This window comes from Schistocerca serialis, chromosome 4 (genome assembly GCF_023864345.2).
Source record: "Schistocerca serialis cubense isolate TAMUIC-IGC-003099 chromosome 4, iqSchSeri2.2, whole genome shotgun sequence".
Taxonomy (NCBI): Eukaryota; Metazoa; Arthropoda; class Insecta; order Orthoptera; family Acrididae; genus Schistocerca; species Schistocerca serialis.
Genome location: NC_064641.1, coordinates 432,724,582 through 432,838,213, shown reverse-complemented (window position 1 = coordinate 432,838,213; position 113,632 = coordinate 432,724,582). Strand labels below are relative to the sequence as shown.

At 41.9% G+C, this 113,632-nt stretch overlaps 1 protein-coding gene across 1 annotated transcript; it reads left to right on the top strand.

Moving 5' to 3' along the window:
* The first annotated feature begins 12,357 nt into the window (after positions 1 to 12,357).
* On the top strand, positions 12,358 to 95,605 carry LOC126474516 (cholinesterase-like). Its single transcript, XM_050101986.1, has 11 exons — positions 12,358 to 12,420; positions 23,707 to 23,841; positions 31,518 to 31,794; positions 34,518 to 34,703; positions 41,552 to 41,754; positions 47,030 to 47,053; positions 47,349 to 47,475; positions 61,240 to 61,421; positions 77,880 to 78,009; positions 85,013 to 85,145; positions 95,437 to 95,605. The coding sequence occupies exons 1-11, from the start codon at positions 12,358 to 12,360 to the stop codon at positions 95,603 to 95,605; spliced, it is 1,629 nt and encodes a 542-aa protein (XP_049957943.1).
* Positions 95,606 to 113,632: the final 18,027 nt, after the last annotated feature.

Sequence of the window (113,632 nt, the reverse complement as noted above, 5' to 3'; positions counted from 1 at the left end):
CACCTAACTGGGCCACCTCGTCCAATCCATCTACCAGGGAACTTACGGTTCAGAAGTCGTCGTGCTCGTAAGGCGTTATGTGCAGGGCATCCGTCATACTGATACCCCAAGACCATTCTCTGGTTCAGAGGTAAGGTGTCCAAGAGAACAAGAATGTTGTGTCGTATAAATCTGGAGTATTGTCTGCCATTTTTGATGCCATTTATAAAGAAAGGTCCGATAATGGTATCTCCTGACGGAGCCATTTTGGATTGTCTGCGGACCAATACTGCACATTCCTCATATTGACAATTCCTTTGTTGGAGAATGATAACTCGTCGGTAAAGAGAACATCTGCAAAAATATTTGGATTAGTCAGAAGTTTTTGCTGAGCCCACCGACAAAATGTTACTCTATTGCGGAAGTCATTTCCATGAAGATCCTGGTGTAAATGAACATGGTAAGGATGAAATTTATGACGTTTAAGAATACGCTGTGCACTTGATTTCGACACACCAACTTCACGTTCAATTTGACGTGTGCTGATTTGAGGATTCACAGCTATGGTAGCGAGCACAGTAACTTCAGCACGTTCATCTGTACGTGTTCTAGGACGATGTCGAGGTCTTATATTTAAGCTTCCCGTTTCACGTAGACGAGATGTGAGACGACCAAACATCCGGAGCGAAGGCGATGGCTTGTCAGGGAATCGTCTTCTGTATAGTCGTTCTGCCTGAACAGCATTTCGTCCACCTACAACAGGGTACAGTACAGGTATGTAGAGTAGGGTAGAAAACAGACATATTAACTTAATAATCATAATGTTCGCTAACAGTGCTATCAACAAACAACCGATCTCATAACGTATTTCCCGTCAACGTACATTCTCTATAGATCAGCAGCATTTCTACCATATCTTCATGTGTGTACATTATACTGTACAGTATAAGTTCCACAACACAACGTATATTGACAATGTGTACTACCTCCGTGCCGTCACTAGATTACTCTGATGCACGACTACACTGGCAAGCGGTGTACTGCACGCCAAAGCAATAACAAATGGGATGCTCGGAGGGTGGTGGAGTACAGGAGTTTGCATGGGTCGCAAATCATATACAAGGCGAAGTGGTAACTGTGGCAGTAGTGGGAACTACGTTGGACACTTGACTAGGTAGAGCCAAGCCCTGCGCGACAGGCACAATGGGTCATATAACGCATTAGATAAACCTTATTTTGGGTGTGCAGGATAAATAAGACACCCTGACGGGTGTACACCGATCGGTACTGGTTCATATTGTGTACGTAGATACGTAAAACGTGCAAGAGGGAATCCATTATGTGCTTATGAGAGTTGGTGGCAGCAGACCGTATTATTCGTTTCGGACCTCTTGATAAGTATTGAGGTGTGATTACACATGTCAATCACATCGCGATTACGGGCAGCATGGGTTCACGCCTGAATATGGGAATATTGCGATGCAATCAACGCCATTGTGTATGTGCTTTGTCATGCTACGGATTGCTGAAGAAAAAATATAGGCGGTCCATTTAAAAAACATAAGTTTGTGTTAAAAAACACATGTACTTTCGTTTTAGAATGTTTCCAAATATGTACATTCATGGGCCGCAGCCCTACATTGATGCCGGTGAAAGTCGTTTTCCAATAGCTGTTATTGTTCCAGAGATATTTTGGGTGGACAAGATAGCTGGGATTTGTCTCTTTCTTTATTTAACTCTCTATACGAAATTAAATTAAACGCGTTGGAACACTTTCATTACACATAGACTGGCAGACATGTAAAGGTCCACCAACTCGTTTATAGTGAGGAGATTTACACATGAGTAATAGGTGTAACAACATACAGATTCGATTGAAAAACAAAGTGTAGTCCATGCAGTCTACGTGAACGAAGCAGCAGGCTAAGCAAGACTGGTATGTTTTGCGTAATAGTTTCCGTTTCATACCATGTATGATTCAGTTGCCACACAGACAAAACAACAATTCAGTATGAATTCATCCTGGGAGTTGTGATGGAAGATAGGACCTTTCCATTGTATTTATTGTTCAGTGAAGAGGATACATTCCATTTACGTTAAAAGTGGACCACCACATCAAAAGAAAATTCGAAACGCAACTTCCACATATCATAGTGCGCCACGAGAGATACTCTACAAAGCTTCGGGTTTTTAGCGCATTTTGCCGTGAACACAGTTAGGAAACTTCTTTTTTGTGCACAAAATAGTTTGCAGGAATCACGAGCCTCGATCTGGCTTCTCCCAAAATTGCGATAACGTTCATTCTTTTGAAACTGAATACTTGGTATTCTTATTTGTAGTGTGAAAGTCATCCCAAATTATTATCTTCCTTCATATAGAAGTCATACTCCGAGGGAAATTGACTATTTATAAGAAGAGCTATATAAAACGACCCATACATAACGATCTTTATAAAATGAGAGAGTCACTAATACTCCCCATAGTTGATTACGGTGATGCTATTCTCCAAGGTTTTTCGTAAGAGGGTTCATGTGGGCACGAACTGGCACAGAATGGCTCTTACAGTACAATTATGACATACGCCATTTCGACCATATCATACCTGCATACGAGCAGCGAGCATTGTTACGCTCCTTAAAGAGTAGAGACTTTGAAACCTTGTGTTTGCACTATCGTCTTCTCGGTCGTTGCACCGCCTCTTGCTTATCTTCAACGCTTACACTATTACCTGAGTAGCTCACCTGAAACACTCATTCACAACAAAGTAAAACTCTCTCTGTGCCGTTGCGTAGCACTGCAATTTTGCCTAATTGTTTTGTGTTCCAGGAGCCCGACCTTGGAACATTCTTCCTCAAAGTATCTAAAAAATTGAACCAAATTTAAATTTCAGAATACAGTTAACGGTCCTTCTTCTATCACAATAGTTATCTCTGCTACATAGAAGTCTCTTCCATATGATAGCCTATAGCTCACCTTCTTCAGCTCCCCCCGCCCTCAACTTAGCCGTTCCCCTCGCGGATATATCACTAGAATATCAGTTCTTTATGGACCCAGCACAACTGTGAATAACTACTCCGCGGGGTCTTTTTGTTCGTCTGTCTCTGTCTGCCTGTCAGTCCGATTACTTCGCAGGTTTGGCATGTTTCAGATTTTTTTTTTAGTGACATGTTCAAAATATCGTTTAACACACTTTCTAAATAAAACAAATTTTTATTAAAATTGTTTACTCAGTGTTTAAAACTTTACGTTGTAATGTATTTTTTCTCGACTACGGGGAAGCGACGGAGCGTTTATAGTATGATTTTAGCACTCAATGTATGTTTGCATGTGGCTATGTCCATCTGTGTTGATCAAGTGTGAAAATCGCGCCTGCTGGAGACAATTGAGGAGTGCGCGCTCACGGACGTCTCATGCCTCCTCCTTATCTGAGCCTCCAAGTTGTGAACAAACCATGCGAGTACCTGAGGAACACGATGAGAAGTCGTTTGCACCGTTCCTTCTTCGAAAATCTCTTATGGATTATCTACATCTACATCTATACTCTGTAAACTAGTGCGAGGCGCATGGTGAAAGGTGCATTCCATTGTACAAGTTATTAGGGTTTCTTCCACATCCATTCACATATGGAGTGCGGAAAGAATGGTTGTTCGAATGCCTCAGAAATTATTCTAAATTTATCCTCACAATCCCTTTGTGAGCGATACGTAGGGTACTGTAGTATATTTTTGGAGTCATCATTTGAAGCCGGTTCTTGAAACTTTGACAGTAGACTTTCTCGGATAGTTTACGTCTGTCTTTAAGAGTCTTTCAGTTCAGTTCCATCAGTATCTCTGTGGCACTCTCCCACCGATCAACAAACCTGTGTCCATTCGTGCCGCTCTTCTCTAAAAATGCTCAAATGTGTGTGAAATATTATGGGACTTAACTGCTAAGGTCATCAGTCCCTGAGCTTACACACTACATAACCTAAATTATTCTAAGGACAAACACACACACCCACGCCCGAGGGAGGACTCGAACCTCCGTCGGGATCAGCCGCAAAGTCCATGACTGCAGCGCCTTTGACAGCTCGGATAATCCCGCGCGGCCGCTCTTCTCTGTATACGTTAAATACCTCCTGTTAGTACTATTTGGTATGGGTCACACATTTCAGCAATGTTCTAGAACCGGTCACACAAGTGATTTTTAAGCAGTTTCCTTTGTAGACTGATTCCACTTCCCCAGTATTCTCCCAATTCTCCCAATACACCGAAGTCTACCACCTACTTTGACCACGACTGAGCCTATGTGATCCTTTGATTTCAAAGTGCTGCACGCAGGTATTTCTATAAGTTGGCTTACCCCAGCGCTAACTCACTGGTGTTACAGTCATACGATAAAACGTTTTTTCGTTGTATGAATAGCACAGTTTTACATTTCTGAACATTTAAAGCACGTTCACAATCTTTGCACCACTTTGAAATATTATCAAGACCTGACTGAATATTTATGGAACTTCTTTCCGATAGTATTTCATTGTAGATGACTGCATCTTCTGCAAAATCTGAGGTCACTATTAATATTGCCTGGAAGGTGATTAGTATGCGTGATCAGCAAGGGTACTAATAAAATTGCAGGCAATATTAATAGTGACCTCAGACGTTTGCAGAAGATGCAGTTATCTATGCGTGTTCAGCAAGGGGACGGCCGTTTGGACGAGCGGTTCTAGGCGCTTCAGTCTGGAACCGCGCGACCGCTACGGTCGCAGGTTCGAATCCTGCCTCGGGCATGGTTGTGTGTGATGTCCTTAGGTTCGTTAGGTTTAAGTAGTTCTAAATTCTAAGGGACTGATCACCTCAGATGTTAAGTCCCATAGTGCTCAGAGAAATTTGAACCATTTGAATCATCAGCAAGGGTCCCAAGCCACTTCTGTGATTCACACCTGAAGTAACTTCTACATCTGACGATCACTCTCCATCCAAGATAACATGCTGCGTCCTCCCTACCAAGATGTTCTCATTCCAGTCACAAATTTCACTTGATACCCCATATGATCGTACTTTTGACAATAAGCGTAGGTGCGGTACTAAGTCAAATGATTTTTGGAAATCAAGAAATACTGCATCTCTCTGACTTCCTTGATCCAAAACTTTCAGTACTTTGTTTGAGATAAGTGCGAGTTGGATTTCACATGACTGATGTTTTCGAAATCCGTGTTCGTTGGCGCTGAGAAGGTCATTCTGTTCAAGACACCTCATTACATTTCAGCTCAGGATATGTTCCAAGATTCTACAACGAACAGACGTTTGGTATATTCGACGGTAGTTTTGCGGATCACTTCTACTCCCCTTGTTGTAGTGTGCTTTTTTCCAAGGTTTTTGTTCGAGGAACCTACGATAGATTACAGTTAGAAGACGGGCTAACTCAACTGCAGACTCATTATAGAATCTGATAGGGATTCCTCCGGGCCCTGCACGTTTGTTCAGTTTTAACTATTTCGCCTGTTTCTCAGCACCGCTGACGGTAATACTTCTTTTATTCCCCTTTCCAGTGTGTCAGGCTTGGGACTGGTTTGATCCGGACCACCACAAATTCCTCACCTGTGCTAACCTCTTAATCTCAGAGTAGCATTTGCAACCTACATCCTCAATTATTTGCTGAATATATTCCAATCTCTGTCTTCCTCTACAGTTTATGCCCTCTACAGCTCCCTCTAGTACCATGGAAGTCATTCCCTCACATGTCCTATCATATTTCTCCTTATCAGTGTTTTCCACATATTCCTTTCCTCTCCGATTCTGCGTAGAACTTCCTTATTCCTTACCTTATCGGTTCACCTACTTTTCAGCATTCGTCTGTAACACCGCATCTCAAATGCTTCAATTCTCTTCTGTTCCGGTTTTCCGACAGTCCATCTTTCACTACCATACAATGCTGTACTCCAGACGCACATTTTCGGAAATTTCTTCCTGAAATTAAGGTCGATATTTGTTACTAGTAGACTTCTCTTTGCCCAGAATGCCCTTTTTGCCATTGCTAGTCTGCTTTTGATGTCCTCCTTGCTCATTCCGTCATTGGTTATTTTACTGCCTAGGTAGCAGAATTCCTGAAATTCATTTACTTCGTGACCATCAACCCTGATGGTAAGTTTCTTGCTGTTTTCTTTTCTACTACTTCTCATCGTCTTTCTCGATTTGCTCTCAATCCAAATTCTGTACCATTAGACTGTTCATTCTGTTGAGCAGATCATGTAGTTGTTCTTCACTTTCACTCAGGATTGCAATGTCATCAGCAAATTGTATCACCGATATCCTTTCACCTTGAATTTTAATTCCACTCCTGAATCTTTCTTTTATTTCCATCCTTGCTTCCTCGAGCTACAGATTGAACAGTGGGAGAGAAAGTATACATCTTTGTTTTACACCCTTTTTAATACAGACACTACGTTCTTGGTTGTCCACTCTTATTATTCCCTCTTGGCTGTTGTACATATTGTATATAACTCGTATCTCCCTATAGCTTACCCCTACTTTTATCAGAATTTCGAATATCTTGCACCACTTTACATTGTCGAAGGTTTTTTCCACGTCGACAGATCCCTTGAACGTGTCTTTATTTTTCTTTAGTCTTGCTTCCATTATTAACAACAACGTTATAATTACCTGTCTCGTGCCTTTACCTTTCCTAAAGCCAAACTGATCCACATGTAGCGCATCCTCAATTTTCCTTTCCATACTTCTGTATATTATTCTTGTAAGCAGCTTCGATGCGTGAGCTGTTAAGCTGATTGTGCGATAATTCTCACAATTGTCAGCTCTTGCCGTCTTCGGAATTGCGTGGATGATGCTTTTCCAAAAGTCAGATGGTATGTCGCCAGACTCATACATTCTACACCTCAACGTGAATAGTCGTTACGTTGCCACTTCCCCCTATGATTTTAGAAAGTCTGATGGAATAACATTTATTCCTTCTGGCTTATTTCATCTTAAGTCCTCCAAAGCTCTTGTAAATTCTGATTCCAATACTGTATCTCCTATCTCTTCTAAATCGACTCCTGTTTCTTGTTCTATAACATTAGACAAGTCTTCCCCCTCACAGAGGCTTTCAATGTATTATTTCCACCTATCCGCTCTCTCCTCTGTATTAAACAGTGGAACTCCCGTTGCACTCTTAATGTTAATTTCGGCGTAGCTTCCCTGCACTTTTTATTTATTTCATTCCTCAGCGACTTGTTTTTCTCTGTTCCTGAGTTTCCTGGAAAATTTTTGTACGTCTTCCTTTTATCGATCTATTGAAGTATTTATATTGTTACCCATGGTTTCTGCGCATATACCTTCTTTGTACCAATGATCTCCTTCCCAACTTCTGTGATTGTCCTTTTCAGTGATGTCCATTCCTCGTCAACTGCACTGTGTACTGAGGTACTCCTAATTGCTGTATCTATAGCCTTAGGGAACTTCAACCGTATCTCGTCATTCCTTATTAATTCCCTATCCCACTTCTTTGCGTATTGATAGTTCCTAACTAATGCCTTAGAAACTTCAGGCTACTCTTCATCAGTACTATTTTGTGGTCTGAGTCTATGACTGTTCCTTGGTATGCCTTACAACCCAGTATCTGACTTCGGAATCTCTGTCTGACCATGACCTAATGTAACTGAAATCTTCCCGTATCACGCGACCGCCGGCCAACGTGGCCGAGCGGTTCTAGGCGCTACAATCTGCAGAAGATGCAGTTATCTATGCGTGTTCAGCAAGGGGCCGGTCGTTTGGACGAGCGGTTCTAGGCGCTTCAGTCTGGAACCGCGCGATCGCTACGTTCGCAGGTTCGAATCCTGCCTCGGGCATAGATGTGTGTGATGTCCTTAGGTTAGTTAGGTTTAAGCAGTTCTAAGTTCTAGGTGACTTATGACCTCAGATGTCTAGTCCCATAGTGCTCAGAGACATTTGAACCCTCACGCGGCCTTTTTCCAAGCATACCTCCTCCTCTTGTGATTCTTGAACAGAGTATTCGCTATTAATACTTGAAACTTGTTATAGGACTCAATTAGTCTTTCTCCTCTTTCATTCCTTGTCTCAAGCCCATATTCTCTTGTAATCTTTTCTTCTACTCCTTCACCTACAACTGCATTTTCACATCCCTTTAAATACTGTATTACAGTTTTAAAATCCTCATACACTTTCTCTATCTCTTTATCTTCTGCCACGAGGGGTAGCCCAGCGGTCTATGGCGTCTTGTCACGGTCCGTGCGGCGTCCCCGTCGGAGGTTCGAGTCCTCCCTCGGGCGTGGGTGTGTGTTGCCCATAGCCTAAGTTAGTTTAAGTTAGATTAAGTAGTGTGTCCCATAAGACCTTACCACAGTTTGGTCCCATAAGACCTTACCACAAATTTCCAATTTTCTTCGTCTTCTGCTTGCGATGTCGGCATGGATACCTGAACTATCGTTGTCGGTGTTGGTTTGCTGTCGATTCTAGTAAGAACAATCTTATCACTGAACTGTTCACAGTAACACATTCTCTGCCCTACCCTCCTATTCATAACGAATCCTTCTCCCGTTATATGATTTTCTGCTGCTGTTGATATTATCCCACACTCATCTGACCAGAAATCCTTGTCCACTTCACTTCACTGACCCCTACTATATCTAGATGGAGCCATTGCATTTCCTTTTTCAGACTTTCTAGTTTCCCTACCACGTTCAGTCTTCTTAATTCCACGCCCCGACTCGTAGAACGTTGATTGTTGAATCTTTTTCTCGTGGCAACCCCCCCCCCCCCACTTCGAATTGGCACTCCCCTCCCGGAGATTCGAATGGGGAACTATTCCGGAATCTTTTGTCAATGGAGAGATCATCATGACACCTCTTCAGTTACGGGCCACATGTCCTGTGAATACACGTTACGTGTCTTTAATGCAGTGGTTTCCATTGCCTTCTGCATCCTCATGCATCATTGCTGATTCTTCCGCCTTTAGGGGCAGTTTCCCACCTGTAGGACAAGAGAGTGCCTTGAATCTCTGTGCGCTTCTCTGCCTTCTTTGACAAGGCCGTTGGCAGAATGAGGAGTTACTTTTTATGTGAGAAGTCTTCTGCCACCAATGCTGATTATTAATTAAAGTTTAAGGAGCGGCGGGATTCGAACCCGGGACCGAAGACGTTTTGATAATGAATCAAAGATGCTACTCCCTAGAACACGGGAGGATTAAATTCGGGCATTTCTGCTGGGTTGTCGTTTGTAAAGGAACGAGCATGCGGGCTATTTGCAAATGCCGTACTTTTGATACTGCCCATCTCTTTTGATGAATGATCATACTGTCCATAAAAGATGTTGCAAGCCTCACGACATCTACCTTACTTCACGTGTTGAAACACAAGTCGGCGATGTGTCTGAGGTCAGGGTTCGGCCAAAGTGTGTGGCCACCTGGCGGGCCGATGAGCTGCTGAGCTCCACAGACGATAGGCTGGCGCAGCCGCCTGAAGAGTATTTATCTAACTACTGTCTTCCTGTACTACCAAAACAAGTGGCAGTCTCGTATCCAATCACTACAAAAGAAGAAACACATGAATGTACATGCGATGAGTGAAGAATGGAGAACCCACTACCACTCACCAAATATCACTGATGTTGGAGGGTGTATCCAAAACGAAAAAAAAGGACGTCCGTTCAAACTACTCATTGTAGGAAATGTTACACTTGCTTAAATCTGCTTAACATGGAACATTATACGTGAATTAATCAACGATTCACTGAGTTTCAGTAGCTAAGATACAAAAGTTATTCGTACCTATATTGAAACACTAGGGTCGATAGACTAATTACTAATGAAGTGAAACGTTCCCATCTTCCGTGCCTCCCACCTTCCGTAACGAAGCGCAATGTGACACTGTTGGCTGCGGCCAGAATCCCCGTACAACCTGCTACGCTCATCAGAAAAATTAAGGGACGATACCGCTCCGCAAATTTAAATGGAAACGCTTACTATCGGACTCGGAGTAATTGTCTGTTCTATTACAGTGTCAAATGAAGGTAAGTTAGGGTCACCAGTCTCGCCGTAACCCGCAAGATAGGGTTAAACTTCTCACCATTCCAACGCCAATAACCGAAAGGCCCTTTAGTAGTCCAACCATTTTCACGAAGGTTCCAAGATCCGATTACCATGCTGGAATATGAACAGCGCCAACAGTTTATACCATCTCTTACTGCTCACTAGCAACACGCGCAGGTAGTTCAAAAAGTTTTGCACATTAGTCTCTAATTTTTTTATATTTTTTCCAGGAGGAGAACGAATTTTTTTGTTTGTAATAGTCACAACAACAAAACAGGAATACATTTCAATGTGAACAGGGAAAGAATTACAAACAACCATCACTCAGAAAACTACACGTAAACAAATGAAATTTATTGACATAAAATAACCCTAGCTTAGTGTGTCACTTCTATCCTACACAATGTACAGTTACTCAACAGGCTCACGCTGTGCTGTAAGGTAATTCTTTTTACCATCCAGGGCTTTCAACCAATCAGAATCATTACCAGAATGTAGGCCTTTTCATTGGCCGTTTTCTGCTCCTGAAAATAAGGCTTTGGTATGCTGGTGCTTCCCGACCTGGATTTTTACGACCTTTTCTGCAGCAGACGACGGGAAACAACAGTCATCTTGGGAAATCAAAAAACTTTAAGGGAACCATGGAAACTCATTTATGAAGATTATAGAATGACCGGCCCATTATTATCAGTTCGACAAAAAGTTCCTTACAATTGCAAGAGGAAATTGGCTGTGACGGCCACAAAAGCGAACAGGAGCATCCAGGGAATAATGTGTAACACGAGTTGAAATAGGCAGTGTGTTCTGAGCTGGTTTTCACATACTCTATCTTGTCATATTAATGTCCCTCTAAAAATCCTGCAAAAATAACTTTCGTAGCGTGAACTGCTTCGAGACGTGCAGGAAGAGGCTACCTAGGTTTCCTAGTTGAAGATCCACGGCACGTACAGCCCGATCTAGGTGGCTCCAAATATTTTCCATTGGTTTAAGAACGCGGAGTTTGGTGACCAGGTGAACACGATATACCCATCTTGGTGCTCTTTAAAGCACGAACGTACAGGGCGGCCTGCATGAGACGTTGCACTGTCGTGCCATAGTGCCAACGAAAAACAAGCAGTATCAAGGTGTGTGCATGTTCCAGAATAACAGAATGCGCACTTCTGTTGATCTATCGTACCGTCCATAATGACAAAATCACCCACAGAATGCCACAAAAACATTCTCCAGGCCATAACGGTCCCCCGACCAACCTTAACCCTTCTGAAGATAAATTCAGTGTGTTTGCCTTCGACGTTTCACGCCGTACATGCCACAGCTATCGGTCCGATAGAGCATAAAACGTGATGCAAATGAGAAAGTCACCTGTCCGCACTTATTGGACGCTCAGTTGCTGTACTGGCATGCAAAGTCCAGCCTTTATCGCCGATTAACAGCAGTCAGCACGAGTGCATGAACCGGCGCTTGCTCAGCAACGTTCGCTGAACGGTCGTTGAGGAGGCACTCTTGGTAGCTGCTTGTTTCATATTGGCGATCAACAGTTGCACGCCTATTCGTTCGTACACATGTCCGCAGCTGTCTTTCTCCACTGTCATTTATGGTCCGTGGTGCTTAACAGTTGCCTCGTCGCCGGTTTTGGATAGCGCTGTTTTGCCATGCACACGAATGGATTACAGAGTCAGCCGCTTCTGAAATGATTCAGTGGTTCGCCCTACAACCAGTAATCATGCTCTTTGGGACATCAGAAAAATTGCACCGTTTCCACGTAGCGACAACGACTGCCATGCTTCCCGCGTGTGCCCGACAAGCCCTCACTTGCTAGTGCTGCTACTTGCCTTCTGTGAGTGTTTATTCCACGTTTAAGTCGAACATAGGCGATGGTCATAGCGGACAGTATAGCGTATGTTGATTTCATCGCCCGTGAGAAACATTAGGGTTTAGCACCCAGTGACAACGACGTAGAGCCCAAGCGCGAGTTGGGGAAAGATGAGAAAGGAAATCAGCAGTACTCTTTGCAAAACATCCATACCGCCATTTCCCTTGAGAGGTTTGAGACAATCAAGAAATATATAGATCTGTTTGTCTGGGCAGGTACTTAAACCGAACAGGAGATAAAAGTCTTAACCGCTTCGTCACCTCTCTAATAGCAATCTAATTTCATTTCCCGGTAGTAAGACTCCTTAATCAGAGCACAGTAATCTGTTACATCTTCTGTGGCAACACACGGCAATTAAAGCAATCTTATCGGACACTTTGCCGATGTCCTTGGGTTACAAACCGACTTGTATTGATTCAATTCGGCGAGTAGCCTACTGTGATTGTATTGCTTTGCTTGGAACCTGCGCTACAGCCACCGCGATGCAGTTTGATTGGTCACTAATCATAGCGTTGTTGCTGCTCGCTTTCGCCACAGTCATCCAGGTAATGGTTTTCTCTTACCCATATTCATTGTAGGTCATTGTGAAAAAAATCGAAGATCAAGAGCGAAATACGGCCTTGATCATTTTCAAATCTCGAGTGGTACCTCCCTAATTTTAAATATCTTTTTATTATGTAATGAAAAGTCTGCCGTATTTAATGATATGTGTTTGTTTCACTTGGTCAATATTAAGAGCCAACTTATAATATGTTCAGTTCCTACAAGTATTTTTTCTGATAAATGAGCATCTCATTTACTTCAGACAAATCTATCAATAACCAGAAGGTTTGTTTGAACGACATTTTCAAATTAATAAATTATTTCTTGAAGAGAAGAGAAAATGTCACAATAAACCTCTGGACAGCCTTTGAATCAACCATGGCTCTTTGTATTGGTAAACTGGCACTTATTTGTACTGTGACCTCTAGAAGGTATTCCATGATGTTTATGTTACTGAAGAGACTATTTTAATATATCACAATGAGTTGCAACTAAAGACCTTTTGTGACCGAATTATTACCGTATAAAACTTTAACAGATAAACTATAATAAAGGAATTGAAAATTGGCGGATTGATTATTTAATCAAAGCAGAGATTAAGTTTATTCTCTGCTCCTCGCTCCCTATAAGACACAAGTAGAAAGTACAAGGGCGTGCTGAAGAGTAATGCTTTTTAAGTTTCACTCTAAAAACTCTTCGAACATTTTTAATAAAATAAACGTCATTAATAGTCAACATCTTTATTCTTCATGTCTACATTTCTTTTTTGGTCATCAGTCTTCCGACTGGTTTGATGTGCCCCGCCATGAATTCCTCTCCTACGAAAACCTCTTCATCTCAGATTAGCACTTGCAACCTACGTCCTCAATTATTTGCTGGATGTATTGCAATCTCTATCTTCCTCTACAGTTTTTGCCCTCTACAGCCCCCGCTAATACCGTGGAAGTCAATCCCTCATGTCTTAACAGATGTCCTATCATCCTGTCCCTTTTCCTTATCAGTGTTTTCTTCATATTCCTTTACTCTCCGATTCTATGCAGAAACGTCTCATTCCTTACTTCATCAGCCCACCTAGTTTCCAACATTCGTCTGTAGCATCACACCTCAAATGCTTCAGTTCTGTTACTGTTTTCCCATAGTCCATGTTTCACTACCATACAACGCTGTACTCCAGACGTACATTCTAAGAAATTCCTTCCTCTAATTATGCCCTATGTTGGATGCTACTAGACTTCTTTTGGCCAGGAATGCCCTTTTGGCCATTGCTAGTCGGCTTTTGATGTGCTCCTTGCTCCGTCCGTGATTGGTTATTTTACTGCCTACGTGACCAACAATCCTGATGTTAAGTTTCTCGCTGTTCTTATTTCTTCTACTTACCACTACCTTCGTCTTTCTTCGGTTTACTCTCAATCCATATTCTGAACTCATTAGATTGTTTATTTCATTCAGTAGATCATGTGAATTATTATGGGTGGAGGTTATACTCAACAACCGAGCTAGGTTAATAATTGGCTCCTTTTACCGACCTCCTGACTCAGCAGCATTAGTGGCAAAACAACTGAGAGAAAATCTGGACTACATTTCACATAAATTTCCTCAGCATGTTATAGTCCTAGGTGGAGATTTCAATTTACCAGATAAAGACTGGGACACTCAGATGTTTAGGACGGGTGGTAGGGACAGAGCATCGAGTGACACTATACTGAGTGCACTATCCGAGATTTACTTCGAGCAATTACACAGAGAACCGACTCGTGGAGATAACATCTTGGACCTACTGATAACTACCAGACCCGAAATTTTCGACTCTGTAAGCGCAGAACAGGGAATCAGTGATCATAAGGTCGTTGCAGCATCCCTGAATATGGAAGTAAATAGGAATATAAAAAAAAGGGAGGAAGGTTTATCTGTTTATCAAGAGTAATAGGAGACAGATTTCAGACTACCTAACAGACAAAAACGAAAATTTCTGTTCCGACACTGTAAATGTTGAGTGTTTATGGAAAAAGTTCAAAGCAATCGTAAAATGCGTTTCAGATAGATAAGTGCCGAGTAAAACTGTGAGGGACGGGCAAAACGCACCGTGGTTCAACATCAAAGTTAGGAAACTACTGCGAAAGCAAAGAGCACTTCACTGGCAATATAAACGCAGCCAAAACCTCTCAGACAAACAGAAGCTAAACGATGTCAAAGTTAGCGTAAGGAGGGCTATGCGTGAAGCGTTCAGTGAATTCGAAAGTAAAATACTATGTACCGACTTAACAGAAAATCCTAGGAAGTTCTGGTCTTACGTTACATCAGTAAGTGGATCGAAACAGCATATCCAGACACTCTGGGACGATAATGGCTTTGAAACAGAGGCGACACGCGTAAAGCTGAAATACTAAACACCTTTTTCCAAAGCTGTTTCACAGAGGAAGACCGGACGGCAATTCCTTCTCTAAATCCTCGTACGAACTAAAAAATGGCTGATGGCTGACATCGAAATAAGTGTCCAAGGAATAGAAAAGCAACTGAAACCACTCAACAGAGGAAAGTCCACTGGACCTAATGGGATACCAATTCGATTCTACACAGAGTACGCGAAAGCACTTGCCCACCTTCTAACAGCCGTGTACCGCAAGTCCCTAGAGGAACGGAAGGTTCCAAATGATTGGAAAAGGGCACAGGTAGTTCCAGTTTTCAAGAAAGGTCGTCGAGCAGCTGCGCAAAACCATAGACCTATATCTCTGACATCGATCTGTTGTAGAATTTTAGAACGTGTTTTCTGCACGCGTATCATGTCGTTTCTGGAAACCCAGAACCTACTCTGTAGGAATCAACATGGATTCCGGAAACAGCGATCGTGTGAGACCCAACTCGCTTTATTTGTTCATGAGACCCAGAAAATATTATATTCAGGCTCCCAGGTAGATGCCATTTTCCTTGACTTTCGGAAGGCGTTCGGTACAGTTTCCGCACTGTCGCCTGGTAAACAAAGTAAGAGCATACGGAATATCAGACCAGCTGTGTGGCTGGATTGAGGACTTTTTAGCAAACATAACACAGCATGTTTTTCTTAATGAAGAGATGTCTACAGATGTTAAATTAACCTCTGGCGTGCCACAGAAGAGTGTTATGGGACCATTGCTTTTCACAATATATATAAATGACCTAGTAGATAGTGTCGGAAGTTCCATGCGGCTTTTAGCGGGTGATGATATAGTATACAGAGAAAAATGCAGCGAAATGCAGGAAGATCTGCAGCCGATACGCACTTGGTGCAATGAGTGGCAACTGACCCTTAACATAGACAAATTTAATGTATTGTGAATACATAGAAAGAAGAATCTTTTATTGTATGATTATATGATAGCGGAAGAAACACTGGTACCAGTTACTTCTGTAAAATATCTGGGATTATGCGTACGGAACGATTTGAAGTGGAATGGGAATGATCATATAAAATCAACCGTTGGTAAGGTGGATACAAGGTTGAGATTCATTGGGAGAGTCCTTAGAAAATGTAGTCCATCAACAAAGGAGGTGGCTTGCAAAACAATGGTTCGACCTATACTTGAGTATTGCTCATCAGTGTGAGATCCGTACCAGGTCGGGTTGACAAGAGATAGAGAACATCCAAGGAAGAGCGGCGCGTTTTGTCATAGGGTCATTTGGTAAGCGTGATAACGTTACGGAGATGTTTGGCAAACTCAAGTGGCAGACTCTGCAAGAGAGGCGCTCTGCATCGCGGTGTAGCTTGCTGTCCAGGTTTCGAGAGTGTGCGTTGCTGGATGAGGTATCGAATATATTGCTTCCCCCTACTTATACCTCTCGAGGAGATCACGAATGTAAAATTAGAGAGATTCGAGCGCGCACGGATGCTTTCCGACAGTCGTTCTTCCCGCGAACCATACGCGACTGGAACAGGAAAGGGAGGTAATGACAGTGGCACGTTAAGTGCCCTCCGCCACACACCGTTGGGTGGCTTGCGGAGTATAAATGTAGATGTAGATGTAGAATGCGTGAATGTGGGTCCCTGGACCTCTTCTTCCCGGCTGTTGGCACCTGCTGATACAACTTACGTTTTAAATACACATAGAGAAATCCAGTGGCTTCAAATCCGGCGACACAGAGGTCCATTCAATGCAGCCACCTCTGCTGATACACCGACCAGAGTAAACAGGCTCTAATATATCCCGTACTTCAATCGCGTAACGCGCTAGGCAGCCGTCATGCTGAAACCACGTAGTTCTCGAATGTCCACAGCAACATCCTGCGGTAGTAATGGTAGTTCCTGTTCCAAAAACTTTCAATATTTGCTTCAATTTAACGTGTCGCCGATAAAATACCAATTAGTTTGTTACTCATGATGCCTAACTATACGTCAACCGACAAAGCACGCTAACGATCAAGTTGCGCCGGCCTGTGTGGCCGTGCGGTTCTAGACGCTTCAGTCTGGAACCGAGTGACCGCTACGGTCGCAGGTTCCGATCCTGCCTCGGGCATGAATGTGCGTGATGTCGTTAGGTTAGTTCGGTTTAAGTAGTTCTAAGTTCTAGGGGACTGATGACCACAGATGTTAATTCCATAGTTCTCAGAGCCATTTGAACCATTTAATCAAGTTGCCGTAACCAGTGAGGATTGTCTATACTTGAGAAATGCGTATTATACCGGTTAACACTAGCATGTTTTGTGAATGTTGACTCATCCGAAAATAGTACCTCGTTTGTATTTTTTGACGTGCCCATTCAGGAAACACTACCAGATTATGGAAGACGGCGGCATGAAGTTCTAGATGTTGTGATACATGGTATGGATGATACTTATGGCAATGCAGTATTGTAACAGTACCATTACCTATGGGGATACCAGAATTGCGGTGTAAATGCCCGGCGCTTATCCGTGGGTTGCGGTGAACTATCTTTAGTAGAGCCATTTCATTAACTTCTCCTCTAACACTATTGCTTTTGGCGGTCCGTACGCTGCCATCATACATAAAGGCGTTCACAACCTCGTAAAAGAACGAACACGAGTGAGATTTCTTTGCAAAACACTCGACATACAAGACAACAACAGCCACAACATTTCTCCTACGCCGGCCGCTGTGGCCGAGCTGATTTAGACGCTTCAGTACGGAAATGCGCTGCTGCTACGGTCGTAGGTTCGAATCCTGACTCGGGCATGGATGTGTGTGATGTCCTTAGGTTAGTTTAGGTTTAAGCTGTCCTAGGTCTAGGGGACTGATGACCTCAGCTGTTAAGTCCCATAGTGCTTAGAGCCATTTGAACCATTTGAATTTCTCCTACATTGTACTTTTTTTATTCTCTGGTTGCAACATTCATCGTCTACTTGCCTTCTGCAAATCATAGCTAGGTGTGCTGTCAATAAGCACTGCGCAACTACGGTATTTTTAGAGACGCTACCTCTTCTACGCCTACATCTACATCTACATCCATACTCCGCAAGCCACCTGACGGTGTGTGGCAAAGGGTACTTTCAATACCTCTATTGGTTCTCTCTTCTATTCTAGTCTCGTATTGTTCATGGAAAGAAAGACTGTCGGTATGCCTCTTTGTGGGCTCTAATCTCTCTGATTTTATCCTCATGGTCTCTTCGCGAGATATACGTAGGAGGGAGCAGTATACTGCTTGACTTCTCGGTGAAGATATGTTCTCGAAACTTCAACAAAAGCCCGTATCTAGCTACTGAGCGTCTCTCCTGCACGATACATGAACTCCAGTCGCAGTGGTTCAAATGGCTCTGAGCACTATGGGACTTAACATCTATGGTCATCAGTCCCCTAGAACGTAGAACTACTTAAACCGAACTAACCTAAGGACATCACACAACACCCAGTCATCACGAGGCAGAAAAAATCCCTGACCGCGCCGGGAATCGAACCCGGGAACCCGGGCGTGGGAAGCGAGAACGCTACCGCACGACCAGTCGCAGTGCACTGCGTGTCATGATCGTCGTAGTTCGCTACACGGCCGCGGTGGCGCTTGCAGCGATCCTCTGTTCTATGTGGAGGAGGAATACAACGTTGCGACTGGGGTTTCGAATTACAAGTTATGGAATACTGGCCCGTTCCTATCCTCGCATGGTGGAGGTGAGGTCCCATGTGCCATTGGATATTCAAGGGCCTCGAGTAGCATGTCGGAAATTACGATTGTGTACCCGTTTCTATTCCTCCGGTTACAGCGACTTCTGTTGCGAACTGAAGAAAATGCTTCAGACATAACGTATTGCAAATCTTGCCGTAGATCGTAATCTGCAATAAAAACGGCGGTTTCCATTGAAGATTTCAAATTTGCTCCCCACCACCCATGCACAGGGTGCAATGGTGTGTTAAGTGTGTATCGTTGGATGGCCACCTCCGAGACAGATAAATTGGAATCATAACTGTTTTCGATCCGATGTGTAGTTTTCGAGATATTTCAATGTCCTCATTTAAAAGTAGCACCTGGTATAAACTTAATGGTATTGAGATCTATTATACAAGCAACGTTAGAATCACATAAGCATCGACATCAACTACCGACCTGAATGATTTACTAAATGCAGGATGGTTTATAGATCGATAGTAAGTGACCACTTTAGTGCATGTATCCCAATCAAAATGTTTATGAGGTTCTTTGTTGATTAGGAATGATAAACAGGAACTGTTTTTGGTTCGAAGGTTTATGGATAATATACATTAATAACGTGATTCTTGAGTTTCTCCCGGCGTATTTGATAGTCAAAATATCCACGGGTGTGCTGCCGGTCTATAGTGTCCAACGGGCGCAATATTTCGGCGATCATACATGTCGCCATCATCAGGTGAACTGACGGACTGAGCTCCTGTGAACGTGCCGGCACGGAGATCCGTACGCTATGGCTGCTCAGAGGGAACTGGGTTCGGTCGCGGCGGCGGCCGATTTAAATACCCTCCGCCCGCGGTGCGCTCCCTCCGCCGTCCGCGCCCCGCGCCACGGCCGCGTGGTTGAACAGATTGCGACGGCGTCTGAGATGACGTCGGAGTGATGGCGTGAAGGAAAACGAAAATATTTTGCTGGGTGAATTAGAGTGTAAGTGTCTCACATATTTGTATTAGATGAAGAGCATTTGATACTTTTACGTGTGTTGTATGCAGGTGCTCAGTTACCAGTAACCTTCCGTTCATAGGAACTTTACAAGCGTGAAAAAGTGAATCTGACAACGTAAACTAAGCAATTCTATGGTGTACATAAATTCTGAGCTTTTTCCCGTAGGTAACTAATAGCTTGACTCGAGCAATAACAATGTCAGTCTATTTTATGGCATGTACCCAAAGTTCTGCTCTTCTTAGTATGAAGGCGATGAATTTGGGTCAAATGGCTCTGAGCACTATGGGACTCAACTGCTGTGGTCATAAGTCCCCTAGAACTTAGAACTAATTAAACCTAACTAACCTAAGGACATCACACACATCCATGCCCGAGGCAGGATTCGAACCTGCGACCGTAGCAGCCCCGCGGTTCCCGACTGCGCGCCTAGAACCACTAGACCACCGCGGCCGGCCGCGATGAATTTGGATGCATGCTCAGTCCACAGAAGTTTAAAGAATTATAGTCCATAGCGATGATAGACCGTTCAGTAGAAAAGAGGCAGTGAAAACTGGAACTGCAATTACAGATATTTAAACTGAATTATCAAAAAACGTCTCTCCACGCACCGCAGCATATGCATTGTAACTGCTTGACTGTCTCATAAACAACTCATATCTCAGACGAATCGTTCAGTGTATAGTACAAATGTAGAGGTATTGCGCACGCGTACGCATTTTTACGAGAGTGCCTCTGAGTTGAAACACCATATTGGATGCGCAGCAATTTCAAAATAAGTTTGGCCACTTTGTGTTTAAGGATGTTGCGTTCGTTGCATTATCTAACAATGGATGAGCTATGCTATTTCATGTCATGCTATTTAACAATCGTTGTTTCACCCATACCGTTTAGTGTAGTACAATTTGCTAGGAGCCAATGAGCCACTGTATGATTGACTCAATTTTGCCATGGGAAGGACTGGGATACTGAGCGAACTTCTCTTGAAAATAATATGACATCGCGCCGAAACTATCATCACACAGTCGAAAGGCCGTGAAAATGTTTTGTACGTGGGTGAAATCTTTAAAAGCGCATAAATCCGAAATCTCAAAGGGTAAAACTGTTCATCAACTGAAGACCCATTCAGCCGGCCGGCGTGGCCGAGCGGTTCTAGACGCTACAGTCTGGAACCGCGCGACCGCTACGGTCGTAGGTTAGAATCCTGCCTCGGGCATGGATGTGTGTGATATCCTTAGGTAAGTTAGGTTTAAGTAGTTCTAATTTCTAGGGGACTGATGACCTCAGATGTTATGTCCTATAGTGCTCAGAGGCATTTGAACCATTTTTTGAAGACCGAGTCAAATGTTTGTGTGTTTCAAATAATCGACAAATACTTTTACATTGGATTACGAATAAATGATATCGTATTTTAAGACTGAGCATTTACTTATTCAGCTCCCCTACACCTATTTTTACGCGGAGACAGTACTCGTCCTGCTGTGTAGATCTGCTCCATGAGCCATCATGGCCACCACAACCAATGCACAGGCACCATGTCAGGATCAGGAAAAGGCATGCTTCATATGTGGTGCATCAGACATTAAAAAGTGATGCATGACACGTGCTAGCAGCTTTCCATCGCCATACTAGTGGCTCCACATAAAAAGCATGATGTATTGGCGTAATATAACATATGATGATTATGCATTGCTTTCTCAATTCCGTTCACATGCTCAACCAAGTCAGGGTGGTGAGATACTGTATGATTTCAACAAGACATCTGTTTGGTGCAAATACTACCAAATGACTGTAAGTAGTGAATAGTGTGAGATCATCCGCATTAGTACTAAACGGAATCGGTTAAATTTCGCTTACAAATAACGCAAATATATAGGCTTTCAGTTCAACTAAATACCTACAATATATCTATTATCAACAACTTAAATTGGAAACGAGCTCATAGATAATGTTGTGGGGAAGGCGAATAAAAGACTGTGTTATATTGCCAGAATACCTGGAAGATGCAATGGATCTACTAAAGAAACTGCCTACTCAACGCTTGCCCTCCCCGGCTAGAGCAGTGTTGTCTTTTATGGGATACTTACCAGAGGCCGCCAAAAACGTTCAAAAAAAGGACACTAGTCTTGTATTATTACGAGAGAGTATTATGGATATGGGGTGAGGGCTGGGATGGCAATCGTTAAAACTTGGGGGTTTTTCGTCGTGGAGAGAATTTTTTACGAAGTTTCAGTCATCAGCTTTATCCCCCGAAAACGAAATTATTTTGTTGACACCCATGTAGAAAGGGCGAAATCAGAGCTTAAAAGGATATATTTAAGTGTTCGTTTTTCCCGCGCGGTGTTTGAGAATAGAACGGTAGACAAAGAGTCTGAAGGTTGTTCGATGAACCCTCTGCAAGCCACTGAAGTATGAATTATAGAGTATTCATGTTTATGTAGATGTAACTGTAGAATTTATTAATTCCTATTCTATAGAAGGTGAGTGCTGACACGTGTGAATATTATCAAACCAGCAGTTTAATAAATAATGGTTGCAAAATATTGACACGAATAATTTATAAATGAATGGAAAAGTCGGTGGATTCTGACCACAGGAAAGGCCAGTTTGGGTTCCGGAGAAATACTGGAGCACGCGAAGCAATACTGATACTAGCAACTAGCTTAAAAGGTAGGTTAAAGAAAGGAAAACCAATCTTTATAGCATTTGTACATTCAGGGAAAGCTTTTGACGCTGTTTTCTAGAATACTATTTTTTTATAATCTGAAGGTGCCAGGGATAAAGTACAGGGAGTGAACAGTTGTCCACAACGTATTCAGAAAGCTGGCTGCCGTTGTAAGAACCTAAGGGCGTGAAAGGCTGTAGGGGTTGAGGAGGGAAAGACTAGGAGTTTTATGCTCTTTTCTATGGTATTCAGTCTGTCCACTGATTAGGAAGTAAAAGAAGCTAAGGAGAAATTTAACCAAGGAATTAAAGTTCATGAGGAAGAAATAAAAACTTTACGGATTCCCGACGACATTGCAATTCTGTGAGGTATGGCAAAGGACTAGGAAGAGCAGTTGAACGGGTGGGAAAGTTTCTTGAAAAATATTAGTGGAACATAGTAGAGTTCAATCAGGAGACGATGTGGAAATTAGATTACGAAATGATACACAAAATAGAATTCTGCTATTTCGCTAGCAAAATAACTGACGATGGTTAAAGTCGAGAGATACAAAATACAGACAGGCAACAGCACAAAAAGAATTTCTGGAAACCAGAAATTTACTAGCGTCTAAAATCAATTTATATGTTACAAACACTTTTTTGTACGGAAATGAAACATGGGCGATAAGTAGTTCACACAAGAAGAAAACAGTATCTTCTGAAATGCGATGCTACAGAAGAGTACTCCAGTTTAGGTGTGTAGTACGAGTAACTAATGACGCGGTAATGAATCGAATTGGGGTTAGAAAGAAAAGTATGGTACAACTCGACTAAAAGAAGGGGTGAGAGGATAGGACATATCCAGAGGCATCAAGGAATTAACAGTTTGGTAATCGAAGTAAGTGTGAGGGATAAAATTGTAGAGGAATACAAGGTTTGAATACAGTAATCAGATGGATGTAGGTTTCGTTGATTATGCAGAGATGAAGAGGTTTGCTCAGGATAGATTAGCGTACAGAGTTACATCAAACCTTTCTTTAGATTGAAGAACACAATAAGAACAAGTTCTGACGATTTATTAAAGTACAAAACACGTGCTACATTCTGTAACTGTAGTCAAATCCAGAGCCGCCGTTCTGTGTGCACTTGCTATTTGTCAGTTTCCATTACACGCTCCGCGTTTCTTCAGACTGACATTGGGCACCTCCATGATTGTAAAAGGTTTTCCTTCCGCGTACGCAGTTCCAACGTCTTCCACAAGGGGTTGCTGATGTGTGTTGGGCGTATCTGTTCGGTCTAAACGACTCCAATGACTGTTAGTGCACACTAAGGACCGTGTGAAAATATATACTGTTTGTTAACTATCTTCATCGTTCGCGAAACAATTTGCCACACAACCAATCTGAACATAATTTTGAAGCAACAAGTTTCAAAATGCTCTTATGTCAGTTTCATCTCCAACGTAAATCTGAAGAACAGTTGCATTCTTCCTAACAAATAATTCTGTGGCCACATTTTTGAGTACACTAAATCACGTAAGGTTATGTTCGCCAACAAAAATTGAACCTATTTCAGGCGGAGGACGTGCTGGTGACTGTGCAGCAGGGCACTCTAAGAGGGACCACGGCCACGAGCCTCTACAACACGTCCTACACGGCCTTCCTGGGCATCCCGTATGCTCAGCCTCCAATTGGAGAGCTGCGGTTCCAGGTGAGTACCCACTGTGTGAACGACACCGTAACTTTTATTCCACAAAGTAACAAATTATGTCTACCGAAGATGTCTTTCCTAGGTTGCAGTAGAACAAATAGTGAACCCTCTTTGAGATTAAAGAGTCGGTATTGGTCTTTGATGCAGCTATTTCCGTTTCAAGAACATCACCCATCATCTGACGCATCTAAGTACGCCGCACCTTTCGGTTGACGTTCACACCTCTCTCAGGCATATTCTGAAACGACTCTCACGTGATTTTACCACGTCGGTCCGAGACGTACACTGTGTGGAAAAAAAGGTGAACACTCAGAAGGGGAGGAGGAACGACATGAACCTTCACTGTTTTAAAGAAGTCCAATTATCAAACAACCTCGTAATATGAGCCCAGTTAGCAGATTGGTGTTGCAGCCGATGTAACCTGGATGCACACACCGAATCGGATGGGAAGAGTGTCTTAAAGCTGTTGCGCCCACTCCTGAGGCAAGCCGCTCCGCAACTGTTGTAATAGTCCTTGATAACCTGGGTACTGGGTCTAGGACGGAGTTGTTGTCTGAGCTCGACCCACACATTTTCCGTTGCGGACAGATCTGGGGGCCTCGCTGGCCTCAGGAGCACCACAACATGACGCAGACAGTTCATAGCGGCCCGTAGCATGTCTGGGCACGTACTGTACTGACAAAAAATTGTACCAATATTCTGTCGCATGAAAGAAAAAACACGAATACGCACGATGTCCATGAGCCACCATAGTGCCGTCAGTGTTCACTCAATCATTAGCAGCCGCGAACTAAAGCCATTCCCTATGGCTCCCCGTATCCTGATGCCAGCAGTAACGCCACTGTTCCCCTCTAAGACGCTAGAAGATGATGATCTCTCACCTGACCGCCACCGTACTCGCTGATGATGGTTATTTGGGGTAGTGCAGAACCGTGATTCGCTGCTGCAGGAAACGTGACACCATTATTCAGCAGTTCATGCTTCCATGTCATGCTACCACTCCGAACAGTACCGTTGGTATTGTGCTGTTGACGGTAGCCTAAGCTTTGGGCAGTAAGTCCCTAGACCGACTGCTGTCGGCCAAGGATGTGAGATGACACAAAAAGTTGCAGGATGTTCCTGGATGGCAGGCGCCGGTGTTATAGGGTTACGATGTGCTCGATGATCAGACGTGGCTGACCAGAATCTTGACAACGTGTTTGTCTCCTCTAACATTCCCATGCAGTCCAATGTCGCGCAACTGACACATCTGAATAGCCTACAAATTTTGATACACCTCGATTTACCAGCTGGCCAAATGGAGACGCCGGTTAAGCTTCTCTGAAACTCTTTTTGGTGTTGATAACGCTGTCTCAAACCACTATCCTTCACAGTGTTAATACCTGACGCTGTCCAGGTTCCTTATAAACGCCATCAGCCCTAATTGCAACACTGAACACGAATAAAACTGTTGCACTCTGTAGCCATTCTACCCGTCAAAGAGAATTGCAATGACAATAATTTATACACCAGGTACGTCAACAAAGTTATTTGGAAATCTAGCCACGTCATCTGGATGCTTCACCTTTTTGTTTGTCAGATTACAATGCTGCTGCAGGACTGGTCGAACGGATCACATTTCTTATTCCGCTAGGTCGGCTGTCGTATCCCGATACGCCATCATCCAGGCGAACGGCTGCTCGAATTATGGACTGCCATTACGATCACCTGACGATTGGGACGGTCCTATAGTATGGGGAGACATTCACTTGGGCTTTCATGGAACCTGGGGCAGTAATCAAAGGCAGAATGATATTTGTGGATTACGTGTAGATTACTGCAGACCATCTGCATCCATCATTAATGAAATCTTCTCTGACAGTGATGTCATCTTCTAGCCGAGCGGTCTAGGGCACTGCAGTCTTGGACTGTCCGGCTGGTCCCGGCGGAGTTTAGAGTCCTCCTTCGGGCATGGGTGTGTGTGTTTGTCCTTAGGATGATTTAAGTTAAGCAGTGTGTAAGCTTAGGGACTGATGACCTTAGTAGTTAAGCCCCATAAGATTTCACACACATTTGAACATTTTTTGATCTCAGAATCGTGTCACTGTAGTTTGAGGAACATAGTGAATCCATGTTGATGACAAGGCTACTAAATTCACCTGATCTGAACGTAATGGAAAACATCTGGGACGCTGTCTGGCGCCAGCTTCACACCTTCATACCACTGGCCACTAGTATACCGTAATTTCGTGACATGTGCGTTCACGTATCTGGTGCCACATACCTCGGGATTAATCACATCGATGCCACGCAGAGCCGGTACTGTATTGCGTTTCACACCTGGCCCAGCACGTTATTAAGCAGGTGGTCATTATGTTTTGGCTCGTCTAGTTCGTCATAGTGAACGCCAGAGGCAGTGTCTGGTATACGGATAGAGAAGGTCTCACTCTAGCCAGGAAGTGATGGTTCACCGTTCCTGTAAGACTAAATGGATTTTGGTCTAGGCATACTAACTTGATTTTATAAACGAGTAAATTCCCTAGGATGGCCGCTGATTTCTAGCACATGTTCACACCCAATTTTGCAATGCCTTGGTAGTAAGTTCTCTCCTGTAGAATACAATGAGCAACAGAAGCCGGAAGAGACAAATGAGAACCCCTCAGTTCAGTTACTGAGGCTCAATGGCTGTACGGGCAAAATTAATAAAAATACATATATGTTCTCGGAACCGTTCGGAGCTTGCGGAATCGAGACATCAGCTTGGTGTGGAGTAGACAAGTCGTGTCATTCTACGACAGAGGTGATGTTTCGGTGTGTGTCTCTAAAGATCCCGTAATTCTTCTTCACATTCACTGAGGATAGCAGTGTTATCAATGAATCTTAACATTGATATCCTTTGATCTTGAATTGTAATTCCACCATTGAACCTTTGTTTTGTTCCGGTCATTGCTTCTTCACCGTACAGATTGTACAGTAGAGGCGAAAGGTTACATCCCTGTCATCCCTATCTTATACCGCTTATAATCAGAAAACTTCGTTCCTGGTTTTCCACTCTTTTGTTCCCTCCTGACTCTTATTCATATTGTATATTATCTGTTTTTCTTTATAGCTCACCCCTAATTTTCTCAGAATTCCGAACGGCTTGCTCCATTTGACAGTGTCCAACGCTTTTCCTAGGCCGACTAATCCTATGAACATGTCTCGATTTCTCTTTAATCTCGCTTCCATTATTTACCGCTACGTCAGAAATGCGTGCCTGGTACCTTTGCCTTTCCTAATGCTAAACTGATAGTCACCTAACGCATCCTCAATTTTCTGTTTCGTTCTTCTGTATATTACTTCTCTCAGCAATTTGGATGCATGAGCTTTAAGCTGCTTGTGCGATAATTCTCGCACTTGTCTGCTCTTGCAGTCGTCGGAGTTGTATCGATGATACTTTTCCGAAAGTTTAATGGTATATCGTCAGACTCATACACTCTACATGCCAATGTGAATATTCATTCTGGTGTCTCCTCCCCCAAGGATTTTATAAATTCTGATGGAATGTTATCTTTTCCTTCTTCCTTTATCGATCAAAAGTCTTTATAATACATTTTAAATTGTGATTCTAATGCAGGCTTCCCTACCTCTCCTATATCGACTCCCGTTTCTTCTTCTACCACGTCATCATACAAGCCTTCCCCTCATAGAGGCCTTCAGTGTACTCTTTCCATCTGTCCACAGTCTCCTGTGAACTTAACAGTGGAATTCTCATTGCGCTCTTAATGTTTCCACCCTTGCTTTTAATTTCACCGAAAGTTGTTTTGATTTCTCTGTATGCTGGCTCAGTTCTTCAGACAATCATTTATCTTTAGATTTCTTCACATTTTCCGTGTACCCATTTCACCTTAGTTTCCCTGCATTTCTTATTTCATTCTTAAGTAGCTTCCGTTTTTGTGTTCCTGAATTTTCTTGAACGTCTTTTTACTCCCTCCTTTCACAGATCAGCTGTAGTATTTGTTTTGTTATCCATGGATTATTCACATTTATCTTTTTATAGATGTGGGTGCATTCCTTTTCAACTGAACTGCCTACTGAGCTATTCCCTATCGCAAAATCTATATCCTCGGAGAACTTCAAGCGTACCTTGTCATTCCTTAGTACTTACATGTCCCACTTCTTTGTTCATTGATTCTTCCTGACTAGTCTTTTAAGCTTCATTCTACTCTTCATCACTACTAAATGGTGATCTGAGTCTATGTTTGCTCCTGGTTACGCTTTACAATCCAGTACCTGATCTCGAAATTTCTGTCTGACCATGGTGTAATCCAACTGAAATCTTCCCGCCCTTCCTGCCTCTTCCAAGTATATCTCCTCCTCTTCTGATTCTTGTTCGCTGTTAATAGCCGAAATTTACTGCCGACTATAAATAGTGTTTCTCCTCTCACATTCCCAGTTCGAAGTCCATATTCGCTCGTAATCCTTTCTTCTACGCCTGCAACCGATTAGATTTTCATCTGGTTTCCTACCGAATTACCCGTTCAGTATCCTCATACGCTTTCTCTGTATCTTCATTTTCGGTTTGCAACATCCGCATATATACCTAACTATCGTTATTGGTGTTGGTTTGCTGTTGATTCTGATGAGAACAGTAACTCACTATTTGTCCTACCACCCTATTCATAACGAACCCAGCTCCCATTATGCCATTTGCTGTTGCTGTTGATATTACCCCAATTGACCACAAATTTTCGTCTTCTTCCCGCTTCTATTCATTGACCCCACTATATCTAGATTGACGCTTAGCATTTACCGTTTCAGATTTTCTAGCTTCCCAACCACGGTCAAACTTCTGACGTCCCATGCCCTGGTTCCTAGAACATTGTCCTTTCGTTGGTTCTCCGGTCTTTTTCTCATAGCTACCTCCAATTGGCAGTCAACTCCCCACTGTGACTAAGGAACCTATAAAATAAGTATGTCAAAATATCTGCTAAAAACGGATAGCTACTTCAATTTCAGAAAAGCTTAGAGTCCAAAAGTCACTTTATTGAGATATAGCTACTCATCTGAACCATGAGAGCTGAAAAACACCGAGTAGATGCTTAGTTCGCCATATAACGGCATGGACAAGCAAAAGCAAAGGAAGGACGTAGATGGCGTCGTGGATCATATATAAACATAAATGTAGACGAGAACCGACAATACCAGACAGTCTGTCCCTCAGCTCCGATGAAGCTTTTCTGGAGGTTTGCTTTGAATGACGAGCGTTTTCTGTTCATCTCCAATTGGAAAAATTTTTCTGCTACTCAAGGCTCTTTTCCAGTTACCAATGAGAATCGAGTTCTGTAACAGAATGTCCTATCATTTAGCGAAGGGAATGAAAACACGAAGCAAAAGGAAAAAGAGGTATTACTCCAGTCTAGGCAGCGAGATCACAAAAGACTACTGCACAGAGCACTTGAAGAACAAACAGAAATTAGCAGACTTAATACTATAATAACCTGACACTGTCAGTGTTGTAGAAAGCGATATTTAAGTATAGTGTTGTAGTTTTCTTTTGGAAGTCTGGAAATTAATGTCACCTGGGTAGCTCCTGGCGACACTGTCGACAGACAAGATTGCTGCTTATATTGCGTCATTTTACCACGATTATGCATCTTTCATGCCACACAGTAAAACGTTGCACAGCATAAATATATTGCGCAACAATATTAAAGGCTCACTTTTTCGATGCACAAGTTTGAAATTTGGCTCAAACGTGCCTACAACCTACCTGTAACGTAACCCTCGGATTCGGCGACTCTTGAAAAGGCAATGTGTTGACATATTCGGGAAAGTAGTCCACAGCCCAGAAGTTCGTGAGGGTCACAATGAGGATTATTGATATCAAATTGGCACCAAATTTTAGGATAATTCTGTCCAACGCGACAGTGGACTTCTCACACGGCCGGTTGGAGTGGCCGAGCGGTTCTAGGCGCTTCAATCTGGAACCGTGGGACCGCTACGGTCGCAGGTTCGAATCCTGCCTCGGGCATGGATGTGTGTGATGTCCTTAGGTTAGTTAGGTTTAAGTAGTTCTAAGTTCTAGGGGGCTGATCACCTCAGATGTTAAGTCCCATAGTGCTAAGAGCCATTTGAACCATTTTTTGCACACGACGAGGAAGTCGTTACACCCCCTCTCACCCAAACTTCACCCCTTCTTTCGACTCCTCTCCGATAGACGTCAGAATCGCTGAAGCTCTAGCGCCTGAAGGAGTCAAACTGCACCTAAATGGTGCCGAAGGGGTTATGAAACTCTCAGGTGCTAGAGCAACCGCGAAGTGAATGTGTGTCTAAGTACCTGACAATTACATTTGTAATTTGTTCAAAAAGCTGCACGGGTGCCACGAATGATGTGCCTCTGATTGGGGGACTCTTTGCCGTCTAATTCAAGCTCATGTTAATGTTGCAGCTGCCCCTACCCCTCTCCGCCCCCCCCCCCCCTTGATATGGCGCAAAAGGGTGCGATAAAGGAAGGACGGAAAAACATAAAAACGCTTTTAAGCTTAGGATCACGTTCAAACGCAATAGAATAAGATCGAACCTTGTGGTTCCAACCAATATATCGGGCCATAAACTGCTGCTGCGCTACACTCCACGGACGTCAGATGACTTTTAATTGGCCTAAAACCCCATGATGTCCTTAGCGTTGGGTTGAAACGCCCGCGGGTTCGCAGAAGTGTCTAGAACGTCGATCTGTGGCTCATCGCACTGCGAACAGTCAGTGTTGACCACGAAATGTGCAGCAATCATAGCCCCAAAGGAGGGCGTGGTTTCATTGACGTCCTTTATCCCACCCCTGAGGCCTTTTCATGCTGATTCTGAGCCACCCATAACAAAATCGAGTGATTTCAATACTGGATGTCGCGATTCTGACCTACATTGCAGAGGCGTCAAAAGAAAGGGTGAAATGTGAGTAAGAGGGGCTGTGTCGACCTCCCTATAATGTGACACGTTCACAGAGACGTTGGGCAGAACTGTGCTAGTATTTAGTGTCAACATGACATCAGTAACCTACTGTACAGCTCACATGAACTGAGCTGTTGCCTCTCTCTTGCTTGAATCGACACCTTCGTGTTCGAAGTGTCTCCCAGCCTGAGAGTGAAGTCGCGAGCCTCCGTGCCTTTGCATCGTTACAGAGAATGCTTGTAGACATCTTTGAGCTAAATTTCAAACGTGTCGCAATGTCCATTTACAACAGAAAACATTTGCTGAGTTTCCAAAAAGTGATCCTTTAATTACATTCTTGCGCAGTGATATTGTAACCAAAATTTTTGAGTTTCGAATTATGAAGATGACGGTGATACAGGGACTCGAATTACTAACCCATGTAGACACTGGTTTATATATATTAAGTTATCTGAAGACGACCATTTAACTTTTCGAAGCTAGTAACCGCTCTATCCCTCCTTGCAATCTACGCAAATTAAAAGTTTTCCAAAAGAAGACTACAGCACTAAACAATCTGCCTAAATCAGAATCAGCAACGAAGCCAGAGATCTGAAATTATTCTTGGCTCTGTCCGATGCACTGGGGATGACTCTAACATTCGCCGAATTTAAGAATCGTCTGTAAGAAGATTATTTCCCGGTTCCATTACTTCAGAGTCAAAGCACGCGGAACATACTGGGAGTCTTGGAGACTGAGATCATTCCGACATCACGCCCCTGCTGTTTCAGGCTCCTCAACCACCACGTAACTGGGAAGGCACCCGTGATGCCACGGAGTACGGCAGCGACTGCGTGCAGAACACGGGCACCGGTTCGGAGGACTGCCTCTACCTGAACGTGTTCGTGCCTGGAGTTCCAGAGGAGGGCGCAGGGCTGCCCGTCATGTTCTGGGTGCACGGCGGGGGCTTCTATACCGGCAGCGGCTCAGACGACGAACACGGCCCAGACTTCCTCGTTTCCTATGGCGTCATACTGGTCACCATCAACTATCGCCTAGGACCGATAGGTATGTCTGTTGCACTTCCATCAGAGTGATACGACTAACTTCTCTTCTTGATTCTGAAACAGTTGCTGCTTTTTATGGAGCTACTGGAATTTTCTCTCCATACATCCATAACTCTTCCTTTTTCCATTTTAAATTCCGCCTCTCTGTAGATTTAAACGATTCTTTCTTCTTCTCTTCTTCATCGTCATTACCCTCTCTACTTCAAGTCACATTAATTTGATTTTAATGGTTAATTGCTTTGCAGTTTAATCCTGCTAGAGGTGCTCGCACGGTCGATCTTTATGTTTCAACGATTATCTGTACTGTTTCGCTAATCTATGTACCTTGGTCATACCAGTTAATATATGAAAATCAAACTGTCAAATGTTCAAGGAAAACTGGGAGTAGTTGCCCTTGACTGGAAACATTAGCAAATGGCTCAAAAGACTGTCGAACATACAGAGGCCAATGAATGACACTGTGCCACGTTTTTAGCAGTAAATGCGTTCTTGCACTGACGGGCCGCAATCTGTAGTTCTCGCATTATCCCCGATATATACAGGCTGCATCGAAAAATAAAATGCGAGAAACGCTTAGTAAATTGTGTAGGATGGCAAACATTATATTTTGCAGAGGGAACTCTTATCCGGAAATGCGTTATTCCGGGGGTGTAGGGGTTAGAAGTTTGATGTTACTGGCGTCAAAACTTCTTCACACTGTAATTCGTATTCCCACGTATTAGGAAACCCATTAGCTATCAGTGTAAATTAGACACACGGACGACATCTGTAGATGTCACGATTAGCAGAAAGATCAACTTTAGTGCAGAGCCCATTTCAACAAACTCACAAATTCATCGTTTTTGCTATGTGGGGCTTCAGATTTGTATAACGGTTCGCATTTGTTGATAGATAAGTGTTTCCCTTTTAGTTATGAATCTGCCATAGAATTACATTGTGCAATACGCAAATTACATGATAGTTTGGCCCATTTCGTTTGTTCGGTGGCTAGGTGCAAGTCCTTCTACACTTCCGGGAAACAAATTAGTGCACCTGGAGAGGTGCAAAATCGCTATGTTAATACAGTTAGCGGATTACTTGTTTGGGCAATATGTATTGCCATCATTAGATGGTAGTTACACCATGCAATGATTAAACCACTCTGTCACATTAGGCTTACGAAATATGCATAAGAAAGGGGAGACATTACCATGAAATGTATTTGTCAACTTTACTCGAAAGCCGTGGTTGCTGCAGAAGACATGTACTTAATTCAAAGACTTACTTAATCGTTTAATCAGTAACTGTTGTTTTTTAGTTAATGTTCGTATTAAATAACGAGTTAAAGAATAATGAAGCATTATGAAAAGCCATAGATAATTTCTGTGCTGAGAAATTTAATCACAAGTAACTATTCCTGAAAAAAATATAATAAAACTAAAATAAAAGAACGGCTGTCGCAATGTGTCATTTGAATATTTTTTGAAAATAATGTTTAAAAAGAAGTTTAGCATAGCCCATATGTACGTAGAAATGGTATTAATCGGTATCCACAGCATAAAAATGAAAATACAAGGCATCTTGTGTCTATTTTATGTGTAGATAGTAAAAATGAATACTAGTGACAAAACCCAATATCCAAGGTTACTAGAACTGAAGTTATAGAAGCATTGCATCGAATAAGTACTATCTGTTGATGTTACTATCTAGTTAACTGATATCACATCGTTACATCATGGGAGATTTTTGCATTCCTGAAAAGTCCATGTGAAGTACACTACAGACAACTGTCAGCAGACTGGAAAAGTCCTTGTCAGGGAATATAAGGCAAATTGTTTGAAGTTCATATGTCAAGCTGACGTCCAAGTATCAGGTGGCAAGGAATGAAGAACATTTTAAAAGAAGGGTGGCAACTCGCTGAATAGTAATGTATTCTTTCCTGTTCTTGAGCAGGTAAGAAATTGTCAGGTCCGTCTCAAAAAGAAGAACATCCTACGATCTTCGATTGCTCAATTTCCATACTCGAAACTGATGATAATGAGAAATTGGACGCATCAGATATTGTAAAAGAGTTATCGTCTCCCAGCCGATTCAAGAACTAACAAAGAGAAGGGTTTATATTGAGCATATTAGGAAAAAATTGAGAGCAATGGAAATTTTGCTGCACTTTCTGAAACTATCGACAAATGAGATGTCGGTCTAAGAGACAAATGTCGAAAATTTTAGAATTTCCACCATATTGGATTCATCATTTTCATCTTTACAATGTTATTATAACAAATTCGCAGGTAGCATGGTCAAAAATTGCGATACCAATTTTCATTGAATGAAATTCTTTTCCTCTCGTTTTTTATTCGTCACTTTCAATTAATTGAATTCATTATCACATTCTTTATTAGCAAGACAGGAAACGCACTCTTCTCTTCTTTCTTCTATCTTTCGCTTCTCTTGAAGCTCATCGAGGTTTCAAATTTCGGTCATGCTTTCGTAATTCTGAGCCATTGCGCTCAGGTGAGGAAATATGTATAAGCGTTAGAATACTGTATTTCCACAGGGAAACTGCCTTTCCGAATTTATTTCTGACGGACAGTCATCACTATTTACGTATATATAGTGAAGTACTGAATAAAAGTGTTTGAGATGTTATTCGGATTGGCTGTTAGCATTTAACGAGACCGGTAGTAATATCCCAATAAACTGATGAGTAAGGAGCCGCTTGCTTAAATATCAGCCCTGTTCCTTCAGGTTTTGTGAGTACGGGAGACGCTGTCGCACCTGGCAACGCAGGACTCAAGGACCAGCAGCTGGCGCTGACCTGGGTCCAGAACAACATAGCCAACTTCGGCGGCGACCCTCAGCAAGTGACTCTCCAAGGACAGAGTGCTGGAGGCGTGTCCGTCTCACTCCACTTCGTGTCGCCCATGTCCGCAGGTGAGCACCGTCCGGCACCACACTGCTGCTTCCGGTCAGTCTTTCGTTCTACAGACATAAGACTTCGAACAAGCACAAAAGGAATATTTTAAGAGCGGATATGGTGGTGGTGTGAATGGCTCAAAAACTGAATGGGATACATTTTGAATGTATTCCTCTACAACTCAGTATTATAAGGAAGTAATAACACACTTCTTCACAATAAGATTGGACCATGACTGTATACGATACACTTACTTCATTCCTTAATGAAATTTGTAACAAATAAAATAGCAGTTTTCCAAACTCACAGTTCACGTCATGGAGTCAGTATTACAAGAATAATCTTCTTAATGAAGTCACATAATTTCATCAAGAAAGACATCCATTATTCACAAACACATGTTTTCAAAAACTTGCCAGAGCCATTACAAGCTCAATTAGCAATATAGTTCAGTTTAAGAATATCAGAGTAAAATACAGTGAGAAACAGCACTTTTCGTGTGGTCGAGTATTGCGTTTCGCAGTTACTGGAGCTTCCTTTTCGAGATGGTCCAGTCTCATTAATGTGACGACCTAGCAAAAGCCTGAATAACTACCTTTTGCAAGTAAGTCAGAAAATTTAAATGCTTTTGTTAAAATTAGAGAAAATCGAAATTTGTGAAATTCGGTGACGGGAGGAACAGGACTTCTCTTCAGATCAGTGCAGTGTTATAAATACAGAAACAAAAAAAGAGTAATGGAGGAATAGACCGAACAATGAGTAAGAAAATAGGGATGTCGGTTGGCAACCCCCCCCTCCCCCCCCCCCCCCCATACACACACATACACACACAAGCACGGAAGAACAAGTTTATATGCCAACTGTCTCCACTGATGATGAAGAGATTGAAGAAATGTATGATGAGATAATGAGAAATAATTCAGATAGTAAAGGAAGACGAAAAATTTATTGTGATATGGGAGTAGCATTCGATAGTAAGGAAAAGAAAGAGAAGGAAAAGTAGTAGGTGAATATGGGTTGGGGCAAAGGGATAAAATAGCAAGCTACATGGTAGAATTTTGCACTGAACATAATTTAATCATCCTTTTCTCTTGGCTTAAGAAACCATGAAAGAAGAGACATGGAGACACAGAAAGTTCTCATACTGATTGTATACTGGTAAGACATTGATTTTGGAACAATATTTTAGACTGTAAGACTAATATCAGATGTGGATTCTGACCACAATTAAATGGTAATGAACTATAGATTAAATCTGTGCAAGTTAAAAAAGGCAGGAAACTAAGAAGATATCATGTGGACAAGTTGTAAGGACCATTCGTTGTTGAGAATCTCAATAGAAGAAGGAATGGATTGACTACAACAGGGGAAAGGAATACAGGAGTAGACTAACGGGTACGTTTCAGAGATGAAATGGCGAAGGAAGCAGAGGATTAAATAGGCAAAAAAGACAAGGTCCAGTAGAAATATCCAGTCATCACACGAGAAATTGAATTTCATAGATGAAATGAAACAATATGAAATGCAGTAAATAAAGCAGGCGAAAGTGAATACCAACGTCTAAGAAACGAGACTGACAGCGAGTGCAAATGTCGAAGCAGGAATGACTAGGGAATGAATGTGAAGATACAGAAGCATACATCACTAGAGGAAAGGTAGATACCTCCTATGGGAAAATTAAAGAGATCTTTGGAGATAGGGGAGGCCCCCGTACGAATATCAAGGATTTAGATGGAAAACCAGTACTAAGCAAAGAAGGGAGAGCTGAATGGTCTGTACAAGGGAAACGAACTTGAAGGCAAATTATAGAAAGTGAAGAGGAAGTGCATGAAGATGAGATTAGAGATATAATACGGCGAGGAGTATCTGACAGAGAGCACCGAAGACCTAAATTGCAACAAGGTCCCTGAAGTAGAAAGCATTCAGATATTCTCGAGAGAGCCAGCCGTGACAATACTACTGAACCTAGTGTGAAAGATGTGCAAGATAGAGAAATGAAGGAATAGGCACGAAGCAATATTGACTTTCCAGCATCTCTCAGGAATTAAGTTAAGAATAGGCAAACCTACATGTATAGCGTTTGTAGAGTTAGAGAAAGCTGTTGACATTGTTGAATGGAGTACACTCTTTGAAAGTCTGAAGCTGTTGACAGTGTTGAATGGAGTACACTCTTTGAAAGTCTGAGGGAAATAGGGACGAAATATAAGGTGAAAAAGGCTACGTACAACCTGTGCAGAAACGGGACAGCAGTTTCGAGTGGCACGAGAGGGAAGCAGTGATTGAAAAGGAAGGGACAAAGTGTCGTGGCCTATCCCATACATTTTTCAATCTGTACACTGAGAAAACACTAAAGAGAACCAAATAAAAATTTGGAGAAAGAATTGAAGTTCACGGAGAATAAATAAAATATTTGAGGTTTGTCGATGACATTGTGATTCTGTCACAAACTGCGGAGGACCATTTGAGTGGAATGGACAATGCCTTGAAATGAGTATGTAAGATGAAGATCAGCTAAAGCAAAACAAGGGTAGTGGAATGTAATCGATTTAAACAGGCGATGCTGGGGAAATTAGATTAGGGAAAGAGACACTAAAGGTAGCAGAGGAGTTTTGCTATTTTTCAGTAAAATAACTAATGATAGCCGAAGTACAGAGGATATAAAATGTAGATTACCAATGGAAAAAAAAGCATTTCTGAAGAAGAGAAATGTCTTAAGATCGAACATAAATTTAAGTGTCTGGAAGTATTTTCTATAGGTATTTGTTTGAAGAGCAGTCTTATATGGAAGTAAGACGTGGGCGGTAAGCAGTTCAGACAAAAAGAAAATAGACGTTTCGAAATGTGGTGCTACAGAAGAACACTGAAGCATAGGTAGAGAGAAAAGCATTTTGTGGACGCATTCTGAGACATCAAGAGATCACCAATTTAGTGTTAGAGGGAATTGTGATGGATAAAAATTGTGGATGGATACTAAGAGATGAATACAGTAAGCAGGTCGCACTTAGTAGTATCTGAAGGAAAGACAGCGGGTAAAACAAAAGTAATAGCTGGCGTTCACCAAGGAAGTGTTATAGGACCTCTGCGGTTCCTGACTTACTTTAACGATTTAGGGGACAATATGAGCAGCCTTCTTAGAGTGTTTGCAGATGATGCTGTCATTTTCTGTCTTGTAAAGCTATTAGATGATCAAAACCAATTACAAACCGTTTTACACATTATACCCGTTTAGTGCGAAAAGTGTCAATTGACTGTAAACAGTAAAAAGTGAAAACTCATTCAAATGAGTAGTAAAAGACTCACTACGTCTTCTACGGGCCATTCTGAAGCCGCTTATGCAAAAAAACCGCACGAAAGAACAATTCCAGTGCGTTCAAAGGGCCGTATGATCACCCGTTATATGGCGCTTGCTGGCGACGCTACTGGTGTCCATAATGTGCACCTGCACTGAATCCTAATCCTGTGCACCCCTTGTCGGCGCCAGGACATGCTCCTATTTCCACCTAACTTTCATACTTCCTTGAAGGTGTTGCACTTTGGGTGACCAGCAGTGTAAAAGTCAGAGATCTCACGGTAGGATTCAAGTGTTCGTTCCTCCCGCACGCTTTTCTAGAGTGGAACGGTAGAGAGATAGCTTTATTCGAAGAACCCTCTGCCAGGAATTTAAATGTTAGGTGGTGAGTAATCACGTAGTAGTAGTAGTAGTAGTAGTAGAGGGTTTTTTGGGTGCACGACTGCAAGGTCTTCAGCGCCCGCTCAATAACAAAGGGAGACAGGAGTCAAGAAAATACTCAGAACATAAAACACAGGTAACAAGCTTTGAAAAATATGTGCCTACCCACACCGAAGCGTGGGACGAAGCAGGGTGCCAGCAGTAAAACATGGACAACACAGGAAGAAAGTGGTAGAGGGAGCTAAAACAATGTAGCAGATGGAAGTGGCTGGCTAACCGCAAGGAAAAAAGGAAGGAGTCAGCCACTCTGCAATACACTAAAACCTTCAGCCTAAAAGTTAAGGCCAGAGTCGAGACACATCACAAAACTTTAAAACCCTAGACACACACGTCTCATCGTTGGCTAAAACACAAGGCAGATCCCCATCAACTTGTGCTTCTGCCCTTGCATCACGGTATAAAATGCAGTCTGTTAAAATGTGCCGGACAGAGATGTGCACGCCACAAGCAACACAAAACGGAGGATCCTCCCGCCGTAATAAAATGCTATGTGTGAGAGGACAGTGCCCGATCCGAGGACGTGTGAGGGCCACCTCTTCCCGCCTGAGCAACCGGCAGGAGGAACGCCACGGCCGAGTTGTGGACTTCACCAACTGCAGTTTATTGGTCGTCACCGCCAGCCATTCTTCCTCCCACAACTCCATGCACTTCCTGTGGAGTGAAGAGATGACAGACTGCAAGGGAATAGGACACTGGACCACATCCTGCTCTCTGCAGGCCTCGTTGGCAGCCCGATCGGCCTGTTGATTGCCCCGTATTCCTACATGACCAGGCACCCAGCAGAAGGATACCTCCTTACCCCGCCGTTGGAGCACGTACAGTTGGTCATATATCAACTGGACCATCTCCACAGTTGGGAACAGATTCTGCAGTGATTGTAAGGCACTAAGAGAATCGGAGCAGAGAAGAAATCGATCGCCACGAACACGATTCATCTGCTCCAATGCCTTCAGGATCGCGTGGAGCTCAGCTGCGAAAACAGTATATTTATCAGGGAGGCGAAGCCGGTTAACATGATCAGGGAACACCACAGAACAGCCAAGGAAATTCTCCTGTTTGGAGCCATCAGTAATCACGTAGACGTAGATGTAGATATGTAGGGTGATGTAGCAGTTACCTTCGCCAACGTAGGCTTGTTTTTACTATCAAACCGTCATTAACTGCGAGTCACTTTTCGTATTATTTTTTCTTTCTCCTCCCGCATGCTTCTTCTGCCAGCTGACTGAATCACCTTACAACATTTCAATAATTCCGACACCTCTCGTTAACTCTAAGAGCAAAATGAGGTTGTATCGTAGATCCTTCCATTCGTGGGCCACTGTAGTGCCTGTACCAACATACTCGCTTACGTTAACAGCACCAACTATCTGAACAATAAATTCACCCTATCAACAGATCCTACCGAATATAGTCCACTTACGCAATATTTACGTCAGTGCTGCAGTATACCATTCATTTATCCTAGACTAATTCCCAACAGCCTGATCCAGCTCTGACCACCGTCGCCCATACTTCCCAACATCCAACAACCAAATTTACTCCGCAGGTATAGTACCTAGTTCCTACACTGTCCTATTATGCACCCTTCATCACAGTGTACTTCCCTTCTAGGCTTACCACATTTCTCCTGAGCGTATCATCACACATACACTATGTGATCAAGAGTATCCGGACACCCGCAAAGACATACGTTTTTAATATTAGGCGCATTGTGCTGCCTCCTACTGCTAGGTACTCCATATCAGCTACCTCAGTAGTCATTAAACATCGTGATAGAACAGGGCGCTCCGCAGAACACACGGACTTCGAACGTGGTCAGGTGATTTTTGTGTCACTTGTGTCATCCGTCTGTACGCGAAATTTCTACACTCCAAACATCGCTAGGTCGACTGTTTCCGATGTGATAGTGAAGTGGAAACGTGAAGGGACACGTACAGCACAAAAGCGTACAGGCTGACCTCGTCTATTGACTCAAAGAGACCGCCGACATTTGAAGAGGGTCGTAATGTGTAATAGGCAGACATCTATTCACACCGTCAAACAGGATTCCACACTGCCTCAGGATCCACTGTAAGTACTATGACCGTTAGGCGGGAGGTGAGAAAACTTGGATTTCAGCGTCGAGCGGCTGCTCATAAGCCACACATAACGCCGGTAAATGCCAAACAACGCTTCGCTTGGAGTAAGGAGCGTAAACACTGGACGATTGAAAAGTGGAAAAAGTTGTGTGGAGTGACAAATCATGGTACACAATGTGGCGATCCGATGGCAAGGTCTGCGTATGGCGAATGCCCGATGAACATCATCTGCCAGCGTGTGTACTCCCAACAGCAAAATTTGGAGACGGTGTTGTTATGGTGTGGTCGTGTTTTTCATGGAGGGGGCTTGCAACCCTTGTTGTTTTTAGTGGCACTATCACAGCACAGGCCTACACTGTTTTGAGCACCTTATTGCTTCCACTGTTCAAGAGCAATTCGGGGATGGCGATTGCATCTTTCGAGCACTTTTTCATAATACACGGCCTGTGGCGTTGTGGTTACACGACAGTAACATCCCTGTAATGGACTGGTCTGCATAGAGTCCTGACTTGAATCCTATAGAACACCCTTGGGATGTTTTGGAACGGCGATTTCGTGCCAGGCCTCACTAGCCGACATCGATACCTCTCCTCAGTGCAGCACTCCGTGAAGAATGGGCTGCCATTTCCCACGCAACCTTCCAGCACCTGATAGAACGTAAGCCTGCGAGAGTGGAAGCTGTCATCAAGGCTAAGGATGGGCCACCACCATATTGAATTCCGGCATTACCGATGGAGGGCCCCACGAGCTTGTAAGTCATTTTCAGCCAGGTATCTCGATACTTTTGATCACATAGGTAACAATAACCATCGCTCAGTAGCCAAATGCAGCTGCATCCTTCATTGCAGTAGCCATATAATCGACTCCTATATTTCATAAATACCTGCAATAAATATAAATATTTTATAAAACTCATGTCCTAAATTCTACTAGCCTGATGAGCATAAATGTGGTCGTACCTGACTGCCCCTTATTCCACATAAGAGGAAGGGAATAGAAAGGTCAACAGTGAAAACAGATCCACTTTTGTTCACATGCATACTGCTTGCGTCCACAGGCTTGTTCTCACGACTCATCATTGAGAGCGGCAACTTCATCGCCCGGCCTCCACTGCCGGCGGCAGTGGCGCGGCAGCATGCGTTCCGCCTGGGCGCCCTCCTCGGCTTTGACACGGACGACTCGGAGCAGCTCATCACCTTCCTGCGGTCCGTGAACGCTACAGACCTACTGGTGGACAATTCACTCATCCTGACAGAGGAGGTGCGTGAAATCTCGCATTGTAATGGTTCACAAGATTTGGTTTGTAGCTTTTCATAAACATCTAGATTTTGGAAAATTATCTGCCTTTATACCTTACCGCTTGTTTAAAGCCCTATTCCCAGTACAGACAGCTGAGAATGTACACTAAACAAAGGCGTTCTGCCAAGCCCGTGTACCAGGATCTTGTGTTTTCCCAAAGATTACTTGATAGTACGCAAATAAAAGAATGCTTAGAATCTTCTCACGTCCTGCTTTAAAACCATAGTGCTCATCCACCCTTTCTCATAGGATGCTGTCAGCATAAATATAAAACAATGAAAGGTGGCATACTGCAGCCCTGACGTAGGTCCTTTCTCACATTTACTGCTTTACTCACTTCTTTGTTGGTTTCTTTGATTATTTTTATACGATTGTACAGACTATTAAGAACTTTAAGTAACTGTCTGGGGTAGCTCGTTTTACCAGCCCCTCATATCCATCATTCCTCAGAACCCCCTTCTCTTCATGGTGTGTAAACACGAGACGCGTTTCCGGTTTGAATTCTCTATGTTTTTCAGTAAGTTTATTCACTACAAATATTTTATCAACACGTGAGTTGCCTGGCCTATATACTCATATTGTTCCTCAAGCAGTAACATCTTTATAATCGCTGTTGTTCTTTCATTTATTGATTTTGTATAGATTTTGTAGCCGGTTGTCATAATATCGAATTCTTAAAAACTGAGATAACTATCATTATCGTCCAGTCTGCAGTATTTGTTGTTGTTCTCAACACAAATCGTACAAATGAAGCAACGGATGTTCCACCATGCTCAGAAGTTTCTCATTTATCTTATCTATCTAGACAGCTTTCCTATTCCTATTCGTTTACAGACTTTATTTTAATTCTTCCTTTGATATTAAGCTAACACTTAAATTTTCTTGTGAAAAATCTCTCACTAGTTATGTTTCGTCATGTCATTACTTTTTATACTACTTAATACGATCCTTTTCTTTATAATTTTCAGTCTAACGACGTCTCATTTCGTTTTGCTTAGGTCTTTAATCATCCTAAATGCTACTAATTGATGTCCTTTTTCCTGTTAAGGGTATTCGTTATTTTCAGCTGAATAAAATTTGCCAAATCTCACAGCTCTCCTAATTTGTCGGTCTCACAAGGTACCCCAAAGTTTTTAACTACGTTTGGTATTGGTATATTGCCAACTACAGCATTTAAATGTCCTCTCGTAATAAGGCAGTCATTATTGTTCAGTTCATACAGCTGTTTCTCAATAGTCTCATAGAATATTCCAGATTGTTCGTTCCTTCCACTGGTGTGTGTACTGAAAAGAACTCCAGTTTAAATATAGATGTCTCTCTCCATTCATTAATGTAATTGTAGGACACCAATTTTTCCTTGGATTTAGTATCTGTCAGAAGTGCCACAAACGCCTGTTCTATAGTCTACATATACACCCTGCTGTGTATTATAAGATTCCTAGATTTTAAGTCCCGTTAAACTTCTTTTTTCTTTCTGTTATGGCAGCAATATTTATTCTCCTTTGTCCTAGTATTTGTATTAACTCATTACCTTTTCTTCTAGCAAGTACATTCCAGGTACTGAAATTCAATTTGTTATTAAACATAATATTTTTCCTCATATACACATGTGATCAAAAGGATCCGGACACCTGGCTGAAAATGACTGACAAGTTCGTGGCGCCCTCCATCGGTAGTTATCGAATTCAGTATGGTGCTGGCCCACCCTTTGCCTTGATGACAGCTTCCACTCTTGCAGGCATACGTTCAGTCACGTGCTGGAAGGATTTTTGGGGAATGGCAGCCCGTTCTACACGGAGTGCTGCACTGAGGAGAGGTATCGATGTCGGACGGTGTGGCCTGGCACGAAGTCGGCGTTCCAAAACATCCCAAAGGTGCCCTATAGGATTCAGGTCAGGACTCTTTGCAAGCCAGCCCATTACAGGGATATTATCGTCGTGTACCCACTCCACCACAGACCGTGTATTATGAACAGGTGCTCGAGCGTGCTGAAACATGCAATCGCCATCCCCGAACTGCTATTCAGCAGTGGAAACGAGAAGGTGCTTAAAACATAAATCTAGGCCTGTGCTGTGATAGTGCCACGCAAAACAACAAGGCGTGCAAACACCCTCCACGAAAAACACGACTACACCATAACAACATCGCCTCCGAATTTTACTATTGGCACTACACACGCGGGCAGATGACGTTCGTCGGGCATTCGCCATACCCTCACCGTGCCATCCGATCGCCACATTGTGTGCCGTGATTCGTCACATCACACAACCTTTCTCCACTGTTCAATCGTCCAATATTTACGCTCTTTACACCAAGCGAAGCGTGTTTTGGCATTTACCAGCGTTATGTGTGGCTTATGGGCAGCCGCTCGACGCTGAAATCCAAGTTCTCTCACCTCCTGCCTAACGGTCATAGTACCTGCAGTGGATCCTGAGGTAGTTTGGAATTCCTGTGTGATGGTGTGTATTGATGTCTGCCTATTACTCATTACGACCCTCTTCAAATGCCGGCGGTCTCTGTCAGTCAATAGACGAGGACGGCCTGTACGCTTTGGTGCTGTACGTATTTCATTACGTTTCCACTTCACTATCACATCGGAAACAGTCGACCTAGGGATGTTTAGGAGTGCGGAAATCTCGCGTACAGACGGATGACACAAGTGACACAAAATCACCTGGCCACGTTCGAAGTCCGTGTGTTCTGCGGAGCGGCCCATTCTGTTCTATCACGATGTTTAATGACTACTGAGATCGCTGATATGGAGTACCTGGCAGTATGTGGCAGCACAATGCACCTTACATGAAAAACGTATGTGTTTGGGGGTGTCCGGATCCTTTCCATCATATAATCCGGTTGTCATTAAATTGTGCGTCTGCGGTTTCTGTTTCGAAGCTATTCCGTTGATTCTTCAGAAGACTCTCCACTTCCCTCTAGAAGAGGTTACTAGCCTAACTTCCTAGAGTAGCCCGGTGCTGGGTCTGCCATCTACAGGTCTCCTGACCCGTTTTTCTGTCAGGGTTTTCTTTCTTAGCCGAAAGTCTTATTTAAAACACCGAGAACTCGCCCTTCAGTCTCTTCCGTCTGCTGCACAACTTATAAGCAAGTGCAGTGCCTGCGGGCAACGCAGTTTACATGATCTTAGACGTGGGTGTAGGATTTGCTGCTACAGCTGTCTAGAAACGTAGTAGAGGCGGTACCCAGGGTTTTTATCTACGACCATAACAGCCTTTGTGCAGGAATTCTCATGGTATAATACGAATTTTGAGTTCCAAAATCCAGGGCCCTAAGGATGTGTCCATACGATAACCGCGACTCAGCATTCTATGACATTATTTTGAGCTACAAAGATGTTATTTTCAGAAAATGTGCTAATTCATTAGCCCATGTGCAAATGTAAAAGAAAGCCGATAGCAATTCATTTCGATTTATCCAAGACTTTTGCAAAAATTGTTCAATGTAGTAGTTCCGAAAGTTTGTGTCTATGCCCTAGGTAGCTCCATATTTCCTTAGCTTTAAGTTTCACATATGAAGTATACAAATTATACGCTGGAAAGTATTAACTTTAGGGACACTTAGAGACAGTGTTATTTGCATAAATACATGGAACAGTGGAATTAATTTAATAATGTAATTACTTTCTTCTTTTGGGCATTGTATGCCACAATATTGTAACTGAAAATTAATGTTTGGAATTTTCGGTGTTATCAGAAAGATATATTTACCACGTGGGATGTATTTAGCTCCCTTAGGGAACCCATTATTGTCGGAGAGAATTTTTGAGTCAAAACAGCTTTCGCCTAAAACCAAGCGTGACAATTCCTTCCATTTGTTTCTGTGGTTGTAGTGATTGCCATTCCTTTTAAAATACCATTGATTAGTTCTATGATGGTAAATCAGCTGTGTATGGTTGGGATAAGAAGTGAAGCACTGCGTTCAAGATGGGGATAAGTCCATAAGCAATCATTTTGAAAAAATAACAAAAAATATATAATTTGTATAGTTTTGCAATAAGCTTAATTCGGGCGTTGGGTGTGATACCGTACATCTTTAGAAGCAAATTTTCGAATCTGCTTCATAAAAATGACTATAAAACCTACCAACAAATCCCCTTTTTACACTGAACATGAACGCCATATTTTGAATAATTACGCAATATAAAAATTACCTATACATTTAATCTCTTTATACACTGGTACACTCAAGTAAAGATAATTGAAGAAATTTAGATTCATTGCTAATGGATGTTACAGGCAAATTTAAAATAACTCCTTGTCCCATGCTACTCTTTCTGAATCTTCCGGTGTGTTTTGTTGTCCTTTGCCAGAAAATCGCTCAGTAATGATCCTGAAATAATTCTGATAATGTAAAAGTATCAATGCACTCATTTTACCAACATCATTGGCCTTGGCAGATTTTATTGGTACTAGGACAAAGTAGGCTGGGGGCACGCCTGACATAGCAAGATGCCTACCAGTTTTTACAAGTGAAAAATCGTATGTAACTAGGCCACGGCAATGAGGAAATACTGAACCATATTTTGGTGCTGCTAAGAACTCAAATATTTTAAGAAGTTACAGCTCATATATTTCTTTCTACTGTAACAGTTTCTTTGTTAGTTCTATTGCATAGGAGTCTTGATCACATACCATCTATGAATGGCGAAGTGAAAAGATGTATGGCGTAGTACAGAAAACCTAGTGTTGAGCACGAAAAGTGTACCAGAAATGAACAACCACACGATTCCTATTTTGACTCGTACATGCATCTGAAAAAAACATACCGTTTCCTTACAGTAATAGTTACGTGTTTTTCAATAATACTCATTAGCAGAAAGAAAAACAACTTCGTTTGCGTCATTCCTAACTGTTTTCTCATCATACACGTACGTGAATGTATTATCATCAGAGAACCTGTGTACCCCAAGAAAAACAAACCCAATGTTGCCTCTAATAGAACATCTCCACAACAGGTATATGTGGAACCGGAATCTTCTGTACAGAAATGATTACTTTCGTTATAGGAACAGAAAGCTGGCTAAAGCCGGAGATAAATTCTGCCGAAATATTTACAGAGGCGTTACTTTCTAGTCCCCTTTGACTAATTCCTCACGTTTTTTCTTCGAATCAAAAAATGAATTGTCTCTTAACTTTTAATGATTAAGTTCCCTTTCCTCATGGCGTACATCAGGTGTCTGAAGAACTGGGAATGCATAAACCCTTTGCAATTAATGAAATAGCGCATGCATATGTACAATTACGAAGCTTTGTCTTAAAGTATTTTTAGTATGATAAACAGTGAAATATTTACATATGCATTTTACTTCCGCCTGCTGTCTGTGAGCTGTTGTTCCACATTGACGTCGAACATAGTCGGTGGCTACATTAATGTGACTGGACCATGTATGAAGATACTGTACGGCGAGTGCACAAATCCATCATTTTGCTACAAGATAACAATTCCTAATTGCTGAATGCACGACTTAATTTTTAAGGGAAGTTAGCATGTAACGTAAAAGTATGTTTCTGTTCTAGGAGCAAAGTCGCATCATATCTCAGCTGTGGGCTCCGAACATAGAGTCAGATTTGGAGGGCGCCTTCATTCCAGAGTCTCCAATTCAGGCTCTCATCGAAGGGCGATTCACCCTGATGCCTGTCATGACAGGGACTACTTCTGCAGAGATCGGTTAGTATCCATTAAGTAGCAACACTTATTTTGTAGTGTTCAGACGACAGAATCACTAACGCAAGACACTCATCAGTACTTTGGATGTTGATGGAGACGGTAGTATCGTTTCGGAAGTACTGATTTCTATCATGATAGTAGCGCTGTACTTAGTGATGTTTAGTACCTCTAGAATTCTATGTGCTCTCCAAACAAACACAGATATTATTGTACAATTATTGGCCTGTTGAAAATTCCTTACCCATGCAACGTCGGATATTGGTGTCGTCGTAGTTTAACAGCACACGGAGGTTACGTAACTGGTTTCCATTACACTATGACCCACTAATGACATCATGTTTACATGATCATGTCGCTGAATTAATAACGTCAATTATACTGATCAATAACTGCAGAGCTTCATTTACAGTGTTGTACTTGCTGCTGCTGTCAGTAGATACGAATACAAATTACACTCTATTTCCGAATAATTAGTTTCCGTGCCTCTCATTCTCAAACCCTTAGCCCATGAGATAGGTAAATTATTACGTACTTCTGGAAATAAGCTTCTTTTGGGATGTTACATCCAAAATTTTGTTACATAAACCTGAAATAGGCAAGGAAAACGTACAATTAATACAAACAAAGCTATCTGACTTGTGACAGAAACCATTAGCTAGTTTTTGACTGCAACACCTGTGACAAATTGATGGGTCATGTCATCAGATCGAAGTGTGAAGCGCGGTGAGACTAACTCCGACTAACTGGCAGTTTTGTGAGGAAGTGTAGCTCATCTACGTCCCTTCCTTGCTACACTAAATCTGACTTGGACGTGAAGGCCTTTAATACTTGTCAGTGCTACAAAATCTTCTACGGTTGTCACCGCTCCAATAAGCGGTTCGACATGGTTAGAAACCTGTGAAGATTTTGATAATTCTTTTCTGAATTTCTCACCGTGTAGGAACGGTTCGAACAATTATGAAGTATAATGCATATTTAAAATGCTTTCGTTCAAGAGGGGAGTATATTTCAGGAGGAAAGATAAATCCCAAATATCTGAAGTTCGAATGATTATAAGATGCACCTTATTCACCGTTTTGACATTATTTGAGTTTCAGTTACTAGCATAATTACGGTAAATCCTGGGTGAAGGACGTTTAGAGTATACTGAAGATGGCGTACGTAGAAAAATATTTTGTATGCCTCCAGCAACTGCACCCCCCAGAGATGGAATCCGTTCACAGGACAATACATTTGAAAACGTTCATTAACTTAATAGAAAATTACGTCTAAAAATAATGCTTCGCTGCTGGATCACCTTTAATCTAGATTACCTTTAATATCCCTCTAGTACTGTAATAACGAAAAAAAAGGGAAATATGAGAATTCTGGAAACGGAAATTATGGCCATCAAATCAAAAACAAAAAGACGCAGAATGTGTTCTGAAGACCTGCAACATTCGGTTTTGGTCAGTATTTCTCCATCAACGCCTCTTACTCTCCGAGATACAGAAAGCATTAGGGTTCTGAAATGGCTGAAAGCAGCATATTATCACTAACAATAAACTTAAAAGTAATCTTAAATGAATGTAAGGAATGGCGAGACTTGTTTAGAAAAAATAATAGATCTGTGCACCAACATTATCATTTACTAATGAGGAGGTGGGTGTCTCTGAAAAGTAGGTAAAACTGGTAAACGACAATATGCTCCTTTACGAGATGATAATGACGGATTTTAATGAGTATGCTTGGCACAGGGTAGCTTGGGTAGATACAATAGCAGAAATGACAAAAATGTGAACGTTAGAGTATTTGAGGGTTTGTCCTCAGTACTTCCTTCCAGAATGCAAAACTACCCAAAATCATAAGGATGGCGCAACACTGCAATGCGTAATTAGGAATCATACAAGTGGAAATGGTTAACCCTTGCCTTCCTACAAGCTTCAAATTTACTGGAGAACGTAACATGAAACACTTCGCAGTTTGATAATTTTCACATTGAAGAATTATTTCCGGAAGTCAAAGAAGCAATAACTAAACTATGTCCGTCTGAGAACTGGACTGCCGAGCGTTCTATTCGTCATCTGATAATTATCAACGTAGCCACTGACTCAGAAGTAAACAAACAAGAAATAACTTAGTAATGACTAAATGCAGCTAAATGATAAATTGATTACGTTTTCTCAGAGTGTAAAGAAACTGTATGTCCAGATATTAAATTATTTTAACTTACGACAAGCCATTAAGATTTTGAGTAAATTTGTATACAACAGTCGAAGGAAACGGTATTAGTAGACAGAAAATCAGAAAGCGGAATTTGTGAAGTTATTTAAGGAAAAGCAGGTATAAAAGATACAATTGAGATAACTCTACAGAGTTAGAAAATGAAAATTATACAGACATCGACAAAAATGAAATTATTTAGGAAACATAAAAATACATTGCTGATCAGGAGAAGTAAAAACAAAATAAATTCAGAAATGGAGTATGACCAAAGAGAAGAAAGAGTTGTTGGCAAACATTTATAAAGACATAATCGAGTACGGGGAATTAAACAAAACTATTAGGAAATGTTTTGAGTGGTAAGGAGAATGTACGGTGACAAGCTGACAAGACAAACAACTGAAAATAATAAATCACGACGAAGAAGACGTTGATATTTACACTGAGTTACAATCACTTAAAATGGCATATCCCAATTAACAGCTGAGAGAAAATGATAAAAGTATACGAAGATTTATTTAAATGTGGTGTGTCAGGAGGTGAAAAAGTACCAACGTTGGCCAATAAAGAAAGTGGTGGTACTGGCGAAGCATTGTCAAATCATGTACATAATGTACTTCACCTTATGATGCAATGGATGCGCCTGGAGATGATGTTTTAATATACACTGATGAGCTAAAACATTATATTTGTCCTTCTTTGGAGCCCAAAAAAATGGGCGTCGTAATTATTTGCATGACCTTGGAAGCAATTGGCACCAGATATATACGCACAGGTCACTCAGTTCCCGTAAATTACGGGACGGTGATTTATGCGCATGGAGCTGGCGCCCGACCGCCTCCCAGATGTGTTCTACTGCGTTGAAACGAGGCAAATTTGATGGTCACGAAATCAACATTACTTCTCTATCATGCACTGCACGACTCTGGCTTTGTGACGGAGGGAGTTATCCTGTTGGAAGAACCCATTGAAACTGGGGAAGGTATCGTACAGGGTGTTCCACAAATAAATGTAAAGGGATGGTCCAGCGGGTTATAACAGTCTCCTTTCATAAAGTAACCCATGTCCGCATCAGTCAGCATTCACCGCAAAGCGTCATTTAACAGCGTCGAATGCCGCCGGGAAGGTAGGCTTACAATCCGCCATCCGGGTCGACATGGTAGGAGGTCGGTATTACAAAGTTTTCCGTTTTTTGCGACATCAAGGTAAAGGAGAGTAGTGTTTGACGTTTCATGACTCATTTGTAAATGAGTCATGAAACGGCTCGAAATTTTGCTGTCCTGCTCGAAATCTCACATGCAACGACGCCTGAATGATTGTCGCACCCTTTCAAACATCCCAGGTAAAGTGGGCACTGCGTCGCAGCCTGTTGTAACTCGTGCTATCAGCTCTTAATCCATTTGGACAGTTGTTTTGTAAACAGTAGTATTCAGACGTCCCTAGACGAAATGGTCAACTGGCGTGAAGTCGAGGGAACGTACAGGCTTTGCCACTGGCCAACCGTGTCGTATCCAGTTTCCATCAAACGTCTCCTCCAAATGATTTTGCACCGCTTGAGCGAAGTGCTCAGATGCACCATCATGGTGGTAAGGCATCCTCTGTTGGGCACTGAGTGAGACATGTTCCAATTACCAAGGCAGTTTATGTATTTTTGCAGGTGGGGATATTCGGCTGCCAAATAATTGTTAAAATTCGTAGTGAAATCTTCAGCTGTGATTTATTTTGCACAATTCGCTACTAGTTTCGATCAGCGACCATTATCAAGTTCAACTGGCAAAAAGGCAGGCTAAAATTATTGTACGAGTTTCCTGCCGTTTATGCCAGCTAAGCTTGATAATGGTCATTGACCTAGACTAGTAGCAAATTGTAAAAAATAAATCACAGCTGAAGGATTCATCACGAATTTTAAGAAATATTAAGGCAGCGTTTCTCTTAGGAAAATGAAGTATCTGAGTTCAGTCGTCAGGGAAGCATCTAAGGACCAATCACATCATCGCCTACGAAACTGGCCCAAACGTTGATGGCGAAGCACTCTTAGTGATCATAAAGTCAACGCGGACTTTCCCGTGCCCGCTCCTGCTGTTGTGGCTGATGAACACACATTCGCTTGTAAGGGCTCCCTCTTCCGCAAAAATTACAGTGTTTGGTACACACAAAAACAAATATCATTGGGATGCAGAAAATATTCTGGGCTAAGGGCAGACCATCCTCACTCCACACACGCCAGACCATGGATTGGCTTACACTCAATTCTCGAGCAACACTCCATGAACTTGCTGAGTACGTGATATGCAGCGGTGCTGACGCTTCTCCATCAAACTCTAGTTATCGCACTGTGTATTGACAACCGAGTCCACTTAGCCATAGCACCTGTTGGGTCTATCAGATAATAAATGCATTGGGTTTCAACGAAGGCATTAAATACACACACGCCATTACAATTTCTTGTCAGGAGTGAACTCACCTCAAGTGCACTTGTCTCTTTTAGGCACCTGTAGATGGTCGTGATTGTGCTTGGTGCTGGCACTCGACGGTACGGAAATAGCTAAACATACAACCATTGATCAGAGAGAGCATTTCCATCCCCGCCCCGTAAGCACAGTACATATCTGCCCTTTATTCACAAGAAAAGCGCTCCATTTCTCGTCTGATGCTCACAACACCGAACACAAGACCGTCCCCGACTCTTGACACACTGACGCAGGGTGAACCAGACCCTGCAGTGTGCGCGAGTGGCACGCTGGTGTCACATCGTAACAAACAGACATTTGCACTGCCAAAGGCAAATCGTACGCGTTCCAGCAAATGCTCGAAGCAACTCCGTGGTATTCTCCCTCAAAGAATGTCTGCTACCACTTTGACTTGGATGATGGGTTAGATGCCTAACTTCCCGGCGGTTCGCGGCGCCGAAAACGACGGCTAGCGCGGTAGGATGCGGACATGGGCTGTTTTGTGGGAGTTTCTTCTTACGAGCCACTCTGCCAGGGCTCCCAGTTTTTACATTCATTTTAGAAACACCATGTGTATGAGGGGAGCGCAAAACTGTTCACAGTTATCATTAAGACCACTTGGAAGCTCATGTGAATGTCCCCCATAGCATAGAACTACACTGACCTGGCTGAAGGCGTGTCAGGACACAGTGATATCTGATGTAACATGAAACGTGAGTCATCCGACCAGGCCACATGTTTCCTTTGACCACAATGGTCACATGCCAACGTCCAGATCTCATGGTCTTCTAGTTAGCGTTAATGACTCTCCATCGCGGGGTCGCGGGTTCGATTTCCGACGGGGCAGAGATTTTCTTCATTCGGGGACTAACATATTTCATTTCATCCTTATCGGCACGTAATACACCGAAGTGTCAACAAACTGAATCACGCGCACCTGGTTGCCGAACAACTCTCTGGCAATGAAGCCATACGATCATTTCATTTCTTTCCGTTCTCTCAACAATCGTAAGTGACAGTGTCTTGTGGCCCGTTGTGATACACGCAGCGGTCGTCTGCTGCACAGTCTCACTCTCACCTGTGTGCGCTGAACAGCGTGTTCTGAAACTCTTGCGCCTGCAGCAGAACTGTGCTGTTGTCAGATCGTCTCCTATTCTGCTATACAAAGGGGACGAACCACCGACTTTCACCTACTGTGATGACGCGTGGACGTCAAAGACCTTGTCTTCCATTCATGGATTCACAGCCTATCAACCAAAATCTACAAGTGCTCACGGCGAGCAGCCAAACAGTTTCGCAGTTTCCGAGGTTTCCTAGGTGACGGGTGATAGCCCTTTGTCAAAATTTCTTATCCCGTTTGTACCAAGCATCGTCGCTAGAATGAGTCAACATGTCTCTGTTGCGCTTATACAGAGCGGTTAGAAACACTCTGAAAAGCCTGTAACAGTGTTGCAGGACAGGTTGTGCTGAGAAATAACTGTTAAGCAAAAAATTCGAGACCTTACGCCATTCCCGCGCTTGTGCCGCTACACAGTCTAATTTAAGCACGCCACCAGATGCAATTAGTGTAGATGATAGCGCAAGAGACTGCTCAGCCTTTGGTTCTGATTCGGTCCTTACCGCCGTCCCATGTCTAACTTTTTGTATCTGTCTCTTGTTGTCGGATTTAGGAAACCGAACGTAGCCCAAGTTTGCGACACGGTCTCTGGCGGGCCGCTTGAATTTACACGAATAACGATCTGATTGGCTAACTTCAACACTAATTATCTTGAAAACGGCGCAAATAACCGAATATTTTTCTCACTTATTGTTTCACAGCCAACCTTCCCTGCAACACCCTCACAAGGTTTTCACACTGATTCTGATCACCCCATATCCTTTGCTTCTGTGTCAAGTGTCCGTAGAGCCATTACGAGCCATCCATTCTAGCGGTGAGTTGTGATGATAATGATTTGCTCCATCATTGTGTTTCAGCGCGAGGTAGATGAAAATAAGAGAAACTTGAAGATTACTACAGACTGATCATACAATGTAGGCTTTGACGGCAGGTACTGTCTTCACTAGAAACTTACTGGCTGATAGACCGTGGTCGATGTATAAAATCTCCCCTGACGTTTCGTCTCTGACTGCGGGAGACATCCTCCGAGGTAAAGCGGCGAACTGCAAAGAGAACTCGAGGAAGCACCGATTATATACGCAGCACAGAGGGCACCACTGTCCATCACGTGGCGTCGGCTATGAGACTGTCTCTGAAAATGCCAACTTCCTCGATATAAAGTAATCGATCGTCAAGCTTCCGGTAAAAAAAAAATGGAAATGTCGTGTGGCTAGGGCCTCCCGTCGGGTAGACCGTTCGCCTGGTGCAGATCTTTCGATTTGACGCCACTTCGGCGACCTGCGCGTCGATGGGCATGAAATGATGATGATTAGTTATAACGCTGACATCCAAACTTTATCCAGTTTAACACCTTCCTCTTTCATGTAAAAATTATTACGGTGTTCATCAATCTCGGTGGCCTTTCTATTCATGCGCGCATAATAAAGCGAAGTTTTAGATGAGACGCTCGTCTCGCTGAATTTTACCTTCTGCTTCGGCCGATTTATCCATGCGACCCAGGTGGCAATTCCTCTTATTTTCAGATGGTTCAGATGGCTCTCAGCACTATGGTACTTAACATCTGAGACTTAGAACTACTTAAACCTAACTAATCTAAGGACATCACACACATCCATGCCCGACACAGAATTCGAACCTGCGACCGTAGCAGCAGCGTGGTTCCGGACTAAAGCGCCTAGAACCACTCCACCACAGCGGCCGGCTCCTCTTATGTTCAACAAGACGGGTGTTAATACTTCTGTTTGTGGTACCGATATAGAGAGAGGAACAAGTAGGTATAAAGACGAGGGCTAGTAGAAATCCTTGGGTAACAGAAGATCTATCGAATTTTATCAATGAAAGGTGAAAACGTAAAAATGCAGTAAATGAAGCAGGAAAAAAGGAATACAAACATTAAAAAAAATGGTTCAAATGGTTCTGAGCACTATGCGACTTAACTTCTGAGGTCATTAGTCGCCTAGAACTTAGAACTAATTAAACCTAACTAACCTAAGGACATCACACACATCCATGCCCGAGGCAGGATTCGAACCTGCGACCGTAGCGGTCGCTCGGCTCCAGACTGCAGCGCCCAGAACCGCACGGCCACTCCGGCTGGCACAAACATTTAAAAAGTGAGATCGACAGGAAGTGCAAAATGGCTAAGCAGGGATGGCTAGAAGACAAATTTAAGGATGTAGAGGCATATCGAACCGGCTGGTGTGGCCGAGCGGTTCTAGGCGCTTCAGTCTGGTACCACGCGACGGCTACGGCCGCAGGTTCGAATCCTTTCTCGGGCATAGATGTGTGTGGCGTTCTTAGGTTAGTTAGGTTTAAGAAATTCTAAGTACTAGGGGACGCATGACCTCAGATGTTAAGTACCATAGTGCTCAGAACCATTTGAACCATTTGAGAGGCATATCTCACTAGGGGTAAGATGAATACTGCCTACAGAAAAATTAAAGAGACCTTTGGAGAAAAGAGAACCTCTTGTTTAAATATCAAGAGCGCAGATGGAAACCCAGTTCTAAGCAAAAAGGGGAAAGCAGAAATGTGGAAGGAGTATATAGAGGGTCTATACAAGGGCAAGGTACTTGAGGACAATATTATGAAAACGGAAGACGATGTAGATGAAGACGAAATGGGAGATATGAGACTTCGTGAAGAGTTTGACAGAGTACTGAAAGACCTGAGTCGAAACAAGGTCCTGGGAGTAGACAACATTCCATTAGAAGTACTGACAGCCTTGGGAGAGCCAGCCCCGAAAAAACTCTACCATCTGGTGAGGAACATGTATGAGACAGGGGAAATACCCTCAGATTTTAAGAAGATCATAATAATTCTAATTCCAAAGTAAGCAGATGCTGAGAGGTGTGAAAATTACCAGACTATCAGTTCAATAAGTTACGGCTGCAAAATACTGACACAAATTCTTTACAGATGGATGGAAAAACTGGTTAAAGCCGACCTTGGGGAAGATCAGTGTGGACTCTGTAAAAATGTTGGAACACGTTATGCAATACTGACCCTACGACTTATCTTAGAAGATAGATTAAGGAAAGGCAAACATACGTTTCCAGCATTTGTAGACTTAGATAAAAAGCTTTTGACAATGTTGACTGGAATACTACTTCAAATTCTAATGGTGGCAGGAGTCAAATACAGGGAGCGAAAGGCTATTTACAGTTTGTACAGAAACCAGGTGGCAGGTATAATAAGCGAGGGGCGTGAAAGGGAATCAGTGGTTGGGAAAGGAATGAGACAGGGTTGTAGCCTATCCCCGATGTTATTCAATCTGTATATTGAGCAAGCAGTAAAGGAAACAAAAGAAAATTTCGGAGTAGGAATTAAAATCCATGGAGAAGAAATAAATACTTTGAGGTTTGTCGACGACATTGTAATTCTGTCAGAGACAGCAAAGGACCAGGAAGAACAGTCGAACGGATGGACAGCGTCTTGAAAGGAGGATATAAAACGAACATCAAGAAAAGCAAAACCAGGGTAATGGAATGTACTCGAATTAAGTCGGGCGATGCTGAGGGAATTAGTTTAGGAAATGAGACACTTAAAGTAGTAAAGGAGTTTTGCTATTTGGGGAGCAATATAACTAATGATGGTCGAAGTAGAGAGGATATAAAATGTAGAGTGGCAATGGCAAGGAAAGTATTTCTGAAGAAGAGAAGTTTGTTAACATCGAGTATAGATTTAAATGTCGGGAAGTCGTTTCTGAAAGTATTTGTGTGGAGTGTAGACATGTGTGGAAGTGAAATATGGACGATAAATAGTCTAGAAAAGAAGAGAATAGAAGTTATCGAAATGTGGTGCTGCAGAAGAATGCTGAAGATTACATGGGTAGACCACATGACTAATGAGGAGGTATTGAATAGAATTGGGGAGAAGAGAAATTTGTGGCAGAACTTGACTAGAAGCAGGGATCGGTTGGCAGGACATGTTCTGAGGCGTCAAGGGATCACCAATTTAGTTTTGGAGGGCAGCCGGGAGGGTAAAACTCGTAGAGGGACACCAAGAGATGAATACACTAAGCAGATTCAGAAGTATGTAGGTTGCAGCAGATACTGGGAGATATAGCAGCTTGCACCGGATAGAGTAGCATGGAGAGCTGCATCAAACCAGTCTCTGGACTGAAGACCACAACAACACAACACCGTTGGGTATATTTTGTTCGTCGATGCTCCTGATTCTCTGCCTAGAGTGAAGGGCTCGATCTATTTCGTTGCTAGAATAGCCCTTCTTCACGAAAGTCGGTCGTAGATGTTCAATGCCATTTTACAGATGAACAACTTCACAAATTTTGTACACCATGTTTACTAAGGTTTTATTACATCTATTTTTTGTCTGGGGTTGTAAATTGAATCTGAATGCAGTTAACGATGAGTATGTGTGGTCTTTCTATATACCTTACGGCCCAACGTTCCGTCCCGTCATTTAATCACAGACACATCCAGAAAATTCAATTGTCCATTACTCTCCGCCTCCAGAGTAAATTAGATTTTCAGGTTAATGCTGTTGAGATGTGTCAGGAAGGCATACAGATCCTCTGTTCAGTGTGTTCATACTACGAAAGTGTCATCGACATACCGATACCATCTGGATGGTCTCTTACTGGCAGTCTGCAGCACCCGTTGTTCAAAAGTCTCCACACACAGCAGGATTAAGAGGACTGCCTATAGCCACCCCGTCAATCTGTTCATAAAAGTCGGTTTTGTATTGATTGTAGGTTGTTGTGACGCAGTGTCTGAGCAATGCCACAGTATCGGTTGGAGAAATATCCGCTACGTGTGAGGTATTTTGGTTTACCGAAATCATGGCAAATAACGACACAATATCAAAACTAACGAGGATATCATCCGGGCCCACACTAATTTCCTTTAACTTGTTAATGAACTTAGCTGAATTTTGATTATGACTGTCAATCCTACCAACATGAGGTTGCAGCAATGAGAAAGATGTTTAACCAACTCGAGGGTGGGACCACCAACAGCGCTGACAATTGGCCTCAAAGAAATCTCAGGTTTATGCACTTTGGGTAACTATAGAGTCTAGGTTGGTACGCTTCTGTTTCATAAAGCAGTTTCTTATCATTGGAGCAGAATGATGACACTTTCACCTGACGGTTGGTCATTTCTAAAATCTTCATAGTCGGATGCTTTTGAAGTTTTTGTAACTGGAGGGAACCAAAATATCATTGATCTTCTCATGATAGGTTTCACTCTTCAATATGACGGTGGCATTCCCCTTATCTGCAGTAAGAACAGTAATGTTTTCGTCTACGTTGATATCTCTCAGGGCCTTCCTTTATGCCTGCAACAGATTTCTGGTAGGTGGCTTCCATGTACGTAGAACCGCAGCTGTTTCCATCCTAATTGCTCAGCGGGCTGCTGATTTGTCAGAATTTCAAATTCCTGTACCAGCCAAGGGAGGCAATTGTGCTGTGACCCCCCCCCCCCCCCTAAAAATACCCACGGAGGATATTGTAGCAAATACTAAGGCAGGTATCTGTCAGCTTCCACAGCAGTCCGCTAATGTAATTAGGATGAAAACAACTAGGTAAAGCTATCTCATACATAGCGGATATTTTCCCAACCGATACTGTGGCATTATTCCTACACTGCGTCACAACAACCTACTTCAGTACAATAGCAACTTTTATGAACAGATTGACGGGGTGGCTATAGGCAGTCCTCTTAATCCTGCTGTGTGTGGAGACTTTTGATCAACGGGTGCTGCAGACGGCCATTAAGAGACCAGCCAGATGGTATCGCTACGTCGGTGACACGTTCGTAGTATGGACACACTGAGCAGAGGATCTGGATGCCCTCCTCACACATCAATCAGCATTAAGCCGAAAATCCAATTTTCTATGAAGACGGAGAGTAATGGACAACTGAATTTTATGGATGTGTCTGTGATTAAATGACGGGACGGAACGTTGAGCCATAATGTATATAGATAGGTCACACATACGGACCGTTATCTGCATAAAAATACGAACCACCACTCTACGCAAGAAAGAGATGTAATAAAAACTTTGGTAGGCAGGGTGTACGAAATTGGTGAACCTGTTTATTTCAAAGATGATACTGAACATCTACGGTGAACTATCGTGAAGAATGGCTATTCTAGCAACGAGATAGATCGAGAACGTCGCTCTAGGCAGAGAATCAGAAGCAACGGCGAACAACAGCCGCCCAACGGCAAGGTTTTTCTTTCGTTCATCAATAAGGTCACAGATCGCATTGGGGAAGCGTTAAGCCAGTATGGCGTGGGAACTATTTTCAGACCCACCACGAAATTAAAAGAATATTTAAGATCCGCAAAAGATGCACGACATCCTGAGGTTACAACGGGGGTATAGAAAATTCCTTCTTGTTGTGGACAGGTTTATATTGGTACCACGAAGAGAAGTGTTAACACCCGTCTTGTTGAACATAAGAGGAATTGCCACCTGGGTCGCATGGATAAATCGGCCGAAGCAGAACATGTTTACCAGGCAGGTAAAATTCAGCGAGACGAGCGTCTCATCTAAAACATCGCTTTATTATGTGCGCATGAATAGAAAGGCCACCGAGATTGATAAACACCGTAATAATTTTAACAGGAAAGAGGAAGGTGTAAAACTGGATAAAACTGGGATGTCAGCGTTGCACCGGAAGCTTGACGATCGATTTCTTCATATCGAGAACGTTGGCATTATCAGAGACAACCTCATAGCCGACGCCACGTGATGGACAGTGGCGCCCTCTGTACTGCGTATATAATCGGCGCTTCCTCGAGTTCTCTTCGCAGTTCGCCGCTTTACCTCGGAGGATGTCTCCCGCAGTCGGAGACGTAACGTTGAGGGAGAGTTTTAAACATCGACCACGTTCTATCAGCCCAGCAGTTTTAAGTGTTACTACAGATTGTTTGCGAAGGGATACAGTTTCTCAAAACTACGCTGCAAATGTCCTCTATCACAGGATGTGAATGACTGAAGAATCTAATATATGAAGAGGGAAAGAGGAGTCATTTTCAGTAACGTATGTCAAATTATGGCAGATGTAGGTCACTCGTTTAATTTTAGTCTAATAAGAGGTACAGCCAAATTTAAGAGTATACCATTCCTTTGTACGACCAGTTGTTACATGTGGGTCAGGAAGGCGGACGATGACAGAGACACGTATTAACAACTTAAGGGCATTAAAGAGAAACATCCTTTGAAAAATGTTATGGGCCTGTGAGAGAGGCAGAGGTCTAGAGACTAGGATACAACAACGAGCTGGCACATCTTATTCAGGCGAAAAATACAGTACAATTTATTACATGTAGAATAATACGCTGGTTAGGACATATGAAGAGCACGGCAGGCGAGTGGTGGCCCAAACGATAACGAAATACAGATTGTATTCCACCAGATTGAAATGACGACAAAGACGTCAAACATGTCCTTAAAAATATGGAGCCGAGGATGGAAGAGAATAACAGATACGCAAGGACTCAGATTGTTGAGAAGGGCTAGGTCCATCAAGGGCTGTAGTGTCAAAGAAGAAGAAGAAAAAAATTAATTTTAGTGAAGTAGTGGAACACCTCGTCTTTCAGCGAGCGATAACTTTGCACATCAGTCATCAGTGCCACCGAAGCCCTTTAATGTCAAATCTATTGTAGAGCTGGTTTAGTCTGGTGTTCTTTAATACAACTGTCTCGTAGCCACTGATGGAAAGTTGGAAATCTGTGGTAAGTTCCTATGGGACCAGACTGCTGAGGTCATTGGTCACTAGGCTTACACACTACTTAACCTTACTTAAACTAACTTACGCTAAGGACAACACTCACACCCATGACAGAGGGAGGATTCCAACCTCCTACGGGGGAGCAGCGCGAACAGTGGAAAGGCGCCTGAGACCGCTCGACTTCCCCGAGCGGTGCCACTGACGATATATCTATCCAGAATGGAACCATATTCTTATTTTTTCCTTCTATAAATTAGTTTTTATGTTTATGTGTTTCACTTTTCCATAGGATTTTCAATACTAGAAGACCCAACTCTTATTGCTGGTCTCAGTGATGAGTTCGAGGATACAGTTGGCCCCTGCCTTCATTTGCCGACGGTGGAACAACAGTCAAATGCGGCCGATAAGTTGAGAGACTTCTACTTTGGCAACGGCACCATTTCCTTGAATGATTCGGATAATCTGGTCAACGTGAGTACTCAATTAGTAATTAGTATCACCTTATGTCCTGAGAAACTTATAGACAGTTGCTTATTAAACGTTGTGTTGTATCTCACACAGAGTGTAACGAAAAGGTGTGACCAAACTTTCAGGAAACATTCCTCACGCACAGAGGAATAAAATATGTTACCAACTTTTGGTTCTTATATTCATAGCTAGTGTTTGTTGCTTCAATTTGAACGAAGGTAATGTTAACATGAAACTCACTTCAATGACTGTCTTAATATGCGTCTAACTTCCTTTCTTGTGCTGACATGTGAATAAATTCTCTGATCGTGTCGACATGTGGTTAACATCATTGCTCTACTAACGTCAAGCACATAGCTGCATCTGTTTACTGTTAATCAAGAACGTTGTTTCCAGTGGAGTGCAGTAGAAATGTACTCAGATCCGTGGTTGGCAGATGCCTGTTTGCTGTGCGAATTATCAGATGGTGATGACTGTGGAGCTCAACGTTTTTTTTACCTGAAGAGATATCCAAAACAATGGTGCTCAGAGAGGAGGACGCTTGCAGCAATTTACAATTGTTACAGGGGGCAAGGAATGTTTAAGCCATCTACTCGCGACTGGAGGAGGCCAAGAAGGAAGAGGATACCACATTTGGGTAGGAACTTATTCTTACACTTGACGACAACCCTAGTACAATCATTTGCAACTAGTAATGTTGACCACGTAACTGCCAGGAGAGTGGCCTGCTGTATTCGTGCCAAGTACAGAGTTTGCAGGCCCTACCAGCAGCTGATTTTCCCGCAGCGCTACACTTCAACCAATCGTTCATTCAACTATGTGTCCAGTCGCACGTCAGTGCAAATGTGCTTTTCACGGATGAGATTTAGTTTCCGCGTGAACATTACACTCAGAACGTATGGGCTGTCGAGCGTCCTCATGAAATTGTGCAGCAACGTTTTGGCTGCCATTGTTGGTGACTATTTCTTAGGCTCAACGGAGAAACTTAAACACAGTTTCTTAAAGAATACTCTATATGTTCTGCTAAGACATGTGCCTTTATGAGTGAGACAAAACATATACTTCACGCCCAATGGAGCTCCTCCTGACTTCAGTGTTAATGTTCGCACGCTTCTAAATAACAGTTTCCGCGACAAACGGGTGAGTAGAGGTGGGCCAATTCCTTGGGCTACATGCACCTCGAACCTAAACATACAAGACGTTTATTTGTGACGGCTTTCGAAAGCTGTTGCGTACTGAAGCCCAGTGCAAGATGTTCAGAGTCTTGGTACTTGTATTGTGGAAGATTGTGAAACAACCGATTCTCTAGGGGTACATCGAAGCATCAGAAATTCAGTGCATATGCGGGTTGATGAATGTATGCTTGCTAACGGTGAGCATTTTGAATATTTCAAACTGTGCTGATACGTTCTTGTCCTGTGTGTTTTCCATGGTTATTGCTTTAGAGAGTAGTGAAAACTGAACTCTAATATGAAAATAAAGCATTCACGTTCCCACGACAGTATAACACATTTTTCTCCTCTTAGTGTGAGGAATGTTTCCTGAAAGTTTGGCCATAGCATTTTGTTACATCCTGTATGGATAGTGACGTATTTGCTAAGACGTCGTGAAAATTTACTTTCACGTTGCATCCCATTCTTTGAAGTTGAGAGTTTAAAAACAACAAGATACACTGCAAGGTACGTGTACATCTTGGACGTACGAATGGCTGGACGCACAAAAATACATGAGAGCTGTCTAAGAGCTGTAACTAGACAAAAGTTCTACATGTCAGTATTACAGGAAACATTACCAACAGGTTAAGGGTTTGGTCACACACAATGAGTAAAGAAGTAATTACTATAATATTGTGACATTTATTTGATTACAATATGAAATACAGTAATATGAGTTATGCTGTAATTTCCTCAATAGAATAAGGAACTCTCAGTTTTACTGATTCACTCCTAAATTAAAAATAATATACTTCACAAACAATTTCATTATATTATTTGTAAATATTTTCGTGCGTTTGTAGAATAACTGACCACTTACTCTGTCTAATCAATGTGGGCCTGTGAAGCATCTTGCTTCTCGTGATTTTCCACTTTCCCAAGCTTTTCCATTTGACGAGTAACCTTATTTCGGAGGCGTGGATTGTTAATTATCCTCTCCATTAGAGAAAAATACTTCTTTTATCAGACCTTCCTTCCATGTAGTTGTGATGTTGCTGTGAAAAGATACTTATTCATACTCCATCCATTACGTTCTTCCATAAGACAACGTACCATTTTTATGACTGTCCCTTTCTGATATATGTACATGCCTTCTGGTCAAATGAATCAACTCCTGATTTACACTCTTTATAGAATAAAATTTTCTTATTTGGTTTTTATGTTCTTCGGCTACAGTGGTGCTGTGGTGTAGCGTACTTACTATAGCAATATCGCCGAAGCCTTCAGTTGGAGTAGAATTTTCTATTTTTTTTGTTACACTACCCCTTGATAGACCGGGTGCAATTTTCATGATACTATGTACACGTATTCTACTCATCTGTGGCAGTGATTTACTCTAATGAGTTCCATCATGACGTATAAGGAAATTAGAAATCCTGTCTTCTGTATCATATAATTCTTCACAGTTTGTTTCCCTTGGGTTCATTATTCTGGCATCGGTGTCCGAAACTCTGCGGTCTCCTTGATCAAAGAGAGTTTGATCATCAAGTCATTCTGTAATTCATACCGCAGAAGATGGACTCTCAATACCCTAGTACAACGAGCTGTCACTGGACAATCACTTTAAACTTTCATAGTTATGTCATCATTGTCTTAACACAGTTCCATTGGTAAGTGTTTTTTATCAGTTCTTCGCGGTTAATGAGTGTTCCCTTAATGTCCCAATTTTTTCCTGTTTGTGACAGACCAGAGTTGGCAAAAAAGGTTTTATCCACCCGACGCAGACGTATGTCCTGACTGCACTCCTCTTTTAATGTGGACTGCATTTCAGCACTACGTTCAATAAGGTTTCGACTTATTAGTCCTCTAGTCTGTTATATTACAGATTTGGTGAGCGACATCTTTCACTACACGGCGTCCACTACCACTGTTTCTGCCCTATACATTTTAACTTCCAATGATACGCTCTAGTTCCCCATGTCTCTTACTGGGGCATGAGTGTCCATTAGCTCTGTTTCTGTCCTACAGGCCTTATCTGCAGTGAATTGTCCTTATTCCGTAGGTATTTTATTGGGGCATCAGTTTTGTGGCTTTTGACATTCAACTAAGATGTGTAAATTCAAAGTTTAGCCTTTCGTTTATCAACCTTTGAAGAGACTAAGAAATTAATCGGTTTACAGCTTGAGCGTTAAGACATCGTGCATTCTCTCTAGCCTTATGAAGCGAGAAATTGTGAGTAAATACCTGTTCCTTTTGCTCGCTGTTACGTGATTTGTATTAATAGAATTTTGTAAAACACACTTTTCGTATTCAATACAGGTTATCGCCCGAAGATCTGACTACAGTGATATGAATCGGGTTGTGTTGCCTAATAAAGGAACATATATACAGCTAATACGACCTTGAAGAAATGTAATTCATGTTCAATAAAATAATATTTAAGACTATTTTGGAGAATTTTAGAAATTTTTTTACACTAACACCTCAGCATTCTTGATACAAAATTTCGATGACTTGTGCTGATTTCAGTTGATAGTTTTTCCTCTTACAGATAGTATGGAAAACGTGTTCTAAGTAAAGAATAATGGTTATTCTGTTTGTGAAAGGAAACTGAGAATTAGACTTATCTTCATACGAGTACACGGTTATAGCTTTCACAGTAGAAAGAGTTTAATGCTTCCAAACTGACAACTGTTATCAGTAATCTAGCTGTTTTAACCCACCATTAAGATAAAGGATAAATAAACTGCTGGAAGATGGCTGGTTCACTAGGGAGTTTAAAAGAACTTTGTCATGCACCAGACATGTAGGATTATAAAGCTCATAACACAAAATATTTAATTCGATTTTCAACGAATCATGTGTCTTTCCGAAGAAAATCAATTGTATTTCCAAGGATTGCACCGGACACCAACAACATTAAAGGAATGTTAATGAATTTATTGAGAAAATGAAAGGTTTCTGGCTCTAAAAGAAGTGTTTCATGCATCGAAGTTTAACACCACATAGGAGAAGCAGCCACATGAGACGTTATGGTTGTGAAATTGCTCTCAGAATTTGAGGTGACATGCATATTATACACGTAAATAAAATTTGAGCTCTAGCAAAGTGAGAAACTTAACACAGAATTTAAACTGTAGGAGATGGTATTTGTGATCGTGTTATTGGAAAGTTCAACTATAGACATGGTTTCCATCCATGGCGTTAGATGTCTTGTTGCTTGCACTTAGCTTTGATTATAAAAGCGGTTCAAAACCGGTGAGTTTCCTGCCTCTCCACAGGGGATGAAACCCTTGATCCATTGCGCTGCTAAAGCATCCATCTCATTGACTTTAGGACAAAAGAAAATGTTTAATGACGAATGTTGCAACGCTATTTTGAATTGCACCTCGGCAGTCCAAGACCATCAGAAGCTTTTGGATAGCGTGGACAAAGGCTAGGCGAACAATTAAAGTAGGGTTTCAGAAATTGATAAGTGGTTCCACTCTGGCAGTAAGTGTACTCAGTGTAATAAATTAATCAGAAAGATTTCTTGAAGTATGGACAGAACTGCAGTAGGAGCTACAACAGAGAAATTGTGTCCTTATCTTTGAAAGGCGTAAGGCATACCCTACGTTAGCTGGAAATTCCAAGGACGTTTCTACATTTTATTGTGATTTTATTGGCCTTGCCAATCATTGCGTACAGGGGGGAGGGGGGGAGAGGAGAGACCATGGGCAGGTGTGCAAATCTTCTCTTTGTGCTACTGAATAATATACGACAGTGCACAACATGTATATCATGCAACAAATAGTGAGGAACTATGGATTAAACAAACAGATGATTGTATGAGCACTGTATTCATTACTTTGAATCGTTTCACATAGCATATATCAGCCAACAAAATTATTTTCACAATAGCAATAAACATAAAAAGTCACAGAGTAAACAGCTTTCAACTAATCTGCGTAATAGTACAACAATCTTCTACTATACACTTCGTACAGTAGCCTACGTGCTTCCTCAGATTCCAATCTATCTCAGTACAAAATTCCAGGGAAATCGGTTCAGATGGTTAGTCGTTAAAATATAACAGAACGAGTTAGCTTCGAGTTTATAATATTAGTATGAATACCACTTTCAATAACAATATCTTTTCTTCCGTGATCCGATTCTGGTTCCGATTCTTCGTGCCCCAAGCTATTCTGAAGTTACCTGCGAAAACCCCAAGAAAATATATCTAGTAATTTAGGAGAAATTTGTTCAAACCTTCAGACGTGACAGTTTTACAGATTTATTATTAGTATAAATATAGAGCTCTATACACTCACATAGTTCTATTCGGAAACATTTTGGCTCTTAAAACAGTATTTATTTTACTTTTTTCTTTGGTTATTTGAATAGGAATGATGATGACCTTATGGCATTACTGGTTGGGAGACACCGTCTGCAATTATTCGGCCGCCTAATGCAACTCTTTCAACTTTGCGACGCTTCGAAGACTTGAGCGTCTTTTTCGTGAGGATGAGATGAAATGGTTAGTACAAGACAAAGATCCAGTCCCCGAGTGAAGATAATGTCAGGCCAGACTGGAAACTGAGCGCGGGACCCAGTGATCTGAAGGCAACGATGCTAACCACTGGACCAAGAGCTGCGGACATTTTCATAGTATTGCTTTCACTGCTTAACGTCTTGTGGAATTATCGTGTTATGTGCAAAAGTTTTCGATTTTATGCTCGTCTTCCAGTATTATAACTTCAAATATACTGTCCAGTCACATTCAAGTGACCATACGTCAAAAGCCTGAACGATCACCTTTTGTAGCGTGGACGTCTGGGGGACGTTGAGAAAGAGTCAGTGAGATTTGAGATTCTGGAAGAAACTTACAGTGATGTGGAGCCATGCCGACCCCAATGGCTTTCTGTCGTTTCTCGTCCTACACGGCAACAGCAGTCTGAACGATGCAGCATAAAACGTGAATCATCTGAAAAGGACACCTGTCGGCATTCAGTGGACGTCCAGTTGAAGTATTGTCGGGAAAATCCCAAACGTCGTCGCTAACGGACAGCAGTCAGCATAGGTGCATGAACCAGGCACTTGTTTATGATAAAGCCATTTTGCCACGAACTATATACTTTAACCATAGAGGCATGCGAACAGTTTTCACTCGACACGGCTTGTATTGTATACCATCCACTGCTAGTGCTGCTACATGACGCTGCCAGTGTGTGTGGTTATTGCACGTTGACACTGAACATAGAAGTGATCACATTAATATGCATGGACTGTGTGTCTCTTCAAAGAATGGAGAAATGTGCAGAGAATATTGGTTTTATTTTTTACTGAAGTGAAACTATGGTCGCTAGTTTTTAAACATTTTCCTCATGTTTCCTTTGGTTTTAAGAATTCCACGCGGTTCCTGACCATAGCATGTGACGAAATTCTTAGTTATCTGATCTGAAGGCTAAGTTAATGTAAGCACATGATATTTCAAAGTACCCCAATGACAATACTTGTAGGACAGATTTAACTTGTTAGCTGCAAACTCATAGAAATTTAATTTGTTCTTGCCTCGCTTACAACTGTACAGTATATGTGTCAGCCAGACACATCTGTAGAAGGTACATGCCAATCGTGAGGGCATTAGGATGGCTTCTGGGGCTTACAGATGATATGTCTTATCCAGTTTCCGGGCAGAGTCGGAAAATTCGCTTTTACTCTTCAGCCTGCAGCTTCTTTTGATGCGAAACAGTTACAGATGCCACTCCATAGATCAGTCGAATACTTATTTTTCACTTACCCATCTGGGTATGCTGCATCTGTATCAATGACACCAGAAAGTAGTTAGGCTAAGTGCGATTAGGGCAAGCAGCTTTTGATAGATTCATGCGGCAGGCATAAGTGTTCTATGTCAGGATATGAGTGGATCACGACCTTGATTACTGGGAAGGCCCTGTACATTTATATACCTGATGGTGTGTGTGAAGTCGTGTTTCCCAAAGTAGTATTCGTAAAACAAAATTTAATTGTTTTTAATCAGTGACAAAGGATCTGAGGTAATATGCAAAGACGGGTCTAAAATGGGTACAACTATAGCTAGCTCTACTATATATGGCAGAGGTTGCTTTGCACCATTAGTAGTTATTATCTTTCACGTTTCATCTGCAAATGTAGCGAAGAAGAGCTGATTGCCTCCGTGCGTCTGTACCAGTCATAATCTTTATTTTATCCTTTTGTCCTTAACGTCCTTATGCAAGATGAACGTTGGAGGTAGAAGAGGATTTTTTTTAAAATTTGTGGTAAGAGAAGAGCCTATGGGACCAAACGGCTGAAGTCATCGTTCCCTAAGCTTACACACTGCTTAATCTAACTTAAACTAACTTACGCTAAGGACAACACATACACCCATGCCCAATAGAGAGACTCGAACCTCCGACTAGGGGAGCGCTGCGACCCGTGACAAGGCTCCCCAGACCACGCGGCTACCTCGCGTGGCATAGTAGAGTTGTTCTATAGTTTGCAGCAATGCTGGTTATGCCTTTTCCCGACGACAATCGTTCATCGCAGCCCATTCCTACTCAGTGAATTATTTTGCTCAATGTGGGATCTTCGGCAGTTTCAGAGATCACTATAGCTCGAAATAGTGGAAAGGGCCGTTAGTAGAGCTAGTATCTTCTCTGCGGAAACACACTACACTTTAATCTGCCAGGAAGTTTCATATCAGCGCACACTCCGCTGCAGAGTGAAAATCTCATTCTGGACACTTTAATGTGTTTAATATTAGAGATGTAAGAACTACGATGTTCTCCATTTCACATGTTTCGTTTCGGGCGAGGTGCCTGTCTATTGCAATGGACTTGCTGGTGCTGCATGAAACAAGGCAAATGGCTAACTTCAGATTTTTTTAGTGTCTGACAATCTGTTCACAACCTGTAGAGCGCTCGTATTTAGCTTAGAAGTGGCTCTAACGGATCTGAAAAGTGTACAGCTCTCGACAGAATGTAGTAATAAGTTTTTTCCATATATCTCTAAAATAATTTTGAAGTCGTATCAGGAGGCTTCATTTATGGTTGTAAGTTTTAGAAATTAGACCAAATAGTCTCGCATGAAATAATATACACTCCTGGAAATGGAAAAAAGAACACATTGACACCGGTGTGTCAGACCCACCATACTTGCTCCGGACACTGCGAGAGGGCTGTACAAGCAATGATCACACGCACGGCACAGCGGACACACCAGGAACCGCGGTGTTGGCCGTCGAATGGCGCTAGCTGCGCAGCATTTGTGCACCGCCGCCGTCAGTGTCAGCCAGTTTGCCGTGGCATACGGAGCTCCATCGCAGTCTTTAACACTGGTAGCATGCCGCGACAGCGTGGACGTGAACCGTATGTGCAGTTGACGGACTTTGAGCGAGGACGTATAGTGGGCATGCGGGAGGCCAGGTGGACGTACCGCCGAATTGCTCAACACGTGGGGCGTGAGGTCTCCACATTACATCGATGTTGTCGCCAGTGGTCGGCGGAAGGTGCACGTGCCCGTCGACCTGGGACCGGACCGCAGCGACGCACGGATGCACGCCAAGACCGTAGGATCCTACGCAGTGCCGTAGGGGACCGCACCGCCACTTCCCAGCAAATTAGGGACACTGTTGCTCCTGGGGTATCGGCGAGGACCATTCGCAACCGTCTCCATGAAGCTGGGCTACGGTCCCGCACACCGTTAGGCCGTCTTCCGCTCACGCCCCAACATCGTGCAGCCCGCCTCCAGTGGTGTCGCGACAGGCGTGAATGGAGGGACGAATGGAGACGTGTCGTCTTCAGCGATGAGAGTCGCTTCTGCCTTGGTGCCAATGATGGTCGTATGCGTGTTTGGCGCCGTGCAGGTGAGCGCCACAATCAGGACTGCATACGACCGAGGCACACAGGGCCAACACCCAGCATCATGGTGTGGGGAGCGATCTCCTACACTGGCCGTACACCACTGGTGATCGTCGAGGGGACACTGAATAGTGCACGGTACATCCAAACCGTCATCGAACCCATCGTTCTACCATTCCTAGACCGGCAAGGGAACTTGCTGTTCCAACAGGACAATGCACGTCCGCATGTATCCCGTGCCACCCAACGTGCTCTAGAAGGTGTAAGTCAACTACCCTGGCCAGCAAGATCTCCGGATCTGTCCCCCATTGAGCATGTTTGGGACTGGATAAAGCGTCGTCTCACGCGGTCTGCACGTCCAGCACGAACGCTGGTCCAACTGAGGCGCCAGGTGGAAATGGCATGGCAAGCCGTTCCACAGGACTACATCCAGCATCTCTACGATCGTCTCCATGGGAGAATAGCAGCCTGCATTGCTGCGAAAGGTGGATATACACTGTACTAGTGCCGACATTGTGCATGCTCTGTTGCCTGTGTCTATGTACCTGTGGTTCTGTCAGTGTGATCATGTGATGTATCTGACCCCAGGAATGTGTCAATAAAGTTTCCCCTTCCTGGGACAATGAATTCACGGTGTTCTTTTTTCCATTTCCAGGAGTGTAGATGACTGACACACGCGGGAATTGGATTAAGACTTACGTAACTCTAATTAAAGCTTAAAAAAAAAGGTTGGGCCTCTGACAGTGCTGAAAAGAAGCCCTTGATAATGGAAGGGGCCGAAAGGGATACGAGACAGTGATAGACTGAGTATTAAAATTGGCACGTAATCTTAATTTCCGTTGTGCTTGCTAATCACTCTGAGCGATAATGTAGATTGTCTGCGTTAGATTAGACAGCTAACCTGTCTTATCTTAGATGTTTTAATTCAGCGTTGGCACGTAAGAAGTGAGGTATTCGAAGGCCCTAAGCAAAGTTTCGAGGAGCCTACTGTGACATCATATGTGCTGCGAAACTCTTGACTTACTCTAAATCGAAGTATCACGACAATGTGACCAGTGGTGGTGTAAGAGGCGCTCACAGAATTACTTATACACAGTCAGAACTAGTTCTACATCTACATCTACATTGATACTCCGCAAGCCACCCAACGGTGTGTGGCGGAGGGCACTTTACGTGCCACTGTCATTACCTCCCTTTCCTGTTCCAGTCGCGCATGGTTCGCGGTAAGAACGACTGTCTGAAAGCCTCCGTGCGCGCTCTAATCTCTCTAATTTTACATTCGTGATCTCCTCGGGAAGTATAAGTAGGGGGAAGCAATATATTCGATACCTCATCCAGAAACACACCCTCTCGAAACCTGGCGAGCAAGCTACACCGCGATGCAGAGCGCCTCTCTTGCAGAGTCTGCCACTTGAGTTTATTAAACATCTCCGTAACGCTATCACGGTTACCAAATAACCCAGTGACGAAACGCGCCGCTCTTCTTTGGATCTTCTCTATCTCCTCCGTCATCCCGACCTGGTACGGATCCCACACTGATGAGCAATACTCAAGTATAGGTCGAACGAGTGTTTTGTAAGCCACCTCCTTTGTTGATGGACTACATTTTCTAAGCACTCTCCCAATGAATCTCAACCTGGTACCCGCCTTACCAACAATTAGTTTTATATGATAATTCCACTTCAAATCGTTCCGTACGCATACTCCCAGATATTTTACAGAAGTAACTGCTACCAGTGTTTGTTCCGCTATCATATAATCATACAATAAAGGATCCTTCTTTCTATGTATTCGCAATACATTACATTTGTCTATGTTAAGGGTCAGTTGCCACTCCCTGCACCAAGTGCCTATCCGCTGCAGATCTTCCTGTATTTCGCTACAATTTTCTAATGCAGCAACTTCTCTGTATACTACAGCATCATCCGCGAAAAGCCGCATGGAACTTCCGACACTGTCTACTAAGTCATTTATATATATTGTGAAAAGCAATGGTCCCATAACACTCCCCTGTGGCACGCCAGAGGTTACTTTAACGTCTGTAGACGTCTCTCCATTGATAACAACATGCTGTGTTCTGTTTGCTAAAAACTCTTCAATCCAGCCACACAGCTGGTCTGATATTCCGTAGGCTCTTACTTTGTTTATCAGGCGACAGTGCGGAACTGTATCGAACGCCTTCCGGAAGTCAAGAAAAATAGCATCTACCTGGGAGCCTGTATCTAATATTTTCTGGGTCTCATGAACAAATAAGGCGAGTTGGGTCTCACACGATCGCTGTTTCCGGAATCCATGTTGATTCCTACATAGTAGATTCTGGGTTTCCAGAAATGACATGATACGCGAGCAAAAAACATGTTCTAAAATTCTACAAGAGATCGACGTAAGAGATATAGGTCTATAGTTTTGCGCATCTGCTCGACGACCCTTCTTGAAGACTGGGACTATCTGTGCTCTTTTCCAATCATTTGGAACCCTCCGTTCCTCTAGAGACTTGCGGTACACGGCTGTTAGAAGGGGGGCAAGTTCTTTCGCGTACTCTGTGTAGAATCGAATTGGTATCCCGTCAGGTCCAGTGGACTTTCCTCTATTGAGTGATTCCAGTTGCTTTTCTATTCCTTGGACACTTATTTCGATGTCAGCCATTTTTTCGTTTGTGCGAGGATTTAGAGAAGGAACTGCCTCACTGGGAATCGGAGATGCGACCTGCATAATTTGAAAAGACTATTGCATGTTTTGAATAATCTGATCTCAATAAGAGTCTTATCCGACCTTTAAATCGCTAGTATCGTTCTGCCGTGTGAACGACAGTATGTTTCCTCCAGTTCGTGCTGTATAGAACAACAAACAAGTAATCTATCGTATATGACTTTTTTCAACAGATTTTATGTTGTTTGGCCACAAACATTTCCAAGTGCAAATATCTCTCACGATATTTCAACCGTTGTCTTTACTGGATGCCGATTTTATGTAGTTAGTGCACATTTGATATTGGACAGTTGTATGTATACACATTCAGGTTTGGTTATTTATTTATTTATTCTTCATAATTATAGCCTATTGTCTGAAAAGCTGAAATAGGCCACAGAAGCCACATTTCCTTGGATAGTAATAATTTATGTATTAACTATTTATTTAGTTATTATCTCTCCATCTGCAGAGTACGTAATATAGCTTGGATGGAAGCATGCTGGCTTGCGGTTGACTGTCTCTTGATGCCTTCCTTGGCCTTCACGGATACTGCGGCTATAGTTTCGTTCAAGATTCGCCAGGTCGACTCACTCCTTAGTGCTGCTTTGGGATTCAACAATGTTAAAACATTACATCCATTATCCGCCGCATCTTCATAGAGCGCGCAGCGCACAATGTGCGTTCCGGTGTGCCCACACCTGCGCAGGCGCAGTTATCATTCACCCGTCTTCTGATTTTGTATCGATACGTAGCATAAGGGCCATGGCTAGTCACATAATGTATCAATCTACTCGTCGCGTTAACAAATCTCATTTATAACCCCTCGCTGATGCTTGTGCATATAGTGTCCTACTCATTTTGCCACAGTTGGATCTTTCATTGTCTTTTCCGAACTGGCCTCAGTTCCAGGCACATTTTGTTCTTCCATTTGATTGCCTTTCTTTAACCAGTAAAAGATTCCCTTTCCATAATTTCCAATTTCAGTAGATCTTCCTAGAATTATTAACCAAGCATCATTCGGGGTAGTGCAAGAGGCACCCGTTAATCTTAGTAGCGCTCCTCATTCTACTCTTCTCACTAACAAGGATGGCTTCAGTAGCTTGATCTTGTAATGTTTTGCATAATATTTTTTCAAATATCTTACCGAGAACGTACGAAAGACAAATTATTCTGTAGAATTTGGGTATCATTGGATCCTTGCCCTTTACTAATTACTTGAACTTCAGGGTTCTCCAAAGGTGCTGGGACCCTTCCCTGCAAGGGACACTCGTTGTACAGTTCACACAAGAAACTACCCTATTGTTCACATAGGGCTTGTATTACTTCGCCATGGCTCCCGTCTGCTCCTGGAATTTTTTTCTTTTTCAGTCTTAAAACTATATGCCTAATTTCTTCTTGTTCCAAGCGGTACACAAGTTTATTGTCCACATTATCAAGCCTTCCCATAACATTTTTCGTAACCCGTGCTGAACATCTGTCTCCACTTCTTCTTCATCGCCAGAAAGTAGTTTTCCATTGCCTGGACAGCTGACTATTCCAAACTTTCTGTTACTGTCCCATCATTCATTCTGACCTTCGATAATACTATTGGTGTTCGTATTTTCTCGCACACTATTTTTTATGGTACACTCCAAGGATGGATTTCCGAGTTAGCCTCCTCGAATTGCTTTCATTGTCCTATTTTTGTTTCCCAAAACTCTCCCTTAAAGCTTTGTTTACCATACCTTTATTTATGAAACGTGCGGACTCTTTCTTCTTGGGTCGTGCTGCTCTGGTACACCTTCCTGGCTCTTCTCGTTTCACGTCTTAATTTCTGCTACCTCTCGATCCAGATGCAAGTTATTCCTGACCTCTGCTGACAAGTATTGATACCTCCATTGCTCTATGTATAGCCACTGGCATTTCTTGCGCCTTAAAATTTGCATTATCACCCAGCGATAGACTTCCTGGACACTGAAACACTCTTCTTAGTTCTTCCCAGTCAGCATCCTTGATTGGGCCTTATGCGCACGTTTTCTGTGGCGTCTTGGATTTCCATTCCAGTGATGGTAAAGTGTACGATACTGTGTTCACTCGATGTCACTGCACTCTCAAACATGTAACCCTTGATACGACGCGCTGCTGCCGTATTTGCTAATGTGACGTCAGTATATGACCTTGCTTCGATCCTCGATACATAGGTTTCCGGATTGTGAGGCGCATTCAATACTTGTAGCTTGAGTTCGATAATGGCTTATTCACGTTGTCTTCCACGGCCATCAGTCATGCAGAAATGTCGCACTACTGACTTCACATTTGTGTCAGTGGGGAACACGACAGTCTTAGCAGATATTCGTCGATCTCAAAACCAAACTGAAAATACATTAAACTGGGATGCAGCCCTCTCTTCCGGTTTTTTTACATTGCGCGTTCTGAACAGTACTGTGATATTTTTGTCAGTGTTATGGCCTTGTGTAACGCTATTATTGCTACCATAAGACGTTTCCCTTTTGTGACTATCTAGGCATTTATCAGCGTGGAGGTGATCATTCCTGCCCTTGTATACGGTCTCATGGCTTTAAGCAGTCCTCTCTTGATCACCATTAGGGATGATGGGTATATATTCGACAATCTTGCCCTGCTCCCCTGTAATCCCGTGCTATATTACCATGCGTCATCACAGGGTGCTTGTACAACGTCTCTAATGAGAATGATTCATGTCCACTGGCAGAAACTGCGTCAACAACGTCTCTAGTTATCCACAACTGTTGGCAGATTGTTCACTCTGAGATGGATTCTATCTACGAAATCAGATACGGAAAAAGTAGTATACTCTTTTTTTTTACCTTTATATGTCTTAACGCTATAGTAAGCGTCATCGGCTCTTCCAGTCTAGTGAGATGCATAACGTTCTCTATGCTTTCATAAATCTGTCGCGGATCTGTTCTGGTTTGTGTTTTATTGTTTATTTCCTTGTAGTATGAGTTTGTTTCCTGTACGAACTGCACTGAGTCTCGTACCGTTTTTGTTGCAGATTCACGTCCTACATCGGCGGATCTTCTTTTACTTGAGTAGACAGTGTATTCCTCAGGATGTGTGTTGTTGCATTCTACGTACAACTGCCCGGTTTATGTCACCAAAACCTTATCGCCTGTATCATTCGTCACACCTACATCTGCCTCTGTTTTTGCTTCTCTGCTATGCTACGTAGTTCTGACGTTTCGGCAAAAACGTCTTTGCTACTTTTTCGTAAGCGCATGATGCTCTGCTTCGGTCTGTGTCGCACGTTCTTTTCTGTGCTACTTACTGCTCACTTTTTGTCAGAAATTCCTCGCTCTTTCGGGGTTCCTCCTCCACCTCGATGGTGATTTATGTTTCTTACATAGACGGCACTTGATGATGTCATTAGAGTCCTCATTTCTCTCTAGTGTTACGACAGGAGTACCGATAATCCGTTCTTAAAATCTGCCTTGTTAGGAGGGTTTGATAATGTGACAATCATCTATGTTCCCTGTGCACATTATCCTCTGTATTTACATGGCATGCACACTGCTGCTTATTTGATTTTATTACAATCTTGTCCGGTATGACCTTCTTCGCCACAATGTCAAAAATTGCTACTTGTTTATCACTATATTTTGCCGAATGACCAAGATCTTGAAAAGGAACGCACCGTCTCGCTTCTAGATACCTTCACTGAAACCGAATGAAACTCAAGATATACTTTTTGTCTTTTCATGAGAGCTGTTCTAATCTCAGGGCACACATAAAGTACTTGACGGACCACTTTTCTTCCCCTTGGTCCCGACCTGGAACACACGTCTCACACTTCAAAGCCGCTTTCGAAGCATTTCTTAATTTTTCAAGGTTCTCCATGTATATTGTGTCTTTGCATCAGTTTCAAATCAGTGTCTCTTGCACCTTTTTGTTGTTCATTACATTTCCCGTGACACTTTGCGTAGCAGATTCCATGATGACTACATTATTGCTTTGCTTTATCTTCCTTGTGCAAATTTTCTCCTTGGCGGGTTTTATTAAAGTCATTATGTCTTGATGCACTACCTTTGCCTCTTCATTTGTTCTTGACTTTACGAGCAGATATTTCTTGCATTGTTTGCGCTGCCGCTATTTTAGTTGCAGCAGTTGTTTCGGTTACATCTCTAGTAGGTCACGCCTTGAGCTCCGCATATGCGTTTGTTTTCTAGTTTTTGTGAATTTTCTCTATAACTTTCGTTTCCTTTTTGTAGTTGTTCCAACCTTCCAATTAATAACGGCTGCCCTATTGCCCATTGAGATGTTTTCTCATTTAATGTCGTTTCCATTTCACTTGCTCTTGTCTGTATCACCTTTTTCCCAAAACATTAATCTTCAATAAATATCATCAAATCTTCAAGCTTCTGTTGTATATTCACCGTTAATCTAGTCCTTCAACTTTTCCCTTCGGCATCAGCTTTGGTTGCCAGTTCTTATCAAAACGTAAATGAAGGAAGACAAGATAAATTAAACATACCGTTGCAACTTTCAGACAATTGGGGATCAGGAAGTCATTGTTGGGTTGTTCAAAAAATCATATCGCCAGTTGTTTAACCTGATCTAAGGAAAATGTGTTCTAGTAAATAAATTATTCTCCGGAACATTCAATACATTATTTCGACACTACCACGATACTATTTTTTTTCATTTTCTCACTCGTTCAGATGGTGTTGTAAGATCTTTCTACTGCCAGCGTTATACTCATGAAGCTGTAACGTATTTAAATGATTTTCCCGTTGTTGCAGTTTAACAACGATATTGGAACCTTCGAGCCCACTGATTCGTTGATAAGAAAATTGAACAGTATCTCCAACGTGACTATTTATTATTACACCTTCGACTACGCAGGAGTGAACGTGCCTACTTCACCGTGGGGTAAGCTCTACATTAATTTGTATTCTATTGCACAAACACAGACTCGTAAAATAGAAAAGGCTTTAAGATAAAACTTCCTTGTAATTTAACGTGTTACTAGTTAAAAGTTAAGCAAATATAAAGTAAATGAGATCCACAGCAGCTTTTCTACATGTTGACAGAGAAATTATTTTTAATCAGACTATATGTTTTTAGGAACTTTGATCACTCAGCCGAAATACTTTTACGGACAGTTTTCACAAGTCATTTCACAGACAAAAGTCAAAAGTTTTGCGCCCCGTCAAGGAGGACGTCATTAGCTACGCAGCATAAGCGAGTCTGGGGACAGGCGGCGAAGGAAAACGGTTTTTAAGGAACCATTCCAGCCCTATTATTAATCTCAATCTGGATGTCCATAGTGAGATCTCAATCGGCGTCCTGTCAGATACGAATCTAGTGTCTTACCATGGTGCCACCTCGTTCGGCAATTGTAAAATTGAGATTGTGATAAAACAGGTCACTGTTACCATCAAAAGGGGGGCATTTCAGACCTGTCTGATTATTTTAAGGCGCCGTACAGCTGCTGATAGTACATCTCTTTATCATTTCTGTGATTTTCGGATAAAGGACATGTCGCGAGGTGGAGGGTGTAGTATACGGCCTGATATATCTTGTAACGGACACTACCGGATATTTTATAAGTAAATTCGTCTTTGATGTCTAATGCTTTTCTTGTGTCCGCCTGCTTGGCTGGGTGATAACATGCTTGACTCCCGTGCAAGCGGGCCCGGGTTCGATTCCCTGCCGGGTTGGAGATATTCTCCGCTCGTGGACTGGGTGTTATATTGTCTTCATCATCATTTCATCATCATCATCACAGGTGCACGGATCGCCCAGTGTGGCGGGCAATGAAATAAGACCTGCACTTAGCGGCCGAAGTTCGCCGAATAGGGGCCTCCCGGCCAAGAATGCCATACGCTCATTTTCATTTTGTTCCTTCCTAGTGGCCTCAGATACTGACTTTGGACACATCTCTGGTGGTCTCAGGTGGAGTAAGCGAACCCAATATGCCGGCTCCCTAACTCAGATTAAGACGTTCATTTCCTGAAGAGTATTTAAGATTAGCTCCAATCCGTAACGGTGCAGTACAGTAACAATAAAGTTCTTCTTTTAATCTTGGCCGAACAGCAGAAATAGCGCGGTTAGCTACAAATCACCTGGAAAAATTAAGTTACCAGTACAGAAAGCATGAGTGGGGACCTAGATTTAGAACCTGACTGCCTTAAAAATGGTTCGGCCGCTCCGGATGCACCTTACAAAACAAGATGTTAGAACAGAGAATAAATGTCTGTGTTGGCCTCACGTAGCGATTTAAAAACTGCACACTGCACAAAGTTGCTGAAAACAAATAACCTCATTTTCATATTAATTTAATCTATAAAATCTCAGCTTGCGAATTGCAATATTTTTTAAAGTTTTGTTCCGACGGCTGCCAGGTAATAAAGAGTAACTCAGTCCTATAATCAAGTAGTCACGCGGCAGAGCTTCCTACATTATTTCAAACACTGCTGCCGGTTGCTTTTGCGACACCGCCGATGAGCGAAGCACGAATACCCACTAACGCCGCAACGTAGTATAACGTCTTGTAACTTGGAGCACTTGCGTGCTGCGAAAACTCACACGTTTGCAAATATGACAGCTCCTATCAGCTCGTACCCAGTGGGGAGCTCTGGAGCGAGCCACGAAAAGCCAAAGGGATGAGTAATGTGGAACAAATTCGCCCCCCCCTCCAATAAGCCTACTCCTGAAGAGTAGCAATAAATGTATTAACATTCGAGCCTACAGGCTCAAGGTATTCAGTGGTGCAGTCATTTAGTCTGCATCTTCAACTGGAGAGAATGAGTGTCTGTGTTCAAGGGAAACCATACTAATATTTAGGATGATGGAAGTCTGCTCGCTGCATGTCCGCTGACAACTTGTCAAGTTGTGGCCAGAAGCACTGCTGCACATGGAACCTTTTCCGGTGAGAAAAGCCGATGTGTGGCCAACCTCTGCCCTTGGCCAACGGACTGCAACCTTTCTGCAGTCGAACTGAGGGTGGTGCGTCCTCGCGGCCTCCTAGCCATCTAGACGTCATCGGCTACCGTACCTGTCGACCGCTGGTGCGTGACCGGTGCCGTTGCTGCTCGGCATCTAACATACAGTGTCGGCTATCGCAACCAGCACACTACATGCCACAGGTAAGCCTGTGGGTGCATAGCCGGTCAAGATCCGGAGGTTGTGAGCGGGCTGCACTCGTTTCTCCACCTGCTCGTGTACCACACGGCTGCTAAATCCGTCCACGACCATGGGTAGCGGACGTCAAGAGCGCCATCGACATAGCGCCGGCATGCGTGCTGGATGGCCTGGAGAATGGCCGTCGCGGTGTACATTGATGCTGGGAACAAACACACGTTTATGCTACTTCTGTTTCACTGCGCGGCCGAATAACTTCCTAACAGCCTTAAAAAAATACTGATAGTAAACGTGAAATCCGTGATGCAATAACAGATCGGTGTGTCTGGAATGAATACATAACAACACCTCACTACTACAGTCTTATATTTGTCCGTCTTTTCTTGCAAACAACCCTTAGTTTTCAATGCTGTCCCTCTTAGACTCACATTCATATCAGTTTCACAAGTACTGGGTTCCCTGGACCATGAAGCTGGATATCAGCTCAGACGTTCTTTCAAGTACACATGTAATAACTTTTTTCACAATTATTAATAAATGAATTCTTGCCTCTTGCCTTCCCTCTTCCATCACTCAATGACAATCTGAGATTCATTATCCTAGGTTTTCATTTGAAATTTAATACTTTACCACAGAATAAAAAAATTATATGTGAATGGATCATTATCGCGTCAAGATTGCTGCACTGCCGGCTTAAAACAGAATGCTGAAATATCTACAGACAAAAGTGGGTATTAATTCCTCTATCAATAGAAAGCTGCATCGTCATATGTCAGGGAAAAGATGTAGCCAAAAATTCTACAAAATTGTCCTCCTGATTACGGAAAGGGTCGATGACTTGTATTGAGATACACGTACACCAGTCTCATGTGGCAATAAAACGCACCAGAACGAAAATGTAGTTTCAAATTTCGCGTTTAAAAAACGTTTCATGCAGGAAGATCGTGCAGCGATACCATCAACAGCACAAACTCCCGTGTGGAGGACACAGAAATGGCCATCTCTAGCGCTGAAAAGCAACCTAAAGAGCTGAACAAATTTAATTCAAGTCAAGATGAAATCCAAATTCGGTTTCAGAGAGAGTACTCCTCCACACTGCCCTTATACTCAGCCTGCATTTATTGTGAATCTCTGACCCAGCAGAAAGTCCCAAGCGACTGGAAAATGGCGCAGTGATTCCCGCACGCAGGGGTATAAACGATAACTATTTACAACGTACCATAGTAGTGTAGTGGAAGTCGAGACTCACAGTATAATGCAAGACACATGCGGACTGTGGAAATGCCTCAAAGTGGCCTAGAATAGCCACCTAAGCTACAGCGCACGTGCGCAGAAAGGGTTTTCCAGAATCCTTTTGCTTTCCTTCGTCACCGGCTTGGTTAGTTATTTCGATAACATCATTAATTTAAACTTTTTCGTGAGGGAAATGAATGAAAAAAAATGTTTCAGTACACGTTATGTAACAATTAATTAGTGTAAAATTCGATTTAAAATTAACCTGTGTAAGCCTGGTGGTTTGTGCTGTTAAAATTCACGATAATTTTTAAATGAAATTTAAACAAACAACAGTTTTACAATTTTGTAAATGCAAAAACAAGTGGTTTTAATATTCAAGGACGAATTTAGCCAAAATCTCGGGCGATGCTCATGTGGCGTAGCTTGGATGTTTCCTGGCTTCATAGACCACATGTACCCCACATCAATTTGTTCGTTTCTACAGCATCTACTCCAGAGTCACAAACGTACATTTCGTTTAAGGACCACGAAGACAAGAGAAATCGGGGTTCGTTCGAAAGCATATAGACTGTCTTTTCTCTCGCTCCTTTTGCGATTGGAATGTAGTGGAGAATGAGGGGAAACCACAAATGTCAATAATTACCTGCCAGTATCCTTGCTTACAGCATTTTCAAAAATCTTTGAGAAGGTAATGTACTCAAGAGTGGTTAGCCATCTCAACAGTAATGGGATACTTAGTAAATCACAGTTCGGATATCAGAAATGCTGCTCCCTGAGATGGCAATATACAATTTCACTGTCCACATGTTAGAGTCTTTAAATAGTAAAATGTCACCATTATGAATATTCTGAGACTTATCCAAAGCATTTGACTGTGTGAACCATGACATTATGTTAGAGAAATTACAATTCTATGGTCTAAATGGAACAGCATATGCGTGGTTTAAGTCATATCTACAGAACAGGAAGCAAAAAGTCTCTGTATATGCTTCAAGTGATTCAAAGGAGTTTGCCACTTCATCTAATGGGGTGAAATTACATTAGGTGTTCCACAAGGTTCGATCATGGGTCCTCTCCTGTTCTTGATATATGCGAATGACCTCCCTTCTTATGTGAAACAAGATGCTGAACTGACACTGTTTGCTGATGATACAAGCATAAATATTAATCCAGTAATAGAAAGTCCGATAGAAAATGGTACAAATAAGGTCTTTGGAAAAGTTATTAGTTGGTTTGCTGCGAGTGGGCTTGCTCTGAACTTTGAAAAAACACAGTACATCCAATTTCCTGCTGCAAAAAGTATAATTCCTTCAATAAACATAACACATCAAAAGAAGTCAGTAGCCAGGGTACAGCATACTAAGTTTTTGGGTGTACATATAGATGAGAATCTTAATTGAAAAATTCATATTTTGGACCTCCTAAAGTGACTAGGTTCAACAACTTTTGCAATCAGAACAATTACCAATTCTGAGGATGTAGAAATTAGTAAGCTAACATACTTTGCATACTTCCACTCTCTGATGTCATATGGAATAACATTCTGCGGCAACTCAACACTTAGGCGAAAGGTATACACTGCTCGAAAGAAAGCAGTTAGAATAATGTGTGGGGTTCATAGTCGCACATCTTGTAGGCATTTGTTTAAAAGGTTAGGAATTCTTACAACTGCTTCACAGTACATTTACTCAGTAACGAAATTTTTTCTCAACAACATGGACCAGTTTGAAATCAACAGCGACATTCATGATTACAATACCAAAAAAAGGAAGACCTACACTATCCTTTACTAAACCTATCTTTGGCACAGAAAGGGGTAAAATATGCTGCTATAAAAGTTTTTGATAAATTACCAGATGAAATAAAATGTATGGCAGACAGCACTAATAGTTTCAAAAACAAATTGAAATCATACCTCCGTGACAACTCCTTCTATACCATAGATGAATTCTTGAATATGACTAAATAAATCTGGACATATAATATATGCATTTTGTGCCATTTTAGATATATAATATATAGAGAGATAATAGAAATATACATTGTAAACAAAAAAATTGTTTCCTGTGTGCATTTCTTGGCATTTGACATGTTCCACATCATAACGATTTTTCCGTGCTGTTGATCAATGGAAAACGTAACTAAGTAACTAATTAACAGTGGTGCAAGGTAAACTCCGCGACACACTATATATGTGTACTCATGTAGGTAACTGCCATGGATTTCTATCGGTTGAGAAAACAAGCCTCTGACTTAGTCTTTCTGCTGCTGTTGACTGTACCGTTCACGTGCAAAAATTAAATGAACTGTTTTTGTTTCGGAATAATTTAATTTATAGTGCATTTTTCAGTTTTCCTGGCTATACTATATCGCGCTAAAACCCATGGATTACTATTCTGGACCTGTGAGAAGGATTTAAAACGGAAAATCTTTGCCATTTTCAAACTCATGTAGGTAACTGCCATGGATTTCTATCGGTTGAGAAAACAAGCCTCTGACTTAGTCTTTCTGCTGCTGTTGACTGTACCGTTCACGTGCAAAAATTAAATGAACTGTTTTTGTTTCGGAATAATTTAATTTATAGTGCATTTTTCAGTTTTCCTGGCTATACTATATCGCGCTAAAACCCATGGATTACTATTCTGGACCTGTGAGAAGGATTTAAAACGGAAAATCTTTGCCATTTTCAAAGTGAATCTGTTAGCTCACATAAGAAATCCTGATCCCTACCTTATAATAGAGGTTTCAGAACATATTGAATTAGAAGCTGAAATTGTCGTCGATCAAAGAATGGTCAGAAAACCACAGAGCTTTACTTCTTGGTGATCATAAGGTCATGCCTTCCTCAGTCTTGGACCAACTTAACCAGCGAGTTGTAAGAGATAAGACATGTATCTCTGACGTCCAATCACTGTGTAGCTTCAGTTTTCCACATAATATAGAAATGAGATGAATTGACGCATAAACCCTAAGAACGACTGAGAACTGCACCGGAAACAATCGATTTGTCGTCTGATACTTGCAGAATCAGCCTGCGAGTAACAGTCTTGTTGAACTGTTTATTAAAAAAGCAGTTATGAATATAAATCCCTTAAAAAATGCTCAGTTTGCAATGTATGAATATAAATCCCTCCAAAAATGCTCAGTTCGCAATGTAATGAGTATGGTGTGATACGGCTAATCCAGATAACTATTAGGAGAGTACCAATAATGACCACGAAACTTGGGGCCCAGTTTGTAGGTATGCTGCAATGCGCTAAATGGGTAAGCATAAGAACAGAATTCGTATAAAAATTTACGTCTGTACTCCTCATGTCACAGTACAGTGACTGGTGTGTGACCTTAACTTTTATTTGTCGCTAAAGAACTTCTTTATAGTCACATCTTTGAGTTCCATGTAATCATCTATCTAGAGTTTGTTAGTGGAACTAGACCAAGACCAAATCTTAAATGTAACAATGTCTGCAAAAGAGTATTATGTAAAACCTGTACTTTGATATTCTCATCTTCATTAGTCTCTCTACGAGATTAATGAAAACAACCATTTTTGCAGGCGTCGTACATGGCGGAGAACTGCCGTCTCTCTTTGTGCGGAAGGATACTGAGTATAATTTGGATCCTGAGTCCGAGGAGGACCGAGTACGGAGAAACGTGTTACGTCTCTGGACCAACTTTGCAAAATACGGGTACGTGTCTATGAAATAAATGTAGACTAAGGAGTAATCTTTAATTCTGCTCCTTTTTTCTGTGTTTAATATTGTTCGCGTGTTTCTGCCGCTTTCGCGTGAATGTTATGTTCAATCTTGGTTGTTGTAATAAATATACCTCTGGCGTTTGTAGTTCGTTTTCCCATGATTTCTTTGAATTATTCACACAACAGCAGTTACCTCCTACTGTAATCATTTCATTTTTCTTTTGAGACGATGACTCTTTTACAATGCCCTATATGCCTATGAGGCTTTGCGTTTCAATTTCTTGACTGCAGATGAACATCAGAAATAAAAAAAATCTTGCATAGTTCGTTTTACTTCTGTTAATATCCTTTTAACCACATACAATTATTAGGTACAGGCTCCTGTGTAATGGAGGTTAGTCTGCATTCTCAATGCAGTTCAGTAGAATGCACCTAGTCTCCAATCGTCAACGGGAACTGCGGCGTTTGTACACTGTTCGGACTGCCACCACGCCTGGTAAGGTAACGTAACATTAAGCACACGTCATGTGTATAGTGTCCTTTGACGGCAAAAATTTAAAAATTTTCCGACAAGAGCACGGGAAGCTGATCGCCTAACTGCAGTACATCACAGCGACTACTTCCAAACATACTGTCACTATATCAAGTACAGAACAATGAATAGAGGCATCGTAGAGATTTGCCGCCACCAATTATGGTTCGTAGGTGTGGCGATTTTCAAAGAACGAGGTGCTGCGGCAAAGTTGGTACCTAGGACGAAAACACAAGTAAACATAGTCGCCGCCAGAAGCAACGAGGAATGAGAGACGATGGCGTAGACACGCCCAGAAGAGTTTCCACACGCTACGACATCAGCTCGCTTACTAACGGCAGAGCGAAGTGCCGCTCAGCCCAGTCAACAATCATCACCGAATATGACAGCATCGTCTTTCTACCGAGCCATCAGTGCAACAATTGTGTTAGACGGTACTCTGCATAAATTTTCAATTGTACACTGTGAGAAGAGACTACTATCATACTCTGTATCAAGTGATACAGATGTTCTGTGACAGTAGTAAATACTCACGACATTGCTGTGCACATGGATGGTAACAAAGCAAATTTTTTTTTATTTTGTTCAATTCGAAAAAAAAGTGATCTAACATTTTGTATGTTGCACTATCAAATCGGCAGTAAAGCTAAAAGCCCACCACTGTACTGACGAGTGTTGTTTCGTCTAGTACAAGAGTAGGTATTCTGAAGAGAATCAGACAGAGCTTCGTGGTGTTTTTAAAAGACAAGTAGAATGACTGGGTCGAATGAACAGTACGTAACCATGTCCACACGACAAATAATGTCTTGTGTAACAGAGATAGAACAGAACTTGGATCAATAGCGTCGAGTTCTCTCAGTCGGAGAGTTCAGGATTTTGCTGACATCTGATAAACACCCTAGAGGAGTGAGGAGACGTGTAATCCCCGGCACATCAGTAAGGTGGCTCACTATTAATCTGGTTCGCAATTACGATGTCAGCCGCCTATCAAAGCGAGGGAAACCTGGGAGCTGTGTCCTATGGAGACATATCATTCAGCCAGAAATTCATTTAAGGCGATGTATATCAGCTCGCCATGTCCATCTCGTTAACATTTTTCTCCAGGGAACCTGAACATACTGAACGTAATACCATACTGTATCTTCTGACGTGAATCCGATTGAGAAAACTTGGAAAAACTTAAGACTTGCAGGAATTCGCGCAAGAACCTTCTTCGCGTAATGGATGACCTCGGTAGAGCCGCAACCGAAAGAGAGGGACAGGCATCAAAAGTCACATCTCGACCACCTAAGCATATCCCAAGAACGTTTTGAGACCTGATTATAAAAAGAAAAAAAAACATAGAAAAGTTATAATAGTGGGTTTAATGCTTCAGGTGTTCTTCAACCCCCCTCCCACCGCCACCACATGAGGAAAACGCTCAGAACGTTCATATAACCAAGTGAAACTGCCAGAAAAGCCCTTCTTGGGGATGTCACATTGGCTTCGAGGTCGGTTATGTCTTTAACACGTTAACATTTCTTGTGAATTTCTGACTATCGGTTTGTTATAGTTTCCTATTGATAACACCAGTTCTCGTAAAGCATGATGATTTTTTACAGAAACGAACTGTCGGCGTTTTGTATTTCAACCCAGTCGTGGGAGGCATCCACGCGTCGTTGGTTTTGTACGGGGACAACGTGTGTGCGAAAATCTTTGCATACACTTTTATCCTCTTCAAAATATCCTGGAGAATTCTTGAACGCTTGATTTAGATATGTTTCCCCATTGAGACTGGTGACATAACAATGCTGACACACTACGACCCCAAATACACAGCCGGCCGCTGTGGCCGAGGGGTCCTAGGCGCTTCAATCCGGAACCACGCTGCTGCTACTGTCGCAGGCTCGAATCCTGCCTCGGGCATGGATGTGTGTGATGTCCTTAGGTTAGTTAGGTTTAAGTAGTTCTAAGTTCTAGGGGACTGATGAGCTCAGATGTTAAGTCCCACAGTGCTTAGAGCCATTTGAACCATTTTGAACCTAATCCACAACTTCATACCGCCTACTCATAAATGACTACTATAAACCATCTCTTACTTTCCTTATTTGAAGCTGGATCGTAGTTATCTGCGATTACGTCACGTATACATCTACTTCTACATGATTACTCTGCAAATCACACTTCACAATAATTCTCTATTACTCCAATCTCGAAATACACGCGTAAAAATGGTGAACACAATTATCTTTCTGTGAGAGCTCCGATTTTCCTTATTACATTATCATGATCGGTTTTCCCTATGCAGGTTGGCGTCAGAATCACAAGAGGAGGAGGTATACTTGGAAAAGGCCGGATGATACGGGAAAATCTCAGTTACATTACATCATGGTGACACAGAGATTTCGAAATCAGGTACAGGATTGTAAGGCGTACCCAGGAGCAGATATAGACTCAGATCACAATGTAGTACTGATGAAGAGTAGACTGAGATTTAAGACATTAGTCAGAAAGAATCTATACGCAAAGAAGTGTGATACGGAAGTACTAAGAAATGACGATACGCTTAAAGTTCTCTACGGCTGTAAATACAGCAGTAAGGAATAGCTCTGTAGGCAGTACCGTTGAAGAGGGATGGACATCTCTAAAAAGAGTCATCACAGAAGTCAGAAAGGAAAAACGTACGTACAAAGAAGGTAACTGCTAAGAAACCATCGGTAACAGAAGAATTACTCCACTTGATCGATGAAAGGAGGAAGAACAGATATGTTCCGGGGGACTCAGGAATACAGAAATACAAGTCGCTGAGGAATAAAATAAATACGAAGTGCAGGGAAGCTAAGAAGAAATGGCTGCGTGATAAATGTGAAGCAATCGAAAAAGGAACGATTGTCGGAAAGAAAGACTCAGCATACAGGAAAGTCAAAACAACCTTCGGTGACACTAAACACGCGGATGTTAATATTAATAGTGCAACGGAAATTCCACTGCTAAATGTGGAGAAGAGAGCGAATAGGTGGAAAAAGTACATTGAATGCCTCTATAAGGCGGAAGATTTGTCTGATGTGATAGAACAAGAAACAGGAGTCAATTTAGAAGAGATAGGGGTTCCAGTACTAGAATCAGAATTTAAAGAGCTTTGGAGGATTTGAGATCAAATAAGGCAGAAGGGATAGATAACATTCCGTAAGAGTTTCTAAAATCATTGGGGGAAGTGGCAACTAAACGAATATTCTCTTTGGTCTGTAGAATGTATGAGTCTGGCGACATACCATCTGATTCTCGGAAAAATATTCACACAATTCCGAAGCTGACAAGTGCGAGAAATATCGGACAATCAACTTAACAGCTCATGCATCCAAGTTGCTGACAAGAATAATATACAGAAGAATGGAAAAGATAATTGAACATGTGTTAGGTGACGATCAGTTTGGCTTTAGAAATCGTAAAGGTGGGGGAGATACAATTCTGACGTCGCGGTTGATAACGGAAGCAAGACTAAAGAAAAATCAAGACAGGTTCATAGGATTTGTCGATCTGGAAAAAGCTTTGAAGGGTGTAAAATGGTGCAAGATGTTCGAAATTCTGAGAAAAATAGGGGTAAGTTTTAGGGAGAGACGGGTAATATACAATATATACAAGAGCCATGATGGATTAACAAGAGTAGGCCACAAAGAAGGAAGTGCTCGGATTAAAGCGGGTTTAAGACAGGTATGTAATCTTTCCCCCCTACTGTTCAATCTGTACATCGGTACATCGAAGAAGCAATGATGGAAATAAAAGAAAGGTTCAGGAGTGGAATTAAAATTCAAGGTGAAAGGATATCAATGAAGCGATTCACTGACAACATTGCTATACTGAGTGAAAGTGAAAAATAATCGCATGGTCTGCTTAACGGAATTAACAATCTAATGAGTACAGAATATGGATTGAGTGTAAAATTTAAGAAAGACGAAAGTAATGAGAAGTACTAGAAATGAGAACAGTGAGAAAAGTAACATCAGGATTGATGGTCATGAAGTAGATAAAGTTAAGGAATTCAGCTGCCTAGGTAGTAAAATAGACACGGATGGAGCAAGGAGGATATCAAAAGCAAACTAGCAAATGGCAAAAAGTACATTCCTGGCCAGGAGAATTCTGCAAGTATCAACCATAGGCCTTAATTTGAGGAAGAAATATCTGAGAACGTCCGTGTGGAGTACAGCATTGTGTGGTAGTGAAAGATGGACTGTGGGCAAACCGGAACAGAAGAGAATCGAAGCATTTGAGATGTGGTGCTACAGACAAATATTGGAAATTAGGTGGACTGATAAGGTAAGGAATGAGGACGTTCTGCACAGAATCGGAGAGGAAAGGAATATGTGGAAAACATTGAACGGAAGTGACAGTATGATAGGACATCTGTTAAGACATGAGGGTTGACTTCCATGGTACTAGAGGGAGCTGTAGAGGGCTAAAACTGCAGAGGAAGACAGAGATTGGAATACATCCAGCCAATAATTGAGGGCGTAGGTTGCAAATGCTATTCTGTGATGAAGGGGCTAGCACAGAAGAGGAATTCATGGAGGGCCACATCAAACCAGCCAGAAGACTGATGACCCTCCCCCCCCCCCCCCCCAAAAAAAAGGGGGGGGGTTTGGCGTCAACAAAATGTTTCCGCATTCTCTGGAGAAAGCTGGTGATGGAAAGTTTGTGAGAAGATTCCGCCACAACGAAAAACGCCTTTGTTTTAATGATATCCACCAAAATCCTGTATCATGTCTGTGACACTCTCTCGCCCATATAATAATGCAAAATGTGCTGCTCTTCTTTGAACATTAATCTTATCTGGTAGGGATCCCAGTTCGCGCAGCAGTACTCCAAAAGACGACGGATAATAGTAGTGCAAGCAGTTTCTTTAAAAATCTGTACGTTTCTGCCAATAAAACGGTCTTTGGTTTGCTTTCCCTACAAAATTTTCTCTGTTTTCTTTCCAGTTCCGCTTGTTCGTAATTGTAGTTCCTAAGTGTTTAGTTGAATTTACTGCCTTTAGATTTTACTGATTTATCGTGTAACTTAAGTTTAACAGATTCTTTTGAGAACTAATGTGGTTGACCACACGCTTTTCATCATTTAGGAACAATTGCCAATATATAAACAGTACAGATATCTTTTCGAAATCGATTTGCAATTTGTTTTGATCTTCTGGTGAGTTTACTGGACGATAAACGACATCATCATTTGGAAACAACCTAAGACGGCTGCTCAGTTGCCTCCTATATCGTTTAGGTAGGTAAGGAACAGCAGACGGCCTATAACAATAACTTGCTGAACGCCAGATGTCACTTCTGTTTTACTCGATGATTTTCCGCCAATTACTGCGAACTTTGACCTCTCTGGCAGGAAATCACGAATCCAGAAACATAACCTAAACGATATTCCTTAAACTTGAGATTACACTACAAGCCACTTGGGTGGTACAGTGTCAAACGCCTTCTGGAAATCTAGAAATACGGGATCAGTTTTAAATCCCTTGCCGATAGCTCTCTACACTTCGTGCGAGTAAATGCCTAGTTGTGTTTCACAAGAATGTTTTTTTTTTTCTAAATCAGTGTTCACTATGTGTTAGTAGACCGTTCGCTTCTAGGTAATTTATAACGCTCTAACACAATACCTGTTCCAAAAGAAATCCTGTTGCATATGACTTGAATGATACGGGCCTGAAATTTAGCGGATTACTTCTGCCACCTTTCTTGAATATTGGTGTGTCCTGAGTAACCTTCCAGTCTTTCGGTGTGGATCTTCCGTCTAACGAGCAGTTGTGTATGATTGTTAAGTATGGAGCTTTGTATGAGCATACTCTGAAAGGAACCTAACTAGTATGCAGTCTAGATTGGAAGGCCACCTTTTGTTACGTGATTTAAGTTGCTTCACTACTCCGAGGTTGTCTACTTTTAAGTTTACCATGGTGGCAGCTGCTCTTAATTCGAATTCCGGAATGTTTACTTGTTTGGTGAAGGAATTTCGGAAGGTTGTGTTTAGTAACTCTGCTTTAGTAGTATTGCTGTCGATAGTATTTTCATTTCTATCGGGCAGAGAAGGCACTGATTGAGTCTTTCCACTAGCATACTTTACATACTACCAGAATCTCATTTCATTTTCTGCCAGGTTTCGTGATAAAGTTTCTTTGTGGAAACTATTAATTTCTATAAATTTCGAACTTATGTAACAGATCGCCAATATTGGAGATTTTGGGTTTGTCTAAATTTGTCATGCTTTTCTCGTTTCTTCTGCAACAGTGTCCTGACCCGTTTTTAGAACAAAAATATAGAGGGTGAAGTCACCAGTAACTAAATGAGTCGTGAACGTGTTCGAAATGAAAGTCTTGTTTGAACCTTTCAGCAGTTGTGTTATCTGAATTGGGAGGTCGGTGAAAGAACCCATTATTATTTTATTCTGGGTGCCAAGAATGACCTCTGCCCGAACTAACTCATAGAAACCATGTCCTTCAATTTTGCTACAAGACAAATTACTTCTAACGGCAACAAACACGCCACCACCAAATGTGTTTAGCCTGTCCTTTCTGAACACCGTTAGGTATTTCGCAAAAATTTCGGCTGAACTTATCTCCGGCTTTAGCCAGCTTTTGCTGCCTGTTAGGATTTGAGCATTTGTGATTTCTGTTAGCGTTTGAAGCCCTAGTACTTTCCCAGCACAGCTACGACAATTTACAACTGTTATACCGAAGGTTCCTGTATCTACGTTCATCCTGTGTTCGGCCTGCAACCTTGGAGACTGAAGCGCTTTTGGTGTTTTCCCGAGAATCTCTAACCTAAAAAACCGCCCACTGCACACCACAGAGACACAGCTACCGGTGTAACCGTCTCCTGCGTATAGTTGACACCTGACTTATTCAGGGGAATCAGGGGAATACGAAAACCAACTATCTTTTGGCGCAAGTCGATGAATCTGCAGTCTACACGGTCGCAGAACCGTCTGAGTATCTGATTTAGGCCCTACACTCTGTTCTGTACCAGAGGTCGGCAATCGATCCTGTCGACTATGCTACAAACAGTGAGCACTGCTTTCATCTCTGAAGCAAGACCGGCAGCCTTCACAACTTTTGCTAGCTTCTCGAAACTGGAGAGAACATCTTCCGATCCAAAGCGACACACATCATTGGTACCAACATGAGCCCCAATCTGCAATTGGCTGCATCCTGTGCTCTTCATGGCATCCGGAAGGACCCGTTCCATGTCTGGAATGACTCCACTCGCTATACACAAGAAGCACACATTGACTTTCTCCCCCTCTTTGGCAGCCAAGTCCCTAAGTGGCCCGATAATGCGCCTAGTATTGGAGATGCCGATTACAAACAACCCCACCTTAGGTGACTACCCGGATCTTGCTGGTTGAGAGGTTTCCTCTGGAACAGGACAAGCGACTGCGTCTGGCTGACGGCAGTGTCAGCCACGTACGGCACCCAGAACCCTTTTGTCAGACTAACGGGGAGGCCTTACGTGCAGCCCACTGGGATGTATTTCTCCACCTGCAACGTCCCGAGGCAAACCCCCATCGACCATACGTGAGGGGCCAACCTCAGTGCGAGCAGTTACTGGGCTGGCCACCGGTGCTGACCGATCGGCGAACTGAGAAGTGGTGGGCGTCCGTTGGATCTCCGCAGCCGGCCCACAATAGTGACACCCGTCCACTGCAGCTTCAAGCTGTGAGCTGTGTAACCGAAACCGTCACAGCCTGGAGCGGAGAGCGAAGTGTCGCCAGCTCGGCTCGCGTCCGCACACAACTGTCACAGACCCTGTCCGAACTAAAGACCGTGGAAAACTGCACTACACAGCCAAACAAAGGTCAGTCGACACGAGATGCGGAAATCCACTGTAGGCACAGAAGAAAACTCAAGAACTGTGACTAAAAAATTAGATTAATTAAATTAGTACAACCAAAGCACTCAGGTGAGAGTAAATATTTCGCGGCTGATTAGGAACTTGTAATACGTCACAAAATCGGTTTACTTTCCAATACAAAAGAAAATGCGAGAACTGTGTCTATTAAATATTAAATTAGCACGCAAAAACTCGAGAAACTAAACTGCGAATGCACAATTCGCTCCTGGTTAGGAACTCGTAAAATTTCACAACCTCTGTTACTTCCCCGTTGCTGCTAGTGTCTTAGACGGCTGTTGCTGCCTGACCCGACAGGAATAAAATCAGTCTCAGAACGTTTTGGACGGAAGTGAATTACAGTACATGAGCAACAAGGGTGACTTGTTTTCTTCCTCCACTCGTGTGTCCCTCAGAAGACCACCGATCATTCAGTTGACCCCGTGCATTATCAGCGCGTGGCTCTAGGATACAGCACGCGGCCGCGGCTCCTGTTGCCGAATGCGTGTAGACCGGGGAAGTGTTCAGTGCGGTTTCAGGTTAGGCTTTTTAGTTAATAGCTATTCGCTTGACGGGTCTTGTCCCGATAGAACATCCCTCCAATGTGTTGCAAGTACTTCTCGGTTTTTAACGCTACCCTGTCCGCCCCCGGTAGCTGCGTGGTCGGCGCGAAAGACTGTCAATCCTAAGGACCCGGGTTCGATTCACAGCTTGGTCGGAGATTTTCTCCGCTCAGGGACTGGGCATTGTGTTGTTCTAATCCTCATCATTTCATCCCCATCGACGCGCAAGTCGCCGAAGTGGCGTCAGATCGAAAGACTTGCACCAGGCGAACGGTCTACCCAACGGAAGCCCTAGTCACAAGACGCTTTTTAACGCAAGCCTCAAATTAGGTCTTAAGAGTTTTTCATTATTTTTCACATTATCAATGAATCACTACAGTATAATCTGTTTAGGACCCATTCACCATACTGGATTAGAATTCTGCTGTGTTGTTCCATGACATTCCGCGTTTTAACGGTGGTTTGGTCTGACGGACAAGGAATGTTGTGTACAAAGTTCTGAGCTTACTATATCTAATGTTTTAGTTATGTGAGTAGAAATATTTTAATATTCTTATGTAAAAGTTTCTAATAGTTTTTCAAAAAATTTTAAATCTTAAAACACTTTTTCAAAATTATCATATCAATAGAAATCTCAGGGTTGTTGTCCTTCTGGAATTATTGTTATATAGACGTTAACCTGAAGACGTGGCTTTTAGTGCCACGAAACTTGTAATGATCTAAAGATAAAGGAGTAAATATAGCTGAAGCGGCTGATTAATACCCAAGATGATTACTCGCAACTGTGATTGCCCTATTCACAAGGTTGTCTGTTAAAAACATTAACTGTAATAACTGAAATTTTTGTAGAGAATATTGGGTTTGGAAATAAATGGAACACATGAGCTTCAATAGAAACTGGTGTGGAAAGAACGTTAAACTGGAGAAAATTAATCTGGAACATTCTGCCTATCGTGCCTACGAAACATCTTCTGTATCAGATAAATACATGATGAACAACGTAATTTCGTGTCAGTTTTTAATGAAAATGCTTGTGATTTCCTGCAAGGTATTTGCGATATGGATGTTTTACGAGTACTGAAATAAACAGATTCTCAGATGAAAATATGTCTGCAGAAATTATTTTACTTAATACAACGTAAATTTGAATGCTGGAAGTACGAATTAAGATCAAAGCTACGATTCTGTAGAAATAGCAAGCTGTTTTCAGTTTATAGGACTGTGCAGAAGCAGAGTGTAAAATGTTGACAGCGAACTGTTAATGGACTCACTGTTGACATTAATTAAGGATAAAAAAAGTGCGTCTGTCATTCTTGTGGTTTCCTCTTCCAGAAATCCCACTCCAGAGGCGGACCCTGTGGTGTGGGAGCCGTACGACCTGAGCAGCCGCAGCTACCTGCTGATGCAGGCCAACTTCTCGCTCGCACACGACAGGCTTGGCGAGCGCATGGACTTCTGGAACGAGAACGTACCACTGTTACCGTACCCTGGCACCTACTAGTGAGAAACGTTTTCAACAGCACTGGCTCACACGACGCTGCACAAGATACAAAACAAGTTGTATAATATAATGCGTAGTTCGCCACAACCAAGATTTGTGCATTATCTGGTATATTTTATAATAAACTCAGTTCTTCATATTCAGTCGCTTGACAAATAGCAGTAGCAAATGGTAGGTTGAAATCCACTGGTAGTGGCTTAATATTAATTAATTCCACGCATCACTGCAAATGAATATTTGGAAGTTAATGCTCTTGTTGCTAAACCCATACATGTGTACTTTTTATCCTCCATCAAACACTGCTCTATGGAAAATACGTACTTGCCCTTAGACAAATATACAGACGTATGTGACTCTGCGAGTTCGTAGTGGTTCTTCTTCCATTAAACTGATTTTAACAAAATATAAATGTTTGTGGAGTTGTAATAAGTTAAAAAAATGTAGAAGTATGTATGATGTTTTCTATGTAGCACTGGCATACCGAAATAAAATACAAAGTGATACGACATATTTTTACTATCGTATTAATGTTAAACATCCTTTCCTATCCCCAGACGCTCGCAACACAGTAGACATTCAAGACCGATGAACTCTCATTATTCCTCTTTCGGCCGTGAAATGATGCAAAAGAATGCTACTTTTGCCCAAAACTAACGACAAAAGGATAAACAGAAACAAGCCTAAGCTTTATATAATCGTAATACATTGCTGAAAACCTCACAAAAACTGTTACGATTGTAACTTCAGTCTACATAGCTCCATATTGGGTGCAGTAGTAGTAATGACACTCGTTAATAAGTCAAAATTTCACTGCCAGAGATTATTGAATTGACGCTCGGATTTCCTCTTGTTAGCACAACGGCATTCTAGTGCTATATTTATCTTCATTGTTGTGCAATCAGAAAGTTAAATTGTAGTAAAGGACCTTTTGCTTTGGTGATGATCTGAAGAAAAAGAGAGAGAGAGACAAAAAATTGACATGACCTTCTGGAAAATATTGGTCTGCAGTGTCACAGTATCTGTGGATTCGAAGGTCAGAGCAGTTGGTTCTATGCTAGACGGCCAGCAGCGTACTTGTATGTCCAGTTGATAAATATGCAGAGAAGTCTCGGTGATTATGGAAACAGTAGCGTCGAGATTCATTCCCGGATGAATGGATGAAATGCTGTTACACAGATCAAGACGCCTTCCATTTCCAGAATCATTACTTTCGCTTACTATTCTTGTGCAAAAATGAAACCGCGTCTCCAGCTGTGGGCTTGGAATCGAACACCCACTACCCTACTCTCTGCGGTGACCATGTGTGAAGCACAGAATTCATTTCCTACTAAAGGTGTGACTCTATCTTGTCTTCACCATCACAGTAATGACAGATTAACGACGGAACAGGGAAGCACAAAATTACCTAAATAAGGCTGCAGAGTGAATTAAATATGTATATTTTGATAACGACTCAAAAACATATTAACAAGGAACCCCCACGACTGAACAAGATAAAGGCACTGAAATTGGATGTAAAACCGCCGGGTTACGAGTAAGTTATTACTGTAGTGTTAGACAACACTGGGTCATTCAAGAAAAACTACACACATAAGTAATCAGACGACGCTTGCATAATGAATAATTATTTGAGGGCGAATGGGAGCGTTACTGAGGGTGGCAGTAGAACGTGGAACATTATCGTAGCAATGGCGCGGAGGATTCAGAGATCCCGGTGCGATCGTAATTACGAGCTGGTATCGTAATTCTGGAAAATCTGACTGTCGTAACTATAGTCCGGTTAAAATTACTTTGCGACTGACGAATTGCAGTTGCCGAAGGGTAGTGTTGCCACCGTGCAGTTAGCTACGCTTTACAAAGCGCTGTTCGTACCTACAAATAAGGCACCACAGCGAGTACCTGGCACTCGGGGAAGAACTATGACTGCATGGCGGCAGGCTCCTACCACTCGTCTCGTCGAAACGTCAGCCAGAAAGTAATCCTTAATCGGAGTACAGAGAGCAACAAGATCATAATTGTTTCTCCGAATAACCGGCATTCCACTATCGACCTCATAGTGGCTGTAGCATTGAGTTAAAATGTCTCACTATGTTGTTGTTGTTGTGGTCTTCAGTCCTGAGACTGGTTTGATGCAGCTCTGAATCCTACTCTACCCTGTGCAAGCTCCTTCATCTCCCAGTACCTACTGCAACCTATATCTTTCTGAATCTGCTTAGTGTATTCATCTCTTGGTCTACATCTATGATTTTTACCCTTCACGCTGCCCTCCAATGCTAAATTTGTGATCCCTTAATGCCTCAGGACATGTCCTACCAACCGATCCCTTCTTCTAGTCAAGTTGTGCCACAAACTTCTCTTCTCCCCAATCCTATTCATCACCTCCTCATTAGTTATGTGATCTACCCACCTAATCTTCAACATTCTTCTGTAGCACCACATTTCGAAACCTTCTATTCTCTTCCTGTCCAAACTGATTATTGTCCATGTTTCACTTCCATACACGGCTACACTCCATACAAATACTTTCAGAAACGACTTCCTGATACTTAAATCAATACTCGATGTTAACAAATTTCTCTTCATCAGAAACGCTTTCCTTGCCATTGCCAGTCTACATTTTATATTCTCTCTACTTCGACCATCATCAGTTATTTTGCTCCCCAAATAGCAAAACTCCTTTCCTACTTTAAGTGTCTCATTTCCTAATCTAATTCCCTCAGCATCACCCGACTTAATTCGACTACATTCCATTATCCTCGTTTTGCTTTTGTTGGTGTTCATCTTATATCCTCCTTTCAAGACACTATCCATCCCGTTCAACTGCTCTTCCAAGTCCTTTGCTGTCTCTGACAGACTTACAATGTCATCGGCGAACCTCAAAGTTTTTATTTCTTCTCCCTGGATTTTAATACCTACTCCGAATTTTTCTTTTGTTTCCTTTACTGCTTGCTCAATATACAGATTGAATAACATTGGGGAGAGGCTACAACCCTGTCTCACTCCCTTCCCAACCACTGCTTCCCTTTCATGCCCCTCGACTCTTATAACTGCCATCTGCTTTCTGTACAAATTGTAAATAGCCTTTCGCTCTCTGTATTTTATTCCTGCCACCTTCAGAATTTGAAAGAGAGTATTCCAGTTAACATTGTCAAAAGCTTTCTCTAAGTCTAGAAATGCTAGAAACGTAGGTTTGCCTTTCCTTAATCTTTCTTCTAAGATAAGTCGTAAGGTCCGTATTGCCTCACGTGTACCAACATTTCTACGGAATCCAAACTGATCTTCCTCGAGGTCAGCTTCTACCAGTTTTTCCATTCGTCTGTAAAGAATTCGCGTTAGTATTTTGCAGCTGTGACTTATTAAACTGATAGTTCGGTAATTTTCACATCTGTCAATACCTGCTTTCTTTGGGATTGAAATTATTGTATTCTTCATGAAGTCTGAGGGTATTTCGCCTGTCTCATACATCTTGCTCACCAGATGGTAGAGTTTTGTCAGGATTGGCTCTCCCAAGGCCGTCAGTAGTTCTAATGGAATGTTGTCTACTCCCGTGGCCTTGTTTCAATTCAGGTCTTTCAGTGCTCTGTCAAACTCTTCACGCAGTATCGTATCTCCCATTTCATCTTCATCTACATCCTCTATTTCCATAATATTGTCCTCAAGTACATCGCCCTTGTATAGACCCTCTATATTCTACTTCCATCTTTCTGCTTTCCCTTCTTTGCCTAGAACTGGGTTTCAATCTGAGCTCTTGATATTCATACAAGTGGCTCTCTTTTCTCCAAATGTCTCTTTAATTTTCCTGTAGGCCGTATCTATCTTACCCCAAGTGAGTTAAGTGTCACCATAAGGGGCTTAAAGGTAGCAAGCACCATGTGGTGTGGAGACCACTAGCAAAGGAAAAGTAAATAGACGCCAGGAAAGCTCAGTTCCCAGTGAAGCAGAGCTCTTGCTGTGGAGATCATTTAAAAATTCTGGTTTTGAATACAACGGAAAATTACACAGAGGGCTCTACAGTTCATTGCTAATGTAACTGTGTTCATTTGCACCATTTTGAACAGGTTGCATAGTTGCTTCACGTTGTCAGACTGCTAACGGGCAGAATCGCATCTTAGGCACCGCTATAGTATATTCATGCACGAAGAACCGTTCGAACATAGGGCAACCAATTCCATTACAACGGAAAAAATTACTGAGGTCTGCAATAACTGCAATGGCGACAAAAAAAAATAACTATGGACAATACGCTTTACCATTGGTATCTGTTTGGTATACTTAGAAAGCCTCACAATGCACATTGAATCTCGAATCAAATTATGGCCGAAATTAATCGTTGTAATTGATAGCTTCAGAGACTTGTTAATCTCAAAATTAGTGCCGTTCTTACGTGGAGAATGTAGCATCACTGTCTGAAAAAAAAGCATTAGCTAATACAAGTACAAGTACGTGCTACAAAAAGTGAACTGTTTGAGAATGTGGAACTCATTAGCAAGGAGGCATTATTTCGTGTGCCGCAGTGGCGGCATTCGGTGAGGTGGTTGTACGGCGGTACTCAGTGCAGACAGCGAGACGTGGGTGCTTTGCGGGTACAGAAAATCGTAGTTATTTATTTATATTTTCATTTCCCTTAGAAATAAAGAGACCTGCAGTTGCTGAAACTGAAGATTAGTTATATGAAAAAGTCAAGTAGGGTATTACATCCGTACTGTGTGCAATATGATTGCTTGATCAGTGCAGTATGCGTGAAGTTACTACATGAAGAATTATGCAATAAACATTCGATAACCAGATTTTCTCTGGGAAAGTGGCGAAATCACTATTTTGTCTACATTTTATGTTGGATAAGACTTAATATTAGTCCTGTTTTTTATTAATTTACCTGTTGACATCAACCTAAAATCAACTGATAACTATATATTCTGTTTTGCGACATACTACAAATACACGGCGAAAAACGTCAGAATAACAGACTTTTAACGTCGCTAACAGCGTCAGATCAAGCTAAATATATCACTACGTACACGATAATGAATGTATTTAAGACGCTATAAACTCATGACGGTCAATCGAAGGTCTTAGTTAATTGCGGTTCAAAGAAACAGCCATGAGCTGCATATACAGTTAGTAGTACACAGCAAAACAGAATACCAGAGTCATTCAGTATCGTCTGTCCAGGCTGCAGACAACACTGCTATGGACGCAGAGAGTGCGTGCTGGCCGCTGGTTTCAATTACTGAGAAGAATTAAGGAGCTTCATCGAAGGTTTCGAATGACAGGCGTATGGCCTGTTTTACACAACTCCAAAGGCTATACTTAGGCGAACACAGTAGCAACGAATAACAGAAGTACGAACTAATAAGCTTAAAATGTAAGTGCAAGATAATGAAACTAACATGACAAAGACACAGAGAGAACAAAGCAAGAAAACTGGATTATGTGATGTGTATTACTTGGAAAATGAAAGAACCTGTTTACACCATGTAACGATAGAAGGAAAAAGGAAACATTCGTAACCCGTATGAGACATCGGAGAAGAACATAGCCGGTACTAACGAACAATGACAGTTTTTAATGCCTGTTGTGTATGAAATGACAGGTGTTGAAGAATGAGTGAGCACTTTAGCACTAGCATGTTATGTCATGGATTAAATTATTTGGAACTTATCCACAAAATAGTGCTGTTCACTACAGATAAATCGAATCAGATTTCCCCGTTTAAACAATGTGGCCCTGTATTCGGAAGAATGAATGACCTAATCCCTGTCTGGCAAACCTGACCTTCCTTTCTTCGTTGTTTTCCTAAACGGTTAGGTGATTCCTCCTCAGAGTCATGGACAGCCCATCTTTGGCGAACTAGACCTTAAGTGTGTAAATCGTTTTCAATAGTAAGTATGTTTCTTGTTCATAAAATGTAGTAACATGATATATCCACCACCTATATAAAAGTGATCTACAGATGAGCGAAGTTATAACTACTTCTGCTACAACTTTCGTGGCAGTGACGAGAAACTGACGTACACAAGGAGCTAGTGTGCCACAGAAGGTGGTCATCAAAATTTGGTGAAGGAATGTTTCCTAGAATATATCCTTGAGGACTACACAGGAAAATACAGGTTCGTCCAAAGGCGTGAAACAAGCTTTACAAAAGAAATAGATGGGAGACATAATTCAAAGTCATGTCGTTGTCAAGACGATTTCGACTATCGCCATCAACGCGGATATGAATGTTCTCCCAAAAATTGAACGGCTATGGTTGAAGTATCAGCCGCTGTCCTATCACCGCTCATTAAGGGTCCAGAGCACAGAACCCGTCGCGTCTCCTAGGGAACTGTGGTCGTCCGTTCATCAAAAGTGAGGATTTGGGATGAAAAAGTGACATAAAAGTATGCTTTGGAACGCATGGAGAAATTTCAATCAAATTTGGTGTATACGTGACTATTATTTGCACAAAATGCCGTGCGTGTATGGTGCCCTTACTACCATTAGGAATGTGGATGACGATGAGAATGCGTGACATGTGGAAACGTCCGTGAACGGCGTGTCCGTATTTCTTTCCTGAAATTAGTAAAGATTTGAACCAGTCTCTAATTTGTGTTATCCAAGGCAATGACAACACCGTGATCAAGAGCACTGCAGTGAGTAAGCAATTTGACGTGTGTAAGGGGGCAAAGATTATGCCACATGCTATAATTTACACCTAGCCTAAAATAGCAGAGAATCACTCAGTTGCCAGAGACAGTACCTTTTTCAAACGACCGTCATTTCCTGGCAGAATTAGAAGTTCCTCCAGAATTCAGATCAAACTGCAGAGCGAAATTCGCTAGAGTTACGGGTAAAGTAAGTGTACAAATACGTGTGAAATACGTTAAATGTATGTGAAATTTATATATGTGTGTAATATATATGGCATATGCATACGTGGACGATACCGTGGCCGGAAAGTTAGTCTAAAATAAAAAAAATTAATGATTTGTTTTTTCATCTTCTGTTTGTTCCTCAGCCATTCATGCGATTATGACGAAACTTTAGTAACTTGATGGGCCCAAGCCCACGAAATACCTTCCTCATACAGGAATTTGGATGAGACTGAAAAAGGTGTAACGCAGAAGTAAGTGAAAAGCGGCTAATGTAGAAGTATAGCTCAGCAGCGTCAAGAGTAGTTTCAAATTTTGTATATACGTGGCTCATTATGTGCATAATAATTCTGATAAACATGTCGGAGGAGTAATACACGTAAACCACCTCTAGCGGTGGAGGGGTGAGTGTAAAGACATTTAAAGTTATGGTCACAAAGGCTGGTCCAAACTGTGTGGTTACCAGATTTGCCCACCTTCCGCACTGCTCACAGCCTCCTATTGGTCATGGAAGCTGGTCCAGATTGTAAGGTTGCCTGATTTATTCAGGCACACTAACCATCTGACCAACTCGTGTGCTGTAAATAACTTTCAAAGGATCATGAAGTGCCAGAAACAGAGAACAGCCCCCATCCCCAATAAGAAAGATTGATTTTATGTTTTAAAACGAGAGTCAACAATTTCCACTGTCAGAAATGAAAACAAGTATTAAGTTAAATTACCCAAACCTAAATAATCTATCCCAAGTTTATAATGTCATGAAATTAAAAAATGAAAAATGACCCAATTGCTTCATGTTTTTAAAACGAATGTCTAAATGAAGAATATATTATGTTACAAAGACATCAAATTATACTGTCAGCAGTTATTTATGATTTATATGCACAATTACGGTTGTATTATCTCCACACTTGACATTCATTCAATGAAAAAACGGCTGTAATTTCAATATCATATTGCCTATACACAGATCTCATATAACTTAAAACAATTACTGTTGCATTACCGTTACAGTGGAATATGGATCCAGAGTAAAAAGTTCTGCAATTCCATTACCACACAGCCTACACACAAACCTTGCATAGCATTAAGTACACTCCTGCCACTGAGCAACAGACTATGTAAATAGCAGCATTACATTAGAAATCAACACTGCAGTGGAAATCATATTTCATAGGTTTACCTTAGCTTGGGCAGCTAAGGTAAACCTACGTATTAACTGCAAATTCATGTCCAGATCAATTCGAGACATGTTTCTGGGAGGATGTAGTATCCTTCCCAGATCATAATCTGAAGCATATTTTCAAAAGTAGGCCTCTCCGCAATCCACAATGCCTCTATTGTAGCGACTGCCAGTGGAATTTTCTGTTTGACATTTCCTTAACGCACACATGTCACTCTGCAGTGCATCTTGTCCGTGTTATATATTAATTCAATCTTGTGCTGTTAAAGGTTAGGGAAAATACATTTGCGACAGTGATAAACACATATTTCATGTAATGGTCTCAAAGATATGATAAAAATAAGAACTCATGCGTAAGTCTTTCCCCTCACAGACAAATGACTACTTAAAGACTAAGCCAGTCAGTCAGAACAATTTATCTTTAGTGCTAACATCCGAAAACGTGTGAAGTTCTTCAAAAATGGGAATGACTCTTAAATTACATATCGATGTACATCATTGTGCCGAATCTGTGATACTCAAGAAGAGAATATTACTGGTGGCATTGATAAATGTTGAATACTACACACAAATGTGAATTCCATCCAGTAATCTATTACATTTTCCTAAACGAATTGTAGTTCTTTAAGTCAATGAACGCTTGCACTGCTACTTCCAGAGGTTTTCGTTTGTGACGAACACTTGTTCTAGCTGCTTTGATCTGCTACATACGCATCTATACATGAGGTATGAACATCTTATTTTTCCACAAGATTTTTTAATCATTTCTTGTTAATATTGGTGTGGTTCCTTCAACAAGGTGCTTAAGTCTTTCTCTGGCCAAGGTGGCAGATAGCCATGATAGGAAGGTCTGCTGTTAAATTCAAAGTAGATTGCTTACGATATCTAAGGATCATCAGCAGACTGCGTTTAATAACAAACTACTTCTACAGTGGATTCTTCCAGGTTTCCAGAGCTATACGACATCATATGTTTTAAACAATCTAAAGAAACAGTACATCAGACAAGTATAATGTTAAATAAAGTGAGATGTGAGGAACTTTAGAAGAACTAAAAATTTAGAGTAGTTGCAGGAATACATGAGATAATATAATATGTTTGTCTCTTCTTTATCCTCAGTCAGACCACATTCAGTATTCCATTATTGATATATGATTCAAGTCTCAAGAATGATATTGTACACAGGTGTTACATATTTTACTGTTATAACCAATGGCTGCAGTAAACTGTCGGCATTCAACAGTTCATAATTGATTATATTTTTAAAAAAAGCGACTATCATCAACACACCTCTCGCCAGCCAATGCGTCAAAAGCTATCTCCTAGACTGAAACAAATAAATAAAAGGCTTAAGCGTTTTTGGTGTAAACAGAGAATATCTTTTAGGAGTTTGATACTGTTTTTAGCATTAGTGCATTACCCAAAGCTCCTCTTAACATAGTTGCAGCACCGCTACATCCAAAAGCACACAGTAACATAGTGGCCAGTATGAGTTTCATGACATTGTATTAGACTGTCCTTACAATGAACTACATACACCATGAAATTATTCTGCTGGAAGTATAGTGCATACACACAGCGAATTTTCATTACTATTCCTATGTAAATGCAGTGGCACTGCATAACTTTATGAAGATAAACCTCAAAAACTGGGTATTATCGATAAGCGGGGTATCAGTGCATTTAGTTCTGAAGTTGGCAGTATCTTATTGATCTACTAACACCACGAACAGAGTAGAACACTGTATCATCCTCATATTTCTCCCGCAATAAATGTCAGGAAAGAAGCAAAGGAATATAGTGCATAGTGCTGACAGATGATTTTAGTCAAACCCGTTTTCCAATGTAATAGATGGGGCAGGGAAGATTCCTTTATGAGTTTGATACAGAATTTACAGTACGGTATTTCCTACAGTTAATCTATACATGCCTTCAATGGTTTACACTCAGTACAGCACAGTATTGGTAAGAGGAGTGTAATGAATGTATGTATTGGACTGCCATTACAGTGAACTTAATCTTGTAGAGGAAATATTGCGGTAAAGGAAATTGCTATTGGTGTCCACGTCTCACAGAACGGATTGGCAGTCAGGAACTGGAATTTTTAACCAATAAACAGATTTTAATAATACTTAGAAAGTGTAATTTTTGTACAAACATACACTTATTGAATGGAACAATGCCTATTGATATTAACAAAAAAAAGGGTAAATTATACTGTCAGTTGTGTTCGTTGCACGGTCCTGATGAGAGTCATTTACGAGATGTCGTATTTTGAAAAATTCCCACACTGACTGTTGTACAATACATGTGGTAGCACACACTAAAGAAGAATGCAAGTGCATGAAAGAGTTATGTAGATTCTGACTAGTAACGAGACATGTGAGCATTACAGGTTGTGTTCAAAATGACCACCAGCAGCAGGAACATGCTTGCAGTCTGCACATGTGTTAACATTTCTGCTAAGGTGTTCGAGCAGGCTGCAGTAATACGTCTTTGCGTATCACTGGCTATAGCTGCCGTGTACTTGTGTGTCTTTCAGCTTCCCCACAGAAAAAGTATACAGCTGTCAAATCCGGGGAATGGGCTGGCCAAGGTATAAGTCCTTTACGTCCAGACCAACGATTTGGAAACTATTCGTGAAAACATGCTATAGTACTTCGTGCACTATGGGCTTGACAACAATCATTTTGGTACCACAGGTTCCTCCTAGTCTGCAGAGGAACTTCTTATAGCACCCATGGAAGATGGTTTATTAGGAGGCTGCAAATATTGTGTGAGTTCAGTATTCCATGTATGAAAAACGGGCCTGTGAGCTGATAGTTTACCGTCCCAGACCACACGTTTACACTCCATGGACGCTGGGGTTCTACCTCACGAAGCTAATGGAAATCGTCAGCAGACTAATAGGTTTCCGTGGTTTATCAGGCCATGATTGGTAAATACCGCATCATCACTAAACAACATACGAGATACATCTGGAGTAAACTGTCCATGTCCCCACACACAGAAGTTAAAACCATTCTCATGACTGCTTCCATGGAGCTTTCCACGGAGAGAGATGAGACATGGATGGCCCATGTCGATGGAGAATATGTATGAGGCTTCTCTGACTCATATTACTTCCTTGTGGGATTTCACAGGAGTTAACATGTGGGTTAACTGCAACAGCAGCGAAAACATTATATCCCGCATGTCCTGTCATCTTTTGTTTCCTTCTGTTACACTGTCCAGGTGTTTACAGTGTCACTCTCACGTCACTGGTAGAAGAGGTTGATAAAAAATTGCCGAGATGGTTGTTTCTGTTGGCATATCTTGCCTCATACACCATACAAGAGTGAACTGCATTCTTCCAACACTCTCCACAAACCACAAGCATGGTGACATGTTGCATTGGTAAATCCCAACGTCCACTCACGACCTACTGCTTGGACTATCATACACGTACGGCCCATATGGTCGCAATGCACTCAGGGATGACGAAAGCATACTGTAACCAAACACAACTATATTGTACCTAGCAAATACACGGGTTGAATGGCACAAACGAAAGTCAATATAGACAATTTTCCAAATTCGATATCTCGGAAACGTCTCGCACTAGAATCCTGCAACAAATACCATTGACATTCTAATTTACTTTGGTTTTAGTCTTTTGATGTCGATAGTCACTGTTTCGCTTGAAAAAGTGTTTGTTTGCACAAAAATACACTTTATCAGTATTATTATAAAATGTTTATAGGTTAACAATAAAAGCCACTGACAATTAATCCATTTTGTGAAAACCGCGCATAAATAGCACTTTCCATTCATGAAGTATTTGTGTTGCAGTTTTAGGTGATTCACCCTTTATACGCCAGCAGACTAACAGAGTGCAATGTTGGACCTTTACCACAAATGTCTTGCACTCCAGATGCCCACCCTGATGTTCACTATAGTGACCTGCAAATATCCTCCACCTCAATATACATAGCCGGCCGTGGTGGCCGAGCGGTTCTAGGTGCTCAGTCCGGAACCGTGCGACTGCTGCGGTCGCAGGTTCGAATCCTGCCTCGGGCATGGATGTATGTTATTTCCTTAGGTTAGTTAGGTTTAAGTAGTTCTAAGTTCTAGGGGACTGATGACCACAGATGTTAAGTCCCATAGTGCTCAGAGCCATTTTTCAATATACATAAATGCAGGCATAGACATCAAACTGTTAGATATATTTAAATCGTTTCTAACAACCGTCAGTCATATTTGCTTTGATATGCTGTTTGCACATTATCCTTATGCTCATGTCCCACATCACCCCACAGTGAATGCTCATTTGTTATTGTTTATTGGATCAGTCTACACTGAAATCTCATTGCTGTGTGGTAGGATATTATAAAATGTTCAACTGCAGTTTGGACTCTGAAAGATTTTAGATAAGGTTTGGATATTAAATGTAGTTTACCCTGTACTTTGGTGTATTAAAGTAAAATTGTTAACGAAATAACCACACTGTTGTGAAATTGCAACAATATACACCAACCCATAACATGTTTCACCCATAGTGTAACAAATATCCCCAAATCTGTAACAAATTGCCGTAAACTGCAACAAAATGTCCCCAACTGTAACAAAGTGAATTGAGTCTGTAATATTATATCTATAAAACTGTAACAAATTGTCTGAAAATTGAAGGAAATGACCAAAAAACTGCAACTAACGGTCACACAGACTGTAAAAAACTGCCCCTGAAATGAAATAAATTTCTCCCATGTTCTAGGAAAAACTTTAATAATTTGTTCCTTCTTTTGGCATAAATAGCAGCAAACCGCCTCAAAATTGCAATACGTCGACTGCAAAACATGCAAAATTACCTCCAAAACTACAATAAAATACCCAATCTGTCAGCAAACTCTACAACAAAATATCTTGCTTGAAAATGAAATTATCACAAAGTGCATCTCAGTATACAAAAGTGTTCTATAGCTTTACATAGAGAACTCTCATAACTAGCTATTGTTAATATCTTTAACGCCAATGTGTAGATCCCAAATGTTGACAGTTTTGCTGTATTTCCATATTATGTGTGTTAAGGACTTCTCAAGAACACTGGAAATGTATAATAACAAGAATAGCATGCACACCACTATCAGAAACATGTCTATAATCGTTTATGAAAGGGTGAGGTATGGAAAACTCTTTACATTGTATTACAAACTCTAATGGCATCCTTCCTCATTAGGTCTGCAGTAGAGTTTGTAAGTGTGTCCATCCATTTTGGGTCCAGGGCAGCGTATGGTGGATCTCTCATGATGAAGCAAAACGTTCACGAAATAGCGCAACTGGGGTACAAACTTAAAAATAGAAAATATCAGCTGCTCGGCCACTATTTTCAATGGTTGCATATATCTTAGTTCCTTAGATATATAAGAGGCTTCAGTTCACTGATATTCTGTGTTATTAGTTTACAATAAAGTGAAAGTATGCGTCGCCTTCATTAGCTGGTCATAGAGTGAGATTTTGTAAGAATCAATAGTCATAAATATGTGTTTAAGATAGCTAAATAACCTTGCAGTGCACTCAACTTCCAGAACATCATACGGAAAAGGAAATCCCATGGGATTGCATTTAAGCTCTGATGATTTAACAACTTAAAAGTACTTGTTTTTACAGTTATCTGTGTATCGTACAGTGCATGTGTCATCTTGTTGAATGAATTTTCCAATACCACTTGAAATTTTCCAGAAAAGCTCAGGAAACTGCAGGTTTTACTATGTCCTGCATCTACATCTTCTACTAAATTAAACTGTTGTAGATCACCAGCACAAAAATAATCACAAGGACTGCTACTGATCCAATATCATATTGCAAGGAATAGGAACAAAAATCTTGCCTTTACAGATCTATACATAATGCAAAAGACGGTACCAAAGACATCAGGATAACTTGGATTTTGCAACTGATACAGACAGTTGCTGCTACTTAAACTGCCCACCTTGTTTGAAACGGCTAGTCAGTCTGTGCCTTGCACTGCACAAGAGGCGATAGCCACAATTCCAGCAGGAAAATGATATTATTCTTAGGTGCTACACTGTGTGGTGACATCACACGAATGGTAATATGCTGAACTAATAACGGTTCTCCTCACAGTCAAACTGCTGAAGTTGCACCAAGCCATACTCTTCCACAGTCCCAGACTAACAGACACTTGGGCGAGACAACACCAGAGATGTAAGGCGAACACTTGTCCCAGCCACAGCCAGTGGAAGTAACATGACACATCAGCAACACCTGAGAACATCCAATGCTTCCCAGAAGCATAGGAAGAAGTGGGAGAGTAAGAACACCTGGTTTAACAATATTACATCTACAACTCACACATTTATGTCTGCATTTGTCGTTATTATTATCGCATGTAACGGTTCGACCTCTTCTTCTTTGTTCGGAAGTACAATCGAAACCTGCAGCAATGGTGCCTTCCAGCTCATAGTGACCTGGAATAGTGGTGGCCTGCAGTTTGTCAAGACCTGCAGCAGCACAACAGCCCATATTATGGGGACTTGCAGCAGCGACAGGGACCTCCACCAAGCAGTCCGCAGCCGAATGGTCAGCTTGTAGGAACAGGACAGAGATCTTCTATTGCCCGAGCCACTCATCAATGAAGACACCAAACATTTGAGAATTGGTATAACGGTCCACATGTCACAGAAGTACATCAGAGGCTTACAATTTCATCAGCCTTAACCTGCTGATCTTTATTAGTAGTGGACCCATCATGGCACCATCGACAGAACCACAGGACATTCCAGTGATACTACAAGGTCAGATTGTGAACGTAGTCGAAGATGAGATACCAACTGCTCCCAGTGCCCTAGTGCTACTGTTCATTTATATGTGTAATTTATCTGTTCGTGAGTTAAAGCATCTGAATGTAGATATAGAAGCAGATGGTGACTGGTGTATGGTGATGGAGGTTGAGAAATAGTGAAGGGTATTAGGGTGCCGGTACAGTTTTCTGAGATGTAATGTGGGGAGTGTGGGGTTTAGTCTTTCAGAATGGGGGAAATATGTTGTGCATATGTTGCGCTTGCAGGAAACAGTTATTTGGGTAATATAGTACTGCTGTGAATAACTAAATGGATTTGATGTGAAATTTTTAAAGAACTAAACTGTATAACAAAGACTTGAAATGTTCCTACCATTTATATATATTTATGTCCCAGAAAAGTCAATTAATATATTTGATACCATACGCCTTTGTTCTCGTTATTTACAAGACAACCTAACCCTGTTGCATTGTGTGTATGCGAATGTGTGTGTGTGTGTGTGTGTGTGTGTGTGTGTGTGTGTGTGTGTGTGTGTGTGGTGTGAATGTCTGTACCCGTTTATATATATATACATACAAAAGTTGTGCGAGACGTACAAACCCGAGATGTTTTGAAGATGAGTGCAGATGAGGAGAAGAATAAGAAAGGAGTGCCGTTGAAGATGGTGAATAACAGTTACCAGTGGGAAATTCTGGTATACTGATCCAGACTGGAGATAATGAGGTAGGTTCGACAAAGTGAGAATCCAAGTTCTGCAATATTGACACTGTAAATGAAAATACTAAATAGTAAATTAGTGGAATAGAGAAAGGAACCGACTAGCAGTGATTTTTGACGTTCTGTCCAGTGTGTTGTATGCAGCCTTACTGCCCATTCGGAATGTGTTGGCATGAGACAGCATCAAAGCCTTTAAAATCACCCTCAACACACACCAGAAACTGCACATCACATCTCTCACTTTTGGTTAATTTTACTGGTGTTTGTAAAAGAAAAATGTGCTATAATAGTTAATACTGACTTGTGTGTTGCTTTGGATAAGTTGGTATAGTACAATTCCAGCATCTGTAGTAGTAGATTCAAATGAGGTAAACAGTAGTACACATGATAAATGTAAATTATAGTAGGCCCCCAAATAACTAAAGGATTCTCAGCTAGCTGTACCACAGAAACCCAAACAATTTGACATAGATGACAGTCAAGCTTTCAAACTAACACCAATTTCCACTGTGGACATACCTTGGTTCGATGGGAATTTAATATTGACGCAGACACAATGTTAATTTCCATCTGTCTTTCCTATAAACAGAATATGATCTAATGTCTGGGCTGGCGCTGCATTTTTAAGTGATTTCTCACATAAGTGTTCTCCGTTGTACACATGATATCTATTCCAGAATATTCTTATCGACTATATACTTTTAGTGTCCAGGCCTACTACCCATCAAGTTTGAAGTCACTGCTATGAATTTCTAGGGTGTTATTACATCTGACACTGGAACATAGTAAACCACAAAGCAGGAGGAATGGAATTCTCCATGATGTCATCCTGCAGGTAATATCATGCATAGTTCTAAGTTTAGAACCCATAATGTCTTCAGTGCAATGGAATCAGATGCATGTAACATATATTCCAGACAACTGTCATCGGTATTTAAGTGCAACGATGCCATGCAGGGTACTCCCATCATTTACAAACATTCCATTAAAAACAGAGCCTTCCACATCATATACAACTAATATGGATTTTTGGAAGGTATCTCTATGTTTACAGCATTTAGACAGGATCGAATTCGAACAGTCCATTTACATAGTTATAAATGAGAATTTAAAAACCAAGGTTGTTTCTAGTGGAGAAAGATGTAAACGTTTCTCCCAAATGTTAATAGGCGCACATATCCATTCTTATAAAAAATTATAGAAATTTATCCGAATCTATAAGCTAGTAATCGTTTATAGGACATTGCAATAGTAACGGCTGATGGTCCATTTCAACGTGCATCACTTGAACTTTAAAAGGATTTCTTTTATGTTCCCGCTGCACCCATACCAATTTCTCACTATGTAATATGGAACAATGTCTCTAGAGAGTATGAACGTCCCTCTATGAAGTAATTATTCATGATATCTTTTTTCATCCAACATATAGTTGATACATTAAGAAAAGAAGTAGCTTCAATTGTCAATTAAGAATACATCTGCTGTGTGATGCTTTATACTAAGGTAATGTGACACATGCCCATATGCAGCACTCAGATTGTCTTTTCCTGCTTGCAACACACCCACTATATAATCTAGTCTCTACTAGCTTAGTGGGATATACATGTCGCAAAACACTTGTTACCAGGTCATATGGTAATCTGTAGTAGTACTCTACGGAGGGACGAAATAATGTTTTTTAGCCCCATGGAACACTGAATACGCTGGCAGAGATTTGGTATTGCACTTATTTATGGTCGTCATTCCCTTGTACTGCTGGTGTTTGTTCGTATTCGCAACTCCGAATAGATTTCATATCCGAAAGAACGCTGGATCATTCTTCTTAACAATACACTCACTGTGATATGGTATTTATTTGGCTATACCGTGCAGAGAATTTCAATTAAAATGTCCACATCTGTACAGGAGTTACATAATGTGTGTACGAGTACAGGATGTGAAGCAGGAACGACGACATGGGGAAAATGGGGATAGCTGTGAGTCGTAGATAGCGAAAGCAGTAAAGGTAACCAGTTGCGTAAAGTCAGAAATCCGGGTTCGAGTCCCAGCCCGGCGCAAATTTCCACTGTCGTCATTCCCTTATAAATCTGATGGTTGTTCACATTTGCAACTGCGAATATATTTCGCGTCATTCGTCTTCAATTATATTAGGCTAGTGCATAATTTCGTAGCGCTTTTGTTTTGCATGTTGGTATTCCGGGTGCTAAAGGTTTATTTATCGATTATCCTCTTTCATTTGCAGCGCATTGTTGGTATTTGAGTTTAAATATTGTTATTTTGCCATTTGGAGATAGTGAATAGAGGTGTGGACGCTGGTAATCGGAGTATTACGTGAATGAATCGGAACATTTGAGACATATTTTTCTGTTTTAGTTCAGCAGAATCAGTGAATAATTCGATCCAGAAGAATGGAGATGTCGGAGGGTCATCAGCTACGGCATGCAGTGATAATTCAATAGCACCGGATGGCACAGTA

Coding starts and splice junctions, on each gene's coding strand:
- LOC126474516 (XM_050101986.1), top strand. CDS start 12,358: ATGCAGTTTGATTGGTCACTAATCATAGCGTTGTTGCTGCTCGCTTTC. Junction 61,422..77,879: donor ATTCGGATAATCTGGTCAAC/GTGAGTACTCAA, acceptor CCGTTGTTGCAG/TTTAACAACGATATTGGAAC. Junction 78,010..85,012: donor CGTGCCTACTTCACCGTGGG/GTAAGCTCTACA, acceptor CCATTTTTGCAG/GCGTCGTACATGGCGGAGAA.